General features: G+C 48.2%; 3 protein-coding genes and 2 long non-coding RNA genes across 12 annotated transcripts; all 5 read left to right on the top strand.

The window, feature by feature from the left end:
• Positions 1-33,917: 33,917 nt before the first annotated feature.
• Positions 33,918-93,206, top strand: Lemd1 (LEM domain containing 1). Of its 5 annotated transcripts, XR_007592808.1 has the most exons (11): positions 33,918-34,174; positions 35,780-37,583; positions 63,407-63,525; positions 64,136-64,258; positions 67,545-67,615; positions 75,671-75,754; positions 87,569-87,645; positions 89,120-90,030; positions 91,734-91,859; positions 91,985-92,074; positions 92,205-93,206. XR_007592808.1 is itself a non-coding variant. In XM_050147835.1 (7 exons), exons 2-7 carry the CDS (start codon positions 63,444-63,446, stop codon positions 89,298-89,300), a joined length of 618 nt encoding a protein of 205 aa, XP_050003792.1. In that variant the 5' UTR covers positions 33,918-34,174; positions 63,407-63,443; the 3' UTR covers positions 89,301-90,721. The 5 variants fall into 5 exon arrangements, 1 of the variants encoding a protein (XP_050003792.1); XR_007592807.1 differs by lacking the exon at positions 35,780-37,583; XR_007592809.1 differs by lacking the exons at positions 33,918-34,174; positions 35,780-37,583 and adding an exon at positions 57,662-61,893.
• On the top strand, positions 42,487-42,588 carry Blacat1 (BLACAT1 overlapping LEMD1 locus). Its single transcript, XM_050147836.1, has one exon. The coding sequence runs from the start codon at positions 42,487-42,489 to the stop codon at positions 42,586-42,588; it is 102 nt and encodes a 33-aa protein (XP_050003793.1).
• Positions 93,207-104,695: 11,489 nt separating the features above from the next.
• LOC126505107 (uncharacterized) lies at positions 104,696-109,515 on the top strand. Of its 2 annotated transcripts, XR_007592814.1 has the most exons (4): positions 104,696-104,832; positions 105,084-105,266; positions 108,908-109,055; positions 109,456-109,515. It is a non-coding gene; the product is annotated as an uncharacterized lncRNA (long non-coding RNA). The 2 variants fall into 2 exon arrangements; XR_007592813.1 differs by lacking the exon at positions 109,456-109,515 and having other exon boundaries at positions 108,908-109,177.
• Positions 109,516-111,473: 1,958 nt separating this feature from the next.
• Positions 111,474-112,585, top strand: LOC126505080 (uncharacterized). The gene is made up of 2 exons (XR_007592800.1): positions 111,474-112,060; positions 112,231-112,585. It is a non-coding gene; the product is annotated as an uncharacterized lncRNA (long non-coding RNA).
• Positions 112,586-132,715: 20,130 nt separating this feature from the next.
• On the top strand, positions 132,716-139,667 carry Klhdc8a (kelch domain containing 8A). 3 transcript variants are annotated; one of them, XM_050147845.1, is made up of 6 exons: positions 132,716-133,698; positions 136,430-136,594; positions 136,843-137,058; positions 137,619-137,720; positions 138,376-138,482; positions 138,701-138,836. In XM_050147845.1, the coding sequence occupies exons 1-5, from the start codon at positions 133,323-133,325 to the stop codon at positions 138,465-138,467; spliced, it is 951 nt and encodes a 316-aa protein (XP_050003802.1). In that variant the 5' UTR covers positions 132,716-133,322; the 3' UTR covers positions 138,468-138,482; positions 138,701-138,836. The 3 variants fall into 3 exon arrangements, with proteins under 3 accessions (XP_050003802.1, XP_050003801.1, XP_050003803.1); XM_050147844.1 differs by lacking the exon at positions 138,376-138,482 and having other exon boundaries at positions 132,725-133,698; positions 138,701-139,667; XM_050147846.1 differs by lacking the exons at positions 136,430-136,594; positions 138,376-138,482 and having other exon boundaries at positions 133,308-133,698; positions 138,701-139,667.
• Positions 139,668-141,363: the final 1,696 nt, after the last annotated feature.

Raw genomic sequence — 141,363 nt, 5'->3', positions numbered from 1 at the left:
GGATAGCATTAGTATGTTTGCAATTGCTGTGGTCTGTGACCTGTGTGGCCTTCAAAGGCTTAATCCATGGTGGCACAGGCCTTTAATCCCAGTACTTATGAGCAGACACAAATGGGCAGCCTGGTCTATATAATGAGTTCCAGGCCAGCCTAGGCTACATCGTGAGACCTTGTCTCAGAAAGAAAACTTGATTCCAGAGTGGCTTCACTGGGAGGTAGTGGGGCCCAGTTGGATATCTTTGAGGCACAGTAGCTTTTCCTTGAAGGGGAGTGTAACACCCAGAGTGTTTCATTTTTTTCCTCTCTCTCTCTCTCTCTCTCTCTCTCTCTCTCTCTCTCTCTCTCTCTCTCTCGTTCGTGAAATGAGTGGTTTTGTGCTTATCTCTACCCTGGGTATTCCACCATGCTAGTTATTCTCCAGTCGAAAGCAACTGAGCCAACAGGCAATTCGCTCAAGGAAATTATAGTGAGGGAGGGAAAGCTGACAAGACATTGTAGTGCGTTGCCACCACTACGTATGTTTAAATTCTCATGTCCAACTTCTCATATTTAGTATGGCAATTTAAGAGTTTGCCCATGTTTTAATACATGTCAGTATATTATTCTTTTTTTTTTGTCTGTCTGAAAAATATTTCACTATAGGATTATGCCGATGATGGATGCTATAAAACAATCGCACTCTAGCTCAGAATTGAATATAATAAAGGGTTATTTATTTAGGGAAGGACTCACAGTTCTCTGCACAAATGGGGAACAGGAACCAAATCCAGAAGCTGGGAGAGAGAGCAAGCACACACTTTATGTTGGCATTTATAGTATAAGAGTCCACGCCCAAGTGGGCTGGTATCTTAAAGGTTACTTGCTGAAAGAGTTCCCACAGCACCTCCCATTTTGTTTAAATAAAAGAGTTCTAAGCCTAATACAAAACTATATACAATAAGAACAAATATCAAGTATAAAAATTAGAATTACAACCAGCATAAACAATATCAAGCAAGAAACATATGCTATAGGTTTCAATAATTATCCTACCCTAAGGAGTCTAAGTCTTGTATTTGAAATAGCTTGGCCAAGTTATGAGTGGAAAGTAACTACGGCTATCTAATCTTCAACCCCATTGAAGATCTGAGAAGGGAAATAATATTACCTGACTGCTGTGGGACAATGGTTTTACCCTGTAAACATCTGTTTCTTGTACTTGTTTAATAAAATGCTGACTGGCTGGTAGCCAGGCAGGAAGTATACCTGGGGCAACCATGCAGGAAGTAGAGGTGGGGCAATGAGAACAGAGAATTCTGGGAAGAGGATTCTGCAGTCTGTTGTCATGACCCAGCCACAGAGGAAGTAAGATGTGACTGCCTTGCCAAAAAAAGGTACCAAGCCATGTGGCTAACTCAGACAAGAATTATGGGCTAATGTAAGTTATAAGAATTAGTTAGCTGGGCAGTGGTGGCGCACGCCTTTAATCCCAGCACTCGGGAGGCAGAGGCAGGCGGATCTTTGTGAGTTCGAGACCAGCCTGGTCTACAAGAGCTAGTTCCAGGACAGGCTCCAAAACCACAGAGAAACCCTGCCTCGATAAAACTAAAAAAAAAAAAAAAGAAGTAGTTAGCCGGGCAATGGTGGCACAGGCCTTTAATCCCAGCGCTCGGGAGGCAGAGGCAGGCGGATCTCTGTGAGTTCGAGACCAGCCTGGTCTACAGAACTAGTGCCAGGACAGGCTCCAAAGCCACAGAGAAACCCTGTCTCAAAAAAACAAACAAACAAACAAAAAAAAGAATTAGTTAATAAGAAGTCTGAGCTAATGGGCCAGTTTATAACTAATGTAGACCTCTGTGTGATTCTTTGGGACTTAATGACTGCAGGACCAGGTGGGACACTTGAGTAGACAGAAAGTACAAACAAGAAACTTCCAAAATGTGCAATAAATGATAGAGACAACTGGCTACCTGTGTAATGACCCAGATTCTCATTTGCAACATTGGAGCAACCAACTTTAGCTATACTTATAGACCATTTTCAGAGGCAGGAAAATTTTCAGTACTGTCTTACCCTGTCTTGGCAAGGTTTAATGGTCTTTTTTCTTGTATCTTGCTTGTCCTGTCCAGACACCATGCATAAGACATGGGCAGTTCTTTGCTCAAATGTCACTTTTGCCAAGAAGAAAACAAGCTCCAAGTGGAGTGTCTTCAGTGCTCAACATTCTCTTGAGAATAGATCAATGTTGCTAGGAGCAACCATGTCTCATGTCAACAGAACCCTAAGTTATTTAAATGATATATTCTACAGTTCTTTGAAGTAGTTGAAGATTGCCTATCTATGCAGAATACAATCTCTATGTATCTAAAGAACATGATTAGTCTAACTATAAGTATGACAAACATGAATGACTATTGACATATAATACTTAATATTTGTATAACTTAAAAATGAATACTTTATATTAGAATATTAAACAATCTTTAAGTTCTTTAAGCAACTGTGCAACACATGACGACAATGACCTCAAAATGTAAACAATGTATAAGTATATTAATCAGAGGTAGAAATGTATAATGCAATATGATAAATATATCTTAAAATTGTATCAATATACAAAATATCTCAAGCAGAGGTAGGAGTATGCACACATACAATATGACATAATAACTTTACATAGGTGTACAAATATTGTAAACAGGAATAAGAACATATTCAATATAATAAATTGAATTTGTATCAATATACAGGAATCTATACCAATGTAAATTGCCTATAAATAATAGCTCACAACTATTCACTCTATTACTCATTACTATTATTAATGTGAGTAAGCTCACACTAATATACCTATTATCCCATCCAATTTTCCTCTTTTGTTTTTCAAAGAGATCCCTGAGCCTATATAATTTCCACCCCAACTCCCAACTCTATACCAGTTATAATCAACCCTTAGTTGATGTCCCTAACCCTGAGGACAAACTTTGTTGGGAGAAGGAATGTCATCTTAAAGAATTACTTCCAGCTGTCATGGGAGTGATGTTCTTTCTATAGGATCCTGTAAAAGTAAAATGATGGTTAAGTTTCAAGATTACTGTCTGGTATAATTGAAAATAGTGTCTGAGTACTTGGTAGGGTTTTTCTGAAGTTCTTATTCGAAGTTCTGGTCATAATGTTGTAGGAAGGTACACCACTTCAGCTAACCAAGTTGAAATCATTTTGAGCAGTTGATACCCAAAACAGTTCCTATAGCAGCACTATCAGCATCAAGACGTCATATCAACCAGCTGGAGTCATTGTTGTGGGACCCCATCTTCTTCCTGTTAACTTCAAAGATTACTGCAGGAAAATCTATTGTTCATTGTGGAAAACTTAAACATATATGTGGAAAACTATAAACATATAGACATATATTCAATGAAAGATACAATATAGACAAAATAGGTATGGAGAAAAGTAATTTTTCCCTAAGATCTTTCTTCATTCTCTCCCATATTGTATGGCTCCTGACATAAGACAGAAACTCTAAATTTTTCTTTTAACAACATGTTTGGATTTAGAGAAGGATAGCCATTGTCCAACTCCAAAGCCAGCTTTGATTTTTAAGTGAGTTCATTATTTCTAATGGGTATTAGATATTTATATATATGTACAGAGAAAGTACATATGAAATTCTACCCTGCAGATGACCTGTCCTCATAAGTCATATTCCTCTTTGCTTGGCGATCCTTTCTGGATAGTTATATTTTCCTATTTAGGCATCCAAATGTCCAGGGTCTCTTGATTTTTTTGAAGATGTGTATTGTCCTGCAAAGACAAGAACAGAATCCTGTCCCACCCTTATGAGGCTTCTTTGCCACCTGTATGATTGTCACCTCTGTGGATGAGCTGTCATTTCTCTTTCTCAAGTGGTTTCTCCTTTTCAAATAGAATCTTTATTAATTTTTATGGTATCCATAGTTTTTCTTCTCCTGTGGAAATAAAAGCAAAACCCCTTCCCCAACATAGCACATCTCCTGGCTTCCATTGTGAGGTCAACACATCCTTAAAATACACTGGCTGACTTAATTCAGAAGACTTTTCTATTATCCAAGTCTCTCTGTTGCCCTTGTTCCTTTCTCATTAGTGTTAAGAAAAGTCAAGGTTAATAAGGCATTATGCAATCTATTTCTGGGGTATTTTACATCCCTTTCTGTTTGTTTAGCATATCCTTTATAGTTCAATTTGATCTTTCTATAACTGCCTGACCTTTAGGATTGTTTGGTATACCTGGAATATGTTTTATAGTATAATAAGCAAAAAACTGTTTATTTTTTTTAGAGACATATGCTGGACCATTATCTGTCTTTATTTTGCCGGTATACCCATGATACATAACTTCTAATAAATGCATGATTATTGAATCAGTCTTTTCTGAGCTCAAGGCAGTTGCCCATTGAAAAACTAAGTGGTGTGGTGTACATATTTTAATTTTCCAAATTCTATAAAGTGAAACACATTCATCTGCCAGAATTCATTCCTTTGAGTACCCTTTGGGTTACTCCCTACAGGTATTTGATTATAGAAATTTGATTATAGAAAGAGCAAGTAGGACATCTCTTTATAATCTCCTTAGCTTGTTGCCATGTTTGCTTTTGCTATTGACATGATTTTTTTCTTATGAGGCCTTCAGCACACTTCTAATAAATAGTTGGTCAATTTCTCCATTAGCTTGTGCTAGAGGACCTGGCAAACCAGTATGGGATCGGATATGTGTTATGTATATGGGACAAAGCCTATTCCTGATTCTATCTTGAATCTGAATGAATAATGAAGTCAATTCTGTATTATCTGGTATAAATTCATGGGTTTCAATATGCAAGACAACTCTTTCTGCTTATTGTGAATCAGCAACTATATAAAGAGGTTCATATACATATATATATTATACAATATTCTGTCTGTGTGTGTGTCTGCAGGCCAAAAGAGGGCACCAGACCCCACTACAGATGGTTGTGAGCCACTTTGTGGTTCCTGGGAATTGAACTCAGGACCTCTAGAAGAGTAGTCAGTGTTCTTAACCTCTGAGCCATCTCTCCAGCCCCTATAAAGAGGTTCTTTAAAATTCCTTAATACCATGAAAATAGCATATAGCTCTGCCTTTTGGACAGAAATATAAGGGCTTTGTTCCACTTTACTTAAATCTTTTGATTTGTACCCTGCCTTTCCCGATTCATTTGCATCAGTATAAAATGTAAGGGCTCCAGTTATTGGCGCATCATGTACAATGCAGGGAAGGATTCAAGTAGTTCTCTTTATAAGGTTAATACGATCACTTTTAGAATAATTGCTATTAATCTCTCCTAAAAAATTAACACAAGTTCTTTGCCAGGGTTCATTGTCTTCCCATATTTTTTTTAATTTCATCAGCAGTAAAAGGAACTATAATCTTGGCTGGGTCTATACCAGCTAGTTGACAAAGTCTCAATTTTCCTTTTATAATTGATTCAGGGACCTTTTCCACATAAGTTTTTAACTTTTTACTTGGTTTATGTGGTAAAAAAGATCCATTCTAAGACATTATCTTTCTTCTGCATTAAAATTTCTGTAGGAGAAATTCTGGACGGCAAGATGACGAGCATGCGATTAAGATCTGGATTCACCTGACCCACGTGTGCCTCCTGTAATTTCTCTTCTATCACAGATAATTTTTTCTCAACTTCAGCTGTTAAGTCTCTGGGACTGTTTAAGTCTTTGTCACCATCTAAGGTTTTGCTTAAATGAATTATTTGATCAGGTGTTATCCCAACAGCCGGTCTTAGACCGGAAATGTCTCCCAAAAATCTTTGAAAGTCATTAAGAGTCTGCAATCAGTCTCTCCTAATTTGTGCCTTTTGTGTTCTAATTTTCTGCAAACCCATTTTATAACCTAGATAATTGACAGAATCTCCTTTTTGTATTTTTTCAGGAGCAATTTGTAATCCCCATTTAGGCAACAGTTTCTTTACTTCTTCAAACATTCTTTCTAAGGTATCCGCATTTGAATCAGATAGCAAAATGTCATCTATGTAATGGTAAATTATAGATTTAGGAAAGTGTTTATGTGTTATTTCCAATGGCTGACTCACAAAACATTGGTACAGGGTGGGGTTATTGAGCATTTCCTGTGAGAAGACAGTCCATTGATATCTCCTAGTAGACTGAGAATTATTATAAGTAGGTACTGTGAAGGCAAATTTTTCTCTGTCCCTTTTTTGTAAAGGTATAGTGAAGAAGCAATCTTTTAAATCAATAACTATAAGAGGCCATCATTTTGGTAATAGAGAATGCAGAGGAATTCCAGATTGTAGAGGGCCCATAGGTTGAATTCCCTTGTTGGCAGCTCTTAGATCTGTCACCATTCTCCATTTTCCAGATTTCTTCTTAGCAACAAATACAGGAGAATTTCAGGGGCTGGTTGATTCTTCAAAATGGTGAGCATCTAGTTGCTCTTGTACCAGCTGTTCTAAAAGCCTGCAGTTTGTCTTCTGTTAAAGGTCATTGTTTAACCCATATTGGTTTCTCAGTAAACCATTTTAAAGGTAAGGACATTAGTACCTCTGAAGGTTGTCTAATTGCTTTGTGTTCTTGTATAGCCTGAATGGCTGGTGACCTTTGTTTATAATATCTTATAACATCCTTCTCAGAAACATGAGTTTCTGGGACTGCAGGAATGTTAAACTGGGTATTCCATTGCTGCAGCAAGTCATAACCCCATAAATTCAGTGTGATACTAGCCTCATATGGCCTCAGCCTTCCTCTCTGTCCTTCTAGTCCTATGCATTCAACTCATATCATGCTTTGCTTCACTAGAGAAAGGGTTCCAATTCCTAGGAATTGAACATCTACCTCTTGAAGAGACCAATTTGGATGCCAAGATTCTGGAGTAATGATAGTCACATCTGCATCCATGTCTAGTAATCCCTCAATTGCAATGTTATTTATATGCTCTCTTAGCTTTGGTCTTTGATCATTTATAGAAGTCTGCCAAAATATATGTTTCCTATTTCCTATTGGAGTTTTTGATTCATCCTCCATGTCTAGTCTATCATCCAGAACAGTATGGTTTTTTACAGTAGGCACTGGATTTTTTAATTTTCCTGGTGAGACATGTTTTCCACAGTGACTGGGAATGACTGGACCGCATTTGACATGGGGACCTGCGAGAGGTCACCCCACCCCAAGGAGTTTCCCGATGGCACCAGGTTGCCTTGTCTGTCTTTTGTTGATCTACATTCATTGGTCTAATGCCGACCTTTGCCACATCTCCTACATATTCCAGAAGATCGATTGAGACTTTCTTTCTTTCTTTCTTTTTTTTTTTTTTTTTTTTTGCCATTCCCAGGGGAGACATTATTTCTAGGAATTGCTTGTCCACAATCCCTTCTCAGATGTCCTATTCTACCACAATTAAAACATTTGGCATTTTGGTGTCTCCTCATACCTTTGGAAATTGCTTCTCCTACCCAAGCCTCAGTGTGTGTGAGCCCACCACGTGGTAGCTCCACTGTGGCGGGGTTTTGGCAAAAAACTACTTAGTAGGTGAAATCAAGCCAGGAAGGTGGGGGTGGGACACCTTCTGGGCTGTGGACATTTTGGGCCTTTTAAGCTGGCCCACCTGGTATGCATGGAGTTGGAAATCATGTGGGCACCAAGTGGTGATGGATGCTATAAAATAATCCCAGGCTAGCTCAGAATTGAGTGTAATAAAGGGTTACTTATTTAGGGGTAGACTCACAGATTACAGTCCTCTGCATGAATGGGGAACAGGAACTGAATCCAGAAGCTGGGAGAGAAAGCGGCTGTGCACTCTACTTTGGCATTTATAGTATAAAAGTCCATGCCCACGTGGGCTGGTATCTTAAGGCTACTGGCTGAAGGAGTTCCCACAGCACCATGATATGTCATTCTATTAGTGGAGAACTGGGTTATTTTTGGCAGTCAGTTTTGAAACATAAACCCTAACCCTGAGATTCCTGTGCTTATGTGACCTCGAACAGCCATGTACCATGCTCAGCTTTGAACCTTGACAACCGTTCTTATTGCAGGGTGGTGGTGGCACCCATCTTTAATCCCAGCATTCAGGAGGCAGAGGCAGGTGGATCTCTGTGAGTTCCAGGTCAACCTGGTCTACAGAGTGAGTTCCAGGGCAACCAGGGCTACATGGTGAGATTTTATGTAGAAAAAACAAGCAAAGACGGTCGTTCTTACTAGTTGAGACAGAATGGGATGGGATTCACTACAGAGACGACACTGCCCTCAGACTAGTAGATGATCCTCTTGTCTGTCTCTGGAGTTTGTGGGATCATAGGCCTGGCTCAGCCTTAACATCTATCCGTAGAACTATACATCTTTAAATCACCAGTATTCTTTAGAGCATAATAGAAAATGATCTGTGGTCCACCAGTTTGGCCAACTGGGAAGTGCCTCTCACTTTCCAGACCCACTTCCCATTTGCTATTTAATAAAAAGATTCAAAAGCCAAAGACAGGCAAGCCATTGTCTACTGCTTTGCCTTCTTCCTAGATCACCTTACCAATTAAAAAAAAGTTATTCCTGCCAGGCGGTGGTGGCGCACGCCTTTAATCCCAGCACTGGGAGGCAGAGGCAGGCGGATCTCTGTGAGTTCAAGGCCAGCCTGGTCTACAAGAGCTAGTTCCAGGACAGGAACTAAAAACTACGGAGAAACCCTGTCTCGAAAAATCAAAAAAAAAGTTATTCCTTTATGTGCATGGGTGCTAGCCTGTGTATATGTATGTACACCATGTGTGTGCAGTGTCCGGGAAGCACAGAAGAAAGCATCTGTCCCTGAGACAGGAGTTACAGTGGTTTCAAGCCACTATGTGGGTGCTGAGAACCAAACTCCAGGTCCTCTGGAAGAGTAGCCGGTGGTCTTAGCCACAGAGCTATCTCTTTAACTTCACCGCACATTAATTTTCGAGCTTTAATATCTTTGAAATTGTCACGCAGCTTGGGGATGTTCTTTGCTTTCTTAGTGGTTTATTTGGGCTCATTACAATCATGGCTGTAGGGAAATGTGATGTGATAGGCGTAGGTCAAGGGAACAAGAAGGGAAGGAAAGCAGACAGCCCGAGAAAGCACCATCCTGGGGCCCCTGAGTATGTTAGCCTGTCTCCCGGGCTGTGGACTCCCAGCTGAATGAGCTGTGTGAGATGAAATCCTGACTTCGTCTAGCTGACATGATGTCAACTTCATTTTCAGAGCCAAGCGGGCACAGCTCTCAGGCATCAGTGTTTCTGAAGCACATGTCTGCTCCGGCTGCCGTGGCAGAGCAGCCATTCCGTGAGAAGCCTGTGTGAGCAGAGCAGGAGCTGAGGCACTCACCAGAAATGATGGGAAGGTTTCTCACTCTCTCCTCTCCCAAAGCTCTTCCTCCTGCCCCGCCTTCCCAGCCCTTTCCCACCCCGGAGAAGCAAACTACAAGTGTGGAATAGTTTTCGCCTTCATTAAAACGGGCCAGATACTGTAATTACGTCCCAGGGAGCAAAGGGCTTTGCTGAAGGGAGGACGGGTGCAGAAGAAAGTCAGCACCGCATGCAGAATTCATGAGTGGGGCTAATTGGGCTCCGTTCAGAAGCTGATCTTGGCTGCTCAGGGCAAGAACACCTAAACCTGACTGTCCTGGCCCTGCTTGAACCTTGCTTCCTTCCAGAGCCTTCCATGGGGCTAGGGAGCCTCTGAAATTCAGAGTCTAAATACTACAGTAGAGCAAGCGTCAAGCCTTAGCGCTCCTGGCTCCTGGCCTTGTCCTTTTCCTGCGCCAGTCTGTGCACTGTGTGGGAGCGAGGCAGACCCTTCTACGGGACCCTTATGCGCCCCCGCAGGTGTGCAAAGGTACACAGAAGGGATGTGGAAAGAGGCCAGGAAACAGAACGGGGCTTCTTGGTGTCACCCAGGCCACCTGCACAGTTCGCCGTTTGCCTGCCTTCGTAATAAAATTTCCAGGAATCCACTCAAAAGATGATGGTTTCAGAGGTAAGCGCAGACTTATCAAGCTTCCCAGGAAATATACCCAGGGAAGCGAGAGCCCCGCTGAGGTCAGGCATTGAGCTGGGGATCTGACTGTACTTTTCTTCCCAGGTGGCCTATTATGGCTTGGGTATGAAGTGTCCTCTAAATGTTGAGAGCTTGGTCCCCAACTGGTGGGTCTAGTCATTGACAGGTGATTAGCTGATGAGGGCTCTGACCTAACCAATTCACTAGTTACTGATGGAGTCGTAATTTGATGGCATTATTGAGGGACGGTACAAAGCAGGAATTGGGGCCAGGTTGGTGGAAGGTCATCTGAAAGGTGTGTCTCGTCGCTAGATCTTTTCTGTCCTCCCACTTCCAGGCTGCCACGAGGTGAGCAGTCCCCTCTACCACGTGCTCTCCTCCTCCTCTGGTCCCTGGTGGTGCTTTCCTGCCCTGACATCTTCTGTCACCGCTTGACTATGTTTGAACTTAGCTGCAAAGAGGACACGGGATTCTGTGAAGAAAGCATGAGCCTGTCCCTTTCCTGCACAAAATGACAGAACCCAGACCCTCCTGCCATTCCTCTCTCCCGTTCGTTCTAACACTGTTGCTCTTCTCTCTCCAGCTCCCAGAACTGTCTGGGCCCAGCCTCCCGCCTGAGTCTTTGCAGCTCCCTGATGACCTGTCAAGTCCTTAGGGGAGACTCAGGCATGGGGCTGGCTGAGATGTGCAGTCTCCAGTGCACTTAGGTCAGCTAGGCAGTCACCTCCTGGGGCCAATTGCATTGAGAAGACAAAAAAACAGGGCCAGTATGCTGACCACGTTTTTATGTTCTTCATTCAAATCCAGAATTTTTCCCATGGGCTTCACAAGAGCAACTCAGAAATTCAGAAAAAAAAAAAAAGCAGCACTCTGTCAGGCAGGGAAGGAGGACACCAGGGAAAGGGGACGCCAGAGAATGAGGGCACCAGGGAAGGGGGGCACCAGAAAAGGGGAGCACCAGGGAAGGGGATGCCAGGGAAAGAGGGCACCAGGGAAGTGGGACTCCAAAGATAAAGGGCACCATAGAAAGGGGGTCGCCAGGGAAGGGGGGTGTCAGGGAAGGGGGGTGCCAGGGAAGGAGGGCACCAGGAAAGGGGAGATGTCAACGAAGGGGAGCACCAGGGAAGGAGGGTGCCAGGGAAGGCGAGTGCCAGGAAGGAGGGAATCACGGAAGGGGGGTGTGCCAGGATAGCGGGGTGCCAGGGAGGAGGGCACCAGGGAAGGTGGTCTCAGTGAAGGAGGGTGCCTGTCCTGGCAGTCGAAGAAGCTCTGTCCAGCTGAGCCACTACAAAAGAGAGTGGTGGGGCAGGGCATCCGGTCACCACCTTTGCACCTCCATTGTGGTAACTCTGGGCCCCCCGAGCCAGGGTAGGGACAGCCTGCCTAGGATACCTGAGTTCATTTTCCAGTAGAAGAAAGGATCTTGTATAGCTAGCATTCTTTCTAAGCAAGGAAAAGTATATTTTGGTTACCTCCGAAGATACAGGACACTCACTACACAGACAGAAAAGACAATCAGATGGAAGAACAGTCTTAGTTAAATTAACACGGCACCATTAAAATGTCATGGATTGCCTTTCTCTTAGCCTTTTACAGCAGTGTTGGGAACCCTGGGACTAGAGACCATGATGTGGGGTTCGTCTCAGGGCCCTCCCTTGAGTGAGGTGGCACCCAGTGGATCCAGATGGGCTGGACTGGCTGTCAGTCAGACTGTGTGCTGGTGAAACAATTATGGGGTATCCTGAAAAAACAGCCAAGCGATCAAGGGAGCCTTCTTCATTTCTCAGGACGACCCAAGGCAGATGGTGTTCTCATTATCTTTTTACAGATGAGGAAACTGAGCTTCGAAGGAAAAATTAATCCTAGGTCAGGTGCAGACCCAGAGTCGGCACTAATGTGGGCGAGCATATAGATGAAGCCCACTTTCCCCAGAAGGACCAACAAGAAGAAAGGAAAAGGAGAGGGGAGGGAAGGCTGGAGCCTGGTTCCTTGTCCAGGCTTTGTGTTTCTCTGTGAAGCAGGCAGCAAGATCATCTCCTGCACTGAGGAGGCAAGGATGCAGGGGTGACGCAGGTCTGAAAATGCTTCAGCAGTTCTGCAAAGGAAGATGCCACCCTCAGGGACACCATGGTTGAGAGATGGCTCAACAGTTGGTTTTCCTCCTAACATGTGATAAGGAATGGCTGTTGTCTTACTTATGCAAGACAAACCAATCTCTGTTGCTTGCTTATTTCTAGGTCCCCAGTACAGTGCCTGGGCATAGCAGCGAATGGGTTTGCTTAATAAATATTACAAAGCACTTGCTACGCACTCACTCTGAAATGGGAGCCGGAATCCAGCAGGAACAAAGGCAGAGGTCTAATATATTAATAGAAGAGTTGTACTGTAAACACAGAAGGCAGCGAATGAAATGATCTTGGGTAAGGCTGGGTATGCAGTGAGATAGGGTGGTGGGGTAGCCTGGGGGCACTTTTCCCAGGGGTAACTCTGGAGACATGACTGGAATGAGGAATAAAGGGAAGGGCATTTCAGACAAAGGGAACAGAAAATGGGAAGCCCCTTGTCAGGAACAACCTGTCAGCTGGTGGGGAGAGAGAGAGAGAGAGAGAGAGAGAGAGAGAGAGAGAGAGAGTTGTAGGAAATGAGAGGAGGGGGTCAGGCCATGTAAACCCTCCTAAGCACAGTTAAGAAGCTTGGGTTTTATTCTAATTCCGGTAAGAACTCTTCGGAAGGCATTAAACAGTGGGAGGGCTGTGATCTAATTTATGCTTTATAGCATTCATTCTGGCTTTAGGGGGAAAGTGGACCACACAGGGAGGTGGATGGCGGTGGGGGAACAGCAAGGGGCTGTAGCCTCTCAGGTGAAAGGACTTTCTAGACCCTGTGGGTGTGGGAGGTTGGGGGCTGGATCTTTGGAAATGCGGCATTTTTTAAAAATAATTTTATTTATTTATTTTTATGTGCATTGGTGTTTTGCCTGCATATATGCCTGTGTGAGAGTGTTGGGGATCCTCTGGAACTGGAGTCACAGACAGTTGTGAGCTGCCATGTGGGTGCTGGGAATTGACCCTATGTCCTCTGTAAGAGCACTCAGTGCTCTTAACTGCTGAGCCATCTCTCTAGTCCTATGATCTAACTCCTTTTTAAAATTCATTTATTTTTATTTTATGTGCATTGGTGTTTTGTTTGTTTGTTTTTGTTTTGTCATGAATGTTGGGTCCCCTAGAACTGAGGTTACAGACAGTTGTGAGCTGCCACATGGGTGCTGGGAATTGAACCCGCATCCTCTGGAAGAGCAGTCAGTGAACCGTCTCTCCAGACCCAGGGATCATGTCTTACTGGTAGACTGGATATGAAGGGTGGAGGAGAGAAATCAGGATGTTTTCCAGTGTCTCGAACAGAGCTGATGGCACTACTGAATGAGACGGGGGAAACTGGGAGAGGCCTGTGAAGCAGAACACGTCAGATGGGGGAACGTGGATAAAAGAATCCCACGCTAGCTCAGAATAGGGTATACTAAGGTTTATTATTATTATTATCATATTATTATTAAAAAAAGAGAAACTGACGGATTACAACGAGAAAACAGGAACAGGATCCAACACCCAGGTGTGGCGAGCGGAAACAGATGAGCCCGCGCACTTTTTGGTACCCGAATGCCACGCCCCACCTGGTCCAGCCTCTCAAAGGCCTTTGGCTGAAGGAGGTTCCCCATCAGGAAGGGCTAGAAGAAAGAGGTATAGAAGTCAGGGATTCTGCTATGGATATGCTAAGTTAGAGATACACAGTAGACTGACATTATGGGTTCCCCTAAAAGACGTGTTGCAGTCCTAACCCCCAATCACTATGAACGTGACTACTTGGTGGTAAGGCAGTATGGAATGAGGCTCAGTGGGTAAGAGTGTTTGTCTAACATATATGAGGTCTTGGGTTCAATCCTTGGGACCATATGAACCAGGCATGCTGGTGTATGCCTGTAGTCTCAATATATGTGAGGTAGAAACAAGAAGATCAGAAGTTCAAGGTCATCCTTGAATACACGGAAATTCAAGGCCAGCCTAGGCTATATGAGACCCTGTCAGAAATAGGGGCTGAGTGGAGGTGGGAGGGAGAGAGAAAGAAGAGAGGAAAAAATAAACTCTTTGTTGGATATAATCAAGAGAACGTGTGGCCACTGCCGTAGTCCTGCATACATCCTCATAAGAAGAGGGAATCTGGTCCCAGGCACCCACACAAAGGACCCCATGTGAAGATACTGACACAGCTGGAGGACCACCGTGCAAAAGTGAAGACGGTAGAGGATACTGTCACACACTGAGGAAGGCTAGGCTCACCCGGAGCTGGAGGAGATGCTCAGGGGACTCGATGTCTGTCCGCACTTGGGTTCTGAGCTGCCGAATTCCTTATCTATAAGATGATGTGTATCTGATATTCCAAGGTGCTTCATTTGTGCCACACTACCATGGAAGCACCAGAAAATAACACAGCATCCTAGCAAAGATGGCTAGGGCACTGGGATAGTTGAGTCTGGAGCTCAGGGGATTTTTTTTTGTTAATGATTTTATTTTGTTTATTTCCTTATTTTAGTTTTTTTTTTTTTAATTTTTTGAGACAGGATTTCTCTGTAGCTTTGGAGCCTATCCTGGAACTTGTTCTTGTAGTCCAGGCTGGTCTCAAACCCACAGAGATCCGCCCGCCACCACCGCCCGGCTCTTATTTTAGTTTTTTCAAGGCAAGGTTTGTATAGCTTTGGAGCCTGTCCTAGAACTCGCTTTGTAGACCACTCTGGCCTTAAACTCACAGACATTCACCTGCCTCTGCCTCCCGAGTGCTGGGATTAAAGGCATGTGCCACCACCATCTGGCATAGTGATTTTATTTCATGTACACTGGTGTTTTGCCCGAGTATATGTCTGCATGGGAGTGTTAGATCCTCTGGAACTAGAGTCACAGACAATTGTGAACTGCCATGTGGGTGCTGGGAATTGACCCTATATCCTCTGGAAGAGCAGTCAGTGCTCTTAACTGCTACGCCTTCTCTCCAGTCCCATGATCCAACTCTTAAAAATTATTTATTTTTATTTTATGTGCATTAGTGATTTTTTACATGGATGTTGGGTCACCTAAAACTGCAGTTTCAGACAGTTGTTAGCTGCCATGTGCTGGGAACTGAACCTGGGCTTCCTCTGGAAGAGCAGTCAGAGCCATCTCTGAGCCATCTCTCCGGCCCCAGCAACTGGTTTTTCAGGCCACCCATAGGACTAGATAAAATGATCTGAAGGGGAGAGCTGGGAAGAGTGGCTGGTTTAGGAGAAGGTTTAGGAATGACCAGGGAGACAGGACACTAGGACATTTCAAGAAAACAGGAATCCTTTGTGACCCACGGAGACTGTGATTCAAATCTGGGTTGTTCTGGCCTTCAGATCTGGTGAGATGGAGGCTGGTGATGAACTTCACAAAGGAACGATCTGTAGGTGCTGAAACAAGACAGATGTCAACCAGAGTAAGCTGAAGAGACAATAGCAAGGAAGTAGAGAGTAAACACAGAGAACTGCCTAGAATGTGGACAAGCCAGCAAAGGAGGGTGGGGCTCGGGGCGGAGGTCTTGCCCAACATGTGAACAGTCTTGGGTTCCCTCCTTAGCACCAAAAAAGGTGGCTTTCTAAAAATTATCCATAAATGTATTAGTATGTGTGCATCTGTCTGTCTGTCTGTCTGTGTGTCTCTGTGTGTTCAACAAAGAATGAGATTTCACCTAGAAAAAGATATGAATCCAGAGGAAGGTAGGTTTTGTTTTTCTATTTCTTATTTTATTTTTTAAAGGTTTATTATTTTTATTAAGTATGTATGAATATTTTCCCTGCATGTATGAATGTTAGTCAAAGGCCGGGAGGGGATCCAGGAAATGGGGCATTCAGAAGAAGCATTTTTCTTGCTGGTCCAGCTGCAGAGGTCAGGAGCAATTATGTGTGCTGGACCAGCTCATAGCAGTTTTCAGCAAGACTAGGACTCTGGCTTTGTAGGACTACCCGGGTCCGGCATGGTGTGGATCATCTTTGAAACAACTTGTAGCCTGTTGATTCCTGGATGGTGTTTGTCAGTTAGGCTGAGACAGAAAAAGACTAGGAACAGAAATCCAAGTTAAGAAACTTAAAAGGGGGGGCTGGAGAGATGGCTCAGTGCTTAAGAGCATTCATTGCCTGCTCTTCCAAAGGTCCTGAGTTCAATTCCCAGCAACCACATGGTGGCTCACAAGCATCTGTAATGAGGTCTGGTGCTCTCTTCTGGCTAACTGTATACATAATAAATAAATAAATAAATATTTTTAAAAAAGAAAAGAAAAGAAACTTAAAAGGAAAATCGTATCTGGAGCTTCCCCCTCAGGAATAGGCAATAGGCAGGAAAGCTTAGGTTGCTGTTTGACATGACAAGAGTGCTTATCTGGAGTCTGTTTGACCTGTAACAGGTGGATTCAAGTTGCAGTTCCATGAATTCTATATGAATCTTTAAGTTTGCAAAAAAGATAAGTTTTAGGTACATGGACATTACCATTGTTTGTAATCTGTATTGAGATCCATACTGGAGAAAGCAGCTGACAGGGGCCTGTCAAACAGCTGGAGTAGACTCACGCCTTTGAGTTATGGCAAAAGCTGTGGCATTGGGTTAAAAAGCATGAACATTCTTTTTCCTGTCCAGAGGGCTGGATATAGATTAAACAGACATGTAGTTAGCATGATGAGAAGCATCTTTAAGTCGTATTTAGGAGACAGCCACAGGAAATTTATGATTTGAGCTTGTGAATAATAATAGTATTTATTTATTTATTCATTTATTTATTTATTTATTTATTTATTTATTATGTATACAATATTCTGTCTGTGTGTATGCCTGCAAGCCAGTGGTCACTGGGAATTGAACTCAGGACCTTTGGAAGAGCAGGCAATGCTCTTAACTGCTCAGCCATCTCTCCAGCTCTGGTAGTCAGTTCTTTACCAGCTTATCAGAACCTCATTGATCAATGTTGAAACTCTGAACTTTTAAAATCTTAGCATAGCAATAGCATAGAGGGGGAAATAAATCTGAAACAGTTCTCGTTTTAAAAAAATTGTTCATTTATTTATTTCTTATCCCAACCACAACCTGCCCCATCCTCTCCTCCCAGTCCCTCTTCCCCATTCTCTTCCTCCCACCCCATCGCCAACCTCCTTTTCTTCTGTCTCCTTCCAAGAAAGGGCAGGTTTCCTATGGGTATCAATAAAGCATGGCATGCAGTAAGACTAAGCACCTCCCCATGATTAAGACTGGACAAGGTGACCTAGTATGAGTAGGGTCCCTAGAACCAATAAAAGAGTTGGCGACATCCCCTATTCCTGCTGTTAGGAGTCCCACACGAGGACCAAGTTACACAACTATAGCATAAATGAGGAGTGCCTAGATCAGCCTCATGAACCTCTCTGGTTGTTGGTTCAGTCTCTGCGAGTCCCTGTGAGCCCAGTTAGTTAACATTTATCATTTTAAAAAAGGCATATCTTAAATCATTTCCTCTATAGCCTGCATTTATATTTTTAGATCTTCATAACTTCGTGAAGCTTTTATATTCTCAGACCTTTATAACTTGTATTTACCTTAGAACATTCTCTTAGACCCTCAGAACTTACATAAATTTAAACCCTTTTTGTCCAGTCATTTACCAGGAGACACAGGTGGTTGATTACTAAGCGCAGCCATTGCAAAGCAAGTTCCTTTAAATAGTAAAGGTGCTCACAGTTTGTGCCAGGCCCTGGAAGCAAGAGAGATAAGGGGCAGATTTTCCCAGAGGTTGGTATCTCCACAATCCAAGTCTGTGCTCCATTCGTGTTCTTTGGAGAAGTTGAGTTCACCTCTAAGAGCTGGACTTTCTGCCTATCATAGGAAGTTTTTTCCATTAACCTTCCCCTCCCCATACCAGACAGGGGCTTCATCATGTAGCCCTGGCTGTCCTGGAACTTGCTCTGCAGACCAGGTTGGCCTTGAACTCACAGAGATCCACCTGCCTCTGCCTCCTGGGTTCTGGGATTAAAGGTGTGTGCCATCTCTGCTTGGCTCCATTAAATATTTTAATGCCACATTCAGCAGATCTCTGAAAAGTTTGGAGGAACATCTATTAAGTATATCTGACTTTAAACAAACTTTACTTGATTTTAGTGACTTGTTTGAAGCTTAATCTTGAAAACAAATTCAAAAGGCTAAATAAAGCTTACCCCATAAATGAATTACATTTGTATTTAATATGACTATACGTATAATTTAGCACACATTAGAAAATTCGGTTATTTATAAGGTGACTGACAATTAACTTTCCAGGTCCTAATTATTTTTTATAATAAGTAATTAGCTATTGTAAGATTAGGATTCAAACTTAGTTCCAAATAAATTAGTGTTTTCAACACTATCTCTTAGAAATGTGTGCTGTAGGCCCAGTAGAGTTCAGCGGGAAACTCAGCAGCCATTGAAGCCCCCAGTTAAAGCCAGCAATAAGAGCTAGTTCATTAGCTTTGCATAACCAGCACCTGCATATCAGAGCACCTGGGCTTCGTCCTATCAGACAGTCCTTACAAACCTCTGCACATTACCAAAGTCAGAGTCTTTGTTTCGCGGCAAGACAGACTGTAAGATGCCATCTTTTCTCTAGAGCTCCCTGTGGGACCGGCATTTCTGAAGTCCTTCACCCCCCTCTCAATTTATTTTTATTTTTGTCCTTTCTCCGTCATCTTTCTACTGTTGTGTTTTGGATCCCGTACTTTAGGAGCCTGCTTCTGTTGGGACATTTTGGGGTTTTCGTTAGCTCTGCAGGCAATGAAAATCACATGCATAGTTGTGGATACCTATGGCTACCTAGAAACCGTTTCATGTGACATTCCAGCAATGCCTGGCAGCAGAAGTCCTCTTTCTTCATGTGTGTGTAAAAATAATGAAGAGGAAGTAACCCATGAGTTGGAGGAAGATGCTTTCTAGACCCAGTGACAGACTTCAGCTGGGCCTGTGTGCTTTACCAGAAAGAAAATACCAAAATATCTTATTTTTTGTGGTTATAGTTGTGGCCCTAACTCATTAGCTTTTTGAATCTTTTATCTGGAATAATATATATGTTTGCCATCTATTTCTATCCAAACCCTGGCCAGACCCTCTCATGATGTTAAACCTCTGCTGGTCCTTCTAAGATACATTTTAATCAGAAGACCCGACAGAGGTGCTGAAGAGATGGTGCAGTGGTTAAGAGCACTGGCTGCTCTTCCACAGGTTCTGAGTTCAATTCCCAACAACCACATGGTGGCTCACAACTATCTATAATGAGATCTGAGGCCCTCTTCTGACCTGCAGGCATCCATGCAACAGAACCCTGTATATATAATAAATAAATAAATTTTTTTAAAGGAAGAAGACCCGACAGGGATGTTGGTCCCTGCTAGTGACTGTCAGGTTGGCATCAAAGTCTGGCCAGAGAGGCAAGTAGCTTTAAGTCAGGAGATGGCCGGGGCTGATTTTTTCCCTATAAGACAGTTTATTTTAATCTACTCTCTTAATTGGTTTTGCTTTTGGCAGCATTAGTACTGACTGTTTAAAATGGATTGTTTTTAGGTTTACTCCTCTTTTTAAAGTGTAAACTAGAACTGGCAGAATTATTAGTGGAAGTTGTGCACATGTCAGACGACAGTGTCTCCGCTTTGATAAAGGCAGACTCAATGAATTTGAGGACATTTAATCCATGACATTTGCAATAAAGTTGACATCCAGAAGACCTGTCATTTAGTTTCTTTTTGAGAGCAAATAGTTACTGACCATAGTAAATAAAACTTCATTTTATGTCTTTAATCATTATAGTCTTCTAGTGTTGTTTCCCAATTTTCAAACAAGAGTTGAATCCAAGTCATGTATACAGTGTGTTGTAGTAAATTGAAATTACCCATGTATAGATTTTTAATTATCAACACTTTTTTGTTATAAGTTTTAAGCTAACCTTTTGTATAGGCTTTATAAATCTTTAGCCATACCCAATCTATAAATATTGGGGTACAGAAGTTCATATAATGGTTTTATAAATCTTGAGATAAGTTTATATTTTAACAAAAGTCGAGTGAAATCAAGTCTATTTTTAAAAAGATTTATTTATTCTGTGTACTGTGTTCTGTCTGCATGTTTCTGCTCGCCAGAAGAGGGCAGCAGAATTCATAGATGGCTGTGAGCCTCCACGCGGTTTCTGGGAATTGAACTCAGGACCTCTGGAAGAACCGCCAATGCTCTTAACCTCTGAACCATCTCTCCAGTCCCCAACAGTCTGTTTTTTGTTTTGTTTTGTTTTGCTATCTTTTTGTCACAAAATCAGGTAGCTCACCTGTCAGACAGACAGAAAAATTTTAAAAGCATGTTTGGGTCTAGAGAAGGCGGAGCCAACTCCAGAGTCAGTATTTTAATAAAACAGAACAGCATAAGACAATATTATAATATTATCCATATCTAAAAATTGAATTCAGTGACCTGGGGGAGCAGCCTGAGAACAGAGAAGGAGGCTCAGGGATAGAAGTTCCAGGCCCTGGTTGTTGAAGCAGTCATGGCGAGCAGCCAAACCCGCACCACCCTCGACAGTTGCTAGTCTTCTCCGGTGGGGTCCTCTCTCCCTACCACACTTTTGGGCTGCAATGGTTTCTTTTCTCTGCTTTGTTGCAGCCCTTGGATGCTTTCTGCTGCCCACCTTCCTGCCTTCCACGGTGTGGCATTTTATCCCAGCCAGCACCTAGCAGCAGCATGTTCAGGAAGGGAAGCCAGAACAGCACAAAGGTTTTGGGCTCCTGCAGCTGTGGCTGTAGCAGATTTAAAGAAACAGACACAGAAAAAAAAGGAAAAGAAACCAATAAACATAGAATAGAGAACATTCAAATAGTCAAAGGAGACAGGTCGGAAACAAAGTCGCAGTGGCCACCTTGACTGTTTAAACAGACCCGACTGGTTTCCATCTCACGTCTCAGTATTCAAGAGCCAGGCAGGCAGAGTGACTTTTCACTGGTGTCCTAGGCAGGGGACAAACAAAGCACAGAACAAAACACAGGGCACCAGAAACAGGCACCAAAAAAAAAAAAAAAAAAAAACCCAAATGATTGTATAAAACAAAACCAAAACCTGATGGGCGGTACAATGTCTTGCTGGTGCCCTGGACAGGGGTTTATGTATCTCATCAGGTACCTCTCTGCCCTTAAGATGGATCCCACCAGAAATAATAGCATACATTATACAAGGAGACACCTCCCATGACTGCCAACGGAGGCCTCCTCAGACAGCTGCTGCTGGCCTCCTTCTGTTGGGGCAGTTTGCACCACAACTATCCACCAAACCAAAAGCACGCCTTAGAACATCTGCAGTGTGCACTGAACTTCCTGAGGCAGCATTCTGGTCCTGGATTCCTGCAGTGAAGGTCTGGCTTCAGAATCTGGGTTGGGGTCTTGCTCTTGCTGGGGCTTCCAGTTGTTATCCCACTGAACAAGAGTAAAGATCTTTACCCAAATTCTTTGGTCTAATTAGGCAAGCTTTATTTTCTGTCAGACAGGGTGTCTTATTTAGGGTTTCTATGCTGCGATGAAACACCATGACCAAAAAGCAAGTTGAGTTAGAAAGGGTTTATTTGGCTTATATTTCCTTCAGTGATGCTGAAGGAAGTCAGGACAGGGTCCTGGAGGCAAGAAATGATGCAGAGGCAGAGGAAGGGGATTGCTGGCTTGCTTCCCCGGGCTTGCTCAGTCCACCTTCTTATAGAACCCAGGACCACCAACCCAGGGATGATGGCAGCACCCACCATGGACTGGGCCTTTCCCCAATAATCACCTTACAGCTCGATCTCATTGAGGTATTTCCTCAACTGAGGCTCCTTCACCTGATGATTCTAGCTTGTGTCAAGCTGACACACAAAACCAGCCAGTACACAGGGCTATCTCCTTAAAACAGAGTTTTGAGAAAATTGCATCAAACACAGGAAAAGGTAGGATTTATATAGTTGCTCCCCTCCCCCCAGCAAAATTGCAAGACTGGGGGTGTTCAAGGGTTGGGCTATTTCCAGAGAGATTTTGGTTATATAGAAGCTTGGCTGAACATCTAAAAATTATTTAGCAGAACATCTTATCAGGGTGAAGGTCAGGGTATAGAGTGGCAAATTCTAGAAAATGGGTCAAATCCAAGTTTGACAGAAAACAGAAATGAACTTAATTTTTGACCTTGCTAACAAGATGGTTTTTAGCTTTCTTTTTTTTTTTTTTTTTTTTTTTTTTAATTTTCGAGACAGGGTTTCTCTGTAGCTTTTGGTTCCTGTCCTGGAACTAGCTCTTCTAGACCAGGCTGGCCTTGAACTCACAGAGATCTGCCTGCCTGCCTCTGCCTCCCTAGTGCTGGGATTAAAGGCGCCACCACCGCCCGGCTCACAAAATGGTTTTCAATCTCAAAATGGAGTCAGGCTGGTCCATCAGTCAGTCAATCAGCGTGATGGTGAGACTTCCTTTAGTACAGAGATGAAGGGTGAGAAGTTGCCTGGTTTTAATCAAAAGTGGAGTTTGTTCAACAAGTCAATGGATGAAAAGACGCCTGAAATAAATGCTGTGAGATGGAAGGGAAGTTAGAAGGAACACACCCAAGGAATGCAGTAGGCAGAAGGTGGGATTGGGGAAGGGCAGTGTTGAGAATGCAGAGGACGGTAGGAGCATCAGCTGCTGCTGGTCCGTGATGAATGGCCAAGATGGCAGCGAAGCAGGTGTCTAACGTTCGCCTAAGTCCGATGCTGGAGGAAGTCCACAAATGGCTCAGACCTATGTCACTGTCCTCCACACTTCGGCCTCTATGGGAGGAATATCTTCAGTGGTCAGGCAGGGACCAGCTTGGGGGAGAGAAAGGGGAATGCTAAGGCCAGAGTTTAAGGCCAGTACTGGAGGGCACTTTAGGAAGGGGTAGGCAGTGGAGGGTAGGGTTTGATGGGCAGCTGTTAAAGAGGTGTGCAGCTTCTGGAGGATGATTGTGGAGGACATGGGAGCAGATAGGGTTGTGACAAGAGACGTGGCGTGTCTTGTCCTGACACTGTTGTTGAGAGAGGTGGCTATGACAGCGGCTCAGCCTGGGTTTAGACCTCAGCATTGGGAAGAAATAAAACTAAAATACAGTCCAAAGCTAGCTGGCAGGTGTGAAGACATCGAAGAGCTGAATAAAACTTATCTGTGTACTTTGTGTAAGAGCTGTGCCAGGTACGTGGTGCATGCACTGACTAAGTGTGCCTGTGTATAGATACTGATGTCTTATAGGCAAGGCCTTGGCACTGTTGGAACAAGCCCCAGCCCCAGGAAGAGCACACAGTGATTTCCCAGAATCCTGTGGGTGATGATAATCCCAAAATACCTCTGTCTGCCTAACATGGTAAAAAATCTGTACCTTGTCTCTTTCATAAAAGTCTCAAATGCTTTCAAGACTGATTGGAGGCTGGGGTCTGGTTGGGTTTTGCCTTAACTGGAACAACAGGAGGCAAAAAACAACAAACAAACAAAACAGCAAAATAGGTGAAGACGTGACCTTCTCGGCACGAGACTGAAGACCCTCCCTGTCTGCTGACCAGACTTCGCCCACGGTAAAACAATGCAGCCTCAACACAGACCTTCTCCTGGAAACTTGCTGAGAAAGAAGACGTTTTCTTTATTCTGGATGATAGCTATCCAGCCCTGGGTCACTGACATGTTCCTCTCTCTCTCTCTCTCTCTCTCTCTCTCTCTCTCTCTCTCTCTCTCTCTCTCTCTCTCTCTCTCTGGAGGCAGAGGCAGATGGATCTCTGTGAGTTTGAGGTTTGAGGCCAGCTTGGTCTACAGAGCAAGTTCCAGGACAGCCAGGACTACAGAGAAAAACCTTGAAAAACAAACCAACCAACAAACAAAAAAAGATAGTCTCATTCTATAGCCCGGGCCTAGATTTCGTGATCTTCCCGCTTTCACCTCTCAAATGCTACAGTTACGTTGCTGTCCCTGTCAGCTCTCCAGAAGGAATATTCTATTTGGTGTGGTGTGTGTGGTGTGTGTGTGTGTGTGTGTGTATGTGAGAGAGAGATCACGCATGTTCCTTGTACACACATACGGAGGCCAGAGGTCAATGTAGGCATCTCCCTCTACGACCCTTCCCCTTAGTTTCTGGAAAAAGGGTCTCTCACTGAACTCACTGACGGCCTAGACTGCATGGCTGCCCAGCAAGTCCCAGGGCCATCCTGTCTCTCCCTCCCAGAACTGGGTGCGGCAATCCTTCCCCTGCCTACCTACGATGTGGGTGCTGAGGATTCCCTCCTCCCCACAGTGCCGGGGCTGTAGGTGGCTCTCGTCATGTCTCGCTTTTAACACAGGTTCTAGGACTTATAAACTCGGGTCCTTGAGATTCTCTCGCAAGTACTCTCACCCTCTGGGCCATCTTCCCAGCTCCCCTCTACTCAGTTTAATTTCTACTTTTCTAGTCTCTTCCATCATATCTGCCTCCCTCCTTCAGATCATGATGGACTTTCCCTTCTCTAAGATGTGTTTTTTTTTTATCACAACCCCTCCCCCACACCATTAGCCCCCAGTCCAAAGCGTTCCTCTGAGAGGCCTCTGGTGTTCCCACTGATGTTATGCCCCAGTGTCTGAGGTGACCTGGCCTGGTCTTCGTGTAGCTGAGTGAGTGTCTCTTTGTGCTGGCTGATGAATGGCTGCCCTGTCCTGGCCCGGGATTCAATACCTGCAGGGTAACAGGAGAAGGTGCCCTCCCTCCTTAGGTTCGCACCTGCCGCTCTCGGCTTTTCTTGGGGACCAGAGGCTGCCAGGCAAGAAACTGGCTCACAAGCTTGAGAAGCACAGCAAAGTTTCCAGACCCAAATGCTCCTGTCCAGCCTCTCTGGACACAAGGACCCGTGCGGGGCGGGGTGGCCCAGACCTCATCACTCTGTTGTACCCTGACTCACCTGTTCCCTGGAGGGATTTGGGTCTCTCCATAGAGCAGCATCTATGTAGTACTGTTTCCCTCTGCGGCCCAGGGCTGCACTACAGAGGTTCTAGGTTTGAAAATATCTGAACTGGCTCCCCATCTAGACCTGTGCTTGGGTTGTGTGCAAACTCCTTGGTAGCATCCACTTTCTGAGAGACACCGATTTTCCTCAATGGCTCACCTTGGCATTTCAAAAGACAAAACCCCACCTGGTTCAGCAAAGGGGCATGGAATACTCACGCTAGTGCTGCCGTCACGTTGTTTTACTGTCTCACCAAAATGCTGCATTGTTTATTTTGCACAGGTAACACAGGCATAGCCTTACCACTACTAAATAATAAGCCATAAAATATAGGCGCCACCCACACCCAGTTCTTCCCAGAAGTAACTGCTGTTCCCAATCGATAGTTTGTGCTGTTCCCAATCGATAGTTTGTGTGTTTTTCCATAGATACTCCACACATGTTACAACCTCATTCTTCATGAGAACCTCCCACATACTGTGAGTACCGCTGGGTCAATGAAGGAATGAACTACGGTTCAGAAAGGCTAAGTGAAGAGCATGTAGGCCCAGCGGCAAATCCAAAGTTCAAAGTTCATCCAGTGACCACAAAACCTTGCTCCTAAATTTATTCCTGAATGAAGGGCAGACTAGATGTTCGGAGCCCTGTCCCAGGTGCTGAAGGCTCTGGAAGAGGCAGAGGACCCCTTCTTCCCAGTGCTCCTTCCTCAGGCTCACTGACCGCAGCAGGGCTGGATGCTGAGCGCGCTACTAGAACGATAGCGGAGAGCCGCAAACTCTGTAGGGCACTGAATCTGTGTGCGGTACCAGACGGGCCATTCTCTCTTGTTGACTCAGTTTCTCATCTATCTGCAGGACAGCAATGGAGTCACAGGACTGTTGTTAAAATCCCAGACTTGATAAAGGTGGAAACTGAGCAAACAGTCCCAGCTCCTGGAAAGGGGTCCAGTGCGTAGTAGCTTTGCTGTGTGATGACCCGATGTTACCAGATGAGGTGGTGTGAGCATCTGGGACTCCTGGATTAGCAAGCATCCGGTTGGCTCAGTTGCAGCAGACAACAGTTGGGTATGGTCCGTGTTGAAAGCTGGCAGCACCAGAGTGAGCCTCTGAGAGTCAGTTTGCAGATCCTGGAGATTAACTCTAAGGACCACTCCCTCTGCACGTCCAGTCTATATGATGGGCATCTGGTTGTCTTTGAATGAGCAGTTACCAGCAGCTCGCGAACCTACAAATCCCCCTGCTTAGAGCGCTCTCTTTTCCCGCCTCATCCCATCTTTCATCCTTTTTAGCTCTCCTTTCTCAGAGAAACCTTTCTGGGCTCATTTCACACACACACACACACACACACACACCCTAATTAGCTCTGTCACACCAATGGCCATGTTGCCGCTAGACTATGTGTTCCATAGAACTGGACACCAGTATATCCTCAGTGCTATGAACTTGGCATGTATAACATGCTAAATCATTTGTTGCATGGATGACTGAAGCGAATCATTCCTGTTTTTTTGGGGGGGGGCTCATACCTTGCTGGAACACAAGAGGGGCACCAACTCCTCTGCTAGACTTTGCCTCCGCTCAATCTTGCTTCTTGGCTTGGCACTCCTCCCTAGTGGATGTCACCACACAGGATGGCCCTGGATGTGGTTTGCTAAATAAATGAATGGATTCTTTGCAAGGAGCTCTTAGAGACATTTCTTAAGCAGGCAGTTTTAAATTCTCTTCCCTGGAGGATCAGAGGCAGGCCCAGGAAGTGTGCACTTAGACTGGGTAGCACAGCAATCTCTCTCTCTCTCTCTCTCTCTCTCTTTCTCTCTCTCTCTCTCTCTCTCTCTCTCCCTCTCCTCATTGTTGCCTGTGGGAACGGAGGTCAGGGCCCAGGTCACGGAAACGCTGTAAACCCTCTGTGGTTGTGATGAGTGAGTCCCACGTGTTGGTATCCAGCCACCCAGCACTTTCTCCTTCGGAGTGGGTGTGAAAGCAGAGGAGAGATACCGAGGCATCTTTTCCCCCAGTATCCTGTCCCCCCCAAGACACCAGACAGATTGGGAAGGGAGTAGGGCTCAGGCTAGTTCGGAGGAGGGGTGGCGCGGCCAGACGGCTAGTGTCCTCTGGTGTCTGGAGCCCAGCCCTGGGCTCTCAATCCCCGCGAAGGGCGACGAGCCGGAGCTGTGCAGTGAATGCAAAGAGCTGGGCGAGCTCCCAGCCGGGCGCCGCCGACGGCGTCCTCAACCACGGCCCAATGAGAAGACAGCAGATAATTTATTCTCTAATCCCGGTTCGGGTGCCGGGCGCGGGCGAGTGGCGTGGGCTGGGGGTGGGGTGGTCCCCTCGTCCTCTCTCCCGCTCCCGCGGCCACCCCTCCCCCGCCCGCGGGCTCGGGCCGCGCACACACACATTTCCTGACAATTAGCGAGCACACCTTGGCCGCGCGGCCTCCGGCTGCGCCGCAGCTTTTGTCTCCCGCCGGCCGGGCGCAAAGTTGCCGCTGCGCCGCGCAGCTCCGGCTGCCAGCCGCCGTCGGGGGGCGTGGAGGGCGGGTGGGCCGGCCGCCGGCCCGGGGCTAAGGGGCCGCAAAAGAGAGGCGGAAGAAAAGTAAGGCAGCGCTGGCCCCTTCCTTTGTTACAGCCTGAGTGTGAGCGGGCGTGAGCGCGCGCGGTAGTGTCGTTGCGCGCCAGGAGGTGCGTGTGAGTGCGTGTGTGCGAGTGCGTGTGCAAGGGTGCGCTTGTGTGTGTGCGTGTGTGTGCGGGTCGGGACCCAAAGGCGCGAGGCGGCAGCGCGGGCCGAGAGAGGACCGGCTTCGCGGTCTTTCTCGCTCGCGCAGAACTCGGGCGTGCGGGCAGGTAGCTGGCTCGCTCCGGCTCTTCCCGGGACTCAGCTCGCGGCTGCTCTCAGATGGAAACCCCACCCCGGCCGGGACCCCGCGATCTGCGGGGCGAGGACTGGAAGGAGCGGCCCGTGTGGGTTTGCCCCGCCGCAGGGGGCGCCGGAGGTGCGGCTAATGCCGAGAGGAGCCGGCGACGGTCCCCGCGAGCCCCGGAGGGCGCGAGGCTGGGGAGGTGGTTTTTGGGGCCAAGGAGCGAGCGGGAGGGGGCGGGGGCTAGACGAAGTCTGTCTAAATGCCAGTTCCCTGAAGTTCAGCGCGTCGGTTGTCATTTCATCCCTTAATGCATATTTATGCCATGCCGAAATAGGCTTCATAATTAACTACTGGAGTCATCCGCAGAGGTTAAAGGGACCCCGAAGATTTATGCATTGATTGGGTACCCGGTGGTGTGTGTGTGTGTGTGTGTGTGTGTGTGTGTGTGTGTGTGTACGCGTGCGCCCCGTGCGAACCCATTGAGAAGAATAATTATTTTTCTACGCTGGAAGCTACAGCCGAGAATCAGACGAGGAGGGAAGAGAGAGGTTGGAGAGGGAGAGGGAAAGAGGGAGACGGGAGACAAAGGAAGTGAGTACAAGAGAGGAGCCGGCTCAGCATCCGAACTGTGAGTACTGAGCGGAAAACAGGCAGAAAGTGCTGGGAGTCGGCGACCCCTCTGCGGGCCGGGTTGGGGGCTGGGAACCGCTGAGGACTAGCGTCTCTGCTTTGGGTTGGGCGGGCCCCTCCACCTCCGGCAGGCTCACCTGAAAGCCAGATCTGACCCGCTGCCGCCTGTGCCAACCACTGCCCTAGCTAGGCAAAAAGGAAGCCCCCCACCCAGGTTCCATTGCCTTTGTTCCTCCTGAAGGATTTCACAGTTAGTGGGGCTTCAGGAGGGAAGGTGAGGGAGCTCGCCCGCTAAAGCTGAGTCTACCTCCCGTGGCTGAGTGAAAGCCACTCTTGAGTGCTTCCCTCTTCTCCTTCGCTGCGTAGTGGAATGCGACGAAGAAGGGGCTGAAACTGAGGCAGGGACCGGGACGTTGTAGCACCTGTGCATTTGTTTGGCACATAGAACGGAGAAGCAGCGGTGCATGGTACCCCAGGAGCAGAGAGAGGTCCTGGAAGCCCTTGTGAAGGAGGCCGGGAGGAGCCATGACCAGTGCAAAACCACCAACTCCAGCAAATGTGAGGCCATCATGTACCCGGGAGGAGGGGACACTAGCTACTTCATTCTCCCTCCAACCCTTTCCAGTCATTGTGGTAGAACTGGGACCTCTGAGCCCTGAGCTTCTGCCCACCCCTAGTACCCCTTAGGGGCCCTTGACCTAACAAGGGCCGGAGAGAAGCCACCTAGAAGGAGGAACCCTGGTAGAGGCCCGGCAAAGCAGCCTTGAGATGATCAGATACTCCCCTTCATGTAAAAGGGTCCCTGACCACGGATAGTGCCCCTAAAGGAAGGCCCCTGCCTCTCCAGAGCCGGTCAGGAGAGGGCGCCTAGGGGCCAGAGGGAGAGCCCTTCTTTCTAAGCAACATTCCACAGCCTTCCTCTGGGAGCACCGGTGTTCGGGGCCCAGTCTTCATTAGCAGATTCTTCTATCCCAGTCTGATTTAATTTTCCCTGATGAATTTTCCAAGGTACTTTCCTCTGCCGGTGAACAACTTAGTTCAGGGCTAACTTAGCAGCGGAAGTCAGCTCCTTGGTGACTGGGTTCTGCATTGAGAGAAAGGGATTGTCCTCCAGGAGGTACCCATGGTGCTAGTTTGGGGACTTAGACCTTCAAGGGTGCCCCGGCTGAGGTACAAGGCTGGAAATAGCTTTTACTTTTCAAATTGTCCAGTTTTATCAAGGCTCTCACAGATGCAGGCTCTTATATTCACCCACCTCAGGTTTCCTCCAAGGGGGGTTACTGGGTGCTTCCTCTTGCCTCTACACTCTTGCAATGCATTCAAAGATATGACTATCTGGCAGGCAGGCTTCAGAAGTGGGTTCATGTTCCTCAGAGCAGGAAGGATGAGGACACAGAGAATTGAGAGTAGGCGTGGTCAAGTCTAGCCTGTCCCAAGCTTGGAGTCATGTCATAAAACTGATGATGAAGACCTAGGGCAGCTCTGACTTAAAGTCACGCACGGTGGCTTGTCCCTCACCGGTACCAGCATGAATCCTATCCAAGGGTGTACACAGTGTTTGACCTATTGTATATCTTTGATGCACATTCATTGAAGGAGTAGCTGTCCCCATACACCTCATCATCTTTTGCAGATGAGGGGACGTGACCGAAAGGGGAGGACAAGGCCTGGGCAGATGTGAGAACCGTTTGATATTATTCATGATATTCTCAGGCAAACTGCATGCAAATTTGCCAATGGCCCATTGTCATATTTTTCTTTAACAGCGTGATTGACTGTGAACCAAATCTGTAGCCTGGGTCCTATACTTGGGAGCTTGAACTCTGGTGACATAAGCTCATACTTAAATCTTCCTTCTAAAGTCCGGCCAACAGGCTTAGTAGGGATTGGAGGCCTGGTGGTACCAAGACTGGAGAGACCTGTCCCCTCACCTTCCACCTTGGCTGTTTCCTTAGTTTCTCTACTATGATTTGCCTGAGGCTGTTACCAGGCTGCTGTTGCCTCCCTCCTCCTCCTCTTCCTCCTCCTCCTCTTCTCTTCCTCTTTATCATCCTCTTCGCCCTTCTCCAAGAGCCCAAGGACTTGCTAGGTTAGAAGCTGCTTCTCATTGCCTGGAAATGTTCGGAAAAGGTCAACTGGAGAAGCTCCTGGGCAAAAGAAAATTCCTGCCCGACTTCGCTGTGCTTTCCTGTTCAATGGAGGAGCATCCACCTCCTCTAGAGGGGCTCTCAAACTGCTAAATAAGAGAGAACCTGAGCTATTCATGCTTTGGGGGTAGAAATGAAAGGTGTGCAGGGCAGACTCAAACCATGGGAAAGGCTACCTAGTCTAGGCCTAGAAAGAGGGAGGCCATCCTGTTCTCTGCGGCAAGCCCACTCCTGGTCTGGTTCTGGTCTGGGGGACAGTGTATGGGAGTCAGCAGGTTCTTCAGAACCTAGCTGTCTGGGTCAGTACTGATCCATCCCAAACACACTTCCAAATTGGAAGGTCTATTTGGAGCAGAGACAACAGATTGAATCTCTTGAGGCTCCTTTGAACCTACAGCAGTGCCTCCCACCATGATGGGTGGAATTGGAGTCCTATACAGCTCATCATCACATCCCACAGCCTAGAACCTACGAGGAGACAGTTGGTGGGAGTAAGTGCCTTAATATCTGTCATCCCAATGTCCCCTCGCTCTGCCACCGTGAGCGGAGACAGGTCTCCCGGGCTCAAAGTAGCCCCAAAAGACACATAGGTGGAGAAGAATCTCTGAGAGTCAGCTAGTCCCATTGTGAATTCATGAATCAGTCAGTTCCATTGTGGACTTATGCATCTTTGATGGGATCATAGGTTTGGTTAATTGAATTTATTAAAGATTTCCACACAAACATCCCATTTAGTATGGGACTCCTGGGTGTCCAGTGTAGATCTGGAGAACGGTTCTCTGTACATGTGCTTGGTCTTCTCTAGGAATGTTGGTGGCATCTACTGTCCTTGGGCTAAGCCCAGTCTGTCGCTGGCCCTTCTCTCTTTGGAGAGCTGATGTTTTATTGGCATGTCCCCACCTCTGTTCTTTGAGAGGCTTGCTCTCCTTGGCTTACCTTTAGCTGGAACCACTGTCAATCTGGAAGACCCAGAAGTAGCCTGAGGCCCTGGAAGGGAAGTGTTTTGTGAGGGAATCCCTAAAAAGTTAGCATTCTTCCTGTGCAACAGGCTTCATTCTCGCCTGACCTGGCTTCTCCAGTTTGTGCAGAGTTCATGAGGAAAGGCATCTCAGCTGCTCTCAGTGTCTGCTTTCCCAATAGGCAGCGGACTTCTGAGGGAATGGCTGGAGGTCAGGATGCTTTAACCTGTATGCTGGGCCCTCCTCCTCACCTCAGTCTGCACAGGTCTCTCGTTCTCTGTTTCCCTAGCTCTCCCTAGTGCCGCTTCAGCCCTGGGCTTGTCCGCTTCCCATACTTTCATGTGTTTTCCTCTTTTCCCCTCTCCTTTTACCCCTTTCCCTATTCCCCAGCACACACCCCTCTAGCAAAAGAAAAAGTCCCAAGAAAGCCTCAGTCTTCCTAACTGTGTCCATAATGTTAACAATACTAGACATGAGCCGGGTGGTGGTGCACACCTTTAATCCCAGCACTCGGGAGGCAGAGGCAGGCGGATCTCTGTGAGTTTGAGGCCAGCCTGGTCTACAAGAGCTAGTTCCAAGACAGGCTCCGAAGCTACAGAGAAACCCTGCCACGGAAAGAAAAAAAGAAAGAAAAAGAAAAAACTCAGACATAATTAATTGTGGATGCATGCACTAGAGTTTCCACTCAAAAAAGTTAAGTTCCTTTTACTTGTGGAAGATGTTCTAATATTTCCATGAACCTCCATCCCCTTCAGTTTCTCTCAGTGTCTCTGTTCTGACTCTACCCTTTCCCCATCCATCCTGCCCCCTGGCCTTGGGCCCCGGCCTACCCTCTCCCAACACCTGCTACAGACCTCTGGGTTACACTGACAAGGGCAGGGCAAAGCCCATGGCAGTCTTGGCTTCTCATTAAGGCCCAAGAATGTGTGGAGTCATGAGGGACAATGAGAGCCAGCAGCAGGAAGAATGGGGCCTCTGTTGGAACAAATTTCCCAAATCCTGAGCTTGGCTGAATGGCACACCTGAGGGAGGGCTCCTCAGAGAAGGTACTCTCCGCAGGCAGAGCTCTTTAAAAATTACATTTATTTGTTTTGTGAGCATGTATGTGTGTGGTCATGTGATCCATAGCGTACATGTGGAGGTCAGAGAGCAACTAGAGACCAAACTCTGTACATCAGACTTGGTGACAAACAGCTTTAACTACTGAACCTTCTCTCAGGCCTGGTTTGGGGTCTTGACTCATTTCCCCTGGAGTACATAGACTTTTGGAGAGACGGACCTGAGGATGTGATGGGGCAGAGGCAGGGACTGGGGGAAGCGGCAGTGGCCCCCATACAGAGGCCCCAAAAGGAGGGTACATGTGGCTATCTGGGCTCAGGCTCCCACCACTAGAAGAGCGTAGGCTTGGGGGTGGACTCAGAGGGTAGGGACAGTGGAAAGGCTGAGTCCTTGGGTTCTCACGGAACTGTGTCCTTGTACTGTTTTGGGGACAGAGAAAGCAGACCTGAGGAGGCAGGGTTTTCCTGGCAAACGGAGGTGAGGCCCACTTGACCTGCCTCCCCTTCCTCCACATTTAAGTGAGGTCCAGCCAGGCCAGAGCCTGAGACCAAATGTCTGTCACTACCTCCAGCCCCACCAAGCCTTTGGTCCTAGAAATAGCTACAGGGAACACCCCATTCCAGAGCTTTCTTGGGACTTGTTGCGTGTGCTGAGTGTGGCAGTCAAGACATAGTACTGTGGCCAGGAGTTGTTGGAGGCCACACTTGAGCTGTCTGAAGAAGGGACAGGGTTGACCAGAGCTGACCTTCGTTTTCTGAGGCAGGGGAATAGTGGGAATGGAGTGTATGGTGAGGAGGGGGGCCTGCAGGGAGCTGCCTCAGGTCTCCTGCCAAAAATTAAACCATTTTTAAAAAGGGGAGTGGCGGGGGAAGGAAGGAGAAAAAGGAGATGGCAGAGGAGGGAGGGGACCAAACAGCCCCTCCACACCAATAGCCCAGCAGGGGATGTGAGTAATACTCCCGGCTGGTTCAGAGGGAGTGAGATCAAAAGCAAGTAGATACAAGAGGTTTGTGCTTCACCGACCAGACAGCCAGAGGCTCAATGAGACCTTTGTTAACCCAGGCCCAAGTCAGAATGGAAGGAATACCTGACTACCCGCCCACTGACCGCCCGCCCCCACCAGTCTGGTAGGGGGAGAGGCAGGTCACCAGAGAGTCAAGGCAAGTTGGGCATAGCTAGGCCTGGCCAAGAGTGGGTGGAGGAGGGAGGAGGCCTGGGTCAGGCTTGGAGCTAGGAGTGAGCCGAGGCTGCCTGGGAGGCAGGAAGTGGAATTATAAAGGGAACTGCGGGGGCCACCTGGTGAACCTGCCATCCCAGCCCCTGGCCGCCTTTCCTTGGAGGGGACTGTGGATGTTTGGCCTAGAGCACACAGCTCTCTGTGTGTCTTAGGGCTGGCATTCTGGGGGTCAGTGAAAAGGACAGACCAGAGGCTGCCGACCTGAGGACTGGGGACTTCAACTGTGAACCTGGGTGATGCTTCATTAAGGTAGGGTGAGATTGGTGTGTGTGGTGCACGCTGGGAGCTCCGTTAAGATTGCTTCACCAAGCCTCCTGCAGAGAGCTATCACAGCCTGCCCCTGGCACAGGTTGGGGGTAGGCTAAAGTAGGGTACAAGATGCTTCTTGAAAGAGACAGTTTCTGACCCAGACCACACATCCCCTCACTGGGGGTCCCTGGGAGAGGTGCAGACTCAGTCTGGAGGTCTGTGTCCCCTGAGGCTTTCCTGGTTTTAGATGAGAAGGTGCCTTTGGGGGCCCACTCTTTCATGGCAGACGCCTACAACTGACCCACAGTGGGAGAGAAGGAAGGAAATTAACTTGTAGTTAGGACATACTTTTCCCAGGGTTCCGAGACCTTGATGATGCCCCGCCCTCCAACTCACCAGATGGACGGCCCTTGGCTGGTGGGGATTTCAGCCCAGGCCCTTTCTCACCCCTAAGACTAGAGCTACAGTTCTCAACCTGTGGGTCTCGACCCCTCTGGGGGCTGCATATCAGATATTTATATTACGATTCATAACAGTAGCAAAATTACAGTTATAAAGTAGACACAAAATAATTTTATGGCTTGGGGGTCAACCGCAGTATGGGGAACTGTATTAAAGGGTCACAGCATTAGGAAGTGGAGAACCCCTGGCTTAGAGAAGGGTGCAGCTCCCTGCACTAGTTTGGGAAGCAACACCACCTAAAACTGGAGGGAGTTCAACACTCATTCCTCCTCTAAATAAAGCACACTGCTGTACTGGAAAGGGTTAATTAAGCCTAACCCCCCCCCCCCAAAGAGCCCACTATGGGGCCTGGGTGTTTTGAAAAGATTGCCCTTGTTTGCTAGGGGAGAGGGTAGTTAGGGACCTGGGAGGGGGGTTGGATGCTAATTAGAGGAATCTGAGGAGGTCCTTTATGGCCAGGAAGCCGCACCTCCCCTACCCACCACGAGGGCCATTGTGTGGGGCCTTTGAAGGGCTAGACTGGAAACTCATTACTGCCTTAGCTTTAGTATTCTTGGGGCCCACCAGGTGGCGGGGGAGTGGTGAGAGAATGCTATGGGGGGGAGGGGCTTGGGCTCCCTGGGAGGCAAGGTGGGGAAGAGGGAGGTGTGAGATTCCCCAGTTTCCTGCTTTTTGAGATTCCTGCCACTGGACCCCTCAGCTCTGCTGTGGCCTATGGCTTTTCATTCCTATGTGATTGCTGTTCCGAACTCATGTAGGGCTAAAAGCCATGGGCTACAGTGAGGGGCAAGCTCCTCCTGCACAACCACACTCACTAAGGACTAGCCACAGGGAGCACCAGAGGGAGGGGCTGGCACATCTAGTAACTCTGGATTTGGGGCTAGGCGGTGTGATCTTGGCCACGTCACTTCCTCCCTCTGGATCTGGCCCCTTCCTTCTGAAGGGTTAGGCTGCCAGGAAGAAGGCGGCAGCTTGCGCTAAGGTCTTACTGAGGAATTTGTTCGTTCCCTCTTACCAAGCTACTTAGGCCTTGGTTAATGGAGATGTGGGGCTGGTTTCAGGCTCAGCACCTAGGCTTTTTCCTCTGTCCAGCCACACTCTGCTTCTTAGTCTTGGTCTTTTATTCCTCCTCCCTCTGCCCAGCTCGAAATCCCCAGCTGCTCTGTCCGGACCCTTGAGACTCTTCCGAGACTGACGAGGGAGCATTCACGCCTGCTGCTGCTGCTGGTGGTGGTGGTGGTGGTAGCATGTCCATAATACAACTAAGGAAGGCCACAGCTCCCCAGGGTACCATGCTGGAAACCGGAGTCCATAACTTCTGGTCTTTGCCGTGCCCCTCTGCTGGGTTCCTGGAGGGCAATGCCGTCTTCCCTGCTTCCTCTACCAACCTGGTTCTATTCCCACTCTGAGAACTGCCTGGCTTCATCCCTGCCATCCCAGGGAAGCGCACAGATGGAAATGAAGCAGGAAGTCTGGCTGGAATGGCAAGGGAATCACCCCACCTCCTACACTGGGTTCCCCATTCCAGTCTAACACAGACCGCTGAAGTGCGCTCACAGAAGGCGGGTCACTTACCTTGTCTTATTTAGACGCTTCCATTTTGCAGTCAGCATTCAGCAAGCGCCTAGTTACCACAGTTCTGGCCGATTTACCTGTATTAACCTCTTTGGTTTCCAAGACAGCCTTATTTATTATTAGCCCCTTTTATTTATGGGAAATCTAAAGCATAAGGGAGCCGAGAAACTGGCCCAGGGCATATGGCTAGTAAGGAACAGAGATGGGAATTGAACCCAAACTGGCGGGTGCTACTGGAGCTTTGGGGGACATCAAACTTGTGTGTTGGGAATAAGCCCCCGAGTCTGGGTGGCATCAAGCACACGAGCACTTCTTCCCTGGAGGTCTCAACGGGATGCACGATATTAAATTTTACCCAATATCACCGATTTTCTTTATTCAGCGTGCGCAGAGGGGTAAATCAGAACGGAAGCAAAGCAAAAGCCCTGACCAGCTGCAGTTTGGCTGTGGCTGAGTCAGGTTACTTCCCCTCTTGGCTAGGCTTAGGGGAAGGACTCAGGGGTGGCTAGCCCCTGAACCAGTCCCCTCTCGGAGTCACTGACTAGACTCCTGAGTTTGCCTGGGTTTTTGTTCAACTCTAGGAACCTTTTTGGTAACTTCTCTCCGTTCCCAGTTTCCTGACTGAAAAGTCTGAGCAAAAGAGCTCCCTCCCTCTGCCTCTGGGCCTGTCTCATAAATCCCCTCTTACTGTTCACCCAGGAAGACCCCAGACACCCAGGGGACAAGTGAGTGGCTTCAAAGATTGTATCCCTTGTGAAGCTCTAGCAAGGCACATAGTAGGACTGTACAGTAACTATTAATAGAAGAAATGGTGGGCTAGGGGAGAAGGTAAGAGTTAACCCCCTCTGTAGCCCGGGCCTGGGGGCCGGGTGCTATTCTGGCATTACAACCTTGGGCCTCTTTTGCGTGCGGCCTTTGTGCCCGGCCATTATGGGTGGGGCTGGTCTGGAGAAGATCCGCAATGGCGCATCTCCCGGAATTGTTGAGATCCTCTGAATAGGCGAGCTGGCCTCGTGCCCTCTTTCCCCGAGGATTCACAAGAGCAGCCCTGCGTCTGTCCTGTCCCTGCCTGCAGACAGCCGAAACCAAAAATATCATAACTGAGCAATCTAAGTCTCTTACAGGCATCAGCTCGACCCAGCATGAGGCGTCCCTAGGGAGACAGGTCTGTGTTTAACTACAATGAGAGCCAGGCACATTTCCCTGGTGGTATCTGTCCGTTTCTAGTGGAAGCTGAGTTTGATTGCCAGGCTTCACATCTAAATGCAAAGAAGACTGGGAAGACCGCTGGTTCCCTCTTTCTAGGGGACACCTTCTGGTGGGAGTAGTCTGCATCAGGTTCCTGGCTCCTCCCCCCCGCCTGGAGTCAGTGGTAAGCTACTGAGCCCCTTATACAGGCTGTAAAGACATTATTCCTGAGGAGTGTTGTTACCCTGGCCTTTACTCCCAGCGACTGTGCCCTTTAAGTCCCTCAGAACCACCGTTAAATCCTGTGTAATCTTGAGGAGGGGGCTTTTATTCTTTTTCTAAAGGTAGGCAAGCAAGAAACTAAGGAAGAGGGAGGGTTGTTCCTGCAGACTGCGGCCTCTATAGGCCTGGGGATACAGAGAGGCCTTGGTTTCCTGGTTCATGGAGCTTCTTCTCTAATAGTCCAAGAAGGGGTTAACTTCCAAGGAGAACACAGGTTTCTCCAGACCAGTGCCCTGTGCCCAGCTTGGCGGATGGCAGCCCTGGGAAGAGGTCCTGGGATCTGTAGTTTATGACACCACCTACCCTAGGTCTGCCTGTTTATCAACACTGCCTTGCAGACTACAGTTCCCAGAAACCTGGAGGCCAGGCTTTGGGGGGAAGGGGTGGGTGTGAGGCACGGAGAGGGCTGGGGAAAGGAGAGGGAGGAGGTGGGAGAAAACCCGGTTCATCCCCTTCCTTTTGAATTCTTTCTCCTGGTGTGTCTGCTGCTCTGCCTGAGCTAATCCCCAAATCCGGTCTCCTAAGCTGCAGCTGCTTCCCTTTGCTGGGATGAATGGCTCTGGGAGGGAAGGTGAATTCATATTTTAATTGCGAAGGCTCGGGTGCGGAGGGCACAGGAGAGGGGGCAGGATGGTGCATTGTTTCCCTGGGCTTTAGGGCACCCCTCCTCACTGAGTCACTTCTGCCAGTTACCTGGGTGGGTCTTACTGAAAGGGCCTCTGCTCCTGCCTGAGAAAATGAGGGGATGGGGTGAGAGAAACAATTGTCAGAGATTCTTGACTTGTCCCAACACTCAAGTATCATGTATCCCTTACCGCCCACTTTGATAGAGGGCATTGCCAAAATTCTAGAGACACTGAAGAATCTTAGGACTGGCTGCATGAAACCCTGGCTTCCTCCTCATTTAGAAGTGTTTCCTTGCCCCTTGGTTCCTCCACGTGTTCCAATTGTTCGGTTTCCCCCACTTTCCCTTGATGTGGAAGGGTCAGAGTGTGACTAAGAGACAATGTGAGGTAAAGGCCAAGGGCAGGCGGGGGTGAGTAGTGAGGCTGGGGACCTATGGGTGACTTGGGAGGGTGGGTGATCCGTGACTTGGCATCTTTTCTGTTCGACTCTCACAAGACAAGCTTGGCAGAGGGACAGTCTTGGTTATTAGACCCCAGACCATCCTGAACTGAGCTGAAAAGAGCCAGGTGGGGGTGGGGTGGGGGTGGTAACAGGAGTGTTGGCCGGTGTCCATTCCTTATCTACTCTTGAACAGTGGTAGCTTGGGGGAGAACAGAGTTGGGGGTTCCCACTGGAGCACAGATGAAGGGTAGTATTCCAGGGACTAGATGATCCAGTGGGGGGAGGGGCTTCATGGGATCTGACTTCTCCAGGAGGCCTCCAGCACATGTTGGAGGTAAAGCTTGCTGCCAACTGTGGAAGATATAGGCAGGGAAAGGAGGTGCATGCCTGCGAGGGCAGAACACTGGTGCAGAGATTTGGCAGTGGGGCTCTCAGGTCCCCTGCTGCTGGGGCCTCTGGGGAGAAGAAATGAAGCCACAACACTCAGACACACCAACGTGGAATTCCCTATCCCAAGCCTTGCCCACTTCAGGGATGAGGTCCAGTGACCTTTGTGCCCAGGGTTCTGGGGCTTGAAGTTGTACCCCTGTATGAGAGTCCTAGCGGGGTGACGAGGACTTGGGAAGCCAGAGGACTTGAGGGCTAATATTTGGGCAGAATAACCTGGTTCACTGCCTTGTTCTTGCTACCTTTGGAACCAAAGAACCCAGGAATTCCACTGAGCAGCCTGCTAGCAGCCCAGCTACCAAGGGGCTTCTTCCAAAGCTGCATTTTCCTGTGCCTCAAACTATCCTTGTTCCTCCTACACCTGCCCCAACTATCTCCACGGAGGGGGGGGGGTCATCATTCACCAAGGACTTTGGGCAGGAGCAGGCATCAAAGCGGAAGGAAGGTGAAAAAGAAAGAGGATCTTGGTGTCCTGTGACTAAGAGCCTGAGAGACTCTAGACCTGATGGGATGACAGAAGTTGTTTCAAGAGCAGATTTCTTCCCTGGGCAGCCTTGTGGTGTCCTTTGTTGTGTGTGTCCATTGCTATTTTTTCTTCTGATGTCTTGAGAGTGCTTTCTGGGTAAAACCCTTCACATGCACCCCAGTATGGAGTGTGTGCATTACAGTTACTGATGAAGGGACCCCACCGGCTCTTCCTCCCTACCAGATCTAGCTACAGCTCCCAATGCCCACATATTCCCTTAGGTTTGGACTTTAAATGTCAAGCCTTAACTAGCCTCCTGGTATACTGAGAAAAGGGTCTGAACGCCCAGAGAGATATAGCTACTACTTCCCAAGGTGGCAGTATGCCTACCTCAAGAATCAAGAATAGGACCTAGCATGGACACCCCTCCCCACCCCCTGGCTTATTGTGAGAGGACCCAGAGAGTGCTGTGGTAGATCTAGAAATATAGTAGTTGTGTCTCAGTTCTATCTATATATATCCTAGAGATTGCTCTGCTCACTATATAAACTACTATATATACCACTAGAGTGGGTGTGTAAGTGGTGCTGGAAAGCAGGTTATTAAATAGCAGCAGCCTGCCTTCCTACCCATGCTGACTCAAGCTGGGCCTCCTGCCCATCCAGCTGGTCACTGGAAACGCAGTATCCCTATTAATTACAGTGATTGGATGTATTACCAGGGACTGGGGGTGGAAGCTGACGGGACAGCTCCATAGTAGGCATTCAGCAGTGCAGGACAAGCATGGTGGAAGTTTATCCTGAAGGAGTTCCCCAGAAACTGTCCAGACAGTCACCACATGGGTCACGTCAGTTTCCTCAAGAAACAGGAAAGCTACTTCATGGGTGTGCCTTGAGTGGAGCATGACACCAACTGCCATTGTTGCTGGAGATGGGGGGTGCCTTGTGCTTCATTATTCTGAACCCTTTGCCCTAATCTGTACCTCTGTAGTATGGAGAGAGCAGCTTGTTGGTTCCCAGCTGCCTGACTAGCTTAGATCTGAAATAATCACACAGAAACTGTATTAATTAAATCACTGCTTGGCCCATTAGCTCTAACTTTTTATTGGCTAACTCTTATATATTAATCCATTTCTATTAACCTATGTATGGCTATGTGGCTGTGGGTTACTGGCTAAATTCCAGCATCTGTCTTTAGCAGGACTACATGGTGTCTCCTGATTCCACCTCCTTTCTCCCAGTTTTCAGTTTAGTTTTCCCTACCTAGCTCGCTTTCCCTATAGCTCTGCTATAGGCCCAAAGCAGTTCCTTTATTTATTAACCAATAAAAGCAACACATAGACAGAAGGACTTCCCACACCACTTCCCCTTTTCTGTTTAAACAAAAAAGGGGAGGTGATGTGGGATTTCCCTCTGTAAGCTATGATTACCATTAATGAATAAAGAAACTGCTTTGGATCTATAGCAGAGCAGAACTTAGCTAGGCAGGGAGAACTAAACTGAATGCTGGGAAAAAGAAGGACAGAATCAGAAAGACGCCATGTAGCCCTGATGGCGACATGCCAAAACATTACCCATAAGCCACTGTCACAGATTAATGGAGATGGGTTAAATTAATATGTAAGAGTTAGCCAATAAGAAGCTAGAGCTAATGGGCCAAGCAGTGATTTAAATAATACAGTTTCTGTGTGATTATTTTGGGGCTAAGCGACCGGGAACCAACAAGCGGCCTGTTGCTACACATCTCCTTCCTTTCTCCCATTGCTCTTCTTATAGAGAGAAGCCATTCCCACCAGGCCTAGTGTGTTGGCCTGATCTCTGGGTAGGGTGCTTGCCTTTCTGTTCTAAGCTGCCCTGCTAAGCTGACTGGAAGGCATCTCCTTCACTCTTACAGCAGGATTGTTTAGGGATAGGATGGACAGAGATGTGAAGAGGGGGAGGGGCGACCAGGCAGATGAGTAATGCAAGGAAAATGGAAATGAGTGGATGAAGAGTGTGCTTCAACCCAAGCCCATAACCCCAGCCAGACTCTGTGTAGGGTGTGCTTTACCAACCCAAGCCCAGAACCCCAGCCAGACTCTGTGCTCCACCTCAGGCCTACCTCAGCCTCAACCTTCACCTCAGACTGACCTTTTTCTTGGGGCAGAAGAAATGGATCATGTACCACCCTCCCAGTCTTTTATGTAGTGCAGGAGCCAAATACAATGCCTGTTGGCTGAAGACCCCCCCCCTTTGCTGTCTGATTTCCGCATAGCCAGGACAGCATTAGAGGGATTGTGTGCTAGCTACCTCGTGGCTCTTACAGAGTTCTCTAAGAGTTTCAGGCAACTTGGGATTGTTAGGGAAGGACAGAATCTAAGACTCCGTTCTAGAGGTCTAGCTGGAGGCTTCTTCAATCTGTAACCTCCCGTGTCCGGAGTGTTGGATGTGCGACCTCAAGAATCAAGTGGACACCACAGTCCCACCCACACATGGCATGCTGGAACCTTCATGAAATGGCATGTCCAGAGACTGTTTTAAGCCTGCTCGCTTCCTGGTCCCAGCTGCAGCTGTGTGGGGATGAGATGAGGCAGTAGTCTGGGGACAACACAGGTAGCAACTGGGCTTTCTTTAAGGTGATGCCACTCCCACACGTGGCAGGAAATGAGAAGCTGTGGTTTAGTGGTAGAACTCTTTTACTTGATAGGACAGGCAATAGCCTCAGGGAGCCCCAAGGGTTCTGGGAATGATAACCCTGGTTTGCTTCTCTCTCTCCTTGCTTCCTACTCTTCTACCCTGCCTTTCCCTACAGATATCTGGTGAGCATTCCCCGCCCGGCCCAGGGCATGCCCCAGTTCACTTTCGCCTGTTTCTGTGGTCTTCACGGCTTCTGCAAGATGAAGAGGAAGAAGGAAGACGTTCAAAGAGAGCGGGAAACAGCAGTGTGAACAGAGCCAGGGCCCCCTTGTCAGCTCCCAGTGGATCCAGGCCTGAGGCTGCTCACTGCTGTGGAGTTCAGTGTGTGTGTCTTCCACCTTCATTTAACTTGCTTCTGACTAACATGAGGGCATCAACCTCCTGAGCCTTCTTATGGCCGCCCCTATTCGCTTCCAATCTTCTGTGCTCCTGTAGAGAGGCTTCCGCCACACAAGGGGATTTCCGGGACCTGCCTCATGCCTTCTTCAGCAGACTGGGCAGCCTGCGACCAAAAGATGAGGCTCCCAAGCTCTTCTCAGGGTTACTCCTCCCATGAAGCTAATGTGGCCTTGGGAGAGGAAAGTAGCTGTTCTTGCAAACTTTGGAGGGCTCGATGTAGGGACACCACCTCCACACACAAGATGGAGTTTCTGCTGGGGCTCCAGGGTCTCAGTCCCCTCCCTGCATCCTCTTGGGCCAGGTGGGCCAGGACTGAGGTTGGAGGCCAGAGTTAGACACTTGAGGGACCAGGCAGTGGGTGACAATGTGTCACAGGTCAGTCTTGTCTCAGTTCTGGCCCTGGCCCACCAGCTTCCTGTAGTGCTCACAGATGTGGGGAGGCCTTCCCCCAGGCACTAAGCTCCTCAGGGACTGTCCCCCAGATCTAGGCCAAACCACTACCCCCATTTTGTTCCTTCATCCCCTGTTCCTCTCCTCTCCTTGGGAAGCAGGAGAGGGTACTAAACTGGCATGCAACACCTTCAGAGGACTCTTGGGTCGGAGAACCCTAGGACTGTCCTTGGCTTTTCCCTTCATCTTCCTAGCCCGCTGTCGACCTCCTGCGTCAGGATCTTGCGCCCCGCACTCATTTCTAGGAGTTCAGAAGCAGAAGAAGCATTTCCTCTCCTCTTCCTCCTCTCTCCTCCCTTCACCCTCCTCCCCTGGCCTTGTTGTTGTGCCCGGATCTCTCAGGTGCTAGACAGAGCTGGGAATTAGGAACAAACTCTAGCAATAGAAGCACGTTTCGGCAGCTTCCGGTCTGCTAGCCTGCTGCTCTCCTCTTGGGAACAGTTCATCACGGAAAGGAGTCACGTTCCCACCACCGGTGGGGGGCAGAACAGATAAACAAAGCCTGGCAGGAGGGTCAGAATCCAAGATGGAGGAAGGCCTGAACTCAGTGAGGACCTCTCAGCAAATAGGGTGCCCCTGGTAAGGATGTTTCAGGTTGTCTTGGTAAGACTGATCACAGCCAAGAGGCTTCTCCCTATTCTCCACTGGCTTTTCACATCTTCCCGCCTGAACCACCCGATGTCTGCTATTTTCTTTTCTATTCAAAGACTCCTAAACAAATCCTTTCCTCGGGGAAACAGCAAGCGTCTGCAGCAGAGGCCAGTGGGGTCACAAGGAACAAAGCAAACTTCCAGTTTTCTCTCAGACAGTGGAGTCCTTGGGCGAGGCAGAGTTGGCAGAAACATTTCTGGGGTGTATGTTGTTACTGAAGCTAGAGATCCCTCCCTGAATGTTGCTAGCTGAGGCCTGCCTTCCAGGCTGCAATCAGAGAAGTCTCTCTGGAACTGGAGGATGAAATCATATCCCCGACACTAAGAGGCATTGGGTGTTATGTCCCAACCACATAGGCTCACCCAGAGGACAGGTCAGCGAATGGAGAGCTTAGGTCTGGAAAGGGTAACAAGGGGGCAGCTCTCCCATGCTCACTTCACAGCCTTTGGCAGGGAGGCAGCGCCACATGTTGGCAGAGAGCTGACTCGGAGAGTTGCTTACCCCACGAGGGTGTCCTTGGTGTAGGAGGGACACTGGATATCTCAAGCCCTTCCTTTAGGCTCCTGGGTGGTTCAAGGTTCTTTGAGTGTATGCCACCCCCCACCTTTGCAGACAGCTGCCCTTCCTCTCTTCTTCCTGGGTGAGGTGGAGCCATGGTGCAGTAGGCATGGCTTGAGTAGGAGGCAGTAGTAGCATCTAGCAAACACGCTTATTATTTTGACTCTTCTCAGGGAGATGGGGAGTCTACTCCTCCCAGCATCTGGGGAGGGGAAAGCAGCCGGAAACCTGTTCCCAGTGCAGCTTGCTGCCTGGGTTCTGTCAATTTGCTATATTCTGCTTAAAGTTCCCTTCACTCTGCCTGAGGGAAGGCCAGCCCACAGGTTTTCAGACTCTACTGAGGTGGCCCTCTTTGTTCTTAGGGTGAGGCAGGTATGCACACGTTTGGTTCTTTCAGCATGGCACTCTTCCCTGGAGGGTGGGCTCTGCGTCCCCCACTTTAACACAGATTCCGCCTTGTGGACTATGGAACTACTTATAAATGACTGTTGGGGTTCTTGGGACTTGAATGTCCTCTAATCTGACCCAGGACACCCAAGGACTCCTTGTCTTCAGTTCAAAATAGTTAATTAGAATGTTCTTTCCTTTCTTCGCTCCTGCAGGAGGCAGTATATGGATCCATAGAAATATATAGAACAATTCAAAGAAGAAAGTAAAAAGCAGTAATTTAACTGGCGTAGACATAGGAGACACAAGGAGCCCTGAGCCAAGAGCAGATCTCCTGTGTTCTAGCCTTGCTTGAGCACCAGTGGTCCTGTGACCTTGGATGAGCCAGGCCTTGTTTCTGGAACAGGTTTCTTCGGTGATAAAAGGGATTGCACTGCTGTACTCTGAGTTCAGGGCTTTGTGGGGTGTCAGGTGTCTTGTGCCTCAGAGGATGTGTTCTGAGGACACCATGGTGAAGAGACAGGCAAATATGAGAAGCGGTGGAGTGTGAGGGAAAGCCCTAGACCACAGCTTCCTCTAGAATGTTCCTCCAGTGAGCGCTGGTACACCTCTCTCTTCCCCCCTACAGCGAGACTAAAGTGAGTGAGTCTGTGGCCTGTGCTGACTCCAGGCGCTGTCTAGGCTGTGACTGCTGTCACCTCTGTGTTCCTATGGCACAGACACTGAAGAGATTCAGATGGGCCTAATCTCTGCTTTGGTTCACTTTGTGTAGCTTCCCACTGCCCATTTCCAAGATGATGCAGCCGCCCTCCCCATCCGTCAGGTGGGATCTGCACAGCAGTGGGCGAGAGACACTGATTCTGTGTGGGTAGCTGCAGTTTTCCCCTAGGGTTCCTCCTGACCACAGAAGCTGCTTCCACTCTCCCACGGATGAGTCCCACACCTGCTTTCCTTTGTATTGGATGTAACTAGATGTGGCTGAAACTTAGAGATGGACCCTTGGTCCCCAACCTCAAAGACAGGCCTTCACCAGGAGAGGACTGGATGGCTGCATTCAGCGGTCTCCTAGCTGTTGCTCTAGGAAGTCCACCATTCATCCTGAAGGTTCTGCTGTGTCTGGCGAGTGATTGGGCTAAGAGCCCCCCAAGAACTTGAGTCTTCCCTAGGAATGAACCTGCTGTGTCTTCGGCAGAAAGGAAGAACAATCGTAGCTGTCACCACCTCCTAAGCTTCAAAGCACACACTGCTAAACCACCCAGGACCAGGGTGCCTGGCTTATCAGAGCAAACCCTCTGGTCCCCCAGCTCTGGAGTGGTTAGTACCCACCATGCCACAGTTGTGGGACAGACCCCTTTTCTAGATTCCTGTGGGATCAGAACCTCGCATGGAAAGAAGACTGTCCACAGGAAGGGTGAACTAGGAGCTGCTCAGAGCAGCCTTAAACCAAAGAAGATATTTCAGAAGCCAGGGGCCCTGGAACCTGGACATTCTGGGCAGAAGCGCCTAAGGTCTAAAGTTCAACGGTTTTCTGAGTGGGCTTCTGGTCCTCTCCTTCCCTGCTGGGGCGGCCTCTCCTCCCTCAGTTCATTCCTATATTCCATCTGAGGGGCGGGAGGAATGCCAGCGGGGGAGATGGCAGGACCTAGACACATCCTCAGGACTCTCCCAGCCTCCCTTGCCATGGCAACGCTGCTATTTTTATCCTGTTGTTCATGATGCTCAAAGCTCTGACTTGCTCTGTTCCAGAGAGCCCAGCTGCCTTCTGCCCTCATCCCTCAGCCTAGCACCTCCTCACAGAGGCCCGAGGAGGGAAAGGAATGCTGGGGAAAGGGGGAAACACTTAAGTCGTCCCGTAGCCAAGGGGACTTTTTGGGTTTGCTGGCTTAAAGAACCAGTTTTGTGTTTTCTGAGAGGTCAGAACTTTGACCAACTGGGGTGACCACTGTCAGGATGTCTTCTCAGTGAGCCAAGACATGCACTGCTGCCTGTATTGGGGGCAGCCAGCGTTCTGAGGAATGTCCTGTTGGTATAAGCAATAACTCTGCTTAGCTGGTTACAGCAGTCAGATAACTTGGTGTTGCTGTGGAATTTAAATTACTTCCCTTCTGTCCCTCTCCCAAAGAGTGAGGGCAAATGCATTTGTGTCTTTGTTTAGTTAATCTCCCCGAAGCAAGGCAGCATATATTCTCCAGGCTAGGAATCAGACTCCCTCTAACTTAGCCATATTCCCTTCAGGAAATTGAGGTTCCACCTCCAGGCTCCTGCAAGGTGCTGGGTATGAAGCCCCAGATCTCAGAACTATTAGACAAAGGTTCTCCTGCTGAGCTACATCATTAGCCTGCAGTGTAACGATGCCCTGGAAGGCAGCATTTAGTGAGAGACATTAGCTGTTCCTTCTGCTTCTCCTCTAAGGCCCAGCCTTTAATTGTCTTCCTGTGTCCCGAGTTCCACCACAGTGGCAGGGAATCCCTGAGAATCATTGGTGCTAATGGCCATCTATATGCTCCTATGTCAATCAGTGAGTTGTGAACTCGGCATGTGGGGTGGCTGGGTTACGGGGTGCATTTTGTATATGTCCCCAACAACTCGACCCTGGAAACAGGTCCAGATCTTAATCCAGAAGACAGCAATCTACATCTTGTTGACCTCTGCTTCGGTTGAGTTGATTCCTGAAAGGTTCTTTTTCTTAGTGTGACTGAGACCCATTTACAAAGCCTCGGTTTCGTTTTGGCCCTAGTTGCACGGTTTCCGAAATCTATGCATCTGGAGTAAGCACTTTTCTGGTTGCCACTGAAAAGCATGCTGGCAGATTCTGCTCAAATAATTGCTGTAATAAACACACTTTATTATGTCCCTTTGCAGCAAGTGAATTATGTTGTCAAGGCTTGTGGGGCGTTTGTGTTGATTTCACACTGTAGTACACAGCAGCAGAAGTCAAGTGTGTTTCCCCCATCTGCGAGGAGGGAGAATGGAGCTGGGCAGCAAAGTCGGGAGTGATGAGGCCTGGAGGAGCACTGGGGACCACCTGGGGCCCTGGTATGGTACTCTGAATCCCTTTTGTACTATCTGTAAACTGAGGGGAAGTCAACCTCCTGCCTCCTAGGAACTAGTGGGTCAAACTGACCGGCGCCGCAAAGGGGCAGTGGTTTACTGCACTGTGATCTCACGGCTCACAGCTACTTCAATATAAAATAAAAATCTTTGCTTGGGCTTCTCAGAACTATTGACAGGATGCACAATTGTTAGCCTTGCAAGGGAAGATGGAGGCACGTTTGTAACAGAGATAGCCAGGTGGTATGAATTATACCACCTGAAAAAGAACTGTAGCGAGCGAGACTCCACTTGGATTGAGGGGACCAGGGCAGAGATTCTATTTACTGTGAAGAAACGTGGACCTAAGAAGGGACAGACAGAGAACCTGAGCCATCAGCCCTTAACCTCAAAGCCAGTCTCCTCTAAGGAAGGAACAGCTGTAGATGAATTGATTAACTTGGGCCTCGAGATAGGATCTTTTTCTACTGCCCAGGCTGGCCTGGGGATATACTGTGTTACCTTGACTGGCCTCAAACATTTGATCCTCCTGAGCTTCTAGAAGACTGGGCATGTGTGGCTTTGTAGGCAGCAGTGTGCACTGACTGTTCGTGGCCAGGGTGGCTCTCTTTTTCTGGCACAGCTGCCGTAATGCCTGGCACAAAGTAATGGAAATGTTCAAGGCTTGCCTGGGACAGGCCTACATCTTGTGTTTTTGGTTCAGGGTCGTCTTGCTTGACTGCCCCAGCCCCTCCGCTCTCTGCATTCTGCTTTTACTCTGAGGAAATGTGTGCTGTTGTCCACTGAATTCATCATCAGTATCAAGTCCTGACCCTGAGCAGAGTGCTGTGGGAGCCACTGCAGGAGAAACAGGAAGTCAGCCAGTGCCCCCGCTCTGTAGGAATTCGCAATATGACAGAAAACAACGTGACAAAGCTCAAGGAATGCCAGACCCTCTAGGCAGAGTTCAAGCAAAATGCTTCGGGGCTTGAGAGCCAGGAAAAGCCTCTCAGAGGAGCTGGGCCTTGGAGGCCAGGTACACAGGCAAAACCCACAGTGATCTTGCCATCCGATACTGTGGGAACCTCTTCTGTCACAAGTGGGTCCTATTGTTCCCAAGTTCCTCTCCGCTCTCAAAGTCTGACTCCTGGCATCTCATTCGTGCTTGGACTTAATGCTTGGGATTAGAATCCAGGAGGGAGGCGAATAATGAGTGGCTAACAGACATTTATTCCCCAGCATTGGTGACTGCATCAGAAGTTCTCCTGGGACAGGTTTTGCTAGGAAGGAGAGAAAGAACCCGAGAGCAGAATTGGGAGGGATGGCACAGTGCACTTGCCCCTCTTAGCTGGGTGGTGGCGCACACCTTTAATCTCAGCACTCAGGAGGCAGAGGCAGGAGGATCTCTGTGAGTTTGAAGCCAGCCTAGTCTACAAAAGCTAGTTCCAGGACAGGCTTCAAAGCTACAGAGAAACCCTGCCTCGAAAAACAAAGAAACAAAGAGCACTTGCCACTTTTGCAGAGGACCCGGGTTCAGTTCTCACCCCCTACAGGAGGCAGCTTACAACTGCTTGTAACTTTCAGGGGATCCAGTATCCTCTTCTGGCCTCCTCAGGCACATGGTGCTCATAACATACCTGAGAGCATCAGCGGGCACCTAGCCAAGGGCACAGGACACTGGACAGGGAAGGAGGCAAAGACCAGCCAGCTGGACTCTGTCAGAATTGTACCTGACTGGGCCACAAATACTCGAATGTAACCTTGTTTATGCTCTAGTCCTCCTTCCTCCCTCTCTTTCCAAAGACACCGTACACTCTCGCTCCTTCCCCTCTGTTGTTGGTGATAAGAAATGGAGAAAGACAGCAGTTGACACACTCTAAGTGTCCTTGGTGGTCTTGGCTTTAGCTTAGATGAAACACTGGTGGCCAGATAGGCAGACTTCGGTGTTGTCAATCCTGTTTCCTACCCCTAGAGAATGGTGGTTGCTGCTCTTCACCCTCACCTAGGTAAGGATTAGCTTCCGGTTCACATCTCAGTGTCCTACCAGATGAGGCAGCCTACTGAAGTCACTTCACCTCCCACACCTCCGCTGCCCACCTGTAGGATGCAAACAGTCACACTGCCCCTTGAGCTTTTGTGAGTACCATCAGGTAACATACTGGGGTGCTTTCCTAATACCTGACTCTGGGCAGGTAGGTGTTTGAGATGCAATAACTGAGACACTCGGTTGGAAGCATTACAAATGACCGGTGTGTCGTTAGTGTCTCTCACATGCTCCACCGCAGCTCGCACAGTGCTGGATGTAGAGGAGAGACTCAGTAAATGCAGGCCAAACTGAACTGAAGACAAGTAGGTGTGGGGGTGTGTGGGTAGCTGTGCACGCCTGCTGATCCCAACACTAGGGAGGTTGACACAGAAGGACTGTGAATTCAAGGGCCACCTCTGGTAATTAGCAAGATCCATCTCAAAACAACAACAAAAAATAGGAGTAGCTAAACAACCTCTTTTGTCAGGTAACAGACAAGACACAATGTATCAAAACATTTGCCCCCAACCGCAAGGTGGTGCGGTGTGGTATGTTGACTTCCGCTGCAGTGCGCCTAGTGTCCTGTAGGAGTCGCTCTTGCCATCTCAGCCTCTGCGGAGCCGGGGCTAGAATTGGCACGGGGGATGGGGAAAAAGCACGAAGGGAAAACAGCCCCACGCGTCACTCACATATTTACATCTCAACTGTCAAAATAGTTATTTTTAAGCCGAGTTCCGTCTGCTACGAGTTTAAAACCAAGCTGTGCGTGGGTGGCCTAATGCGCGTGCGTAGAGCCTGGGACCAGGGAGGGTGCGCTCGGGGTTTGGAGTTTGTAGGGGTGTGTGCAAGCATGTAGGAACTCTTCTTATGACCATTTTAATCTTGGTTGTGGACACTCAGTTCCTGTGTTTCCAAGAATGATGGGCGGGTTGCTCCTGTCCCAAAGGAACCAACCACACATGCCTGCAAGGCCAAGAGAAAAATCTGTCCAGTTTTCAGGTCCATGTGGTCCTGGTCCCTGACAGCTCTCCACCTGTAAGTTTTCTGCAACCTTACTCTCCTAGCCACAACGTGGGTTCATTTCCCTCTCCCAGAAAGCCACCAGAGCCTCTATATCCAAGCCTGAAGTTGAGAACTTGGGCCCACAAGCACTGGCCCGTTAGCCCTTCTTCCTACATGAATTCTATATGGGCTGCTCAGCCACGGCGTGGGCCTGAAGCCAAGGACCCTTGGGTCAGTCAGTAGCAGCGTTGCTCCTCGATGTCAGGAATTCATTTTTCTCTACGAAGAGAGGAGCGCACGGATTTGACGCTCCGGATGCTCTGTCTCTCTTGCTCACCGCTCAGGGGCAATGGGATTTGAGACAGACGCTGGCTGGCCCCGCTGCCATCAATATGTGTCCCGGCCCCGTCCAATGTCTGCTGTGTAATGAGGAGCGCTTTGGAATGTCACCTCCATTAATGGGGAGGCGACACCTGTGCACAGCCAGAGCCACCTCTCTGTCTTCATTAGGCAGTCCGAGGCCTAGCTGCAGGCTGCTCTGGCTGGCTGACAGATGACAGGCAGAGGAGCGAGAGCAGCGGACTCCCGCTGTCCAGGATTCATTTGCAGACAATGACCCCAAATGCCCCCTCCCCCAACAAACACCAAAATGACAGCTGAGAAAAATGTCCTTCAAGAACGAGGTGCGGCAGCAAGGACAGTTCATAGCTAGAAAGCAGGCTAAAGAGAACTGAAGAGCCATTTCTTGGGCTGGGTGCCCTCCTTGCTGCTGAGCTCCCATTTGGGTTGTGATGTGGGGGTCTCTGCCTCATTGTCCCAGCTATTGTCACTTTTTTTTGTCTCTTCTAATAAATCTGTTGCAGCATGAGATGAGAATATGATCTGATTCTAGACTTCTCTCCAGCCCAGGCCTACATGTAACCTCCCAGCAAACCCCTGTACCCTTTAATTCTTGGCATTCTTGTCCTCCTGACATAATGGGACAGTAGCATGAGCGGTGCCACAGACTGGCAGGAGACGTTGACATAACTTCTCAGGGGACCCCTTTCTTCTTAAAATCTGTCAAAAAAAAAAAAAAAAAGCTAGCAGGAAAAGGCCAGCGACTGGAGAGATGGCTCAGAGGTTAAGAGCTGCTCTTCCAGAGGACCCTGGTTCAATTCCCAGCACCCGTACATAGCAGCTCACAGCTGTCTGTCACTCCAGTTCCAGGGGATCCAAATCCTCCACTCACACAGACACATATGCAGGCAAAACACCAATGCACATAAAAAATATTAGGTGGCTCAGAGGCTGAGCGCCGACTGCTGTTCCCAAGGTCCCGAGTTCAAGAGCAGCTCGCTCTATGTAAATAATTGGGGGAAAAATATTAGAAAGAAGAAAGGAAAAAAGAAAAGGCCAGCACAATGGCATCTGTCTACAATTGCAGCTCTCAGAAGGCTGAGCAAAATAATAAGTCCAGGCCAGCCTGGCCTATGTCGTGGTACCCTGTCTCAATAAGTCAAAGCAGGGATCTTGAAAGACCAGGATTTGAATTTCAGAACCCACATAGCAGCTCAACTGTGACTCCAATTGCAGATGACCTGATTATTTCTTCTGGCCTACATATAAAATTAAATATGTATATACAATAAAAATAATTTAAAAAAATTAAGCAGGGCTTGGCAGATGACTGTGCAAGCGTAAGAACATGAGTTTGAGTCCCCAGTACCTGTGTAAAAACTGCATATGTCGGGCTGGAGAGATGGCTCAGTGGTTAAGAGCATTGCCTGCTCTTCCAAAGGTCCTGAGTTCAATTCCCAACAACCATCTGTAATGAGGTCTGGTGCCCTCTTCTGGCCTGTAGACATACACACAGACAGAATATTGTATACATAATAAATAAATATTTAAAAAACTGCATATGTCTGTTGTCCCAGTACTGGGGAGGCATAGGCAGGAAGACTGGCCCCCATTGTCCATGCAGTCTGGCTGAATTGGTGAACTCCAGGTCCAGTGAGAGACTGTCTCAAAAAATAAAACAAAGAGGGGCTGGAGGGATGGCTCAGCCACTGAGAGTACTTGACACCCTTTCAGAGGACCTGGGATTGATTCCTAGCACTTCATGGCAGTGTACAAACATCCCAAAACTCCATTTCCATCCTCTTCTGGCCTCTGCGGGAACAAAGCACACATGCAGTACATACATTGCACTTACATATATGCAGACAAAACATTCATACACGTAAACTAAAAATAAATAAATTAAAAAAAATAATGTGAAAAGAACATAGAATCTGATGTTCTTTCCCAGAAGACTGCTCGCATCCACTGACCTCTAACTCCACACACATGCAGATGTACATGTGTGCTCACACATGTGCGCACAGCCATATGAATGCACGCATGTCACATGCACACTTGCATGCACGCTCACACACATGGGAGGGGACTATTGTGAACTTGAATTCAGCTGGTCTACAGTGTGAGACTCTGCCTATGAAGAGGACTGGAAAGATTGTTTATGAGGAACTGAGTTTGATTCCCAGAATCCACATGTGTGTGGTTGTAAACCCAGTGCTGGGGATATAGAGACTCTGGGGTTCCTTGGCCAGTCAGCCTAGCATAGCTGGTGAGCTTCAGGCTAGTAAGAGACCATGACTCAGATCAGGTGGTGGTGCACACCTTTAATCCCAGCACTTGGGAGACAGAGGCAGGCAAATCTCTGTGAGTTCAAGGCCAGCCTGGTCAATGGTGTGAGGTCTATGACAGCCAAGGCTGTGAAGAGAAATCCTGTCTCAAAAAAAAAAGAACAAACAAAACAAGAGAGAAAGAGAGAGAGACCCTGACTCAAACAAAAACCTCCAGGTGTGGTGGCGCACACCTGTAATCCCAGCACTTGGGAGGCAGAGGCAGGCGGGTCTTTATAGGCTTGAGGTCAGCCTGATCTACAGAGGACAGTCAGAGTCCCATAAAAAACAAAAACCAAGATGCACAGCGACTGAGGACTGACATCTGAGGTTGACCTCTGGCTTCCATCCATATGGACACATACACACAGATGGGGAGAGAGAGGAAGGAGGAGGAGGAAGACTCAGAAGTCTCAGAGATGAAGCAATCTTATATTCAATTTTTATTAGAAACTCATTAAAGAAAATCTTCGTTTAAAAAAAGTATCCCGATCACTCTAGGTGGTGGGAGGTAGAGGCGTACTTACTTCAGCTGGGGTGGGGCTCCGCTGGAACTGCCTGTGGTAACTGCTGATCCAGACGATGCATGGCAGCTGGTTTCTTCACTGAGGAACTGGGGTTAGAGGTGAGAGTGGCCTCACTTACCAGGACCTAACTGTGAAGGGCAGCTCTGTGGGAGTCTGAATCTCCTCTATAGTCTCTCTTTCCTGTCGTGAGGAAAGGTACCCCCATCTACTGAGATATTTAAACACACATCTGAATACCTCCCCTCCCTGCCTTGGGTCAACCACCAATTCCTATTGACTCTTTCTTCCGAATCCCTTTATGTGGACTGCTCCTGTCTGCCACTGTCTGAGTCCAAGGACCCTTTCCCACCCTTCACTCCAGGCCCCTCTGCTCTTCACTCTGCTGCTCTAGGCACCCCGACTTTCCCATCACCCCTGGACCATAAGTATCCTCCTCCTGGGTTTCCCCTTCCTCTCCGAAATCCTGCCTCCATATTGTTCTATGAAAGCTAGTTCATCCCTTTGCTTGCTGGTCTGCCTCCTCCTCCTAAGCCAAGACCTCCAGTGGGCAGGAACCTCGGGCTTATTTACACATGAATTCATAGCAGCAAGGACAGCGGCAGGCATGTAGTAAAACACAGAAATATTTATCAAATAAATGAATGAATGGACAGCTGTAACCTAATGACACCCATGCTCCTGGCTCGGCAGCATCCTTAGTGTCCTCTCCAGAACAGCGAGGTGCCCTCAAATGCAACTGCCATTCTGTCATTCCTCTGTCCAAAGCCCTTTGGTGACAAGATGTTGACACCTGCTGAAGCAAGGCAAGTGTTGGCTTCATTATATGTGAGTGTCCTTTACATCCCAGAATATGTATGCTCAAGTTGTTTTAAAATCACGGGAACAAACAGAAGCCCTCCATCAAACTTTCAGAGCTCTCACCGTCCCAGGATAAAGTCACAGAACTCCTAGGTGTGCTTCTGAGGCCATTTGCAGACCAACCCCCACCGGTTAGCCTTGCTGGCTGTCCAATCACCTTCCACCCTGGCGGTACTCAGGAAACATTCCTGTTTCTCTGTTCCAGCGGCAGTCATGACTCCCTGGAACTGGTGTTTCTGTTTCCTTTGGTGATGACAGAACTGACTAGGCCACGTGTGTTTCCAGACACCAGTGTCCAGCAGGAGATCCCCCTCAAGTTACTCTAGGTGCATGGACCTCATTTGTCCTCTGTTCCTTGCTGCTCCTTTCTGGTTTCTTTCGCCTCCTTGCAGTTCAAAAGACAGGAGTCTAGGGCTGGAGAGATGGCTCAGAGGTTAAGAGCATTGGCTGCTCTTCCAGGGGTTCTGAGTTCAATTCTCAGCAGCTACATGGTGTCTCACAACCACCTATAATGAGATCTAGTGCCTTCTTCTGGCATGTGGACAGAACAGAACACTGTATACATAATAAATAAATCTTTAAAAAAAGATTCAGAGTGTAATGTCTTTGGTGACTAGAGCTCATCCTAGATGTCCTTTTAAACCTCATCTTAACTCAAACTTCCTGCATGTGGCTTTGTGCCCCACATCTCTGGCCGTGGGCAACAGCCAGGTCAGGAGGCCAGAACCGGGTCAGTGTTGAGAAGCAGCTTGGAAAGCAGAGTGGATGGGTAGCTTCCTATCTTTCTGCAGCAGTGAAATCTTCCCTTAGAGAGCACTATTTCCAGGGTTTCCCATAAACTCCCCAAGTAACACAGGCTATTGCATTGCTCCTGGCTGGCCACAAGAGCTTGACAGAAAGACCCTATTGTTGAAGACACCATCCACGTTAGTCACAGGACACGGAGAACTCAAGCTGGTGTTGACTAGGAAGCTGGTGTTGACTGGGGAGACCTTTCAGCCAGCTTCCATAGCACTCCTAGAAAGTGCTATGCAGGTTGCTGGGGGATGGTAATCATTGATATCTGTCTCCTGCAGTTGCGCCTCCTGTGAGTTACAGTAACAACAGACCTGGCAAAGCACCGCCAGGGGTGCAGTAGTGGCATAATGTCATGGGAACAACCAGCTGCCTCCTGGTCGGATTGAAGGGCCACTCCACCAGACGAAGCTCACACTTGGTACCGTAAATCTGACCGGGGATCCATAGCTTGGGAGCACACTGGCCTCAGGGTGAATCTACTGCAATTCTTATACTAAATGGCATAGTCTCTAGCTGCCTTCCAAATTCCCATCTCTGGACCCAGAGATCAGTGCAGCTCTCAGACATCATCAGAGCAGTCTCTGTGCAGTGGGTGGTGGTTAGCAGAAGCTCACAGCTGGTCGAAGGGTAGGAAGTGTCTGTGGAGTATTCAGTCACAAATGGGGCATCTAAATCATACTCCTTTCCCCCAAAGCTCAGGGTTCATTGTGGAAGAGGGACCAGAAAGATTCTAAGAGAGACTGGGGAGAACCAGAAAAACAAAAACAAAAGCAAGCAAGCAAACAAACAAAAAACAGTGTGCTTTAGACAGAATGGGACCATTGTATTCATGAACACAGCAGCTGCCAAGATTAATCAATATTCCAACATAGAGGCTCCTAAGCCACACCCCCAGCTGAGGAACTATATTGTCACTGGGTGACTTCTGGGGGAGAGGCCAGTTTTGTTTTCTTTTTCTTCTTCTTTTTGTTTGTTTTGTTTTTGTATGTTCATAACCTTGGAGCCTGTCCTTGAACGCACTCTGGAGACCAGGCTGGCCTCTAACTCCCAGAGATCCGTCAGCCTCTTCTGGGATTAAAGACAGTACACTGCCACCGCTCAGCAAGGCCAGTTTTCTTTAAGAGTGTGGCCCCCTGATAGGTCAACCATGCTCTAGTGGTTGGCCCCACCCTATGACTACATGGGTAACACACTTTAGACCCAGTGGGTTTAAAAAAAAAGGGATAGGAAGGAGTGGAGAGTGGAGGGGTGGGGAGTAGATCTAAGAGGAACTGGGGGAGAATATGATCATATCTATTGTATGCTCATTCACAAGGAATTAATAAAAATATATTCAGAAGAACACAATTTTTGTAGAGTCCCACAAGCAAAGCAATGACAGTGGAGTTCCTGGGGCTGGCTACCTTTCTGTGTCCCCACTGCTCTTCAGTCATCTCTGATGACTCCTTGGGTTAGTGAACGCTTGCATGAAAAGCACTAGGAAAAAGCTGGGTGCTGTGGCACGCTCCTGTAATCCCAGCGCCCGGGAGGCAGAGGCAAGAGGCAGGTGGATCTCTGAGTTCCAGGACAGCCAGGGTTACACAGAGAATTCCTGTCAGCACCACAGCAAATCAGTAAGGATGCTTTAAAACAAGGTTTATTTTTACGTCTGTGCGTTTTGCCTGATGCCCTCGGAGGGGAGAAGAGAACACTGAATCTTCTGGGACTGGAGTTACAGATGTTTGTGAATCTCCATGTTGATGATGATCATCCACCATCTCCCCCTCCCCCCCATCCTCTTTAAGATCAGCCAGTACTACTAACCGCTGAGCGGGTTCTGTAGGTCCTGCACATGCTTTCTTTCTTTTTTTTTTTAATTTATTTATTATGTATACAATATTCTGTCTGTGTGTATGGCTGCAGGCCAAAAGAGGGCACCAGATCCCAGATGGTTGTGAGCCACCATGTGGTTGCTGGGAATTGAACTCAGGAACTTTGGAAGAGCAGGCAATGCTCTTAACCTCTGAGCCATCTCCCCAGCCCCCTGCACTTGCTTTCTTAAAACCACATTTGCTGTTGCGTTTATACAGTGGCCTTTAAGTGACTTTCTCTTTTGTTTCACATGTATTTGTTGGGATTTTCCCCCCTCCCCATATCTCTTAGTGAAACGTCCCCTCCTGGCCTTCACCATTCTGGTCCGCCATGTTTTTATTCCCTTTCCCTGGTCCAGGTAGCTCCCTGGGAGCAGAGACTCCACCTTATTCCCCATCTCTTCTTCCACACCATGATGCCAGGGGCTTAGGCTGCCTGCAGGCAGGAGTCTGTCACCATAGAGGCCCCTGCCACCACACAGTCCCTCCAGCAGTCTCCTGGTCTGTCCAAGGTGAAGTTCTGTGGCATCAACCCCTCTTCCCGCACTCCTTTGCCCAGGTGACGGGGCTCCAAGGCTATTAGATAATTTTAATATCAGCCTAAGAAAGATTAATTAGGAAGGCACATTTTTAGTTTTTTTTTTTTTTCTCTTTTGAAACAGGGTTTCTCTGTGGCTTTGGAGCCTGTCCTGGAACTAGCTCTGTAGACCAGGCTGGTCTCGAACTCACAGAGATCCACCTGCCTCTGCCTCCCTAGTGCTGGGATTAAAGGCGTGCGCCACCACCGCCCGGCAAGGAAGGCACATTTTTAAAAGGTGCCATTAATCCCAGAGACAAATAAGAGAGACTGTGGATTATCTGTGTCACTGCAGCCTTCAGGTAGGGTATAGACTCGTGCAGATTTACTTTTGAGGCGTAGGCCTGTCTGAACACACTGAGTGTACTCCTTTCTGAGACAAGGGACAGGAAGAAGTGGAGTCTCTCTGAGGGAGCAGAAGAGACGTTCCGTGCGGGTGTCCTTTCCGGGCTGCCATGTAGCCCCTCAGGTAGCTTCTAGACTTTTTTCAGCTGCACACCCTTCACTCTTTCTCACCCTGTTTAATCTACCCGGGACGTTAGAGCACATCCCACTTAGGAACTTCTAAATGTGCCTGGGGAAAGGCCAAGCCCCTCAATGTAGCCCACAAGAACCCCGCAGTTGGGCCCCACATGGTCTGGCTGGTTTTCCTTCTCATTCAGGCTCTCGTGGCTGTCTCCCAAGCTCCTGTGACAAAGCAGAGTTTCTGGAAGTCTCAGGCTGAATGACACTTTGGGGGCTTTCCTGTTGACACTTACCTTCTTCTCTTTTAATGATCTGTATTCTTCTTCTCCTAACAGAGATGCCGAGCTCTTCAACGGTACTCTTGCATTTCATTTATTTATTTATTTTTTTGTCTCCTTTCCCCTTCCTTGACTTAAGCCAAGCGCCGCACCGGCTCTGCTACCAGAGACGATCGATAACTTGTTGAGAGAAATTCGTCAGTTCTGGCTTTCCAAGGTGATGACAGTGGGCTTTGCTTACTGAGACCCAAGCTCCCCCAGCCTCCACGGAGGAGTGATGGATCTAGCTAGGAATACCTGAGGGCTTGGCTGCTGTAACCCGGTCCCCTGGCTGCGGCTCTGTGGCAGGTGGCTTCAGGGGACAGAGCTGAGTTGGTGAATGACTCAACCTGAGACTGACAGCTGCTGCTCTCTGCCTCGGCTGATTTTCCCCTTTGCAAACGGTTATTGGCAATTGAAACCGCAAATCTACTTGCTGCTCCCCTACGTAAATTACATTTACATTTAAATTGTGTATTCTTCCCAAGAAGGAGGGGAGTAAATAAGAGGCAGATTAGGCTTGAGGAGAGGAAATTGTGCCCCATATCAAATCTGAGACTGAAGTGACATCTGGCTTTTACTATTTCCATTATTTTGGTTTAATAACAGCATGTGGCATTAAGGGAGGAGAAAATTGGATCTACATTTTAATAAAAGGAGGAAACTCAGGATTTAGATACCTTATCGAATTGAATACCTAGTCGATTGGCAATTAAACTCGCCTCAAAAATGGGATAAAATGTCGTCACAGCTTTGGAGAGAATGAAAACAAAACAAGCCAGTGCCCAGAACCACAAGGCTAAGACTGACAGGAAGGCTGGGCGCATTGGCACCAACTGTTTCAGGACTTCACCGGGCACGGGGATTCTCAGACGGAGCAGGGCTGACAATGGCACCATGCATATGCATGAGGGGGAGCTTCACGAGCATGGTCTGTCTGAAGACAAGCACACAAAACAGGGAGCTCACGCCAGAGATGGTGTCTGGAGTCGGCTGAGTTTAACCCTACGGGTTTCCAGTTCCGGGGGTCTGACCACGAACACGTCTCACAAACGTCTGTCTCCTTCCAACGGTCTCGCGGTTGAAAACGGAAGTGCTTCCACTTGCTGCCCGATTTTTGTTGAAAGCAATTTTGGGCCATGTAAACAAAATGCTTCCGCATCTTAATAAGTCAAGCCTATCGTTTATTTGCTTTCATTGAAACAAATGTGTCAATTTTCCAAGTCTTTGTCTGGTGAAGTCAGTGTTTGGATGTTGATAAATGATCACATCGTGTGTTTGGAAGCTGGGGCTCTATTCAGAACGTAGGAGTTGGGAGCACTCACGGTCTGGGAGCACTCAGACCGCCTTCCTAGCCGTCCACCCCAAGATGCTCCGCTCTTTCCCAGGGCCTGGAAAAGGCTGAAATTATAGGACTACAATTGAAGGGTAAAGGGGGTGGATCCTCCAGGCGGAAACTCTGAGGCCAGGGCTCAGAAATAATTAAAATAATGGAAACCCATAGGATTTCCTGGGTGCCAAGTACTTTATGTGTTTTAATTCACGAAGGCCTCATGCCCGTCTCATGGGGGAAAGTTCCAGCTGTCATTGGCACTGCAGATAAAGGGAGAACTCAGTCATATGCAGATGGTGAGGGATGGAGCTGGGGTTCGAGTCTAGACAGGCCGTTCCTCTGTTTTTTTTTTTTTTAAACCCTTTCAGATGGCTCCCTTTTCCCTGGAGTTTAAGGAGCACATTGTGTTTTCTCAGTTACATTTTGTCTCACATAATTGTTTTGAAAGCCACAGCAGTTTTGCTTGAAAGACTCCAGCTACTAGTATGACGGCTCTTTCCCTAAAATAAAGCAACAGTAAGACCTAGGTTTTGCAATGTAATGATATGGCTCAGCTGCCTTGTGGGGATCCGGAGAATGGAATGAGACATGAACGTGTTTTAAAGAGGTCTAAACCATGAGACTTCGGTACGCTCAGAACATACCCTCCATCCCCAGTCTTCCTTTTTCTTTCTTCTATTAAAAAAAAATCTATTGCACATGTATGTGTGATATGTTTGGACAGTCGCATGCCATAGTGTGGGTGTGGTGTGGAGGTTGGAGGATGGGCAATTTCCAGGTCTCCTAGGAATGGAAGTCAAGCCATTAGGCTTAGTGGCAAGTGACTTTACTTGTTGAGCCCTCTTGCCAGCCCTGATTCTTTTTTTTTATTCTTTTTAAAGTTTATTTATGTCTATATTTTTTAATGTTAAGAGTGCTCTGTCAGCATGTACACCTGCATGCCTCAAGGGGGCAGCAAATCCCTTTACAGATGGTTGTGAGTCACCGCTTGTGTTGCTGGGAATTGAGCACAGGACCTCTGGAAGAGCAGTGCTCTTAGCTGCTATGCCATCTCTCCAGCCCCTGTTTTTTGTTTGTTTTGTTTTTCAAGACAGGGTTTCTCTGTGTAGCCCTGGCTCTTTTGGAACTCACTCTGTAGACTAGGTTGACCTCGAATTCACAGAGGTCCGCCTGCCTCTGCCTCCCGAGTGCTGGGATTAAAGGCGTGCACCACCATAAAAATCCTTCACGTGGACCGATATCTCTTCCACTTTCTGGTTTCCCTGTGAGTCTTTTGATGGTGGCCCGGATGCTGGCATTTGCTTGACTTCTCGTTTCTCCTCCCATGTTTCTTGGCACCATTTAGTCACGTGCAGTTCCTTCCTCCTGTGCGCCATAGTGACTGTAGCCTCTTCAGATCTTGCGCCACGGCACTCCACCTCTGAAGCTAGCCAGTGCCTCCCTCTGTTTGAACTCAGCTTAAGTCCTTCACCTAATTTCCCCATCAGTGTTGCTGGGCCGGAGGGAGGTCGCTGATGTCACACTGTCAGTATTGTGATTACCCTCATATCTAACAGGCAAGGAAGGGACAGTTGTTCCTGGCAACCCTTGGGTGAGTCTCACACAGCTTAGGTAACCGACTCGCTGCCTGGCTGCATAGACTTCCCACAACCATGTGAAGGGGTGAGTGAATTCATCATCCGGTTGGGTCGCATTTGCATGTTTGTCTTCCATATGTGTGTCCCCTCTAGGCAATTGTTTAATGTCACTTGAAATTGATGGGAGCTCTTTGGAAGGTTATTTTTGGGAAGCCAGGGAAACAACAGACAGCTGTTCTCTGGAACAAATGTCGCCGGATGGCTTAAGTGTGCCTCCAATCCCAAATAAATGAATAAATAATAAAAAATAAATAAAAATCTGAGCTGTGAGCCACAGTGCCCTTTGTCTTTCTAGTGTTAGACTGATTTCTGGACACGGCTTCCCAAATGCATGGAGAAGGCAGAAACTAATGTTAACCAAGCCTGCGTTTGCGAAAAGAAGCATAGTTTGAATCACAGAATTACCCAAGCAAGCGTTCCTGAGCACTCTGTCTGTCATGGGTCACAGTTCCCTGGCTTTTTCTAGCTTGTTTACGATGGGCTTCCTAAGTGGACATTGATTGAGCACCAATAAAGGCAAAGCCGTTTCTAAAGTGGGGCGCTGTCTTTCCGTGCTGAGCGCCGAGATTGCTTTCCCTGAAATATTAAAATCCTTGAGACCTGTGAGAAACGAGCCAATATACGAGTCCCACATGGCAAAGCCAGAGAGAAGGCTCCTCAGATGAGTGACTCCACCCTCTCCACGTCACTCCGTGGGTGATGGGGTCCGTTTGGGGAGTGGGAATCAAGAGGTAAAGGGGATATAACTAATTGACTTGAGGCTGAACAGGTTTAGACAGATCAAGACTTCACAAACCTGTTCAATTCAATCTGCGTGGAGGATTGGGTGTTGACTTTTTCCAAATGCCAGTCCATGAGCCACAGTGCTTTCTAGCAGCTAATTAAAACCGAAAACACCGTTAGGCTGACAACATGACAGCCCTTGCCTACGGCCCCACATGGTGGAGGGAGAGAATCCATTTCATAAGATGTCCTCTGACCTCCAGCCGTGCGCTGTGGTACCCACCCATCTGCACAGGCACATTTGCACTTGTGCACAAAATGCATGTAAGAAGAAAATTTTGAATCCTTTAAAAACTGCGTCTCATTGTGCTCAGTGTTAAACTGCAGGAGGGAAAACCGACTGTTGCCAGCTTGCAGTCCTTGACTGCCCTGAGCTTCTGGTAGCCTCAGGAAAAGGAGGGCGCTGATAAATAACTTTCTCACTCACTGAACAAATCTCTCGCACCTCAGTCTTATTTAATTAACGGCTTATCTTCCGGGGCGGGCGCTGGAGTCCTGAGTAGAGTTCCAGGATGAAACTATTTTGCTCATTTTACCCAGGTAAGTTTTCTTACATTAGTTGAGTAAAAACATTAGAAATCACCAATCCCTAAGAACCTCAGGTAGAGTAGAAACCTCAAGTTTTGCCTGAAGACTGCCAATCCCAGCTGGACTCTCAGGCAGCGAGCAGAAGAGGCTATGTGTGCCTTAGCGCCTGCGCTGTGGTATTTACTGGTAACATTGTCTTAATGAATGTAATATTTTCCTGCTCCCAGGAGTCCGCTGTCAGAGAGGAGGCCAGCATCTATCAGTATGGTGGATGTGCAGTGTCTGAGTGACTGTGATCTGCACAAGCAACTGGAGAAGCTTGGATTTTCAGCGGGCCCAATACTGCGTACGTTTACAGTTCATGTTGGGGGGCATTCGTTTGACAAACTACATCCGAAGTCTAAATCAGAAAAGTAGAAGAAGGAGGGACATATGCAGTAAGAGGCACTAAAAATACATAGAGGAAAACAGGAAGCCATATGGAGGGGAGCTGGAACAGACAGCCCCAGGTCCTTACAGACTGGGAAATACAAGGCCAGGGAGGGAGATTTTTGTTTGTATTGTTTTGTTTTGTTTTTGTTTTTGTCGTTTCGTTTTGTTTCAACGCTGAAAATCTAATTATTTTATTAGTCACCTTGGGTTTTCGGATGTAGCCTGTATTTTAATTATCTCTATTCTCATGGACAACCATGTCCCGCTTGTTCTCAGATGTCTTCAGTACCCGGTTACTGATAATCTGTATCAGTATAAGATGTATCTGTATAAGATGTATCCAGTACCTGTTGGTATAATGAGAGCAGTGATTTGAGTGGCTGGGGGGGGGGGTCCACCTCATTGTTGAAAGCCATAATTAGGCAATAATGTCAGGTCCTAGAAGAAAGGCCTGGGTTAGAAAATAACTTTTGAACCCTGTGTATACAACACGGAACAGTTCAATTCTCCATGTTGTTTCTCAGCTTCCACCAGAAAAGCATACGAGAAAAAGTTGGTGCAATTGTTGGTCTCGCCTCCCTGTGAACAACCTGCCATGAAGAGACCCAAAAAACTGCACGGATCTGACCACAGCGATGGCAGTGAAGGTACCTGGCCGTGCTACTAGATGGCAGCTTCCCACTTATTAATACCCTGTCCAGCATGGCTTACACACCGTCAGTGCCGTGCGTGCTGACCTGTGAGATAGCCGTGTGGCCTCTTTCTGCATAGAGCTTATGGAATAACCCCTCAGGCTGCAGAACTCGAGCAGCAATGTCTCTTTCACACAGAAGACATGGCTGGATAAGATGCTGCGGGAAGGACTGGCCAGGGTGCACATCCTTTACTTAACTAGAGTGGGCTTATATATATGGATTCCTTAAAATTAGCTCATATATATAATGTCGGGGTTCCAGCCTCCTGTGAGGTCCTAAGATCCACTTTGTCTTAAATGGGCACATTTCACTATGATTTTTTTTTTGGATTAGGTGATTTCATGCCCAGAAAGAAGGATGAATCTTCTTGTATGTCTCTGAACTTCTCACGTACAAATTGCTGGCAGTAGTTTTGGAGAGAGTGAGTGGTTGGGAAGCTGTGGTCCCTGGAATCCCTTGCCTTGTCTTCCAGTGGCCTCGGTCCCAGCAGCGTGCTGTGCAAAGCAGCGTAAATCAGGCACCCACTGTAGTTCCTGTCCCTAGGGCTCTCAAAGGATGGCCTTGGGGGTCCCCACTGTATATCCCACAAACATTTCCCAAGAGTCCCCTATGAACCCAGAGAAACAGCACCTTATGTGGTCCACCCATGACTTCTGGCCTGGATGACCAAGCCCTTTAATCCTCACAACACTTAGCCGAAGTCAGAAAGCAGGAGTGATGTGATAGTTTGAAAGAAAAGGGTCCCCAGTGGGAGTGGCACTATTAGAGGTGTGGCCTTGTTTGAGGAAGTGTGTTACTGGGAGTGGGTGTTTAGGTCTCCTATGTTCAAGCTACGCCCAGTGACCACAGTTCACTTCCTGTTGCCTAAGAATAGACATAGAATTCTCAGCTCCTTCTCCAGCACCAGGTCCGCCCGCATGCCCCATGTTCTACCATGATGATAAGGAACTAAGCCTTTGAACTGTAAGCTAGTCCCAGTTAAATGGTTTCCGTTATAAGAGTTGCCGTGGTCATAGTGTCTCTTCACAGCGTCAGAGCACTGACTAAGACTCTGAGGAGTGTCCCTCAGAGATGAGCATATTCTGGGATGTGACGTGACAGCCAGACCACCGAGCTTCACCACCTCTCCCTGTCTAGCCACACATAGCAGGATTTCAATGCATGTTTGAGGGTTAAGAAGGCAGAACTGGCTGTGCTGGAGGTATAGCTCAATAAAGGGCACTTGCCTAGCGTGCACAAGGCCCTGAGGACCACCCAGGCTCACAAACACATGTACACTCACACATGCACGCACACACACTTGCACGCACACACGTACGTGCACACACACTCACACATAGTGATGGAACTGAGACTTGAACTCAGGACTGCTTCTTAAAACAGTGCTTTCTACATCAGCCTATACTAGAGGAACATGTTGTATTTTGGAGCATGTGTGATCTATACAAAAGGACAGTTCCCTACGCTTATTCACAGTTCAATGAAACAGGGCAAGTGCTCTCTGGGGAAAGAAACAATCTTGGTATTGGATGGAAACGGAGATTTCTGCAATGGTCACAACCAGTTCATCTGGAAAGTAACAGGATTTAAGGATCGACCTCACTGGACAGTAGGTGGCAGTGTACAAGCAACCATGGGACAAGTAGCCATCTCAGGCTGGGGTCTTGTCTGTTTCCCACCCTTGGAAGGAGCTTAGGGAGCTAGTCTATCCAACTGACGCTGCCCATGAAGTTAAAGCAAAGAGCTAAGCTCTGGCCAGCTCAAGCTAGTTTGAGCCAAGGGTCCCCTTCCCTCTGCCCCTGCAGCTCCAGGACACAGCATCCATAGACATGTCTTTCTGCTGGGACTGAAGAAATGAGTTTGACTATGTTCAGCTGGGTCCACCAAATGTCAACTTCCAGGTCAGAGGTGGAGTCTCTTACTTGTCTTGAAGCCCTGGCTTATCATCCACCAGTGCTTTCTTCAGTCACAAAACCGTCCTCCATGGGAGGCCTGAAACTGTTTATTTAAGGTCACTTTTTTTGTTTGTTTGTTTGTTTTGAGACAGGGTTTCTCTGTAGCTTTAGAGCCTGTCCTGGAACTAGGTGTTGTAGACCAGGCTGTCCTCGAATTCACAGAGATCCACCTGCCTCTGTCTTCCGAGAGCTGGGATTAAAGGCAGGCGTGTGCCACCATCGCCTGGCTTAAGGTCACTTTTGTCACCAGAAGCCATCTAGCGCCATTGGTATGGAGGGCTTAACCCGAGTTTTCCTGGGATTATCCTGTCTCAGCCTGGACCCAGAAGGTCACAAAAGCATCTGCTGGGGTGAGGGGTGGCACTGGGGGGAGGGGGCAATGGCAGGGAGCTCGTTAGGTCACACAAACAACCAGTGATTAAATTGTTCTCTTTTTCGTTCATTGTTGGAACAATGGGTGGGCTCAGCTTTAATTGTCCAACTTCGTTTTCTGAGGGAGCATGTGGGAGATAGGTTTTTAGTAGATAGTTCAAGGTCTAGAATTTGCTATATAGACCAGGATGGTCTTGGACTTGCAGTGATCCTCCTGCCTCAGCCTCACTAGTGATGGAATCATACCTGGCCACTTCTTAAATTTCTCAGTTGTCTCACTTGAAGTGCCCATGTTAGCCTGATGTGGTGGAGCAGGTCAGTAATCCCATCCCTTGGCAAACTCAGACAGGGGGCCTCGGCTGGGAGGTGGAGTCTGGAATAAACAGTGAAATCCTGCGTTAAAAAAGCGGAAGAAAAATAAAATGCCTCTACGAATAGCGAGACTGAATGCAACCAACACTGCATCCTCCTCACACCCCAAAGTGTCACTCTGGGAGGCCTGCTGCTGCTGACTGTCCCCTGTACTCAGAAAGCCACTGACTCACCCTCTTCAGGGTGCTGTTCCAGGAGGTGGAAAGCCCTTCCTATCCTGACATTCAGGCACACACAGCTCACAGCTGGTTTTCAGGGACAATGCTAGACTGAAAACCACCGCCCAGAGAGCAGCCTGCTAGCTTATGTCTCTCAGAGGCTTGCAAACATGACAGCCAGCCGCGTCCCCCAGGAGGCCTGAGCATGTTTCCCTCGGCTCCTGCAGCTCTGGAGGAAAGCTCTTTTCTCCATAAAGGACACTGTGGATTCTCTTCCGCTGGTGAAAGCACCCCATGGCTGAGAAAAAAAAATCCACTTAGTCTTTATTTCTTCTGCTATCTTGTATGTTCTCATAGCCTGTTTTCCTTTTGCTTCCCCAGATCCAGCGGTAAATATCGTTTTGAAAGGAAATTTCAATTTCTCGAAAGACAAAGGCAAGGAATGCAAAAATGTATGTGCAATTCTAATGCATGAATACTTCTATACATGTGTAAAGTATATGTAATTCTAATGCATGAATACTTCTACATATATGTGAAGTATGTACAAATCTAATGCATGAATACTTCTACACATATGTAAAGTATGTACAATTCTAATGCACGAATACTTCTACACATATATTAAACATAGAATTTGCATTTTTAGATATATAAAGAAGCTCACTGTATTTTGTTAGAGTCCGTAAGTCCTAGTCTAAAGCTGATCTTTTAATGAAAAAATTCTGCCTTTCGAAATGTTTTTTTGTTTTAGCCAAGAACCCAGTATCAATGCTCCTTTTGCCCCCTTGTGAAAGAGCCACCATGGGCTCTGCCAGCCTCACACTTCACCTGTGCCCTTCCCATACTGAACTCGGTTCTAGGCCCCCGTGAACCCAGGATAGATGTGATCTCTAGTCTCCTCCCCCACCACAGAGACCGGAGGCCAAGCATGTGGACCTGGCTGTCTTAGGTGCCCTGCCCACTGCTTGCTTGTGGCATGCTTTGGGGAAACCAGTCAGCTGCATCCAGTGACTCCGCCTGCCAGGTGGTTGTCAGGAGAAAGCAGACCTGGGCCATCCGCACCTAGCACAGCATGGAACTGTACTCACTGAGGAACCCTCACCCTGGCTTCTTCTGCTGCCCTCTGTCTCTTACTATTTTGGTACCTCTGCTTTTTTATTTCTCAGCTTTGCCACTCCGAGGTTTTTCATCCTGACTATTGTCTTTTTTTTTTTTTAAGATTTATTTATTTATTTATTATGCATACAATGTTCTGCTGGCATGTACAGGCCAGAAGAGGGCACCAGATCTCATTACAGATGATTGTGAGCCACCATGTGGGTGCTGAGAGTTGAACTCAGGATCTCTGAAAGAACAGCCACTGCTCTTAACCTCTGAGCCATCTCTCCAGCCCCCTGACTATAGTGTTGCTCTCTTTTGCTTGAGGCCTCTAGCTCCACCCTCTCCTATCTTTATGGGATCCCTTGTCACCTCCTCCTGTGATAACTCCTCCAAGACCCTCCTCAGGCTCTGGCCTGTGTCAGGTTGGTTGATCTGGTCTCTAAACCTCCCTCCTTCCTGCGTCTGCTCGACAAACGATCCCTCACAATCAGGAGTGTTTGGCAGGCTGGAGGGATGTGTTCATACCTTGTGACATGGCCATTCCCCTGCGGCTGCACAGGATAGACGTGAGGAGCAAACACATTCGCACTCCCATCCAGCTGCACAGGAGGCCTCTGCTTAACCTTGCCATCCCTGTCCAGGCTTAAGGTCCCAGACCTCTGTGGAATGTCCTTTTCTCATAGCTTCTTATATATAGCAGTTTCCAAATTCTAGAGATTAGAATCTTGTTTTTAAAAGAACGTATTACAGGCAGGGCCAGGTAGTTCCTACCTTTAATCTCAGTACTCAGGAGGCTGAAGCCTGAGGACGGTGAGCTCCTTGCTAGTCTGGGCTACACAACAAGACCCCATCTCAAAAACCCAACCAACCAACCAGCCAGCCAGCCACCTAGCCAGCCAACCTAGAAAAACCTGGGGCTGCACATGAAACTCAGAAGTGAACAATGACTAGCGTATACCAGCCCTGGGATTCATCCCTGACCTCCACCATGTGGGAACCCCTCTTCCTCTGCTCATTGCTCTCCATCTCCACCTGTATTGTTACTGTTTTATTTGAACAATTGTGAAATCTCCCGAAGTGGTTTCTGGTCCTGACTCCCCCCCACCCCCACCCCGTCCCAGTGCAGATCTACCATCAACCATTGGAGGCTCAGTCAGTAACACCACTCACTTGCTCTGCTCACCCTACCCCCGACACTTGGGTACTTCCTGTAGCTTTTTATCCCTGTCACCTAGTGGATGCACCTGGTGTATTTCCTGCCACATCTCCTGAGCCTCTTGCCAGCTGGTCCTTGTGCCTGGAGTTCTTTTCATTCTTCTCATGCCCTGCTCTTTCTCTCCCCTGTTAAGATCCTGTGGTTTGGGGAGAGGTTTCAAAGGCTGCTTGCTCGTGTGAATCCCTTTGAAATGACACTTCACCCCCTTCATTAGCTGAGCCATCACAGGGCCCTGCACCTGACAGGAGCCTGGAGTGTGCTCACTAAGCCTATCACACAGTTTTAGCAACACACAGGCTAGCTGCAATTGGATTCTGGTATTTAAACTACCTGCAGAATTTAAATAAATGAAAAGAAACCCCAGGTAAACGCGACTAGAGCGGCAGGCCTCCCATTCAGAAGCGGTTCAGATTTGATGAAGCGATTCTGAGCAAGCACGGCCTTTTCTGAAAGGATTTTTTAAAACGTCTAAATGGCTCACTAAAGGAATCCTTCCTATTCACCAAACCCCAGTTTCTCAGAAAACCCTTTTGTCTAGATCTTACGAAGAGGCTTGCAGCAGAAAAAGCAGCCTTCTTACTTAAAACACCTAAGAGTGGAAGGAGCAGCCAGCACTTTGCTTTACATAAGCCCGAGACAAAGCCACCTCGATATTTTCAGCTGGCAATCGAATGAAACAGAGAGTTGGTGATGGCACAGGATATTTTAATGTGAAGGATTTATATAAGCCATTTCGATTCTTCAAAAGGCCCCCATGACATCTGTTCCACTTTCGATCTGGAAGCATTGGGTTTCCTCGCACAGGTGACGGGAAGTGTGTTCATGTAGACCCTTGTTTACGCTCTTTGGAGCCTGGAGCTGTAGTCCGCACCAGATAATCTTGTCGGTGCCTAAGAAGGGAGGCTTACATTTGTTCAGAACACTCTTCTGTCATTTTAGTAAGTCCTGGTGGAGGACAGTCATCTTGCAGCTTGGACTATGACAGTTGCAACACCCTACTTAACAGAGTGAACATGTGTCTTGTCAAACCACTTACGTAGCCTGCAGATTTGGTCATTAAGACCACTCAGAAAGCCCGATGAGGCTTTCATGCAGTTCATGGTAAAGTACATGCTCAATGAGGAAGACAAGCCAGCCAGGCAGAAGTTGGTAGCGCTTTCTTCAGCTAGGGACTGGACATGGCTCGTCTTTTCCAGTGTTGGGGTGAGAGCCGGGTTTGCATGTATAACTCAGGCTCCCTGCCTCCTCCTTCAAAGGGATTTTACAACTGACTGTAACAGAGCTAACAGCCTCCACTGGCAGCTTGTGTAGAGTGGGAATTGGGTATGGTGCCTGTGTGATTTATCACCCCAAATAGGATGAAGAAAGAAAGGGGGTTACTAGTCAGGGAGACCAGAACAGCAAGAGTAAGGCAGGACTGTCTTGGTCAGAAAAGAACATGTGGTCATCGGGGGTCAGTACTGCACTGGAAGGAAGGATTTGTGTGTGTACACCTCCCCTTGAGAGGGATGCTATAGCCTAAAGTCAGAACGTAGCTGGCAGGCTGGTAGAGGGTCTTTCTCTGTCTCTGTCTGCCTCTCTCTGTCTCTTGGTCTCATGTGTGTGTGTCTCCCTCTCGTGTGTGTGTGTGTGTGTGTGTATGTGTGTGTGTGTGTGTGAAAGAGAGAGAGAGAGAGAGAGAGAGAGAGAGAGAGAGAGAGAGAGAGCTATGTTGCCCACTTAGAGATTTATTTGTTTCTGCCCAGAGATATAACCTGCTCTTTGTGGCCAGAACCCCAGTGTGTCTGCTATTCAGCCTGAGTGGTTTCACCTTTTCTACACATTCCACCCCAGGCTTCTCCCATGCACCCCATGCCTAGGAATCAGCTTTTCCAGTCAGTCTTCCTTAACCCTTTGCCCAAGAGCTCTCTCTCTACATTGTGTAATATTGCAGGTAGAAAGCTCCATCTCTGCTCTGAGTTCAATTCCAGGCATATGAAGAGGGACTTCCTGATTCCTATTGGCCTCTTTAGAGGGAACCTTGGTTCTACACTGAGGTAGATGATCTGTCTCTCTCTCATTTCCTATTTCATGCCTGATGTCTTGTCCCTTAGACATCACAACTTTGAGACAAGGGGCTTAGGTCATATTGAGTGGGCGGCAGCTCAGAAGATAGAGCTTATACCCAGGAGCAGCCTATCAGCCAAATGCCACTTCTGGGCACAGGATGCTGTCTTAAATCTGCTTGAAGATGAACATGGGCGCAGATAGAGGCATAGTTTCTATTCTAAAGAAACCTTTCTGTTTTTGAGACAGGATCTCACTATACAGCCCTGGTGGGGCTGAAATTAGCCACGTGAATTAGGCTGGCCTTGAACTCATAGAGATTCACTAGCCTTTGCCTAGTGCAGGGATTAAAGGCGTATGCCACCATGCCCAACTTTTACAAAGCTTTAAATGTGTTCTAGATACAAAAAGATATATCAAAAAATATGGACGCTAGAGACAGACTTGCCAGGGTTCAATCCCAGCTCTGCCTCTCACCGGCTAAGACCCGGCCCTTGTTGTGTGTAAGTTCACCACCTGTAAGTAGGCTAATAATGATTTCTGCCTTGTAGTGAGTTGTGGAGGTGGAGTTCAAGCATATAAATCAGACTGAGGATGCAGCTTGGAGCAGAGTAGTTATGCCGTCTAATAAAAGATACTTAGCTACAAATGAGGGCTATTGTTTGTGTTAGCAGGATTGTTCTATAAAAAGCCCGCTATTTAATTAGCTGCAATACACAGTAATACAGTGAAAAAAATAAGGTAATGGAAATGAGATCCTCAGCGCTGAGCTCAGAATGTTTCAGAATATGACTTATCAGAGTGCCTGGAGAAATATTTATATAAGTAAATGCTCAGGCATAATTAAAGACTGCTTTCTGTATGCAATGGAGGCGGGCCGAACTTTTAAAGTCTAGTGTGCAGAAGCAAGTCATGGTGGCACATACCTGTGCACCTACTACTCAGGAGGCTGGAGTCAGAAGCGCTCCAAGTTCAAGACCAGCCTGAGCTATGTAGTGAGACACTGGCTGAATGAATGAATGAATGAATGAATCAGCCAAAAAAGCTTACGTGCCCCCTGGTGTTGAGAACTCCTCCTCCTTAATCTTATATCTATGTCCTTTTCCATTTCCTTGAATATTTTTTTTTTCAAGACAGGGTTTCTCGGTAGCTAAGAAGGAGCCAGTCCTGGAACTCATTCTGTAGACCAGGCTGGCCTTGAACTCACAGAGATCTGCCTACCTCTGCCTCCCAAATGCTGGAATTAAAGGCGCCTACCACCACCTGCTGGCTCTTTGAACATTTAAAATATTAAGTTACTTTGCACTAATTTTACAGCTACAGAGTGACGAGAGTTGTATAAAGAACTTTGTATTCTTTTACCAGACTCGGTAGTATACCATGTATCAGTTTTGCTGTGTAGGGGACTGTGTCTTTGAAAAACCTGTAGACAAGAACCCTCCAGCCCTTGGGCAGGCACTCTGCTGACCTCAAAGGAGCCACATTGTAACACTCCAGAGATCCACCCAGGGCCAACCCTACCTCCATTGCACCCACCCTGCCAGCTTTAGCTATTGTCTCAACAATATCCTTTTGCTTTCTGGTCTACCTTCATTCCAGGAAGACTTCTCGCATCTGGGTGTCTAATCCCTGCAATGTCCTTCATCCTGGCACAGCAATGCTTCAGTCTCTCCCTGTAATTCACACCCTGGCCAGTTTTAGAGATCAGTACTTTCATTCTGTTGGGTTAGTATGCTCTACTTTAATTACAGACTATTCCTGACACCGTGTGTGTGTGTGTGTGTGTGTGTGTGTGTGTGTGTGTGAGAGAGAGAGAGAGAGAGAGAGAGAGAGAGAGAGAGAGAGAGAATGTGTAAGACTGTGAGTGTGTGCCCATATTTCAATTCTTCAGACGGAAATGGACAATTCAGTTTGACAGCTACCTGGAGTCAGCATCAGATCCCACAGGTTGAGAGCTCAGTCTCCCAAAATGCTTTCATTGAAGGTGCCAATCCCAATTCTTGGCTCTCCCATGGACCAACTCTAAGTCTGGGTTTCTTTGACCTCTTGGTTGGGCCTGATAACGTGCGAGAAAGTCTCACAGGCCTCAGGGATAGTGTGCTGGATAGTTTTTTGTCAACTTGACACATACTAATGTCACATGAGGGCAGGGGACCTCAATTAAGAGAATGTCTCCCTAATACTGAGCTGTAGGCAAGCCTGTGGGGTATTTTCTTAATTAGTGATTGATGGGGGATGGCCCAGCCTATTGTGGGTTGTGCTGTCCTTGGGATGGTGGTCCTGGGCAAGCCAGAGGACTCAGTTGGCTTCACTCCCTTATGACTTCCTTAGAAGTGTAAGCCAAATTAACCCTTTCCTTCTCAATTTGCTTTTGGTCCTGGTGTTTCATCACAGCAATAGAAACCCTAAGACAATAGTTTACTTAATGTGTGTTTATACAAATACACACATGTCCCTGCTAAAGAGTGACCCTCTAGCATGTTCAACACACACTTCACCACTGAGCTAAATCTGAAGCCTTCTTAGTATCTTGTTTTGTTTTCCCAGGTAGGGTCTCTTTGTGTAGCCCTGGCTATCCTAGAACACACTCTATAGACCAGGCTGGCCTTGAACTCACAGAGATCCACCTGCCTCTGTCATCTTAATATCATTTTAATGCTTACTTATCCCAGATTTGACCAGAGGAAGCTTGTGAAGATGGGAGTGGTCTGCTTTTAAAGGCCTATATCATTTCTTCAGACATTAAGAAGACATTAAGACTTACCTTGCTCTTTCCTGTCCCAGAAGTCTCTTTACTTTAGGCACTGTAGGCCAGCAGGATGGTGCTGAGAAACCAAGGCTCAGGTAGCATCCCTCCCTCACCTATTCACAATGCACAGATGTATTATTCTGTATATAATGCGTGCATTTATGCATGTGTCTCTATTTATATAGGTGTGTCTGAATTAATTACTGTTGGTCTCCAACTGCAGTCAGCATTTCCATGGTCTGTTCTTTCTAGTGGGTCACTTTTCTAATCTGGATTCCATTAGCCTCTGGTTGTAGATTCCATTATCGTCGATATATTTATATTTTTTGCTCAATTTTCTATTTTTTTCCCATGTAAGTAGTCTAGTCACGGTGGTCACCTTCTCTGAATAACTCCCTTGCTGCCTTCTTTTTTTTTTTTAATATTTATTTATTTATTTATTATGTATACAACATTCTGCCTCGATGTATGCCCACACGCCAGAGGAGGGCGCCAGATCTCAGTACAGATNCACACGCCAGAGGAGGGCGCCAGATCTCAGTACAGATGGTTGTGAGCCACCATGTGGTTGCTGGGAATTGAACTCAGGACCTCTGGAAGAGCAGCCAGTGCTCTTAACCTCTGAGCCATCTCTCCAGCCCCCCTTGCTGCCTTCTTGACCTCCGCATGTGCCAGCACTTCCTGTGGTCCTCCCCTCCCCTCCCCTAGAGCCCCTCCTGTCATGACTCCAGAGCATATACCTCCCCCAGATACCCTGCTCTAATCTCTCAACCCCCAGGCACTCAGAACCTTCCTGCATCCTTGCTGTTCCCGTCTTTTGCTCATATACCTGTGTTCCTGCTCCCTCTGTCCACTTAACATACAGTGGACATGGATACCCAGGGGAGAAAAGCCTTCCAATTCCTAGAAGTGCTAATGCTTCACCAGGACTTTAATTCTTTGTGTCTTAATGTCTATTTTGCCTTATAAGATAGCTTCTAGACCTACAATTAGCACGTGCAGGGTTAAATGCTGCTATCAGAAGGCCCAACGAGACGAGGGACTGTGTGTTAAATGGCTTCAATTAAGTGTGTGGATCAAGTAGCACGTTCTAGAAGACTGGATGTTAAACATCTCTGTAATAGTTTGTTAATTAACTGGAAAACATTCTTATTCCCAATAGGAGCTGTATACTCTAGCTGGGTTCACGTGAAGTGTAAATTGCATATTCTATAACTACTTAATAAGCCTTCTTTACCTTTGACACATGCTAATGGGAGCTAACTGCCATCTTGGCAAGGAATGTGATTTCACCCCCACATCCTACCTTTAAAACACTGACCTCCCAGGCAAGGGGAATGGTGGTGTGTCGTGAGTTACCTGCTAACCTGTTGATTTCTTTCTATGTAAAAGAAACCAGTCAATGAAACGAAATGGCAGCAGGCAGACATGGGGGAGCCAAACTCTGACTGTAAAAACTGGAAGGTGCTAATTAAGGTAAACTCATCCGTGTTCATAAAACCCAATAGCAGTGTGTTCTACTTTTAGGGGTGCGTGACTTAGTGTGTCTTTCCAGTCCCTTCCTTCTAGGAATAGAGCCATCCTGGCTTTACTATCGTTTATCTTCATTTTATCCAAAGGAATTTCCTGCTGTCCTTCCTGTCAGGCACCTGTGAGGACGGTTTCATGGGCACTAGCCGCCGTCCATCGTAACTCATGAGCCCAGACGTGATTTATGGAAGATAATTATTGATCTTGGAACTTCCTCCCTGAAAAGCTTCTTGGCTTTCTTTATAGATGAGGAAAAGGAAACACTGGAAACAGAATTCCTATTTTCAATTTCTATTCAGTTCTAGTAAGTGACCAGGAGGGAAGAAAGGTGGCCTTAGTGATGAAATTGCTCCCCCTGGTGTCTGTTTTCAGGCATTGCAGGAGATGTTTGCCTGGGTAGCTAAGGCCTCTTTCCAACAGCCGATTCTTTTGATTGGTGGACCGAGGCCCTGACACACAGGTCGACAGAGCTAATATATGCAAATGAATGGATGGGATTTACACAGGTCACAGAGCTAATATATGCAAATGATGGATGGGATTTGCCTAAATGGAGAGTAAAAAAGCCGAATCTGAGCACCTTTTGATACTTGATCATAAAATACCTTATGATTTGAAAGGGGATCCTCCATCTGTGCTCCTGGTAGCCAGGTTCCGCTAAGCTGGGTGTGGTGAGCCACGCTGCAGTCTCAGCTCTTAGGGGGCAGAGCAGGCCTGGTTCACGTAGGCTGCTTGAGGACAGCCAGGTTTACATCGGGAGACCTTGTCTCAAAACAAATCAACAACACTTCTAAATCTTCAAAATGTAGCATGGCTAGATTTAATTTGATTTTATTTTTAGGTTTTTGAGACAGGATTTCTCTGTGTATCTCTGGTTGTCCTGGAAGTGAATCTGTAGATCAAGACTGGTCCCGAACTCATAAAGATTCACGTACCTCTTGTCCTTACACTTACACAACAAATGTTTAACCACTGAGCCTGTTCTCTGGCCTTATGTTGTTATTTTTAGCATGTATTTTTAACATTTTTGCTTTTAGAATCATTTTAATTAATGTCCTTCAGTAAGATTTTATAATTTTCTCAATAGCTTCTCTTTGGCTAGTACCATTGCCAGGTTAACTTCTTTTGTTGCTATTGAAAACAGCATCTTCTTATATTGATTTATTTTGTGATACTGTTGTCACGGGGGGGGGGGGGGGGGGGAGGGGAGCAGGGCCAAATTTAATCCAGACTAGGCTTGAACTCAGTGTGTAGCCAAGGGTGGCCGCCAGCTTCTGACCCACCTGCTTCTGTCTGCTGACTTGCTGGGATTGCAGGCATTTGAACCCAGAGTTTCATGCATTCGGGGCAAAAAAATCTCCTAACTGAGCTACACTGACCCACTCGTTTTGTTTTGTTTTGAGATTGGGTCTCATCAGGTTGCCCAGGCTGGCACTGGACTTGCTCTGTAGTCCAGGCAGGTTCTGAACTTTATTTTTGTACAAATTTTTATTTATTTATGTGTATTCATGGTTTTTTACTTTAATTTATGTTTTTAATTTTATTTTAAATTTCATCTACAGTTCTTCCTCCCACTCCTCCTCCCCTTTCCTCCTCTCCCCCAGCTCCCCCCCCCCCATCCACTCCTCCCAACTGGTAAGGGCTTCCATGGGAAGGCAACAAAGTCTGGCACATTAAGTTGGGACAGGACCAAGCTTGACATCCCACCATAGGGAATGGGGTCCAATAAGTCAGCTCATGCACCAGGGATAGATCCTGGTCCTACTGCCAGGGGCCTCAGATAGTCCAAGCTTCACCATGGTCCCCCACATATAGGAGGCCTAGTTCAGTCCCATGGAGGGTCCACAGCTGTCAGTCTAGCGTTCCTGAGTTTCCACAAGCTTAGCTCAGCTGTCTCTGTAGATTTTTCCCATCGTGATCTTGACCTCCTGTGTGTGCAAGGTTGTGGCTGTGTGACATGGCATGTATGTGAAGGTCAGAGGGTCCTGGAGATTGTGTCCTCAGGCTTGGCAGAAAGTAGCTCTGCTCAGCAAGCCGTCTTACCCTCTCAGTCTTTGGCCTTCCTATGCTCCTGACTCAGTCCTGACGTCAGCACAGATGAAAGGACAGCCTGGTGTCACTAGGCCTTGATGAGAATAATGGTTTTGAAAAAAAGGTTTTGAATTGTTCCGTGCTGTTGCATAGACAGGAAGTTTATTGCTCTTGTAAAACTGAGTTGTAATTTAAATTTTTTTTAAATTTTATTATTTTATGCTTGGCTACATGCTGACTAGTTTTATGTCAACTTGACACAAGCTATAATTACTTGTGTGGTGCTACTTTGTTTGTGCTATAACAAATAAAGCTTGCCAGAAGATCAGAGTGCAGAGCCAAGCCACTAGTTAGCCACAGAGGTCAGGCAATGGTGGTACACACCTTTAATCCTAGCACTTGGGAGACAGAGGCAGATAGATCTCTGTGAGTTCGAGGCCACCCTGGGCTACTGAGATAGATCCAGTCTAAAAAAGGAATGGAGCCCCGCTGTGGTGGCTCACACCTTTAATCCCAGTATGAAGGAGGTGGAGACAGGAAGGGATGTGGCTGGGCAGAGAGAGGAATATAAAGCCCGAGGAGATAGGAGCTCAGGGCATTCAGTTTGAGGATTCCTAGGGACAGGATCGCCCCTTTGGTCTAGAGTTATGTAGATGTAAGAACTAGTGACTGGCTGCTCTGCTTCTCTGATCTTCCAGGAAAGCTTTATTTGTTAAAGCACAAACAAAATATCGCCACACATCTGAGAGGGGAGAATCTCAGTTGAGAAAATGTCTCCTTAAGATCAGGCTGTAGGCAGGCCTGTAGGGCATTGTCTTAATGATCGGTAGGGGAGGGCCCAGCCCATTGTGAGTGGTGCCATCCCTGGGCTGGTGGACCTGGGATTGATAAGAAAGAAGACAAACCATGAGGAGCAAGCCAGGAAGCAGCACCCCTCCATGGCCTCTGCATCAGCTCCTTAGGTTTCTGCCTCTTTGGGTTCCTGTCCTGACTTCCCTCAGCAAGGAACTGTTATCTGTAAGTGCAGACTGGGAGAAGCCCTTTCTTTCTTAAGTTGTTTTTGATCCTAGTGTGTTATCAAAGTAATTGATAAAAAAAAGTTTATCACTTAATTAAGGTAGCCTGCATGGGTATATTTGCACCGTATGTGTTCTTGATGCAGAGGCCAGAAGAAGGCATGGGATTCCCTGGAACGGGATTTACAGGCAATTGTGAGCCTCCGTGTAGGCGCTGGGAATTGAACCCAGGTCCCCTGGAAGAGAGCCAGTGCCCTTAGCTGCCAAGCCATCTCTCTGGCCCCTGTAATTGTAATTTTTTCTCTAGATTATTTTGTAATCTAGTTCTGCACCTTGAGTTTCTGTTTCTCTTTGTTGCATTGCACTGGCTAAGACCTCTTTGGTACAGTATTGAATAGAAATGAGAGCTGTGAGTTCCTTGGTTCTTTTTTTTTGTTTTTCGAGACAGGGTTTCTCTGTGTAACAGTCTTGGCTGTCCTGGAACTCACTTTGTAGACCAGGCAGGCCTCAAACTCACTGAGATCCACCTGCCTCTGCTTCCTGAGTGCTGGGTTTAAAGGCGTGTGCCACCACCGTCCAGCCTCAAGTGTAATAAAAATTTTTAAGAGTTATTTTTATTTTTAATTATGAGCATGGGGTGAAGTGGCTGTGTATGTGGAACCCATGGAGGCCACAGACTTTGGCTCTGGAATTACTGATAGTTGGGACATGGGTGCTGGGAGTCAAACTCGGGCCCTCTGGAAGAACAGATCCTATTCATAATCACCGAGCCATCTCTCCAGCCCCAAATGTGACTCAGGGCAACACGATTTAATGAGAAGACAGGATGGTTATCGTTAATGCTGGCTCTACACGGCAACCCAGTGTTTTGTAGTTAATTAGACTAGAACACAGGGTGATTCAGTATCTCAATCACTGAAAGGGAATTGACTTCCCTTTCAGAGTCAATATGATATAACATAGACCAGAATTAGTGCAGAACAGTCCACCTGGAAAAGTCTTAAGAAAAAGGCTATTTCTCAGAAATTTCAGTAATACCTAGGAACAGAACTAATGGCTGTAAATATTGCTTCCACTGGAAAATAATGATTTGATAATTTATTAATTAATGGAAGGTCTAAAGAAATGTTTTGAGTTCAGTCAGAAAGCTTTCCCCAGCATGGTTGAGGCTATGGCTTCTATCCTTAGTGCCATAGAAGCAAACAAACAAACAAAAAAACACCTAACCAGTCCTTTATTGATTGTGTCAGGGCAAACCATTTAATGTCTTGAGTTTCTATTTCTTCATCTAAAAAATAGTGTCCATAATTATTTCCTGGGATCTTAGAAGGAGTAAGGGAATTGAGGTACACTGAATACCAAAGATAATAGTTGTTCAGAACATACTGTTCCCAGCTGCCTAATGGAGCCGCCCTGTCACGCTGTCTGTTACAATGACACTGAGCGAGGACCAGGCTGGACAGCTGGGGCTGCCTCCTGGCCCCATCCCCTCGCCATCTCTGTAGCCAGAGCGCTGCTGACATGCTCTCTGCTTCTGTCCCTTGTCTGTGGACAAGCTTAAGAGACGCCCCTTCCTCACAGGCTGGCTTCGAGATGGAGCTTATTTCTGTAGCTAGTGTTACAGAGAGAATGTGTGGCTTACTGTATCGGCCGGACGCTCTTGTATTTATCACAACAGCCATGGCCAGCCCTGGGCTCCTAGAAGTCAATTCTCTGACTTGAATTTAGTGGAATAGTGAAGAAACAAAAGAGACTTTCACATTCCTCCTTTTCTGCACCCCTTTTATGCTTGTTTCTTTAAATCTCCAGCAAGATCGGTGGCCTACACTTTTAATTGCAGCACTTCAGAAACAGAGTTCTAGGCCAGCCTGGAACTCATAGAGCAAGTCCCAGAACAACCAGGTCTATATAAAGAGACAAAAATAAGAAAATTCTCTGTCTGTAGTCTAATCTGGTCTAAACTTGAAGGGACCCTCTTGCCCCAGCCTCCTGTGTACTATCATCCCAGGGGTGTAGCACCATGCCCAGACCAGCACCAGGCTCTGATTGTTTTATAGACTCCAGCTCTGGACACATGGGAAAAGAAGCATAGATATTCTGGGTATGGTGGTGCATGCCTTTAAGTGCAGCAGTCTCTGAGTTTGAAGCCAGCCTGGTCTACACACTATGTATCTTAGATATGGGACTTCATCTCTGTGAATCAGGATCTTACTTATAGGAAGCCAGTGCTGGCCATGGCTGTCGTGATAAACACAAGATGTCAGAGATGTGCCGATACAGTAAGCCACGCATTCTCTCTGTAATACTAGCCACAGAAATAAACTCAATCTCAAAGCCAGCCTGTGAGGAAGAGGCTTCTATTAAGCTGGTCCACAGATGAGGAAATGGAAGCAGAGACATATGGGACCTCATCTCAAATTAGAAAACATTGAAAAGGAAGCAAGGAAATTCCATCTCCCTGGGGTGGCTGTCCTGGCTCAGTTATTATTATAATGAACGCCAGTGTATTTTTGTTCCATTGCAAATGGTGTTTATGGTGGAGATCAAATTATAACATTAAAGGAATTTTTTTAAAAAAGATTAAATATGAAGCTGGGTGGTGATGGCACACACCTTTAATTCCAGGACTCAGTAGGCAGAGGCAGGTGGATATCTGAGTTCCAGGACAGTCTGGTCTATGGAATGAGTTCCAGAACAGCCACGGCTACACAAAGAAACCCTGTCTTGGGGGGAAAAGATGCAATATATATCAGCTACAGATGACTCCAATTGTTGGTTTTTGCTACGTCTTTCTAGATTTATTTATTAAAGAGCCAGTGTGGACAGCTAATGTTTCTGTGTAGTTTTCTACTGTCTTCCAGTTGACGTATTGGTGACTCTTTTTCTGAGATACAGTCTTTATAAACTTTATTGGTAGTTTAGTAGTGGTTCTGATACTACACATTCAAGTGGACAGCCATAATTACTCTATATTGGGAAAAAAGTCCACCCTTTACAAACTACACAAGAACTCTATATGTGAATGACACATACACACACACACACACACACAATTTATTTAAAAATAGGATAGACCAACACTCAGGAGGCAGAAGCAGGAGGATCTCTGTGAATTCAAGGCCGTGGTAAGTTCTAGACAGCCAGGGATCCACAGAGAGATCCTATCTCAAAACAAAACTAGAATAGACAAGTACATGTTCCACACCTGTAGCCCCAGCTTGTCAGATGTGAAGGCACAGAGATGGCTTGATCCCAGGGATTCAGCCGTCCTGGCAACCTTGCAAGATGCCATCTCAAAAAAAAAAAAAAAAAAAAAAAAGAAAAAAGTATCTTCTTTGCCTTTTGTGGCACCACCCTTGGCCTTGGGCTAAGGACTTGAGCAACAAATAAAAAAAAAAAAAAAAAAAAAAAAAAAACAATGGAAGGAAAGAAATAAAGAAGCTAGAATTACTTAGGGCAGGAAGAGAAAGGAGGGAGTATTTGATTGCCTAAGAGCCGTGAAATCCTGTAATTTTATTTTGCAATAGATTTCTATCTTAAGTGCATTATTTAACATTCCTATTTCTATCTTCAAGAAGAAAGTGGTGCGCGGCAGACGTGCGGAGGCTTGCTTCACTATTGTCTACTTTTGTGTATGTTTAAATTTTTCTCTAAGTCAAAGGCTTTTAAAAATGGAATTTGCTCAATAAAAAGATCTTCTAGTACCCTTGGGAAGAGCACAAAATACCTTTTGCTGAGCATCCATGGCTGTGGTGACCTTGGAGGAGAACTGTGTCTGAGAACCTGTGTCTAGGAGGTGGCTGGGACCAACAGGCCCTGTTTGGGCATCTGAGCCCCTGGTGAGAGATTCCCCTCTAGGAAGGACAGAGAAGGCAGGACGGACAGATAGACAGTAGCCTTCCCATGACTGTGGTCAGAACTAGGGGAGTGGTTGTACCTTCTTGCTCTATTGAAGCCCTTGGATCTGCCGATGGGTTTGGACCGTCCTGTCACGAGGTTAGGTGTTCCAGTGAGCATCACGACAGCACTCAGAGACCAGAGTTTTGCTCTGGAAACTTCAAGATGCCACGGCTCCCTTTGTTGTCTCATGTGCCACACACCCAGTTCCAGCCTCTCTGGTCTTCTGGTCAGATGTCCCCTTGGCTGGCCTTGGTTTATTGTTCTGTTGAAGCAGCCAGTCTCCCTTTTCAATCAGTGATTGGTGGTTTGCCCTGTGCACCAGCCAGCACAATAGGAAGGCCTATTCTTGTTCAAGTCCCAGCATTTCAGAGGGGCAGGAGACGCAGGACACAGCACTGTGAGAGTCGGCTGACCAAGATCCAATGAGTGGAGCGCTTACACAGAGTCTTTCCATGCTTAGCTGTCTGTGGCTTGCATAGTGTCCATGACCGCCTGACCTGTCAGCAAAGCACAACAAATCAGGTAGGAGAGACAGCTCAGTGGTTAAGGGCACTTGCTTCCCTTCCAGGGGACCTGGGTTCAGTTCCAAGCAACCACATGGTGGCTGATAATTGTCTCTAGTTCCAGAGGCTCCAACACCACCTTCTGGCCTCCTTGGGCAAGGCACAAACATGGTGTGTATCCTCACACTCGGGAGTGTATGTACACACCTTAAATGAATAAGAAAATAAATCTTTTTTAAAATCCAGCAGGTAGCCGGGCGGTGGTAGCGCACACCTTTAATCCCAGCACTCGGGAGGCAGAGGCAGGAGGATCTCTGTGAGTTCGAGGCCAGCCTGGTCTAGAAGAGCTAGTTCCAGGACAGGAACCAAAAAGCTACAGAGAAACCCTGTCTCGAAAAATCCAAAAATAAATAAATAAATAAAATAAAATACAGCAGGTGTTTTCTGAGTAGATAAAGAGTTCTAGCTAAATACACTATAACCTAGGTAAGCTAGGGCCACAGAAGACTGAGCAAAGGAGGGGCATACACGCATGGAGTGATGGTGATTCCTACAGGAATTAGCTATAGAAAGCAAGAGGCCCAGAGGAGGCTGCTTCAGCGTGTGAGCTCAGGATTCCCCAGTGATAAGACTGTGTGACTCCAGCCAAGGTTCTTAACCTCTCTGTGTCTCAGTCTCCGAAAGGAACCAACAGCCTTACCAGGAAGAGGGGACGTGGTCAGCCTACTAGATCTCTGTGGGTCAGAGGTGCGTGGGCCTAGAGCTTGGCAGATGGCAGCTAACAACAGACCTGGACTTCCTTTGAGGGTTGAATGGTATGAATGGACAATTGAGGAAAGACTGGAGTTTGATCCCCAGCACCACAATGTGGGGAGGTGGGGGGGGGGGAGAAAACCAGTAGCATGAGATGGTCATAGTAAAAACAGGTGTTACCGTTTAGAGAGTCAGTCTGGGAGCACTAGGGATGACAGATAAAAGGGCCTGCAGTTGAGTGTGAGGTAACAGGTGACCAGCCGGAGGAAGGCCAGAGCGCGTCTATAGGCCACCAGCACGCACGATGTCCCACAAGACACACATGCAGGGATCTGCTGACTTCTCACAGAGTCTTAATCGTAGATGAAACCGCTTGTGAAAAGCCCCCACCTACTCCAGGAAGGAGGCTGCCCCAGACCCCTAGACAGGGAGCCGGATGCAAGCTTGCCAGGAAGAGCTGCAAGCTGCGTCTCGGTTAGCTGATGGCTGACAGACCTTGGCAAAAACAGGGACCAGCAACACCTGCAGGGGCAGAGACCAGCAATGCTGGGCAAGCCTAGCAGTTAGCAGGCCAGCCAAGGTCAATGCCTACTGAGCAGGGACTTCCGAGTGTGGCCACTCTCCTACGGTGAGCAGTGTGTGAGCCCTTGCTGGTTGGGTGAGGGAGCTGTACATGAGGGAAAGTCCCTACCCATCTCCGGGGCAGCTCTGTTGGGGGGGGCCCTCCCATAGGATGCTAATCTGACTTTCCTGGCACCCTTTCTTGAGCTCCTCTTTCTGCAGTAAATTCTTTTTTTTTAATTTTACTTTTTAATTAAAATATAATTGTCACTTTTCTCCTTCCCTTCCCTTCTTCCAGTCCCTCCCAAGTCCTCCCTCCAACCCTTCCATGTCTCCCCACCATTTCCAAATCAATAGCCTCTTTTCCCCTAATTATTATTGTTACAAATATACATATATGTATGCAAAAATAGATAAATACAACCCGCTAAGTCCATTTTTGTTGTTTGTGTGTATATGGTTTGGGGGCTCGATTTGTATTGGATAACCAGCTGGGGTGCTCACCCAGGAGCTAGGCAGTCTTCCTTTCTTGGCAGTCAGCTGTTGTCTGTAGCTCCTTGTCCAGGGGTGTGCCCCGCAGGATTTTCCCTTTTAGTGGTAGCGATCCTGTTGATGCTGCTATGCTCAGATCTTGTCTATGCAGCCATTTCTATGAGAGAGCGTTTCACAGTAGACTTCCTGGTGTTCTAGCTCTCACCAGCTCCCCATCTGCTCTTCTGAGATGGTCCTTCTGAGTTGCCGATGCAGGAACTGTGGTATAGATGTATCTGAAGAGGCTGGGCCACCCACTGTCTGTTGATCTCTGTGTTGTGTCCGGCTGTGGCTTTCTGTGATGTCTCCGTTTGCTGGAAGAGAAGCTTTGATGAAGGGAGGTAGCTACGCTTACCTACAGGTATAAGGATAAGATTTAGGATGTAGGAAGGGATCATGTTGGTCGCTAAGCTTTCTCTGTAATGAAAGATTTTATTTTTTAAAAATATTTATTTATTTGTTTGTTTGTTTATTATGTATACAATATTCTGTCTGTGTGTATGTCTGCAGAAGAGGGCACCAGACCCCATTACAGATGGTTGTGAGCCACCATGTGGATGCTGGGAATTGAACTCAGGACCTTTGGAAGAGCAGGCAATGCTCTTAACCTCTGAGCCATCTCTCCGTAATGAAAGATTTTAGAAATTCACCCTTTGTGGCCCTGAATTTCAGTCTTCGAATTTTCTAGAAGGACCTGGAGCCTGCCTCAGTGGAGGCTTTAGTGAACATCCAGAAACTTCAGTCCTTGCGTTACTCACTCCTGCCTAAGATGAAACTATCCCTTTTGCTCCCGAGGACCTCTGTGTGTTTCTGTTTCAGAACTAATAATACCTACCTCAGGTGTTACTATTAATCCTTATTGCATGTTTACCCCATGCCAAGAGGCGTTTCAGTCATCTGCACATGTTAATACTTCATTCCTGACAGCTCTGTCTCACAAATGAGAAACCAAAGGCTATAGCTTTTCATTTTATTGAACAATGTGGGCTGGAAAGATGTCTTAGAGGGTCCTGCACTTGCAACACAAGAGTGAGGCCCAAACATCAGATCTCCAGGACCCACGTAAATAGTGAACACTGGAGGGTATGGTGGCATGGACCTGAAACCTCAGCTCTTGAGAAGCAGAGACCCATGGTCCCTGGAGTAAGCCGGCTAGCTGACCAGCTGAATCAGTGAGCTGTGGGTTCATGTGAGAGACTGCGTCTCAGTATACAAGGTGGAGGGCTACTGAGGAAGGCAGCTGAAGACAGCCCCCTGCAGCATCAACCTCTGGCGCGTGTTTCCATGTGCACCTCCACACATGTGCATACATATATATACATAGAAATACAGGAATTTACACCACACAGACAAACACCCCAAATATAATGCTATAAAAGATGTATTTTTAACTTTTAAAAAGATTTACTTTTTACTTATTTTTATGTATGTGTGTGTGTGTGCATGCGCGTGTGCATGCATGCATGCATGCATGCTGGTATGAGTTTACCTGTACCTCTGTAGGTGCTAGAATCCTAACCCTCTACAGGAGCAGTACATGCTCCTAACTGCTGAGCCATCTCTCTCCAGTCCTCCCAATCTTTTGTTTTTATTTATTTTTAATTAAAAAAAGAAAAGACAGGGGCCAGAAAGATGGCTTAACATTTAATAGTGTATCCTGCTCTTGCAGAGGACCTGAGTTCAATACCCAGAACCCTATGTCTGGCAGCTCACAACCACCTATAACTCCAGCTCCAGAGGATCTACCACACTCTTCAGAACTCCCTGGGCACCTGTACACTCATGCCAGACATACAGACACATCAGCACACACATTCGAAGAGAAATAAATAAGTCTTTGAAAAGAAGAAAACACGTTTCTTTAAGTGAAACGGTTTATTTCTTCCATTGTTTTCTAGTACTTGTTCACAGACATTTCTTTCAATAACTATATATTTTATATGGAAATGACACATGCTTTTGTGGTTTTGTTTTTTTGAGACAGAATTTCTCTGTAACTTTGGATCTTGTCCTGGAACTCACTCTGTAGACCAGACTGGCCTCAGACTCACAGAGATCTGCCTGCCTCTGCCTCCCGAGTGTTGGGATTAAAGGTGTGCGCCACCACTGCCTGGCTGCTTGTTTTTTTAGTGGAAGAAAGAAAAAGAAAACAATTTCCAAGCCACAAATTAGTTTTTTTTTTTAAAAAGAAAGTGAGTTAATGCTTTAGTAACAGAACTCGTTTTCAACACGTATCTCGAGCCATCCAGGTGTTGACAGCCTTCCTGTGAGTCACTAAAGTCAAATATCTCTTCACGGCACTGGGTGCTTTGGCTGGCCAGAGAGGAAAGACAGACTTAAGTACTAAATTCCCTGGTGTGCCTAAAACGTAGGCCAGTTTTCAGACTAATTCTTTCCCCCAGGATAAAAGTCAAGTTACAAGACATTGCAAATAATCTGTTGTGGGCATTTTCTTTTTATATCAGAGACGAGACGCTTCTAGTGATAAAAGAAAAATCCTAGACATCTACTACCTGAGCCAGAAGCCCACAAAGGTGGTCAGGTAAGGCCTGATATTCCTGTGGCCTTGGGCCTTGGCTTGCTAGCCAAGAACTCTACCCTGAACTGCATTCCCAGAGGGAGGTAAAACCTTTGGTAGCATAAAAAGACCTAGACGTTATTGGGGGTGGGATCCATCCTTCAGATGTCTGTGAAGGGTCTGAACCTGAAGAGGACCTGCTGAGAAGACAGACTTGATACGCATAATTTCAAAGCCAAAGTCTGTATCTCCTCATCCATGTTTGGAGCTAGGAAAACAGGTGTTGGGGGGGGGGTGTCGACAAGATGTCAAAAGCCTCAAGGAACCCAGACCAGAACCCAAGTCCTCATTTGGAGTCATCCGGGGAGATTTGTTGCTCTTTGTGTGTGTGTGTGTGTTTAAAGATTTATTTATTATGTATACAGTGTTATGTCTGCAGGCCAGAAGAGGGCACCAAATCTCATTACAGATGGTTGTGAGCCACCATGTGGTTGCCAGGAATTGAACTCAGGACTTCTGAAAGAACAGCTAGTGCTTTTAACCTCTGAGCCATCTCTCCAGCCCTGCTCTTTGTGTTTTGGAAGCTGGATAAGAGCTAGTATTTTAAAAGGGACATGACTCTAACAAAAGGTATACTATAAGCCGGTGGGTGGTGGTACTCAGGAGGCAGAGACAGAACTCGGTGAGTTCGAGGCCAGCCTCGAGGTCTACTGAGCTCGTTCCAGGATGGGCTCCAAAGCTACAGAGAAACCCTGTCTCCAAAAACAAAACCAAAGACAAAAAATGTTAATTACCCTCAAGTGGGGTCTAAGGTGTGGGGTTCAGTGAGAGAGCATGGCACCCCGAGTTCAATCTCTAAATACCAATGACTCAGCCACACAACAGTCCCTCTAATGTTCTAGAAAATTCCATAACTATTTTCTGGAGGGGGGTGTTTAGGACGTGGTCAGACGTAGAACAGGCTGCATTGAATTTGCCCTTTAGCTAAGGATGACTTTGAACTTCTGACCTATCTGCCTTCCCTGGCTAACAGTCTCTAACTTCTGAGGAAACATTAACTGGCCTTGCAGGATTAGAGTAGCCGGAACTTAAGGTCAAAGGGCACACAGGTGGCACAGCAGGTACCCAGCGCTGAACCCTCCAGTTATTTTAAATGTGGATTTTAAGAAGATGGAAAAACACTTCCATGTCCACCCAGGACGGGGTTGCTGGGTTTGTGCGAGACAGGACCTGTTATGACTCCCCATCATGTCTGCAGCTTCTCATCAAGGGACCCAGAGACCCTAAGTTCCTGGAGCCAGACTGAGTATTCCAGTAAAAGTGGAGGGGAATGCTGTACACCCGTATCAGCGGGCTGATACGGGCTAGGGACATTAGCGCAGGTTTTCAGTGTGTCTAGGGCTGCTCCTATGGGTCACCGGATCGCACACGTCTACTCTAAGAGGAGATCAGGAAGCAGCTGATTACAGTCCTAGGAGCCCCTGAAATGTTTCCACAGGCATGCTGCGAGACCAAACCCAAGGATGGAGGATGGCTGTGCCACCGAAGAGGACTGCTGCCAGGGGAACCCGAGCCTGGAGAGCAGCTTCCCATGGAGCTTGAAGCTGGCCATCTTTGGCATTTTCATCATTGTGTTGTTTGTCTACATAACTGTGGAAAAGAAGCCGCTCTTGCGTTAAACCCTTTAGGAGCAAAGCAGAGAAGGGCCTTAGCTACAGCCAGGCAGCCCCTCCCACTGCCCCAAATGTCCCCGCCCCTGCCTCAGACGCCCCCGCCCTATACTGGCTCTCCTGGGCTGTGTCTGGGTTCATCTAGGTGGAGGAGCAAGGGCAGAACCAGGCAGCATGCTAGGTGCACGACAGTCTGTAAGTCAAGAAAGCCATCATTAAAGGTGCTAACACATCAGAGCGCTCTTCTGTCAAGGAAACTGCCCGGGTCTGCTCCCTCCCTCCCTCCTTCCTCTGTTTTGTTCCTGCCCTCTTTTCCCCCAAAACAAAGAGGCTTCACATTCTTATACCAGTCCACTTGCTAGTGCAGAACGTGAAACAAAGAGAAAATTATATTCCTGATAAAATGTGTGCAGTTAGCCAGACGTGGTGACATTTCCAGTTTGGCCTGGCGCTGACAGTGACCTTGATAGAGCACGAATCTGTTCCTCCTCCGCTGCAGCCCCCCAGCCTCAGACGGGGCTTCTTCTCCACTGACTTTGTCTCTGGTTTTCATCAGAACCATTTGGGGAAGAGGAGGAGTTTTCCGTTTTCTGTTGGGGCTCGGTGACTTTTCCTGGGAAGATGGAAATAATGTCTGCTTGCCCCAGAGAGGGGAGAGGGGACTGACCAAAGAAAAATAAACAAGTGTAGGAATCCAGTCTAGCTTGGCGACCCTACGAGTTTATTGTGGTTATTGCGGGTGAGTGAGTGAAGGTTCCTTTCTAGAGCAGGTGCCAGTGCTCGGGAAAGCTGTGCCCAGGAGGCTCCTAGAGAGCTAAGGTAGCTCCCCCAGAGAGGCTCCTCTCTCCCCAAGTTGCTTACTGCTTGCTCTGAGCTCAGAGAGGGGCCTTACCAGCCTTGTAGATTTCCTGCGAGTTATTGGAATTGTCTTGGAGTTTTATGGGCCTTCGCTCCCATCCCTCTGGGAGGGAATGTTTCAGGCTGGAGGCAGAAGCTACAAAGCTGTTTATTGACCAGGAATCGTTTGACCCGCAAAATCTCTGAGAACAGAGCAGCTGCAGAGGTAAGCCATCACGTGGTGCTGAAGGAGGAGGAGAAGCCACAGGTCACCTTTTAGTCACCGTTGGGGTGGAGCAGCCATGGAAAGGTTACCTCAGCCATTGAGAGATGAGGATAGCTGGGTTGGAGGTCAGAGACAGAGCAAGCCAGGCGAGTGTGAGGTCTGGACTCCAGCCAACACAGGAAGAGGTACTGTGGCAATTCTTATGGTTGCTAAAGCAAACCCTATACAAATGAACAATAATGGGGACTAGCTTAATAAACAGAAACACTGCCTCTTAGAGATAAAGGGACAATCTAAAACAGTAACACCCAGATTGTTGTAGAAGGCACTTAATTGAAGTTTCCTTTAAATTTTATTTATTTATTTATTTATTTATTTATTTATTTATCTATCTATCTATCTATTTATTTATTTGTGTGTGTGTGTGTATGTTTGCCTTCTTGTGTTTCTTTAAAGATTTATTTATTATGTATGCAACATTCCTTCCATGTATGCTTGAATACCAGAAGAGGGCACCAGATCTCATTACAGTTGGTTGTGAGCCACCATGTGGGTGCTGGGAATTGAACTCAGGACCTCTGGAAGAGCAGTCAGTGCTCTTAACCTCTGAGCCATCTCTCCAGCCCAACTTACTTATTTTATATGTGTCAGTGTTTGCTTGAGCGCGTATGTGTATCACATGATGCCCGTGCCAGTGAAGATCAGAAGAGGGCATCGGATCCTCTTGAACTGGTGTTACCGATGACTGTGAGCCACTGTGTGGCTGCTGGGAACCAAGCCTGGGCCCTTCGTAAGAGCAACAAGTGCTCTTAACCCCTAAGCCATGGCTCCAGCCCCAAGACGCTTATTGCTTTTAATGGTAATCAGAAAGGACAGATTTGCTGTCCCTGCATTTTCTTAACTTCATGAGAGGGAAAAACACCAGCATGTTCTACTTCATTGGTGACTGGGACTCTAAATTTTTCTGATTTTACTTTTTTCAAAATTTAAAGATTTCTACAAACTGTGCATTAATTTGCTGATGAGAAAAGCATAATTTTTAAAAGCTATACTAACCTGGTGTGTGCGGTGTGCATGCGGTCTCAGCTACATGGGACGCTGAGGCAGGAGATCTCAGGAGCCCAGGAGTTCTAGGCCAGCCTGGGCCACATAGTGAGATGCTGTCCCCTGTCTTAGTTTGCTTTCTCTTGCTATGATAAAATACTGACCAAAGCCAACCTGGGGAGGAAACAGTCTGGCTTAACTTTCCCCATCGCAACCCATTATTGAAGGAAGTCAGGGCAGGAACTCAAGCAGGAACCTGGAGGCAGGAACTGAGGCAGGGCCCATGGAGGAGTGCCACTCACTGGGTTGCTCAGCTGTTTTCTTATTTAACCCAGGACTTTCTGCATGGGGTGGTACTGCCCACACTGTGTTGTCAGCCATTAACCAAGAAAACATCCCACAGACAAGCCCACGGGCCAACTGATGGAGGCGGTTCTTCAATAGAGGGTTCTGCTTCACAGGTGATTCTAGTGTGTGACATAAAATTTTAAGTCTATTTATGTATTTATGTATTTATTTATTTATTTATGATTTCTGTCTCTTCCCCACCACCGCCTCCCATTTCTCTCCCCCTCCCCCAACAAAGTCCCCCTCCCTCTTCAGCCCAAAGAGCAATCAGGGTTCCCTGCCCTGTGGGAAGTCCAAGGACCACCCACCTCCATCCAGGTCTAGTAAGGTGAGCATCCAAACTGCCTAGGCTCCCACAAAGCCAGTACGTGCAGTAGGATCTGCTAAGTCTTATGAGACTTAAAACATAAATCATAAAAAGTCTAGAACTTAAAATATGAAATATTATTGAAAACAAGTAAATAGGACCTTACTCAGACGGATCAGCTGCAGAAGATACTGTCGTCATCCACGAGCTAGCGACTTCTGAGCTACCTGGAGAGAAACCCCAGGTAGACGAGAGGAAAGCTCTTCCGAGGCCGGCCTCTAGAAGCTTGTGTCTCCTCGGCCCTGGGCAGCAGCCGGTGTTACAGCTCAAAGACCCTCAGCTCCCAAGACTTCACAGCTCTCTGGGACTCCTGTGGCCAGAGCCCTCAGGCTCGCCTCTCGGGCTCCTTACAGCTTCAGTCAGCTCCCTGCTTTCTTGTCATCTCTCTTCTGCTCCCCTTTTCTTTTCTTGGTCACTGCTGGACTTTCAGCCGCTCCTTCAGTTGTCCATGGCTGCCAGCAGGACGGATAACTCAGTACACGCCTTCCTTAGGACAGCATTTGGAAGCCAGATACCTAGGCGGTCATTCAGTAACTGGGCCTCAGTGTAGCTAGGGTCACTCCGACCTGGATATCCCTGAGGTGGGATGCCTTTGAGCAGATGGGCTCTGTGGGTAGACCAGCAGGCGGTCCCAGGCCACATTGCCATACCAGAACCACCTGATGGGTCCTAGACCTCTGCAGACGAGCACTGCTTCAGCTGCCAAGCAGTCCCATCAAGGTCTTCCCCAGCTCTTCTTTCTCGATCAAGTGGGCATTTTGGGCTGTGACGTCAGGGCACACCGAGCTCCAGAGCCAGGTTCTTGTGGTAAGTAAGCTGGTTGTTGCCAAGCCTCGTGGTTGGTATCAGAAACAGCTGCTAGCCACTAAGGCTGCCTCTGAGGCTACCAGATGTGGTCAAGCTGTTCAGCAGCTGCAGCTGGAAGCCTGGGACTCGGGGGCAGTGCCAGACACTGCTGTTTTTCCTAATTTAACTTTTGACTCTGGATTTCATGTCATGCATCTCGGTCCCATGCCTCATCTCCCCATTCCTTTGTATCCGCCCTCTGCCCTTGTAACCTTGCCGTACAGGATAAAATAAAATTTAAAAGAAAAGAAAAAAAAAAGATAAAATTCTCATCGCAGAAGCTGCAGTGTGACACAGTGCGCCACACAGTAAACCCCTTTAGTCCACATGTCTTTACTTGCAGAGTTCATTGCAGAGTCAATGGTTCCGTTCCAGGCCTTTGGTTTCGGCTACACTCTCAATATTAGGCCCTCACTGGGACTCCTCCTGGATATCATGTTGTTGTCCTATGTCATAGAGATCCTGCAACTTTGGGTCTGCAGGACCGGTCCCTTCACATGCTCCCGCAGATCACAGATGGGTGGATGTTGGGATGAGCCAACACATAGCCCTGGTTCTGGGCCTGGGCGGTTGCCTACCAGTTTTCTCCTGTCCTCACCACCAGGGTGAGCTCTCCTGCATGCCCCAGCTAGTTCACCCCTGCAGCAGCGGATGAGCAAGGGATGGGACAGGTTCTCCTGCTTTCCCACCCTCGGGGTTGTCTCTCCCACACCTACACTATCAGGGCCGGTTCTACTATGTTGTATGTCAGGTGAGGTGCAGGGCCCGCTCTCCCCAGTGCGGCAGCTGGTGATGAGCAGGGACAGATCTCCTGCTCTTCTATGACCTGTCAGGGTCAGCTCTCCCACTTGCCTCTGGCAGTGAGGGCAGGGGATGTGGGAGGGTAGATGGGAGGCAGGGCCAGGTCTCCCACCTCCCATGTGCAAGTTCTCAGGACAGGACGGGCTCTCCCTTGCCCTGTCAGCAGGGTCTGCTCCACTGTGCTGCCCAGGTAAGGTGTGGATCTTCAGCTTTAAGCCATGGGTGGTGCTTATGACCCAAAAGATCAGGCTGGTGCAAAGCCTCTGGGATCAAGCCCCTGTCTAAGAGTGAATGTATCTGGTACTCCTTAAAGTCATACTGCCTCCACCATTGTCACACTGCTGCCATCTTCATGGCTACCATGCTGCTTCCTCATATCCAGTGTGGCCTGCACTTCTGAGTAGGCAAGGAAAGACCACTTGGGATTGGTCTCTGTTTCATCTATGCTCAGTACCAGGTGTTGTAGGGGCAGATGACAGACCAAAGTAACGATCACACCAGAATCCACCTTGGTAAGCCAATAGGTTTATTGGGGTCATTTCCAGGAACAGGGTTTCTCAAAGGCAGTTGCCCCATTGGAAAGCCCACCCATCGTGAGAGACAACTCAGGAAGTGTCTTCCAGGCAGCTCCACTTCCCATCTCCACCTGTAGTGGTGGTGGTCGTCTTCTTCTTCTTCTTCTTCTTCTTCTTCTTCTTCTTCTTCTTCTTCTTCTTCTTCTTCTTCTTCTTCCTCCTCCTCCTCCTCCTCCTCCTCCTCNGTCGTCTTCTTCTTCTTCTTCTTCTTCTTCTTCTTCTTCTTCTTCTTCTTCTTCTTCTTCTTCTTCTTCTTCCTCCTCCTCCTCCTCCTCCTCCTCCTCCTCCTCCTCCTCCTCTTCTTCTTCTTCCTTCTTCTTCCTCTTCCTAGTCTCTCTCTCTCTCTCTCTCTCTCTCTCTCTCTCTCTCTCTCTCTCTCTTTCTCTTGGTTTTCCAAAACAGTGTAGCCCTAGCTGTCCTGGAACAACTCACTCTGTACACCAGGCTGGCCTCAAACTCACAAGTGCTGAGATTAAAGGCGTGGGCCACCACCACCCTGCTCAGTTTGCTTCTTCTCTTGTGAGTTTTAGTTTTCCCAGACAGTGAAGTCTGTATACTTCTGAGTCTCATACAAGCCTCCAGGTTCCTTCCTGAAGGGACCTTTCAATTAAGGACTTTTTGAGTCTTAAGGGGCCTCCCTCCAGATGATGTTTTATTTCCCAGAAACTGCTTTATCAGGATAGGTGACACAGCAATGTCTCTCAGTCAGTGCACTAGGCAAGCTTTAAGGAGTCTGATTACATATCTGGGGATAGATTAGACCAGTCACAGCCATTCATTTGGCCAGTCACAGCTTGTTGTGTAGCACTAATCAGTCTTTGAGGCTTGTGTTTGGGACTAATCATGAGCTTCTCTTCGGTCATAGTTGACCCTCCGCTGGATAAGGGTGCCCCCTGTGGCCAAGTTAGAAATGGTTCTTCCAGGCTTGTGATTGCGCAAGTCTGACCCATGCTGAGCCTCCGCCTCTCAGCTGCTGTCTTCTGCATAGTCATCCTAAGGCACCTATGGAGTATTCGAGATGGCTTGTGTTGGGAAAACTCACAGAACAGGAATGAAAAGTCCAACCTCAAGGTATGGAACATGAGAACAAGAGAGTGAGAGCTGGGCAGGCCAGCGGTGTTCTGGGAACCCAAAAGGTCACGCTTCAACCTAGTACAGCCTTTCAAAGGTCATTGGCTGAAGGAGATTCCCCATCACCTCCCTGTTATCTAAATAAGAGAGTTCTAAACCCAATGCAAATCTATACACACTAGGAACAGATATCAAGTATAAAATTAAGATTACAACCATCATAAACAATATTAAGCAAAGAACATATGCTAAATGTTTTAATAAACATTCTGTTCTAAGGAGTCTAAATCTTGCATTGGAAATGGCTTGGCTAGATTATAAGAGGAAGGTAACTACTACTATCTAATCTTCAACCCCATCGAAGGCCTGAGAAGGGAGACAATATTACTTGAGTAGGTAGAAAGTGCAATCAAGCAGCTTCCAAAATGTGTAGTATATCATACACAGATATACATGCAGGCAAAACACCCACACACACACATATAATTTAAAAAAGAAGTGCAAGCCAAGTGTGGTGGTATATGGCTTTAATCCCAGCAGAGGCAGGAGGATCTCTGAGTTTGAGGCCAACCTGTTCTACTGAGTGAGCTCCAGGACAGCCAGGACTACACAAAGAAATCCTGTCTAGAAAAAAAAGAGGAGGAGGAGGAAGGCTGATTCACAGACATTGGCCTGGTACCTTTACTGCTGCAGCAAGTTCTGCTCAGGCTACCAGACCTGCATTTAAGGCATGACGTAAAGGAGTATCTAAAACTCATCACCAGCTCCGTGTTATATATTTAATCCAGAACAGCGAAGGTTGGGGAAAGAGCTTTTGGTTTTAACACCAAATGTATTACAGATAAAGGAGAAGGAGACTGGACAAGGAATAAACAGAATGAATAAACACCCCTAAGAAGCTGCCAGAGTGCGTGCCTGTGTGTGTGCATGTGTGTGTGTGCGTGTGTGTGTGTGTGTGTGTGTGTGTGTGTGTGCATTCATGCATGCACCAGTTGGTTCTTACAGATCAGAATCCGGTTTATAAAAAGTATACATGACCTAGTTTCCCGATTTGTCACTCCAGGGCTTCTTCTCTGGCCGGCAGCAGCTCAGACCTCCACCTCCTCCTGCTTGCTGTTTGTTTTGAGACGGTATCACACCCTGATGCCCAGCTGACCAGAGGGTCCCCCCAAAATCAGGTTCATTCACTTTCTAAAAGGCAAATATTTGGTGCACATAGCAAGTTCCAAGCCAGCCATGGCCACAGAGTGAAATCTTATCTAAAAACAAAAACAACAAAAAAACAAAAAACAAAAACAAATGAGAAAAAAAAAACCAACTCAAAAACCAAATGGGAAGTGATGGTGAAGATCAGGAAGGGACTTGAATCAGCACAGAGGGACAGACGGAAGCAGGGATGAAAGGCATAAATGGCCCATCAGCCTCAGGCAGAGTGTGGTCTGGTTGGTTATTGTCTCAGAATCAGTCAAGTGGGCCTTGTTGAAAGAAGAAAGCCATGGCTGCCTGTGGGTAGACTCCACTCCCTTCCACTCCAGTCACAAGATGTTTCTCAGTCAGATCCGCTGTTCCCGGAATCTAAGGTGAAGAGAAATAGCCAGAGCAAAGAAGACAGGTGCAAAATGGAGGCAGAGATGCCAAATTCTTAAATTGCTTTTAGTGTCCCGTATGCCACCTGCAGTCCAAGCAAGGAGTAGGAAAAGCAGCCATGGTCCTTGCTCCTGAGCCCAGCTGAACATCCCCATGGTTGGAGAGGCTGCGTGCTGGGCTGAGCTCCCACCTGTGGCATCTCTTCCTCTCCCCGGGGAGACAGTGTCAGAACTGAATCAGGAAAATCAGCCGGTGTCTGCTGGGGAGTGTGGCCTCAGAACTGCTTGGCATGTGGGGAGGAAACTCATTTATCAGGTGTCAGAGGAGGCATGGTTTGTGACAGAAGACACCCTGGTTTTCCCGTCTCTAATAGACATCGACAGGGACTCAGGATAGAGGGAGGTGAGGGATGAGTCTCTCAGGAGCCTGAGTGTGCCGAGACGAGCTTCCAGGGAGGGGGGACGAGCCTGTCTGTGGAAGACACACAAGAGATACAAGTTCAGTAACTGATTTGCAATCCTGGGTGCTTGTGATAGATGACAAATAGAATCAGCAGAAGATACATCTGCTCCCAGAGAGGTGCTGGGATGGAGAAGTCAAGAGACAGTTACAAGGGGAATGTCCTTTGATGGTGGCGCAGATGGTCCTGGGGGTAGTCGTCACAGACAGCGTGTGGGAACAACTTCTTCTTCTTCTTCTTCTTCTTCTTCTTCTTCTTCTTCTTCTTCTTCTTCTTCTTCTTCTTCTTCTTCTTCTTTCTCTTCCTCTTCCTCTTCCTCTTCTTCCTCCTCCTCCTCCTTCTTCTTCTTCTCCCTCTCCCTCCTCCCCCCTCCCCCCTCCTCCTCCTCCTTCTTCTTCTCCCTCTCCCTCCTCCCCCCTCCTCCTCCTCCTCCTCCTCCTCCTCCTCCTCCTCCTCTTCTTCTTCTTCTTCTNCCCTCCCCCTCCCCCCCCCTCCTCCTCCTCCTCCTCCTCCTCCTCCTCCTCCTCCTCTTCTTCTTCTTCTTCTTCTTCTTCTTCTTCTTCTTCTTCTTCTTCCTCCTTTTTGGAGACAGGTTTCTCTGTAGCTTTGGAGCCTGTCCTGGAACTAGCTCTTGTAGACAGGCTGGCCTCGAACTCACAGAGAGCCACCTGCCTCTGCCTCCCGAGTGCTGGGATTAAAGGCGTGCTCCACCGCCGCCTGGCTGTATGGGAACTTCTTGAAGGAAATGATGCCATGGCTGGGGAGAAAGGGTGAGGAACAGTCAGTTCAAAGAAGGGGGGGGGATGAAAGTGGGTGAAAGAAGTCAGCCCAGGAGACTGCAGCATTTCCACAGTGACACTGGTGACCAAGGGACGGGGGACAAGAGCGAAGGAGTGGTGAGATGTGGCCACCAAGGCAGGAAGGAATCAGATAGTGGAGTCTTCAAGGCCATCGTGGTCTACAGCGGGGTAAACTGGAACTTGCAAAAGCATAAACCAGGAAATTTCTAGAATCAACAGTAGTAGGTGCAGCAGCACACAACTCGATTCTGAGATCATAGGAGCAGAGGTGGGCACCTTGCTGTGAAGTCACGGCCACCTAGGTTACAATGTCTCCCTCTCTCAGGCTGTCTTCTTGTCATTTTCCATTGCCACCCCTGAGGCATCTGGGGCAGGGCCCCAGGAGACATAGCTGAAAGTCTGAGCGATTTGGGGAGTGTGGGGCCCTGGCAATGCCAGGATCTGGGAGCTGCTCAGCCAGCAGATACTGAGGCAGCGCTTCCACCCCGTGCTGAGACAGCTTCAAGAGATTCTGCACGGTGGCTGGGACAACCGCTGGGGAGCAGGTAGAAGGCAGCTCCTGGGGACCCTGGAGTCAGCAGGAAGCATTGCTACAACTGAGCTGTGGGACTAGGGAGGTGGGGAGGAGACACCTCCTCAGCTTAACAATGTCCTGACATTGTGACCTGGATGTTTATTAAGGGTCCCTATCTTTTACAACCCCGTTTCAGGCTCTGTTTTCCCTAGTGACTGGGAGAAATATGCAGGCATAGCACTGACTGTCACCCTAGAATCCACATGCTTCCTTTGGCTGCCCCTTGGCTAATGCACAGGACGTCACTTTCTCTGCGACTGTCCTGTCCGTAAACTGTCCACACTGTAACAATATCAGCTATGCTTGTGGAGGTCGTTCATGCGTTTGACGTTTTGAACGGATGAGAAAATTCAAATGTGGGAGTGGGGAAGAACCAGACACTCGATGCCAGATAGGTCCTGGGCAGATGGAAACTGTAACCCCAGCCGTAAGGGTCCCCTCCCAGATGCATAGCAGCCACCAGCTGTGTTTTCCTGTGTTGGGGGTCTTCTGGGGGACACCGCTTTCAGAGCGATTCTGCACTGTCAAACCCACCCCTTCGGAGGGCACGTGGTGTCTCAGAGTCCTGGAGCCCTGTGAGAAAGAGGCCTGGCCTCATCTCCAAAGACACAGTACGCCAGGCTTCCTCCTGCTTCCCACCTGGACCGTATGCGTTTTTAATTGTGTCCCTTTCCCTGCCGCATATCTGGTGTGTAACAAACAGGACATTGGTGCCTCATGCTTCCAGAGAGCCTCCGGTCACCCCCATTTCACCTTCAGCCATGCAATGACCCTGAAGAAGCCGGGGCATTGAGATTTTGAGCTTTGGCCAAATCAAATACCAAGGCCGGCCTTCTCCCTGTCTGTTCACGGTAATAGGAAGATGTCAGCGTGCAGGTTTCTTCTTTTCTTGTTCAGAGCTAACTCCTAGGCTTGGGTGGGAGTGGTACTTTTCCAGTTCGGAGGGCCCCACTGTCTCCTTGCAGTGTGGAGAACTCTCCTGGGTGGAGAACTGTGCCTCACACTCTCTCCACGTCTTGTCAAGTTGAGCTCCGCACTCACTCCAGAAAGAGCCTGTTCCCTTCAGAGCGCTTTCCAAACCAAACAGACACTTGAAACCGCAAGACTACAACCCTGATCTTGCCTTTTATTATTCCTTCGAAGAGAAGCCCTGAAGGTGAACAAACGCTCAAGACTTCCTGGTGGCCTTCCCCCTGCAGTCGCAGCCTGGTCCCAGGGTCTTGGTTGTGTTCCTGTCTGTAGAGGTCACCTCTGCTGCCTGTCTCAGGGCCAGACCTGCCATCCAGTTAGAGTGGTTTCCATGATGGTGACCAGGTGTGGGGAGCACTGGCTGAAGCAGCAGAATCTGGGTCATGGCATGGCACGCAGGAGCGGGGCCTCTGCTCTCCACACTGTTTACATCCCTATCCAGCTGGTGTACAGGCTGGCAGATGGGAGAAATTCTTAAAGGCTCTATTTTTATTTTTGTTTTGGGGTTTATATATATATTCACAGAAATGCTGTGCTACCTATTAAAATAATTGGTTAAGAACCAAGTTATTTTCATTGCCAGTCATAAATAGAGAGGTGTCAGACCACATTGTCCGGATCTGCAGAGGCTGCTGGTGAGTCTCTAAACCCAGAAGGGTTATTTGTGTTTGTGGAGCTGTCTTTATTTTAATCTCCCTCTTCTTCCCTCCCTACCACCCCCACAGTCCCCTAAGGGGGATTCTTGTGGAGCTGCTGGGATGTAGTTCAGCAGCAGAGTGTTGCCTAGCATGTGTAAGGCCCTAGCTTCCATCCCAGGAACTATAAGAAAAGAAAATACACCTAAAAAAGGAAAGTCTTGTTGATTCGAGGAACTGAAGTAAAATTAAAAACCTGTTTCTTTTTTGAAGCCAGAACTTACCCCAAGACTAAAATAAGAAAGTGCTGGGGTGGGAAGATGGATTGGGGAGTGGGGAGATTGTTTGGGAGTGAGGAGATGGCTTGGGGAGTGGGAAAATGGTTTAGGGGGTGGAGTGATGGCATATGGTGGGGACACCTGTAACTCCAGGATTGAGGGCAGGAGAAGATGGGATGATCCAGGGGGATCAATGGTCAGTCAATCTGGCCTAAATAGACCCAGGTTCAGTGAGAGACCCTATTCAAAAACAAGATTGAGAAGTGATACAGAAATATAGCCATGGCCAACCTCTGTCATCTTCATGCACGTGCACACACACACACACACACACACACACACACACACACACACGAGTCCTTAGCTACTGAGTGATTGGCTGGGAGAAAAGTTCCCCACAGATACTCAGATGAGAGACAGACCTTGGTTGGTGTAAAGTATCATTGCCTGAACAAGAAAAGCACCCTTGAAGGAGGTCACCTGGGGCGTCCCCGCCTCTGGGCACACAGCACAGAGCTACTTTCTTCTTGGTCCTTTGGGCAGAGATGAGCAAGAGCAGGAAGTGAAGAGGCTGGGCCAGGGCTGCTCCTCCATGGAGAAGGACAGAAAAGCAGCTCCCAAGATTGCTCCTGCACATGGAGTCACCTAAATGCAGCGCACGCTAATACATCAATGTCTGGAGAGCGCCGGGAAGAATTTTAGGCATAGGCCTGGATGAGGACATCGCTCTCCATTGCCTGGCAACAAGGGTTAGCGTGACAGCTTCCGTTCCTAGAGAGCAGCTCTTAAAGTTCTCTTTGGAGTTAAGGGCTACCTAGCACTGTGGGGAGGGGACAGAGGAATGCAGCTTAGGACTAGAGGGATAGCTCCTTCCCCTTTTCCAGGAGGGACCTTGGGCAGCCCCTCAAATGAGCACAGAGGGAGGGGCACTTGGTGTGTTTGTGAGTGAGGACCGTATTGTCGCTGGGAAGAGCACACTGCTCCTACTCACACTACTGAAGAGAGAAGACCTTTCTATGGAGTCCCAGGAGGGAAGGGCGGGCAGCGTGCTCTGGACAGGGGCTCTAGAGATCCAGATTCCAATCCCCACTGCACCCACGCCTTGTGAGAATGAAGGGTTCCTTTGTGTGCTGAGCACTAGGTTCTCGAGTTGGCTCTGAGCTCACAATAAACTCAGGGGATGCTATGATGAGTGAAATGCATCAGTCACGAAAGGACCCACACTGTGTGAGTCCTCACACATGAGACCTAACCTGAGCCGAGTTCACAGGAAGGGTATGGGTGTGCCTGTGTGAGTGTGTCTGTGTGGGTATGTCTGTGTGTCTGTGTGAGTGTGTGTGAGTGCGTGTGGGTGTGTCTGGGTGTGTGTCTGTGTGGGTGTGTGTATGTCTGTGTGAGTTGTGCCTGTGTGGGTTGTGTCTGTGTGGATGTGGGTGTGTGAGTGTGTGTGTCTGTGTGTCTGTGTGGGTGTGGGTGTGGCGTGTGGGTTGTGGGTTGTGTCTCTGTGGGTTGTGTCTGTGTGAATGTGCCTATGTGAGTGTGTCTGTGTGGGTGTGTGAGTGTGTCTGTGTGAGTGTGTGTGCCTGTGTGGGTTGTGCCTGTGTGGGTTGTGTCTGTGTGGGTGTGCCTGTGTGAGTGTGTCTGTGTGGGTTGTGTCTATGTGGGTGTGTATCTGTCTGGTGTGTCTGTGTGGGTGTATCTGTGTGGCTATGGCTGGGTGTGGATGTGGGGGTGTGTCTGTATAGTTGTGTCTGTGTAGGCATGGGTGGGTGTGTCTGGAGATGTGGGGGTGTGTCTGTGAGTGTAGGTGGGTGTGTTTGTGTGGATGTGGCAGGGCCTGTGAGGGGTTGAGAGGTGTTGGGGGTGGATTAGGGAATTACAGTTGGTCAGGAACAGAGTTTCAGTTTGAGAGGATAACAATCTTGAGAAGATGGAGGTGATGGTTGCACCCTGTCATGAGCTCAGCTTGCTGAAATAAATTCTTAAATGGATAAAGTAGTAAATTACATATTATGTACATTTTGCTGTAATATAAAAAAGAACTTAGCACTATTCATAGTGTTTTCAAGTAGTGTTGAGGGTTTCAGTACAGACCCAAACACCCACAGGAGGTAGGCAAGTTGTGTGAAAGAATGAGTGAGCCCAGTGCACACACGTGACCAGATCCAGAGGAGGTGGCAAGTCCAGCATCAGCAGTATGTGGGAATGAGCATAGGTTCTTTAAGAAAAAAAGAAAATTCTGGTCAGGTGTGGTGGCGCATGCCTTTAATCCCGCACTCGGGAAGCAGAAACAGGCAAATCTCTCTGAGTTCAAGACAAGCCTGGTCTACGGAGCTAGTTCCAGGACAGCCAAGGCTGCACAGAGAAACCCTGTCATAAAAGAAAAAAAAAAAGAAATTTCTGAGTATTTATATAAAATGAAAATACTCAAATTTGATTTTTTTTAAATTGACAATTAACTAAAAATTCAAAAAGAAACTTTGGGCCTGGTAGTGCCAGCCTATAGTAGACAATTTAGAAGTTCAGGGCCATCCTGGGGAGTTTATTGAAATCCTGTCTCAAAATAAAAAGAAGGAGCTGGAGAGATGGCTCAGACGTTTAGAGTACTTGTTGATCTGGCAAAGGACCTAGGTTCAGTTCCCAGCACCTACATGATGGTTCATAAACACTGTAGTTCCCGGGGCTCTGATGCTCTCTTCTGAACTCTGGGCACCAGGCATGCACGTGTGCACATATGCAAACCTAGGCAAGACAGTCATACACATAAAATAAAAAATAAAGCTTTTTCTAAGTAAAAAGAAGGTGGGGGTTATTTATGACCCAGTCAATAGAGTGTTTGTCTAATATACACAAAGCTCTGGGTTTCACCCCCAGTAGATAGCTCAGTGGGTAAAGGCACTTGCTGCCAGGCCTGACCACCTGAGTTCAGTTCCCAAGACCCACACTGTGGAGAGAGAGGACCAACTCCCACAAACTGTCTTCTGACACACAGCCCCCCTCCACAACAAATAACCCTAAAGACTTTTAAAACAAAAACATGTGATTGTACACCAGTAATCTCTCTACCTCTGGAAATAGAGGCTGGGGGGGGGTGTCGAAGGTTGAGGTTATTTTCAGCTACATAGCAAGTATGGGGGCAACCTGGGTTATAAGAGACCATAAGTTAAAAAAAGAAAGAGTAAGCAAGGAAGGAAGGAAGGAAGGAAGGAAGGAAGGAAGGAAGGAAGGAAGGAAGAGAAAAGCATAAAAAAGGAGAGTTGAAGGGCTGGAGAGATGGCTCACAGGTAAAAGCACTGGCTGCTCTTCCAGAGGTCCTGAGTTCAATTCTCAGTAACCACATGGTGGCTCACAACCATCTATAATGAGATCTGGTGCCCTCTTCTGGCCTGCAGACTTACATGCAGACAAAACACTGTATACATAATAAATAAATATTTCTTAAAGGATGATTGATAAATAGTTCATTGGCAGAGTACTTACCTCACATTCATCCTTCATGCAGCCGTGGGTTTTGGGTTTCATCCCCAGCATCTAACTAACTGACTAACTAACTAACTAACTAACAAACAACTAACTAACTAACCAAATGAGTAAATAAATAAAAGTGGGTAAACAAGACACCTCTGCAGTTTTGAGTCTATTTCTAGAACCCGAGTTTTCTATCTCTGTACAGACACAAATCAGACTTCTTACTTCTCGGCCAGCACCTCACTGCATACTTCTCCCTAAAAGCAGGTTGTAGCCAAGACAAACTGTACCTGGATAAATCCTTCACCCCTATTCTCTGCACTGTCCAACCAGAACAAGCTGGAATGGTCAGGGTTGGTTTCCTTGGCACTGTGGCCTCAGCACTGTCTGTTCAGGTAGAGTCCATCAGAGGCTCGGGTTGCTGGTGCGCCTTCTTTAGCCCCAAACTCATTTTCACGAGAATTCTACTAACAGTGTTCTTCCCTAGGATGTCCTCAGGGAGACCCATGGAAGTCCTCTGCTGTCTCCCATCACATTCGACACCGGATGGCTTGCATTCCTCACTGCAGCCCACGTCTGTCCTCAGTACCAAATTCAGAAGTCAGGCGTGATCTCGTTCTTGGTTTTGACAAGTGTGATAAATACCTCTTAGTGGGTGAGCTCACAGGGGAGGGGTTTCCTTTTGTTTGAGTGGCGGCAGCCCTGCGGACTCCAGGGGTTGCCTCTATAGTGTGTCCCCCATAAGCCCGATACCACAGCTTGGAGAAAGGACGCGGGCAGTGGGCAGCGGGCAGTGTTCTGCATGGGCTGCTAGCAGCTTTCTTGAAAAGGGACGTTACTTGAGAAAGCAGGCCATTTGGAACAGTGTTGGGAACACGTCTTTAATCATCTGTCACTCAATTGCAGGCTTTCCCAAACCCAGGAGCAGGAAGAAGAAACCTGGACTGTCCCCAGGCTAGGTTTCCATTTAATCTTCAGTGGCAGCACATGATTCCTGCACATAAGAAGCCAGCAGAAAATTCTCTCTAAGGACGTTACGCACTCCCAAAGTGGGGACGAGCTACTCAGATGAACAGATCTGCCTTTTTGGTAACCTCTTGTCTTAGGATTCCTTTTTTAAAATTATTTATTTATTTATTTTTTGGTTTTTTTTTTTTTGAGACAGGGTTTCTCTGGCTTTGGAGCCTGTGTCCTTGAACTAGCTCTTGTAGACCAGGCTGGCCTTGAACTCACAGAGATCTGCCTGCCTCTGCCTCCCAAGTGCTGGGATTAAAGGGGTGTGCCGTGCCAACACTGCCCGGCTCTTAGGTTTTTATTGCTATGAAGAGACACCATGACCACGACAACTCTTCTAAAGGACAACATTTCTCTGGGACTGGCTTAGAGTTCAGAGGTTTAGTCCATGATCATCATGGCAGGAGCATGGTGGCACTCAGGCAGACATGGTGCTGGAGAAGGAGCTGGGAGTTCTCCCTCTTGTTCCACAGGCAGAAGGAAGACAGTGTGTCCTCCAGCAAGGATGCACCTACTCTAACAAGGCCACATCTCCTAAGAGCATCACTCCCTATGCGCCTGTGGGGGCCACTTTTATTTAGACCACCACACCCATGGTAGGAAGGTTTCTGTGAGTTCTACCTTAGACCTCTGGGGTCCAGGATGGCCATTTCCCTAGTGACACTTCATACAGCCGACAATTTCTTTTTTGATAGCTACATTTGTTGCTTCAGAAGCGGTAGCAATTTTCCTCACTTGTATTCCATCCTATTGCAACTGACAGAGGACTTGCTGTGCCAGACCCCGCTAGGAGGTAGAGTACCGCCGCCAGTCGTTGCTTCTCCCAGGAGCTTAGGAAATCGTATTGGTTATTGTGACCAAGAGCTAGCTGCCTTCGGGCAGCAGGACTGGCTTTGGTTCATGCATGGTAAAGGAGACCAGCATAGTGGCAGGAACATGTGGCGGGGCCCCACTCCTCACATCTCAGGGGTACAGGGCTACAAAGAACGGGAAGTGAGGGTAAGCTATCAACCTCGAGGTCCCCCCTGCCTACTGATGTAGTTCCTCCAGAGAGACCCACTTCCTGCAGATGTCAGAGCTTCTCAAATCAGAGTCACCAGCTGGGGGCCAGCACAGGCACCTGTGGGGGACATTTTGCATCCAAACAATAACAAAAGTTGATTATTTTGTTCAGAGTGTTTGAATGTATACCATTTGGTGATGTGCCTGAATCTCCATTCAAGGCTAATACCCCTACGCCTGTTATGGGGACAGGCAGATAAAGGCCCAGGGACATTCCTCTCCTGAGAGAGTACCTCAGTCATTGGGAGCTGCTTCTTTCTCCTGGTCAGCTGTATCCCCCGTATCCAGCTCACGATGCTGGAAAAAAACAAAACAAACAAACCCCACTAGGCATGGCTGGCAGCATCAGGACAGAGAGAAGGCAATTCTGCATTGTTAGCGAGGCTCCAGAGAAGCCAGCATGTCCACACCGTCCTTAGGTCCAGCACATCTCTCCTTCCTTCCCCCGCTTTAGACATTGAGAGCCTTCTGAAGACCATGCTCACAGACGTCTCCTTGGCTCGACAATGTTGGGTAAAGATCAACCTGCATTTTTACCATTTTTTTGCCTTTTATTTTCATGTGTGTGTGTGTGTGCGCACACGTGTGTGTGTCTACACATGCACGTATGCTCATGCCTACTCCACGGTGCTCTCTAGTCTCCTTTGCCTTTTTAAACAAAAACTCTCAAATACCATTTTCAGTTGAGAAAGGAGAGAAATACGGGAGAAATTAAGGAGACACGGAAAAGTAAAGGAGCCCTTCACTCCAGAGCTTGGCTGGGAGTCAGAAACTTCCACACATTGGATAAGATCAGAATTGCCAGACAGGTGGTAGTGGAATACACCTTTAATCCCAGAATTCGGGAGGCAGAGACAGGTGGATCTCTAAGTTCGAGGCAGCCTTGTCTCCAGAGCAAGTTCCAAGACAAGGAAACCCTGTCTCAAAAACAAACAAACAACAACAGCAACAAACAAACCAGAATTGACTCCAGAGACAGTATTTATTTTCCTGAAGACGTCTCCAACAAGGACGTTAAAAACAATAAACTATGAGCCAGCCAGATGTCTCAGTGAGAAACAGTCCCAAGACTTTTGACCCGATTTCACACACACAAACACTCAAACACACACACACACACACACACACACACCATCATCATCATCATCATCATCATCATCATCATCATCATCATCCATAGTAAAGGATAGGAAAGACTTAAATAAGAGTAAAGATGGCAACCTTTGCCCAACTTTTGGTTCCCTTGCATCCCAAATGAGGAGCTGATGCCTCCCAGCAGGAGCAGCTCCTGAGCAAGCCTCAGTGTTTGCGTGCTGGGACTGCCGTGAGGAAAACTGCTTACCAGGAGCATCTCATGAAGTGCCCAGCCTGGAGCATCTCATGAAGTGCCCAGCCTGGAGCATCTCATGAAGTGCCCAGCCCGGAGCATCTCATGAAGTGCCCAGCCCAGAGCACCACATAAAGTACCCAGTCTGGGGCATCACATAAAGTTTCCAGTCTGGAGCATCACATGAAGTACCTAGTCTAGGGCATCACAAAGTTCCCAGTCTGGAGCATCACATGAAGTACCTAGTCTAGGGCATCACATAAAGTTCCCAGTCTGGAGCATCACATAAAGTTCCCAGTCTGGAGCATCACATAAAGTTCCCAGTCTGGAGCATCTCATGAAGTGCCCAGAAATTGCAGTAGCTACTACTATAGCAAGAGTTTTAGGTCCTGGTTCTGAGTAGGAAGAATGAAAAGTAGAGAAGGGAGGTTGAAGGCATAGACTGGAAAAGTAACAAATTAAGGAATCCAGGGACCCCATGATGTAACACTAGGCAGTTCAGGCTTAAATGGAGGAAAACTGGGGCAAGGAGTAAGGGCTTGCGTAAGCCATCAGTCTTGGCCAAGGTGTGGTCCCACATGTCACTGTCATGGGGCGCCAGGGTTTCATCCTGCTTTGAATTATCTAGAGCCCTTCCTGGGCCTGTTTCACTACTGCCTGCCAGGGGCTACAACAGTGGTTCTCAGCCTTCCTAAAGCTGCGACCCTTTAATACGGTTCCTCATTTGTGGTGACCCCAACCATAAAATTATTTTTGTTGTTACTTCATAACTGTAATTTTGCTACTCTTGCAAATCATCCTGTAAATATCCATATTTTCTGATGGCCTTAGGTGACCCCTGTGAGAGGGACGTTTGTGGGTTGTGATTCTCAGGTTGAGAACCACTGGACTACAGAGACCTAAGACAGTTATCCCTACAGGGGACTTCCAGACCACTGTGCCTTCTGAGTCGGTGGCTCTGGTGGTCTGAAAGAAAATGTCCCCCACAGACTTATAAGGAGTGGCACTATCAGGATGTTTGGCCTTGTTGGTGGAAGTATCACTGGGGGCTCACTTTGAGGTTTCAGATGCTGTAGCTAGACCCAGTGTCTCACAGCCTCTTCTTGCTGCCTTCAGATCTGGATGTAGAACTCTCAGTTACCTCTCCAGCACCATGTCTGCCTGCATGCCACCATGCTTCCCACGACGAGAGCAGTGAACTAAACCTCTGAACTGTAAGCCAGAACCAATTAGATGTTTTCCTTTGTCAGAGTTGCCGTGGTCATGGTGTCTCCTCACAGCCACAGAATAAGATGGTGGCTTTGCTTTCTTTATTCCCTGCTTTTAGGAAGTCAGCCATCCTGAACAGTGTTTCCTGTCATTTGGATGTTCTGGCTCTAATCTGCCGAAGGTTGGAAGAAACCAGAATTACTACGACTGTTGGTTTTGTTGTGACCATGTCATCCACTCTTTTGATCTACCCCGACTTAGCACTGGTAGGTGGGTGTGTAGCTGTCAGCTGGGCTGCAAGTAAAGACAGTGTCTTCTTCACTTGCCTTGAGTGTCCAGCCCTGGTGATCCCAGCATGCAGAAGGTCCGCTAACTATAAGACACTATCTCAGAAAACAAAATTTGTATATACAGATGTTACTAGGCATGGTGCTACGCTCTTGTGATTGTACTATTTAGGAAATTGAGGCAGGAGAATTGAGTGTTTGTATCCAGTCTATAGCAAATCCAATGCAAGCTTAGGTATATAGTCAGACCCTGTCTCAAAACCAAACCAAACTAGAGTAACATACTGTCATGGTCAAGGGGAAACTAAGGTTTAGTTTTGAATTTTATTAATAGGGGACTAAAGCAGAATATTAAAATTCTGTTCTTTTCGATCTGTAGGGATGGCTCAGTGGCTAAGAGCACTAGCTGCTCTTCCAGAGGATCTATATTAGACTCCCAGCACCCACATGGTGGCTCACAGCTGTCTGTAACTTCAGTTCCAGGAAATCCAATGCCCTTTTATGGCCTTTGACCTTTGATAGGCATCAGCTACACACCAGGCACACATATAAAATAAAATAGTTTTTTAAAATTCTGCTTTCTCACTACATAATCTAATAGACAGGATAATTTAATAACATAAAGTTTAAGGACACTAGGAAATAGGAAATCCCAAGGAAAAGCCACATGAATGTTTGTCTTTGTAGCTCCTATCTGTCACTGTCCTGTGATGTTTTTCTCTCTTGCCCTGTGGGCTCAATTGTCCTTTATTCTTTTTTTTTAAGATATAGAATTTTTTTCTTTTTTTTAAGATTTATTTATTTATTATGTATACAACATTCTGCCTCGATGTATGTCCGCACGCCAGAGGAGGGCGCCAGATCTCAGTACAGATGGTTGTGAGCCACCACATGGTTGCTGGGAATTGAACTCAGGACCTCTGGAAGAACAGCCAGTGCTCTTAACCTCTGAGCCATCTCTCCAGCCCTGTCCTTTATTCTTGAAGGCCAGCTAGAAGCCAGAGGAGGGCGCTATAATGCTTATTCAGCTGCCCAGTGTTAATGCCCTTGGTTTAGATTCTAGAAACCTATACACTGATACATTTGTTCACAAGCAAACTGGCCAAACAACTGTGAAGCCCTGGGGCAGCTGCCTTAGAGTTCAGGTTTGTCTCCAATATCCATCTAGCACAGGGCCTAGCATGCAAGAGGCTCTGCGACCTCAGGCCTCCTAGAGAGTCTTCCCTTCTGTGACCTCAAGGCCCAGCTCCTGAGCAAATCTGATCTGGCCCAAGCCTGCTGGAAGTAGCCACTTCTCCCAGTCCTTCCTGGCACTGATTTGAACAGAAAGCACCCGTGCAATGCCACACTGTCCTTATCCCAGGAGGCCACAGTCTCAATGCCTGCAAGGGTCATCTGGAGCGCTTTGATGTGCCCTCTGATGCCCAGGCCACTCCCCAGACCGGTGACGTCACATCTGGGGGAAGGACAGAGGCAACAGTGTGCTGCCAAGGTCAGCAATGAATTTCACTTTAATGAGGATTAGCGGATTCCAAATGACCGGACTCAGAGAACAGGGGAGATCATGACCTCAAGGTCTTTTATCATTGGCAAACAGACCAAAAATAATTGTGGCCCTGAGATGAGGAAGACTTCTATCTGATTCCAGTTCCAGCCCTGGTGGTGCTAATTTTGATCTCTGTGATTTTGAGAGAGCAGCTGCGGGCTTCTGCTTACTGCTTACTCTTCTATACGATGGGGATTCAAATATCCCTGCCCTGGGTTTTGTGCATAGAGTGTATCTCTATAGTAGGCATTGAAATGCTGACATTATTAATAATAATATGTAATTATTCTTTAAGTTTTTGAAGGATTTTATGTATTTTCCACGTGTACGGCTGTTTGTCTGAAGCACATCTGTGTACTACAGTCATACAGTGCCTGCAGTGATGGGAAGAGAGCATAAGGGATTCCCTGGGACTGTGGTTAGAGATGGTTGTGACTCACCATATGGGTTCAGGGAATTGAACCTAGGTTCTCTGGAAGAGCTACTAGTGCTCTTTTATATTTTTGGTTGTGAGTCTAGCCTGTCTTTATTTATTTTATTTTTTGAGACAAAGTTTCTCTGTGTAACAGCCCTAACTGTTCTGGAACTAGCTCTTGTAGACCAGGCTGTCCTCGAACTCACAGAGATCTGCCTGCCTCTGCCTCCCAAGTGCTAGGATTAAAGATGTGTGCCACCACTGGCCAGCGAGCCTCGTCTTTAATGGCTGAGGCTTCTCTCCAGCAGTTAGTGCTTTAAGCCATTCCCCACCTCTACAGCCGTTATTCTCTCTCTCTCTTTCCCTCTCTCTCCCTGTCTCTCTCTCTCTCTCTCTCTCTCTCTCTCCCCCCCCCCCTTCTTTTCTTCCTTTTTGAGACAGGGTCTCACTATGTAGCTCTGGCTGTCCTGAACTCAACTCACTTATGTAGACCAGGCTGGTCTTGAACTCAGAGATACACCTGCCTCTGCCTCCCAAGTGCTGGGACTAAAGGGCCTTGCAATTATTCTTAACACTGAGGCATTCCCCCTGTCTGAGATGCAGACTCCTTTGTTTGTCTGTCTTCTCTGGACTTGTCTTTCCTCATTTAAACTGTTAAAAAGGGTCAGAGGGCGGGGCATGGGCACGCCTGTCGTGCCAGCATTTGGCCAACCTGAGCTGCACAGTATGACCCCCATCTCAAAAGATAAAAGACGGGGACCAGCAGAAGAAATGGAAACTGTGACGGCTGTTACTTATGAGTCCCTCTTCTGCTGTTAGCTTCCTACATCAATGCCCAGCTTATGCAGGTAGCAAGTCCCTTCATAGCTTCATAAGAAGCCATGCTTGCTCAGCCTGATCTGCACACGGAAATATAGGTACTGAGCTTCCATGGCCACTTAAACAGAAGAAGAACAAACAAGGTGAAAGCTGTGGAAATCCTGACATCTCCTGGCTGTGCTGGTCCAGACTGTGAAGCCTGAAGTAAGTCACACTCTCTCCTGCAGCAGCTTCGTGGGCTGCAGAAAGATAGATATTCTCTTTGTACATACACCTGTACTGAGCATGTCCCAAAACTCCAACAGTGTTAATCCCTGGCTATCTCCTGGCTGGGGTTTGTAACTGAACCAACTGCGTGCTTGTTCATCTGACAGGTGTATTTCTGGGAAGGCTATGCATTTGCACGTTTACGGTTTCAGAGGTTAGCTACGCCGTGTGACTGAAGATGCCAGGAGTCGGGGTAATCTGTGATCACATGCCAAAGCTGGAACTCGTCCAGCCTCAGTAGGATAAGCAACCTCAACACAGAGCCTGTGATAGCCTGGAGTTGTGCTAAGTACTTTACATAAATTGTTCTGTTTACTTCTCTCAGCAATTTGGTAAAATAGGCATTATAATAAGACTGATTTTCTATACAAGGAAATTAGAATCAGAAGGCTGGTTTGTGTCCAAGGGAGGCTAAGAGCCTCTGTTCAACTAATGCTAAATAAACAACTATTTATTTATTTACTTATTTGTGTTAAGATAGGGCGTCATTGTTTAGCCTTGGCTAGCTTGGAGCTTGCTGTGTAGACCAGGCTAGCCTTGACTACACAGACATCTGCTTGCCTCTGCTTTCCATAGGCATCTGCCACCAAACCCAGCTATCATTGTTTTTTGAGATACAGTCTTGCTATTTTGCCCAGGCTGGCCTAGCTGTGCTTCCTGTTCTTTGAAAGACAAATTGAATAGGTAGCTAATCCAGATGCCATACAATGTGGCCACTTCAAGCATCCAGTCCTTCACTTCCAGCAGTCAGAGCTGTCACCCGAGAAACCCCGTCTATCAACTGACGAGCAGACGAACAAAATGGGAATCCCCCTAGACTGATATACGATCAGGCACTAAAGTGGGGGTCCAAAGATGAAATCAGTCTCGTGAGACCCCAGCAAAATCGGAGCATGGAGGGTATGCACCTCAGAAAACACTTCTTTGTGCTCACATACACCGTGCTCACACGCCTGCACAGATTTCTGAAACAAAGCTTGTCTGTCTTGTTCTCCACGAGTGCAACAATTCCCACAGTGTGCTCTTGACAGAACACAGGAACAGACCCACCTCCAGAGAGCTGAGCCAACTTCTGCCTCTGGATTCCTGGGCCGGTCCACTCCCTGTCCAGGGAGCATTTTCATCTTTGTCTCTAAATACTTCCTGCCTCACAGTCCTAGCTTATGCCTGTAGTTTACTGTGGCCATGCATTGTCACTGTAAATAAATATCCTTGCTTTTTTATGGAATCCCTCTCTAGTTATTTTTTAGGTGGACACATTAGACAACATATTTATTTTTCTTTTGTTGATTGTTTTTCGAGTTCATAACTAAGAAACCAGTGCCTGACCCAAAGTCAGGAAGATGTGCGCCTGCTCCCCTCTAAGGGTTTCATATTTTTAGCACGTGCCTTGAAATCTGTGAAGTTTTTTCTCTTAACCATGATGCTTTGCTGTTTCATCTGTGACGAGATAAACATATCGATGTATCCACAACCCATGGGATGAGAGATAGGAGCATTGTCTAGTTAGAGTTTCTGTTGCTGTGAGGAAACACCGTGACCAAAAGGTAAATTAGGGAGGAAAGGGTTTATTCTGCTTACACTTCCAAAGTTCTGTTCATTATTGAAGGACGTCAGGACCGGAACTCAAGCAGAGCAGGATCCTGGAGTAGGAGCTGATGTAGAGGCCGTGGAGGGTGCTGCTTACTGGGCTTGCTCAGCCTGCTTTCTTATAGAACCCAGGACCACCAATCCAAGGGATGGCACCACCCACAATGGGCTGGGCCCTCTCTCATCAATCACTAATTTAAAAGATGCCTTGCAGCAGGATCTTATGGACACATTTTCTTAGTTGAGGTTCCCTCTTTTTAGATAACTCTAGCTTGTGCGTCAAGTTGACGACAGGCCAGCCAGCACACACATGGAATGTTTGAGTAACCAGATTTGCCATCTGTCTGGATTTTCATGATCTGTGTCTCTTCTGCTCCAGTCTTCCTTGTAGCTAAGAGTTGGATTATGGGACAGTGAAGATGGCTCAGTGGTTAAGAGCACAGGGTGCTCTTCCAGAAGGCTCCCAACCATATGGAACTTCAGTTCCGGGGATCTGACACCCTCTCCTGGCCACTAAGGGCATTGCATGCACATGGTGCACAAACATTAAAGTAGGCAAAACACTCATAGACATAAAATAAAACCAAAGTGAAGGTCCGGCTTCTGGATTTGGGGGCCCTCCATCCTCACAGAAAGGAGGACTGGGCAGGGTCCTCACTGCCAGATTCCTTGGCATTTTGTAGTCTGTGGTCAAACTAAAATCCTCCAAAGACTACTCTCGTCCTTCAATTTGCCTGCTCAAATCCTTCCAAGACTTCAAGGTCTTCCAAGAAACCTGTTTTTTATTGTTTGTTTGTTTAAATTATTATTACTGGCCATTGTGGGCCACAGAACATGAGTCCTGGGACCTGAACTGGGTCCTTTGGAAGAGCAGAAAACAACCACCGAGCCATCTCTTCTGCTTGAGACCTGAATCTGTCAGCCTGGCGGTCAAGCAAGGGCTCTCTTGAGCCGCCCAAGTCTCCCTACCTGGCTCTTCAGGCATCTGGGAATTGGTCAGACCTAGGGTAGACCTCAGGCTACCTCTTCCTGTTTGACTCTGCATCACAGTTCCTAAAACCCTGTAATCCCTGGCTTCCTGGACCGTCTGTGAAGGAAGTTTGCTCATGCTCACTTCACAGAGTCACGTGCAGACAAATGCCATGTGCAAGCTCTTCCACTTGTTGGGTTAGGGCGACACTTTCTTTTTGACATAAAATCAACACGTTAATAAAATAAATATAGAACACCCTCTTAAATCTGTAAATTCAGTCAATAAATGATTTTTTTGTTGACCCTAACTATCCCAACTTATCTAGGTTTTCTGTATTTTAACTGGCAACCCTCATTGCACGCCTGTTTGCAAGGGTGGACCTCGAATGACAGGAGTGACGTCCACTCTCTGAAGACAGATGTTCTGCGCCTTGTGTGCCCCTGGGCCCTGACTGTCCTAAAATAGGGTGACTTCATTTTCTTTTTCAGTATGTTATCCCCCAGCCCCGGAATCAGGAGCGCATGGCAATCACAGGCTTTTAAGTGTCTTGATGGGAAGCCTTTCAAGCTAGAGGAAAGGGAAGGGACCTTGATCTCTCTTTGGACAAGAAAATGAGACTTTAAACTAAAAATGTGGAAGAAAGTCTTGGCCTTGACAAGTACTATATGCGAAATTAATAATTATTAGTGCTTTGAAGAGAAACGTGTCTATGTGGTTCACCTCCACAGTTGGATGTATTTCCATCTCTGTTCAAGTAGCTTCGCGCAGGAAATAGAATGGACCTCCCGGCACTGTCTAAAGGAGTCACTGCCTTCTCTGTGTGTCCCAATAAATCCCACCCCTCCAGCCCCCAGTGACTGAAAGCTGTCCATTCGTCTATTGATTCAAGCAAAAGGGAGATATCTCTTCCAAAATAGTTCACAAGATGGCCAGGCTCCCCGAGACGGGATCTGAGAGGGCCGGGGAGCTGCGTGGACATTTTATGAAGGGTTTCTGGCCCGGCTGCCCTGTTTATGTGGAAGACATCTGCTAGCTCCTGTCATTTGCACATCTTGTGGTAATCCCCTATTGATCTCTGCCTCACAGCTCACTTCCTCCATCCTCCCCCGCTGTGCCCGGTCCTGTTTCTTTCCTCTTTTGCTGTGCTAATTCAATGGTTTCTAATTGGAGCCTCTGCCTGGCTAATGGCTTCTGACCAACTGTAAGGGCTGACATTTACTTACTTGATTTCCACCCCCCCTTCTGTTCTCTGGTCTCTTTGTGAGCAGAGTTTAAATTAGGCAAGATGTCAGCTCCAGTCCTTTCCTTTATGTCTACGCTGGCCCCTAGTGATTTGGGTGGGGAGAGAGGAGCTGAGTGAAGAGGAGCCCTGGAAACCTGCGCTGAGCTAATCAGTACCAAGCCCAGCAACAGAGCCCACGTCATTATCTGCCTGTATCTCAACGTCCACTGCCACGTCCACAGCAGTGACTGCCGTGTAGTGACAAAATGCCTCTGCGCTGGCTTTTGCCTGCTGAAGGATTGGGGTTAGAGCTTCCTGGAGCGAAGCCCTAGGTGGTCCCCCTGGCAATCAGTGGTCGAGATAGGACCTGATGCCATAGGCAAATCTCGTATCTGGAGATGGCCTTGAGAGCGAGCCCTCCTGACACCTTGCCTGATCTTTCTCTGTATTTCTTATTTTTCTTGTTTACAGCTGACCGCTTACCAAGAGATCAAAGTACGTTCTTGGCTCGGCCCCACCGTTCATTAAAGCAGTCCTTGAGGAAATAAAGTATGCCCCACACCACATGAGCCTGGGAAACTTTATTAATTATGATACAGAAACGGCTAAAGTTGATATGTTACGAGGGAATCGTCATAGTGAATCAGATTTAGAGAAAAAAGGAGAGTTAGAGAAAATTCCCCAGCGCACTCCTTGATTCATTTCCTTATACAGGAGCCTATGATGAGCAAGGGAATAGATGGGTTAATGTTGATGGACAAAGACTGTTATATTATACTTTCAACTTTATGGATAGGCTTGCTAGACCCCAACCCCCATGATGTCTGCCGCATAAGAAGGTACTAAAAATATAGTTCAACAGGTGCAGAGAACTGATTAGGTATATTTGGTCACTAGACGAAATAAAGGGTTAAGAGGAGGAAGGGCCATGATAGCAATAATAAGACAGAAACTTTCTGTTCATAAGATGTAACCACTTGCCTGAGGCTTACAGTCCCAAGGACAGGAGTTCCTCTTCTAAGATTTACAGTCCCAAGGACAAGAGTTCCTCTTCTAAGGACGCTTTGTGTCTAACACCTGTTCCTGATAACATACTTTTTAAACATTGCTAAAAGAAGTTTTCATACTGTGCCAACTAATGATACATGACTTTTTGACTTGTTCTTTGTTTGAATACTATATAATTAAAGCTTGATTTTAGTAAAATCTCAGCTGATTTTCACTACACAGTGTGTCTGTCTGTCATTCCCTTGCGTCGTATCCTGGCTATCCTATCCTTCACCCTGTTCTCCCGTGGATAGCGGTCTCCAAGAGGGACGGTCCGTGGCAGGGACGGTCCGTGGCAGTCCACATACATCCCTTTGTTAGTGTTTTAGCCCCGTCCCGGCCTGCTTGTCTCAACTTGAGCTGGTTTTAATTTTGTCCCCAAGTATCCAACCACACAGTTGTTATTATTGCCAAGGCTCTGAGCTGGGCATCAGATAGCCCATCACTGCAATGTTACAGGGAATTGTGACTGGGGCAGCAGTTGCCTTAAAGATTTGTTTTATTGTCACCGTGTGTGTGTGTGCATGTGTGTGTGTGCGTGCGTGTGTGTGTGCACGTATATGCGTGTGTAAGTGTGTGTGTAAGTGTGTGTGCATGTGCATGCATGTGCGCGCATGAGTGCGTGCATGTGTGTGTGTGTGTGTGTTTGTGCAGATGCTTGAAGAGGTCGGGGGAGCCTCAGATCCCTTAGAGTTTGAGTTGCCAGCTGTTGTGAACTGCACACCATCTCTGCAGACCCAGGTGGCCTGGTTGTCACCGTCTCAGCCCATGACCTTCTGTCCCCTGTTCCTAGATGAGAGCATCTTTGGAGAGCTGAGGAAAGGGTTCCTGAAGGGATGCCACATGGGAAACACCTTCACCTTTGTATTGGCCTCACATCTTATCGCTTCCTTTTTTTTTCCCCTCCGTAACTTGGGGTGGCCGGCAGTTTAGCTTAGTGCTTTGTGTGTAGTAGTTGAGAGCCCTGCCCCTGCCCTCCATCTCCTGCCCCTCTCACCAAATCTTGTAAATCCAAATGAAGCAGAAAAACTGGCACCCTGAACTATTTTCTTAGACTGTGAAGGCCCAAATTGAGCTCAACATCACCTTCGAATGTGGTTTGTTGCATTTCTATTCATTACTCCACAGGATAAGACAAACAGCAAACTACAAGCTTGGCCAGGTTTGGGGGTGCTTGGCAGCAAGGGTCTAATCTCTGCCATCTCCCAAGCAGCTGTCTTTCAGGCAGGATGCTAAGGGACATTTTTACTCAATTTACTTGATTCTCTACTCCCCAGTCTCCAGTGTGTGAACGCACACGCGCGCACACTTACACACACACACACACACACACACACATATACACACTTCTCTCTAATTGAGCTGTAGCCCGGCTTTGTCAGGCATTTCTAACATGCAGCTCACGGATCATCCCGGGGCTGCCGTGATAGATGACTGTCTCTCTGGGCCAACGCTTCATTAAGAGTGACAGCCTGCAGCCAACGGTCACCAGGCAGCTCTGCTCTGGGACCAAAGTATAGCCCAGCAGGAAGGCTGGGAGACAAAGGGGTAGTGGTGGTGGAGATACAATAGTGACGGAGGGGCTTCTGGGACAAGAAGTAACTCGACTGCAAGCCGTGGTCGTACACGGGGTTATGACCTTAGAGCTAAAGCAGGCCATTCAGCTACACAGGTGCTTCCCCAGGAAACATCCGGAACACCTGAGTCTCCATAGGAGGTCCATTGCTTGTGAAATCAACACAGCCTGTGACATATCTTCCCTTTGCTGTCCTCTGGTTCTAGAGTTGCACCCTCTTTCCTCTCTTTCCATGCAGACGAACACTTCCTAGGCCATGGGGCTGATTTACTTAGTTACATAAACACACGTTTTAAAAAGCCAGGATGTAGAGGCTGTGGTGTTTTCAGTGGTAGAGTGCTTGCCTGGCAGTCTCAGGGCCTTGAATTCCATCTGCAGCATGGCGAAAAATATATATCGGGCCGTAATGTACACATAATAAATGCATGAATAAATATTGAACCGTTTCGACAAACATAAACCTGTGACCTCCATCCTATCAAATACAGTTGCTAAATGAAGCCTCAAATTCAGTCCCCTTAGGAGACTTGTTTAGTTTATAGCTACAGAAATTGAGGGTTGGAAGTGTTAGGGCCAAGGCCATGAAGATGGCAAACACTCTACGCCTGCCCGAGTTCTGAGAACTTAGCTGTATCATTTCATTTGCTCCTGAGCCCCACCCAACGGGTCCCCTTTCACAGAGGATGGTCTTCCTCATAGTTGGAGCTGGATTTCTGGTGTGCAGATTTTAAATCCCCAGATCCTGTTTTCTCCTCAGAGAGAGAGAAAAATCTCTTGAAATAGAACTGAAAGTCCTCAGTGAAAGGTCAGTGAGAAGGAAAAACAGAGGTGACTTCAGACAGAGCAGGATTTTCTCTGGGAGGTGGCAACCATAGAGGCGGGGAGAGCCTTGTGAGAATCAGTTGGCTGACCCTGTACAAGGTGGACAGTTACAGGCAGAGAGGAGGGAACAGGGAAGAAGGTTGAAAGTTTTCCCTCTAGGCTTGGGGTGTTTAGTGAGTAGTTAAAGGGTGTCAGGTGATCCATAAATGTCTTTCCTGTGTGGACTTTAATTGGGGGTATAGGGTGGGGCATCAAGAATCTAGAAACTAGCCCTGTGGTGGTGGTGCACGCCTTTAATCCCAGTACTTGGGAAGCAGAGGCAGGTGGATCTCTGTGAGTTCGAGACAAGTCTGGTCTACAAGAGCTACTTCCAGGGCAGCTGTGTAGCCACACAGAGAAACTATGTCTCAAAAAAACAAAACAAAACAAAAAAGAATATAAAAAACTAATTTATTTTTAGAAACCCAGTAACTTGGATTGGAGAGATGGCTCAGCAGTTAAGAGCACTGGCTGTTCTTCCAGAGGACCCAGGTTCAATTCCCAGCACCCACATGGTAGCTCAGCACTGTCTGTGACTCCAGTCCCAGGGGATTTGACACCTTCATACCAATGCACATAAAATAAAGAAAGAAGGAAAAAAGGAAAGAAAAAAAAAAACCCAAGCAACTTTAGCTGCTGAAATTGTAGCAATTTGATCAAAATGGAAATGGCATGGTCCTGGCTCACACTCAAAAGACAGTCATGGTTACACAGCCACACAGCCAGGCTAGCTTGTGTTCACCCATTCTAACTTCTTTTTGGTTTTCTGAGGCAGGGTTTCTCTGTAGCTTAGGAGTCTGTCCTGGAACTAGCTCTTGTAGACCAGGATGGCCTCAAACTCACAGAGATCCGCCTGCCTCTGCCTCCCGATTGCTGGGATTAAAGGATTAAAGGGCATGGCCACCATCATCCGGCTTCCATTCTAACTTCTATGATAGAAAAGGTAAGTTTAAGGAGCCCATTGAGGCTGGGTGGTGGTGGCACATACCTTTAATCCCAGCACTTGGGAGGCAGAGGCAGGTGGATCTCCAAGTTCAAGGCCAGCCTCATCTACAGAACAAGTTCCAGGACTGCCAATGCTACACAGAGAAACATCTGTCTTGAGAAACAAACAAACGAAAAAGGAGCAGCCTGTTGGTCACCCACTGAAAACTGGCCCTGCTCTCTTCCCTGTATTCTCCTGTATCTGCTGAGGAGTCCAGCTCCCTGACCTGTTTGTTGTTAGCGGTTACTGTCTGTGTGAGCATGTGCACCCTCTTACCATCTTACAGATCAGGCCCTGGCAGCTGGGCTCAGAGAGAGACACTCAGCCGTTTGAATAGGGCTGGGCCTGAGGGCTTCCTCCCTCCTGCCTTGGGGGACACACGTGGGGCACGTATAGCTCCTTCTCGAGTCATCCAATATCATCAGATGGAACTGAGTGGGAGATTGTTTGCTGGCAGAGAGACCCCTGTGGGCCCTGCCTACACTGCAGGAGAAACAAGACTCTGAGGCAGCCCGCCCGAGAGACTTTCTGCCTCCCTCCTTTGTCTTCTACGATGGTCTCTGGATGCCCTTCGTCTCCCGGTCAGGTAAGTTTTCTTCTCATTCATTTGTGCAGAAGCGTATACCCTGGCATACTGAGAGCCTGCTGCTGGCAGGGATGGGTGGTGGTGTTAGTGAGTAGAGGGGTACCCAGGCCAGGTACCTGCCCTCTTTTGAGGGCAGGGATGTCCTACAAGGTTGTCATTTCTGCTCCATTGTGCATGCCTCTCTGGACCGTTTCTCCCAGCCTGGCTTTAACCCAGCTAACTGCGTTCAAAGACCACTATTCAGATTCGCCGGCACGCGGCCAGCGTTCACAACGTCTGGCTTCTGGTCCACTTCAGCTCGGTTTTTGGACAGCCTACTATGTATGGGTGCTGGCCTAAGCCTGAAAAGGTGTGCTTGTGAAGAATGACAGACATACCATATGGTTCCTGCCTTAAGTGTGTCACAGCTGGTCATCCAGACAGATGCGCACACTGTTCCTGGGTCCAGACAAAACGTCTTCCTAACTCTGTGGCCTTTGAAGTTGTTTGCCCTCTGGAAGACTCAGTTCTCGCATCTGTAGAATGGCAGACTTACAGGCTATGTTACCCACTGTACTCAGATCAGCTCTTCACGTACAGGAAGTAATGTGTACTTATTAACTATCACAGTAATTATTCTAGGGTTCTTATAGTGTGAAATTATATAGACTATATTAAAAATATTTCTCGTGGTGCCCCGAATGTCTGTGGCAGTTATTACTGTGAGAGGCTATTATCATGCATGCTTGCCAGTCACAGGGCACATCCCGTGGAAACACAGGAAAGAGGACGCTTGTCTGTAGGAATCACACCAGTCCCGAGAAGGTGGTATTCAGGCTGAGCACTGAAGGGCACAAGGGGTTTGAATAAAGTTTGAATGAGCACGTGAGGCCTTGGCCATCAACTCTTTGACGGCCCTCAGGCTCTAAGCCTGGCAGGGGTGCTCAGCTGCACTTTGGGGTCATTTGGGCAGCCTGCACTTGAAGGCCAGGACCAGTCTCAGGACAGGATGCTGGGAATAACCAGCCCAGAAAAGTGACAAGGGGGAGTGTGACAGCCAAGAGAGAGCCAGTGTGGGAGCCCAAGACCTTGGGCCCTGGCTGAGCTTCTCATTGAACCGGTGCCGGGGGCTCATCCCTTGACCTCTGGAGTTGTTGTTTTCTTCCTTTTGAATGGGGAATAGTAAAACCTGACTCACCTTCCAGCTGTTCTACAATTACCAAATACAACATGCGAGCGTGAAATTAAGTCAGCTTGTTCAAGGCAAAGTACTCTGCTTGAAGACCAAGGGAAATGTTAGCCTGGCATCTGCAAAGCTCCGGGGGAAACACAGAGGCAAAAAAAAAAAAAAATTAGCGGGAAGACTCAGATAAACTACTGGGGACACCACCTGCCTCATGCCTGCAGTGGACCAATAACCCCCCTCGTAACTTACTGATTCATTCATTCATGCGGCAACTACTCCTTGTGTGCCCACTGAAGGCCAGGCTAGAGGCTCCACTGGGCAAGTGGTTAAGAGATGGCTGGGACCAGACTGAAATCTCAAGGTCCAAATCAGGAGCAGAAGGAGAGAGAGCACGAGCAAGGAACTCAGGACCGCGAGGGGTGCACCCACACACTGAGACAATGGGGATGTTCTATCGGGAACTCACCAAGGCCAGCTTGCCTGGGTCTGAAAAAGCATGGGATAAAACCGGACTCGCTGAACATAGCGGACAATGAGGACTACCGAGAACTCAAGAACAATGGCAATGGGTTTTTTGATCCTACTGCACGTACTGGCTTTGTGGGAGCCTAGGCAGTTTGGATGCTCACCTTACTAGACCTGGATGGAGGTGGGTGGTCCTTGGACTTCCCACAGGGCAAGGAACCTCGATTGCTCTTTGGGCTGAGGAGGGAGGGGAGTTGGATGGGGGAGGGGGAGGGAAATGGGAGGCGGTGGCGGGGAGGAGGCAGAAATCTTAAAGAAAGAAAGAAAGAAAGAAAGAAAGAAAGAAAGAAAGAAAGAAAGAAAGAAAGAAAGAAAGAAAGGAAGAAAGAAAGAGATGGCTGGGGACCCGACTTTTTGCATTGTCTTTAAGCAATTTGAGAAACTGACAACCTAAAGACTCCTACCGCACTGACCACCTTCCAGTTCTTCTCTCGGATCCTTACTGTTCATTCCGAGTTGAGCCAGGCTGCCAAGACACGTCCTCATGCCAGCACAGATCTTATGAACCTCTGCCCTCTGCTGAAGCTCCAAAGGCCTCGCTCGGACATTCCACGCATCCCTGGTGCTTTCCTTGACACGTTCCCTGCCCCCACTCCAAACACTAACGGAAGAGACTTAATATTTAAACAGGAATGAATTTCTAATTAGCACCCAAACACTACAGCGTGACCTTTCCTGGCCTTTCCTATTTAAATGCAAATTAGTCTTCCCCAGAGGAAAGCTGAAGAGCGGAGGAAACTTCAGAGAGTCAAGGAGCAGGCTGGAGGTGGGACGCTGAACAGAGCTGGCTCCCTTGTCTCTGCGACTGACTTCGCTGCTGCCACCTACACTTCCTCTCACCTCAACAACGAGGCCCTGAGGCTGAGGGAATTGGAGGCAGGACCCGAGTCCTTGTCCCCAGCACCCAAACTCCTATTCCCTTGTTTGTTCGGGAGTTTGTCTAGGCCTGCAGGAGGTCATCTTAGACTGATAGACTTGAAAGAACATAGATGGTATTAGAGTCAGGAACACCTGGCTTGCAATTCAGGGTTCTCTGTCTCCCCTTTCAACACATTGCACTCATGCACACATGCAGACACTCGCCTGCATGCATGCACATGCACCCAAGAACACGTACATTCATACGCACACGCGCACACAAACACGCTCACATGCATGCATGCTCGTTCATTCATGCACACGTACACACTAATTCTTGCACACATGTGGAGGAATTGTCCACACTTGCAGGAGTTGTCCAGTTCTCTGCTTCCCCACGATGTGGGTCCCAGGGAGACAAATCAGGCTGCCGGGCTGCCAGGTGAGCACATCTCCCCAGCCCAGGATGCTCTTTTCAAATACGCTTTTGGTGCTTGAGGCCTTGCACTTTCTCTATCTGCGAGCTATACCTTCAACCTGGGACACCCTTCTAAGAAACTGTGAGGGAGGGAAAATTCCTGTGCCGTCACTGCGACTTCCCCATGGAAAGGGGACTAGTAGTACTTATTTCTTTCAAGACGGTTGTGAAAATTATATGAGAATGAGAGAAGGTGGCTGCATTCAGTAAGTGAGCAACAGTGGGCACTGGCACTGAGTGGCTGTCTGTTGCCCGCTTGCCATAAGGCAAGTGTGCGACAAGAAAAGGATGGCTTCCTGCTTGCCCCCTGAAATGGCTGAGGGTGAAGAGAAGGACTCTAAAGGGCCGGAAAGGGAATATTTCATGCCTGTGGTCCCACATGCTGTGTAGACCACTTCACTTCACGTTGTTGTAGCTGGAAGGCTGTGGCAGACATGTGGGCCGTGTTCCAACATAATTTATAACTGTGTTTATAGAAATGTGAATGCCATGTCACTCTCACAGGTCCCGAAGCATATTTTCCTTTGTTTCTTTCTCCTTCACAATTAAAAGCTATAAAGACGGCTGTGAGATCGCAGGGCAGACTAGATCAAGTCTTGTTCACCGACTGCTGTGCTGAGACCCTACGGTCCCATGGTCAGCAGGAACTGTGCTAAGGAACCTCAAGAATGTCGGGTTCTTAACTGAAACTGGGACTATGGGGGAGGGATGTCAGCCGAGGAAAGAATTGGTGGGACCTAGAACTTCAGGGGAACGAGGGACACACAAGGTCCTTCTAGAATACCAGCCATTAGATTTGAGTCTGAATAGGGACCATTCGTATCCTTACATAGTGTGGTGGTTTGAAAGAAAGTGGCCCCCATGGGCTCATAGGGAGTGGCACTATTAGGAGGTGTGGCCTTGCTTGAAAAGATGTGGCCTTGTTGGAGGAAGTCTGTCACTGGGGGTGGGCTTTGAGGTCTTAGATGCTCTAGCCAGGCCCAGTGTGACAGTCTCTTCCTGCTGCCTGTGGATCCAGATGTAGAACTTGGCTCCCTCTCCAGCACCGTGTCTGCCTGTGTGCCCCTCTATGCTTCCCACTATGATGATAATGGACTAAACCTCTGAACTGTAAGTCAGCCCCAGTGAAATGTTTTCCTTTTTAAGAGTTGCTGTGGTTATGGCGTTTCTTCACAACAATTAGAAACCCTAATTAAGACACTTAGTAACCTCCAGGATAAGGCTGAGGACTCACAGGCTCTAACCAGGAAGCCTCGTTCTCCTGATGACAGGCTCTGGTCCCTTGGGGTTTCCTCAGATCCCTCAGTTGCACACCTGACTAGCCTGGGAATGCCCGCAAATAAAGACAGGCAGACCCTTTGATCCGCCCACACCCTAGCCTGCGGCTCACCTTTCTGGATGCCCATCTATTTTTAGAGCTGCACAACCCACGCACAGCCTGCCTGCTATGCATCCCCTCCTCCTCCGTGTGTAGATGGAGGAGACATGGGTCAGCATACCAGATGGCAGCCTTGCTGCCGCAGCAGATTGCCTGTCTCTCAAGGGACTGGGTTGAAGCGGGGTGTTGGATGAGGCCTGCTCTCTAACCCCACCCCTCCACAACTGTGCTTCTGGACTGTCTTTCTGCAATACCTTTGGGAAGGGAAAGGGGGATGGGGAGTGTGTGTGTGTGTGTGTGTGTGTGTGTGCGCGCGCACATGCATGTGTGTGTGTTTGTGTGCATGCATGTGTGTGTGCATGCGTGTGTGTACGTGCATGTGTGTGTGATAGAGAGATGAAGGGAAGAGGTCAGAAGAGAGTAGAAGTGCCCTTCCTCTGCGCAGACCCACCCAGTGAACCATCCCTTAGTTCCTGCCTTGCTGGTGGCAAGAAGGATGGGGGACTCTCGGAGGGCAGCAGACACATGCGATAGGGAACACGAGTCCCCAGAACCCCTGGCATGAAGAGACAAAAGAGGGTGGGTACCTCAGAGAGTGACCACTTTCACTTCCTGGCACCTTAGAGGCCTGGGGTTGAATGTCATCTCACTAACCAAACTGTGGCCCCCATCATTCCCTCCATGGTTCCATCAAATCGTGGGCCTTGATGTCTTCCATGAGCTAGAAGGTAGGTGAAGGAGAACTAAGTCAAGGAACCTGCCTCTCCCACTCCCCGATCCTTTCTCTTTTTGAGACGGGGTCTCATGTAGCTCTGACCAGCCTCAAACTCACCAAGCAGCGGAGGATACCTTAGAACTTCTGACCTTCCTGCCTCCCTCAGTTAAGTGCAGGGGTTACAGGTGTGTGAGGCCATACCCAGTTTTATACAGGGCTGGGGCTGGAACACAGGGCTTCATGAAAGTTAGACAAGAACCCTGACAGCTGAGCTACCATGCCAGCTCCTGCCCTGGAAAGCCTCCTCCTATAGTTGAAAAATAAAATCCAGTCTTTGATGTGGTCTTGGTAGGAAATGCCTCCCTCGGAATAAGCAGTATCTCCAGGGAGTGAGCCATCCTCTTCTGCATGGTGACACAGCCTTCAGGCCTATACTTTTGTCCTTCAGGAGACAGTTCTGCTGGGATGAGGAAGCTTTAGCAGCGGCTCCGCAGGCCTTGCCTATGACCCAACTTCTGACAGCATTCTCTCCTGGCCTTACCAAGTTGTGCTCTCTGGGATGGGTGATGGACCTGAGACCCTGCTCACTTTGTAACTGCCAGCAGAAAAACAGTCCCCTGCCCCTGCACACACAGACACACACACACATACGCACACATTCACACGTGTGCACTCACTAGCTAGACAGGCAGGCTGGCCCATCTGCCAATCGATCTTACTTGCCGATTTTGCGGCTGGCAGCAGTGGGACGGGTGTGTAAATCATTCAGAGCCCCTCTCAGCTCTGCCAGGACATGGAGCTCTTTTTAATGAAGAAGAATGGAGGATGCTTCTGGCTCTGGAAGTGGCAATATTAACTTCCTAATGAGTCTTTAAAGAGATGCGGCCGAGTAGCCTGTGCTGCCCGGCCATGTGCAGTCTCGGAAGCTCTGTAGAGCGTACTGAACCCTGGGGAAGGCTGTGCAGGGTACATGGTGGGGGTGGGGACAGAGAGGGGTCCTTCATTGGAGGTAGAGAGAGAGGAAAGGGCCCCTCTTGGCTCCGAAGCTAATGTAGCTCAGCCTAGTGAGCTAAGACTAACTGGTACACTTTCCTCTCCAAAAAGGGTCAGACTGCAAAGTGATTTGAGCCCTTGAGTCCTGCCAGATATCTGTGGGGCACAAGAGGCTGCCGAGAAAGGTCAGAACACAGTAGGAAGTATGATTAGACTTTCAGACAGGTGCCCAAATACCACATTGAACAGACTATCATTAGCCAAGTGGACAGTAGCAGCCACAGGCCAGAGCAAGGCCCTCTGTAAGGCCCCTGTGACAATTGGGCCTTGGCTAACCGACACTGTGAAGAGGGACCAAGGGAGCTGGATCTCTCTGCATATGAGGCCAATGAACAAAAGTGAAAAATGCCAACTCCAGAATCTGCCGCCTTTTCACCACGACCACGCGATTGTTGTCCTAGGGCTTCAGCCCTGTGCAATGTCTCTGGAAACAAAGAATGCTAAAGTCAAGGGACTCCTTCCAGTGTCTCTCAGCCCCACCCTCCACCTAGAAGAAGAGCTCACAGAGAGGCCATGCTCTGTCCAGGTTGCACAATCCAGGTAGGTGTGATGGATGTGTGTCCTGTGTCCTTTCCCAGTTAGTGCTTCCCAGAGGCACCATGGCTTCGCCGCCCCGCTCCTTACTGCTGTGTGTGCTCAGTTTCTTGCACCGCTGGCCAGGAAATTCCTCCTGGTTTATAACTAACACTCAGGCTTTATTACAAGCCCCATTTCCTCTCCAATGCCTGCAATCAACACAGGAAACTAACTCAGGTCTTTTAGAGCGTTTGCCGCCGCTCTCATCCTGAGCACTGGAGAAGAGAGGAAGGAATGCGAGCTCATCCCTGCATCTCAATTTCGAGGAGTCTGAAGGCCACAACAATCCTGTCCCCACCCTGTGGCAGAGACTGCTCTTTAAATTATACTCGTTAAGTCCCTCTAGGTTCCGGAATCATGCTATGCACTGGGGTGGGAGGCAGAGAGGAGATGGGGGCGGGGAGGGGAGGGAAGGATCTAAAGGAATGTACTCAATTCTTTCTGACCAAGACTAGAGACACTAAGGCACTCTAACATTCTCCCGCAGGTGGCAGGGGCACAGGATGCAGGTCATGCCTCTGATTGCCACCTCTGCTCTGCTGCCTCCCATCCAGTTTGAATTGAGCCTTAATCCTTCCTTGGGCTGACTTCCAGACTAGCAGGGTGGGGCTGGGGCTCACAGAGCTTAGATTGTTGGCGATTTGTGAGCCATCCTCACTCCAACCCCTCTCAGAACAGGCTTCTGCTTAGGAACGCCACCTGTCAATCATCCAGCGAAGGGCCCCCAGTGTTCTCCAGGTTTATCTGCGATTTCAGACTCAGTGGAGCAACCGCAGTTAGCCAAGAAGGAAGATATCCCGCTGTAAGATAACCCCAACATGATGGGCTGGAGGAGGGTGTGGAACTCCAGGTCACCTACCCTGTGAAGGCGGGCCTAGTTCCCAGGCACACCGGCCCAAATATAGCAAGGCAGAGGTCGAGATGCTGTCTCGGAAAGAAGGAAGCAATGCTCTTTCACACAGTAGCTACAGAGTGCTCTGCAGCTCTGCTGGCAGAACGGTAGCGTGTATTCCTGGGGAAGGAGGCTAGGGTGTCTCCTCAAAATAGACTACTCTGGAGACCCATCAGTCCCACAAAACGTACCCATGGGTACTACTCCGAGGAGACACTTGGTAGCCTGTCTCCACTCCCCGCTTCCCCATTACAGACCTGGGCTCAGGAAGGCTGGGTCCCAGGGGAGATTGAACAGGCGCTTAGTAGGTCCTCAGCCACACTGCACTTGCTGCTCATTCTATGGCAGCTGACCTTGACAAACACAAGGTGGGAATGTTTTACATAGTGACTGGCCGACTGCCCAGGGATAAGCACCTCCAAGTTTGATTAAGACTTCAGTATCACAATAACACAGGTTCGCAGTACCACAAACCTACTGGGGGAGGCGCATGCGTAACATTTCTCTCCCCTCCTTTCTTCTTCTCACAACATCTAAAAGTCAAACTCATTTGTTTTGGTACTGGGAAGGTGACCCAAGGCATTGGTCATGTTACAGACACCCTCTCCTAGGCATCCCAATCAAAACTTTACAATTAATTAGTTTATTTATTTACTTAGTGTGCATGTGTGTTTGTGTGTGTGTGTGTGTGTGTGTGTGTGTGTCAACATGGAGTAAACCTGTGAGAGCTGCTTCTCTCCTTTCATTATGTGGGTTCCAGAGACAGAGCTCAGGTTGTGAGGTAAGAGCCTTTACTCACTGAGCCATCTCATCTCCCAGCCCCCAGGAAACACTTTTAAAGAGAACAGGAACTCATACCAGGCGCTATGCAAGATCTTAGAGCAAGAATGATTTGGATTTGACCTGAGGAAGAACTTTTGACTGGGAAAGTGACTGCGCTCCAGAAGAGGGTGGTGAGAAATCAAAGGACACACGGGACTCCCTTAGGGCATGGCACTCCTCTTCTTGAGGCCCGGGCTTGATACCGATACCCAGGCGTGGAAACCCATAGGTGACTCAGAATCTTAAGTGGTGGTTGCTAGGTTACGAGATTCTTTAGTGTGCCTCAATGTAAAGACTAAGAGATGTTACCTGGCTGGGAGGAAGAGCAACAGAGAAAGGAGAAAGGGAAAAGAAAAGTCAGGCTTCCAGAATTAGCACTTAGGCATAGCCTGGACGCAAACTGATTTTTTTTTCCTACTTTCCCACAGCTGAGTCTCTTGACCCCTATAGTTTGCACAGAGTAAGTCATATGGGTATGAGCGCAAAGTTGGAACAGGGCTGTCCAGGACGGGACTCTGGTGTCTCCCCAGGTGAGACCCTCAACAATCACCCGGATCACTTTGGACACATGGCCAGAAGCCAGGTGAGAATGAAAGGCTCAGCCTCCTTGCTAATGCGTGACTGTTCATTTGTGATTTGGACTCTTCAACCCAGTCTTCTGAATGAGCTGCCAACTCTAAGTGAAGCACTCCCTGAGTGTCAGACCCTCCTCTGCAAAACACAGATGCTCACAGATGCCTGGCAGTCTCCCTCCAGTTGAAGATTATGAGAAAGTGAATGCGCAAGGGCTGAGCTCCGGGAAGTCTGCCCACCTGCTGGGAGGATGTGAGAAGTTGCTTGGCTTTGCCGCTTCTGTGAAGGCTCAGAGGCAAGCGAGGCTGAAGACAGATCCCAACAAGCCCATTTGAGAAGACTGTGGCTTCCATTCACTCTGACCACTCCAGACTGCAGCTGTGAAACTCATTCCGTTCAAGGCAGGCTAGGCCCCTAAGGATGTTGTGGGGTACCCCTAGAGAAGACTACTCGGACATGGCTTCAAGCTAATAGAAATTCTTTACTAGTCAGCTAGCAACGACACAGAGTGTTCAGAACCCCAGTGCAGCCTTTCTCAGGGTGGCTTTTTAAGCACAAAAACCACATCTTGAGTTGACAGATGTCATGTAGCAGGAACAGTCAGCCAGAAGCGGAACTGCAGAAGTCGAAAGGTAAGGTTAGTACATTTAGGGACTTCCCCAGAACTGTGGACTTTGATCGAATAGGCCTTTGTTCTCCTTTTGGCAGGTGGTGCTGCCTGCATGCTGGGTTCCGAGGCCTGAATGGCACTTCCACCACATGGGCAGTTGTGCTAAGGTCTGGAGGCCTTTTACAGGAGCAAGAAATGGATGGTATTGCCTGTGAGACTTCATTAATTTAGACTGCACTCTTAGAATTTCTAAGTTCTTACTGAACGGGGGAAAACATCACAGCCTTTTCTGTGGAGGATCTAGATGTTGATTTGGCAAATCCATGAATCTAGGCTTTAAAAAGAAGTAGAATTGTTAGGTCAAGTGCCCAAGACAGGAGGATAGGCCTGTTTTGAGTTACAGCTTCTATTTCCCACAGAAGTTGCAGTAGCAGTATGGGCTCTTACAGAAATGTACCAGGCCCGTGCTCCCTGTCAGAAGGTACAGTGAACCCTTGACAAACATGACCTCTTAACCTTTATGGAAACGTGTACCGTGGAAGGCTGCAAAGATATAAAGGAGGAAAATCTGATGGAGAGTCATACACCTTTAATCCCAGCACTTAGGAAGCAGAGGCAGAGAGATTTCTGTGAATTTGAGGCTAGCCTGGTCTACACAGAGAGTTCCAGGACAGCCAGGGCTACACAGAGAGACCCTGTCTCAAAAAGAAAAGAACTGGGTTGGGTGGCCCAGGTCTGCAATCCTGGCACTTAGAGGCTATAGTGAGACCGTGACCATGAAGGGGTGGGGGAGGGAGGGAGAGAGAGAAAGCCCTTCAACAGCACAGATGATGACACTCCAGGAATGAGTTTGGGGGTATTGGGAGTTGGGGGACTCTAAAAGGTTACATACTGTATTATTTCATCCATACATTTTTATCCTTCTGGCCTGGAGCACAATATATAGCAACGATGACCTTGAACTTCTGATCCTCTTGTCTCCACCTCCCAAGTGTTGTGATTATGAGTATACATCACTGGGTTCTATGCCACTGTGCCAGCACCAGGTTTTATGCAGTTCTGGGGATGGAATCCCGGTTTTGTGCTTGCTAGGCAAACACCCCACCAAGTGAGCCAGCTCCTTGTACAACATGGCTGAAGCGACAAGATTTCAGAAATGGATTGTCAGGGCCTGGTGAAGGAAGAACAAGGAGGAAGAATGGAGTTGTACCAGATATCAAAAGGTGACAAGGGACCTTTGCAATGACAATGTATTCTGCTTGTGGATCGTAAGTTAGCTTGGTCGGATATCAGCACGGGGGTGGGGGGACACTAGCTAAGGAGTGCTTCTTTCCTATAACCACGTGTGAATCTACAGCTTATCACAATTTAAAACTTAGTGCCTCCCAAGTGCACAGCCCTGAGTTCCATCTCCAGTGTTGGGGTTGGGGGGACACACACCAAATACGCACACTCACAGTGGAAAGTCTGTCAGGGTCCCAAGCTTGAGCAGTTCCAGGCGGAAGGAAGACAGTTAGAATGACCGTGTGGATTTGGAGAGACACACCACTAGGTGGTTCGGTGTGTGGCCAGCACTTGTCTTACTGGGGACCACAGTTCTGGAGGGTCTGTTGCTGGGGAGAGGTTTGAAGAGGTTATCTTTTCTAGTTTAAGGACCAGGATTTGCTAATCAGGTTTGCGCTTCTAGTGATGTGTGAAGGTTTGGGGGTGATCCTCCCAGCCTGTCTATTGGTGTGTTCAGTTGCGGTTCTCTTGTCGGTGACTTTATCTGCGTCTTTGCGGACGTGTCCACTCAGGAGGGAAGGAAGGTTCTGTGTGAATTACATGCATACGTGTGCAGATCGTTACATCTGCGGGTCCCCGCTGCGTGTACGTCACTGCCTCCTGACTCGGCTCTGAGGTTTGACAGTGTGAGAATACCTCCTCCCCTACCCCCCAACAAAGCCAGCCTGTCACGAACTGGGTCTGTGTACTGTAGACAAACTGGGTAATTGGGCTCTCCGCCTCCTCACCCAAAACAAACACTCGCAAACGCCCGCCCCCACGCTGGCGGGATCTGCCTGTCATCTGGGCACCGGTTCCTGCTCCGGCTGCCTCCGACCCTGGAGACACTGCAGGCCCTGCCCTCGCCCGCCCCGACCGCCGGGGCTGACGCACAGGCCACAGCCTCCGCCGCGGGGCGCGTGGGCTCCTGCCCAGGTGTGGTGGCTGCGGGGAACCAGCGTCCTCCGGCCCGGGCTCCGTGTCTAGCAGCCGCTCGCTTGGGCGGGTGACAGCGGCGTGCGGGACAGGAAGGGCAGGGCACGCTGTCCCCCTCTCCGCGGCTGCCGGGCTGGCGATGAAAGCCGAGCGTGGCTGCGGGCGCCGCCCGGGAGCTAGTGAGGGGCGAGCGCGGCGCCCACGCGCGGCGGGGTGGGCTCTGAGCTCCCAGGAACCGGGCGGGGCGGGGCTCATCCTGCAAAGTTGACCCAGGGCAGGCTAACGCCGGCGCCCTGCTGCCCCAGATTCGCCCGGTTCTTACCGCGGAGCCATGGGTGGACGTCGCCGCCCCGCTGACACCCGAGGGATCAGGAGAAGCTAGCGGGCGTCGGCAGGAGCCCGCGCCCAGAGATGGAGGCTGCAAGAGGGGACGTGCGGGCCGGCTCCGAGTAGCCTGCGGGCTCCGGAGCTGGACCTTGCCCGGACGCTGTTGACGGCGCGCGAGCAGGGCTGCCATGGAGGTGCCCAATGTCAAGGATTTTCAGTGGAAGCGCCTTGCTCCACTGCCTAGCCGCCGGGTCTACTGCTCACTGCTGGAGACCGGAGGGCAGGTTTATGCCATCGGGGGATGTGATGACAATGGCGTTCCCATGGACTGCTTCGAGGTCTACTCCCCCGAGGCCGACCAATGGACCTCCCTGCCCTCCCTGCCCACAGCCAGGGCTGGGGTAGCTGTTACTGCCCTTGGAAAGCGGATTATGGTGATCGGGGGTGTGGGCACCAATCAGCTGCCTCTGAAGGTCGTGGAAATGTACAATATCGATGAGGGCAAGTGGAAGAAGAGAAGCGTGCTGCGAGAGGCTGCCATGGGCATTTCTGTTACAGCCAAAGGCAAGTGGGGCCAGGGTTGAGGGTCACGGGTGGGCATAGAGAACAAAGTAAAGGGTCACGGGAAAACGGTTGGAATGCCACATGATTTGGGGGGCCATTGGTACATCAACCATCACATTTGAGCCTTACATTATGTACTGACACTAGAGACCCACTGCCCCTATTTTACAGATTGGGAAGGGAAGCTGAGCAGGTGAAATGTCTAGGAATTCCATCTGATGCCAGGAGTCAGCTCCAGCGGGTTCCTCCTGGCAGGCTGGGCAGGCCGCTGCAGAGGGAGAGCCAAGGTGTGAGCTATGGGGTTATCTGGAATGACTCTGCAGACCCTGGCATTCAGCCGAATGACTACATTCGCGACTGGCCACACACACACCCAGACCTATCTATGTAGTTCCTGAGGATGCTCATCCCATCCTTCAACCAACACCAGGTCATCTGCCAAGGAGGCTTTGGGACCCAGATCCGGGATCTTCTCTAACTCCTGACTGCAGTTTCAGTGGTGCTAAGTGGAGATCAGAATGTTCCAAAGATTGACTTGTCTATTGGATTATCCAGGTCTACCAAGTTCTGTGAATTGCATGTGGTTTTAAAATTCTTATTTTACTTTCTCAAAGTCCCCCATTCCACTCTTTTGGGGCCTAGTACCGCTATAGAGGGGGGTCCAACTGCTGCTTTCTTAAAACACAGAGTTTTATGAGGATAGGAGTTAAGAGACCCAAGTTTATAGACACTTGCCTCTATACTGTAGGCTTGGTGGAGTGGCCTTCCTCCCTTTCCCCATCCTTCCCTGTTTCTCTTGCCACATGACCCCAGCTGCCTGTCTGGCGTATGGCAGATGAGAAACCAGCTTTTCTTCAACACCTGTTCTGTTCCTGGCACAGTCTTAGGTCATGGGGATAAAGGAACAGAGTAGAAAATCTGGGCCCTGAAAGTGATTAGCAAGAAGCTGGGACCCAGAATCCCAGGGCAGGGTAGACAATAGAGTTTAGCCAGGCCTGATGCTGATTGAATGAAGACTTGTAACACCAGCTACTCTGGAGGCTGAGGCCGAAGAGTGGGAAGTTCAAGACTTGCCTTGGCAGCAACGTGGGCTCTGTGGACTGAGGCAGAAGGTTTATGAGTTCAAGGGCAGTCTAAGCTTCATATTAAGACCTTATTTTTTTTGTAAAGAAGATGGAGGCCCATGGGGATGTTGAAAACAATGCATATGAACTTCATCCCTAGCTTCAATAAATCATGCTGAAAGCTAAAAACTAAGGTTTATCATTGTGCTTCATCCCTTTGAACTTGCAATGTATCCAATGAGATCGGTGCTATTTTTATGCTATTTTAGAAAAAGCAGCACGAAGCCCAGAAAGGTTAATTCCCCAAGGTTAAATAGATAGGCAGTCAAGGTTAATTCCCCAAGGTTAAATAGATAGGCAGTCATGACCATGCCTGTGCCCCGAACTATAAAGTCAAATGGGTTCAACAGTTATGTTGGTAAGTGTTTACACATCAGCCATTGTACTGGGTTCATAGATTAGCCAATTCTCAAGGCCCTCCAGTGTATCGGGAGAAACAGATGAAGCTGGTATCAGTTACATGTGGTAGCAGAGCAGTGGAGATACCATCACTCAGGAGGCACGAAGCCAAGTCCTCTGGGCCCCTGCTCTGCTGCGCTGGGAATCGCAGTTGAGCCTCAAAGGATGGGTGAGATCTGACCACTGGGCTGAATGACCTTGGGTAGAGTTTTTCCAGCAGGGGGTGTTCCTAGAAGGGAAGGTGGAATTTATGCTAATCAGGTGTTTGTCATCAGGCCCTTTCCCAGTTTTAGGCTTAGGACTAGGATGGAAATATGGCTCCACCTTCTACAGTAGTCATGGCACCATAGAGAGGAAGACTGTGAGCAAAGGCTGCTGGGAGCAAGAACCACACACAGAAACTGAAGATTCCCATTCTGGCAGGGGCTGGGGAAACACAAATGTTAGTCCATGCTCTCTGGCCCAGTGAGCCCCTGAAAAGCTACCTAAAAGCCAAGAGCAGAGGAGAAAGAAGGGGGCTCCCTGCTTACAGAACCTAGCTTTCCAAAGGCAAGGTTTCTGAGGGGTCAGTTCCCCAAAGCCTCCTCTTCATTCAGGCCTGGCCTTATCCCATTCAGCACAGGGGCCTCCTGGATCCTGTGAGCTCTGTCTATGTGAAGGAGAATGCCATTTCCCACTGGGGTAGCAGACAGAACCGCTGACCGCACAGTTGGTAGAGAGGGCCAGTGACCCTGGGGCTGACTATAGTCTGAGGGACTTGACTATATCTGGAGAATTAATGTCTGAGAATTCCTATAGGGCAGCTCACTACCTGAGATCATTGCAAAAGCCTCTTTCCTTGCCTTCCCCTCTGGCTGCCTAGAAAGGAGGACAGGAGGACGGTGGGGGCCAAACCTATAAAGGGTTATCTAGGCCTCGACTTCACTGCCATCTGTCTCTGAGCAGGGTTTAGTGCATCAGGCTTTGGCAAGGATTTGGCACTAAGGAGGGCTGAGGCACACACAGTCCTGCCACAGCTCCAGGAAGGCCCAGATTTAGCCACAGCAGGGACCTCAAATGCTGTTACCCACTGCACCAAAACAGCTGTGACTCCCTGGCAGCGCAGCCGCTGGGATCTTGGCGTGGCCTGTGAAGTGTTATGGACTCTGTTGGGCCTGCCTCTGGGTGCCTGTGCGCCAAGCCGTGTCTGTGTCTGGCTTTTCTTTTAGATTATCGAGTGTACGCTGCAGGCGGGATGGGCCTGGACCTTCGTCCACACAACTACTTGCAACACTATGACATGCTAAAGGATATGTGGGTGTCACTGGCTCCCATGCCCACTCCCAGATACGCGGCCACCTCCTTCCTCCGGGGCTCCAAGATCTATGTGCTGGGTAGGGACTAGCTACTTGTTGTTCATTTCCTCTCCTTGCTCCCTTGGGTGAGGTCCCTGGGAGGCAAGGCCCAGAGCCTGAGAATGAATGTCTCTGTCCCTGGGGATAATCACACTGCTCCAGCCCTTGACAAGGCTTTCAAATGACTGAATAACAACAGAAGGGAAATCCCAGCCCTACCAATTCTCAGGGATTGTTTTTTTTTTCTTTCTTTTTTTGTCCACCATGTACCCTGTTCCCACCTCCAGGAGGACGACAGTCTAAGTATGCAGTCAATGCCTTCGAGGTCTTTGACATAGAGTCTCGGTCCTGGACCAAATTCCCCAACATTCCCTGTAAGCGGGCGTTCTCCAGCTTTGTGACCCTGGACAACCACCTGTACAGCCTGGGAGGCCTGCGACAAGGTCGTCTCTATCGGCAGCCCAAGTTCCTCCGGACGATGGATGTGTTCGACATGGAACAGGGTGAGCTGGGTCCCCACCCCCTTGGCCTCTCTTCTGACTGATTTTCCCCATCCTGGCGAATCTTCCTGGAGCTGCTTACATATCCAAGCAGGCCTTTCCGGTGTCTAAGCTCCCTTCCTAACTCACGGATATGCTTGGAGTCAAACTCTGTTCAAGGTACCTTTTGGCCTGGTTGGCTGTTTTTACCATGGCCTTTCCTCCATCACCGCCAGTATCTGTACAGGACCAGGTTAGGACTCTTCCTGTGCTGATGGAGAATCAGGGGGCCCCTGGTTACTCTGTTTACTACCTTCAGTCAGATTCCTCTCCAGTTTAGAACTGTGGAAAAACCTAAACAGAACAGGGACTCAGGGGGAGTTGTAGACGTTAGACTGTGCCGAGCACCAGAGAAGGCTGAAGAGGCAGAGCGTGTTCTCTCAATCAGCAAGGGATCCTCTCTGCACCCTGAACTCAAGGGGGTAGCCCCCAGGGTGAGAGCCACCTTGGGTCCATCTGTACTTGTTAGGGGACTTCAGCACCTAATCCTCTGTCTCTGCCCTGTCACTGCACATGACTTGCAGGGGGATGGCTGAAGATGGAACGCTCGTTCTTCCTCAAGAAGCGCCGGGCGGACTTCGTGGCTGGTGGTCTGAGTGGACGAGTCATAGTGGCTGGGGGACTTGGTAAGGATAGGTCATCTCAACTGTCCCGTGCTGCGGTTCTGGTCTTTGGCACTGCACTTGAGCAGCGGGTGGTACTGACTTCTTACATACCTCCCACTGTTTCACCCCAAAGAATTCAATACAGTTCAGACTTGACCTTTCCACGGGGGTCCCCATGTGTTCTTTCAGCTCTATGCTAGGAAAATGGAGATCTAGGAAGCATAGGAGACATGCTGATAACTGTGAAGCCCTGTGCTGAGTCAGGTCCCCGAGCCCCTTTCTGGGGATAGCTGGAGATAAAGGGTGAAGGGATCATCATCCTTCACTGAACCAGCTCTTATTGGATGTCCAGGTGCATCTTGGGAGAGCAAAGCAAATAGATGGTCCTAATTCTGGACTTGATGTTTAGCTCCTCCCTCTCAGAGACTGCTGACAGTCTGAAGGCTGGACGGGGGTTTGGGGCCACTGAAGTCATTCGGGCACAGTGATAAAGGCAGTGGGGCTTCCAGGCGGCCAGAGTTCACATACCCACCATACTCATTCATGAACAACTACGTGAGATTATGGGGGAAGCTGTATGTAAGAGAGAAACCAGGAGGGAAGCAGTCGTGTTCTAGAAACCCCTGATAACCAAGAGTAAAGAAAACAATCCTTTTCTCTCATTTTTCCAAGAAAGGTTTCTCTGTGTATAGCTCTGACTGTACTGGAACTCACTCTGTAAACCATACTGGCCTCAAACTCAGAGATCCACCTACCTCTGTCTCCTGAGTGCTGGAATTAAAGGTATGTGCCATAATCCTAATTTTAGGATCTAAAAGTAAAGAGAAGGGACAGGGTACAAAGTTGCTTGACAGGAATTCTTGTACCAGGATGTTAAAACTAGATTCATCCTGTAAAAAGGCAAAGAAGTTGCTCGACTTTTATTTCTGGATTGAGAAATGGTCACTGTGGGACATGGCGCAGTTCCTTGATCTAAGATCTGATTCCCCCATTGTTTTCAGGGAACCAGCCCACTATCCTGGAAACAGCAGAAGCATTCCACCCGGAGAAGAACAAGTGGGAGACCCTCCCTGCCATGCCCACACCCCGCTGTGCCTGCTCCAGCATCGTCTTCAAGAACTGCCTCCTGGCTGTGGGGGGCGTCAGCCAGGGTCTGAGCGATGCGGTGGAGGCGCTGTTTGTCTCTGACTCCTAGCTGGCCCCAGCGGTGCCCTTGCCTGGACAGCATCGCTCCACTCTTGACTCGAGGAATAGTCTCATCAAAGCAGTTCGGACTACGTCCTCCGGTCTCCAAGCCCTAGGGCTCTCAGTGACCTCCGTCTGCTCCCTAACCTACCAGTCTCAGAAAGCTGAAGAAAGCACAGCTGACTGCACCTATAAGAGAGAGCTGGGCTGTGGCCTGGGGAGAATCCTCACTCAGTGCTCAGACACAGAAAGGCACAGAAATGTTCCCTCCTCTCACCTACTTAAGGGGTGGGGGGCAGTTGCCACCCCAAAGAGGAGCCATTGTGGTCCTTCCCCATCTCTGAGCTAGTTTGAGTGTGAGGTAAACTGATGAAGAAATGGGGTATCCCAAGCTCCTTCATTTTCTTTGGGGGACATCCATCCCCCATATAGAAGTCAGCTGTGGTCCTGCCCCAGCTCTCCTCTACTTAACAGGAACTGGACTTGAAGCTAAGGCGGATGTGTGGGAAGGTAGTTGGGAGCTCCCACGTTGGGCCAGGCCAACAGCCTTGGTTGAAAGGACCCTTCTTCTCAGGTCCTTACTGGGCATGTGGTGGTGATGGAGCATCAATATCTTCCATATTCTGCCGTCTGCTACCCTCTCCCCACCCGAGGCTGGGCCGTTCTGGGCTCATCGGCTCTCAGAGTGTCTCTGGGTGAAACCTTCTCATCTACACTGTGGCTTCCAAATCCACAAAGGTGGATTAATTGCACTCTGGTTAATAACAGTGGCACAATGATTGACGTCTTTACTCCTGTCTTCTTTGGACCCCGGAGACAAAGCCAGGGGTGCCCTGGTTTGTAGATAGAAAACCCCGTGAGACCATCTCCCTCCGTGTCCTTATGCTAATCAGAGACCAATTGGCCACCTGTTCTTGACCATTCCTGGTGAAGATGTCTCCTTCTCCCGGCCATAGCTATCCCGCTATCAAAGAGGCAGCTGATTTTTCTTCTCTTGAGGCACACGTTTGGCCAAGGTGTGATCATCCGTTCTTTGCCAGGTTATACCCACGTCTTATCTTGATCAGTTCAGCTGAAGCTCATTTTAGGCATGAAAGAACTGTCCACTGACTGCAAAAACGAGAGAGAGAGAGAGAGAGAGAGAGAGAGAGAGAGAGAGAGAGAGAGAGAGAGAGGCCAAAAGGCTGAATACTGATGCACCTTCCTGCCAGCCTGCACAGAACCTCATTAGGCTTCCACGGTCCCTGCTCAGGGACCTGAGTTGCAACCCCTGCACAGAAACCAAACCTAACCAGTTATCCTTGAGAATCAAACCCCTATGAGGCTGTGGAGGGTCCACTTCACTCTTCACAAGGCTGGGCTGATTAACTACATCAGGTACCTATCAGGGCCTGAGGGATCAGAAGGAACTCTTTCTGGTGAGGGGCTAGGGGTGTCACTTCCTGCTGGGTCTTCAAGAGAGGGTGAAACCTAGGTTTTTAAGGAATGGTGGGTTATTGACTTCATTCTCCGAACACCTTGGGTTCCTTTCTCTTTGGGTTCCTAGAGGACACTGCCACCTGCTGGCCAAAAATGTTTTTCTCACCAACGTGAGGGGGTAGATTGTGACCATTGGTTTCCCTGAAGAGCAGACCACAAAGAAGCCTCCATTGCTTCTGGATCCAATTCCATTCAGCTCCCCTGAACTAACCATTAGATGAAAAATGGCTGGGGGTGGGGGGCTGCAGTTGCTATGGAGAACAGGGGGCTTCTTGACTCGTATCTCCTTACCTCATTTCTGCTTCTGTCCTGCCCATATTATCCCCAACCCAAGAGGAGCCAATCCACACAGGGTCTTCTCCAGGCACAATAGCCCCATATCTGTGGATAAGGCTGAATCCTTTTAGGATAGCTGGAACCTTAAGGGTGCAGCCCTCCTATAAGGTTGAGTTAGACGTTAGAATTAACAGAACAACTCAAGGCTGGAGCTGGTATCTGCCCAAGTTCTGTTGTGGGAAGACCATGAATACCGCACTGAGGAATGAGGGACGCCCTCAGTCTGTGTGAAAGCTTGTAGCTCTATACTGCCTGCACTGCAGAGGCAGCACAGCCAATGGCTTGCCTCCAGATGTCACACTTCCAACTACCACAGGTCTCCCCACACCACCCACCTCAGAAGGCTCCTTACCCTCCTTGTCTGAATTCCCCAGTCTGTCTCACAAGATGGAGGGCAGTAGAGGAGGCAGAGACACCAAGGTACCATCCACAATCAAGAGGAGCTCCAGAGTCATGCAAGCCATACTGTCTAAGTCTAAGACTTGTCTCAAGCCAATCCATGGAGCAATCTTCAGTCTCAGGCGGCTCCAGAATCAGAAGAAAAAGGCTGGCCCATGCCAATGGCACTTCCTTCCAGACCTTCCTTCCCTCCTTCCCTCCTTCCTTCCTTCCCTTCCTTCCTTCCTTCCTTCCTTCCTTCCTTCCTTCCTTCCTTCCTTCCTTC

Source organism: Alexandromys fortis, unplaced genomic scaffold (genome assembly GCF_014885135.2).
Source record: "Alexandromys fortis isolate MF-2015 unplaced genomic scaffold, M_Fortis_MF-2015_v1.1 scaffold_58, whole genome shotgun sequence".
NCBI classification, from domain to species: Eukaryota; Metazoa; Chordata; class Mammalia; order Rodentia; family Cricetidae; genus Alexandromys; species Alexandromys fortis.
This window is presented reverse-complemented; position numbering and strand designations above follow the sequence as displayed.

Bases quoted from the DNA above. Each gene is read 5' to 3' on its own strand.
- Lemd1 (XM_050147835.1), top strand. From the start codon at position 63,444: ATGGTGGATGTGCAGTGTCTGAGTGACTGTGATCTGCACAAGCAACTG. The intron at 67,616-75,670 runs GTATGTGCAATT...TCTATGTAAAAG, and splicing joins AAGGCAAGGAATGCAAAAAT to AAACCAGTCAATGAAACGAA. The intron at 75,755-87,568 runs GTAAACTCATCC...TTTTTATATCAG, and splicing joins ACTGGAAGGTGCTAATTAAG to AGACGAGACGCTTCTAGTGA.
- Blacat1 (XM_050147836.1), top strand. From the start codon at position 42,487: ATGCCCCAGTTCACTTTCGCCTGTTTCTGTGGTCTTCACGGCTTCTGC.
- Klhdc8a (XM_050147844.1), top strand. From the start codon at position 133,323: ATGGAGGTGCCCAATGTCAAGGATTTTCAGTGGAAGCGCCTTGCTCCA. The intron at 136,595-136,842 runs GTAGGGACTAGC...TCCCACCTCCAG, and splicing joins CTCCAAGATCTATGTGCTGG to GAGGACGACAGTCTAAGTAT. The intron at 137,059-137,618 runs GTGAGCTGGGTC...CATGACTTGCAG, and splicing joins TGTGTTCGACATGGAACAGG to GGGGATGGCTGAAGATGGAA.